The following is a 144179-nucleotide window of genomic DNA, read 5'->3' on the forward strand; positions in this document are numbered from 1 at the left end:
AGAGGAGAGATAGAGGAGAGATAGAGGATAGGAGAGATAGAGGAGAGGAGAGATAGAGAGATAGAGAAGAGGAGAGATAGGAGAGGAGAGGAGAGGAGAGGTGAGGAGAGGAGAGGAGAGGAGAGGAGAGGAGAGGAGAGGAGAGGAGAGGAGAGGAGAGGAGAGGAGAGGAGAGGAGAGGAGAGGAGAGGAGAGGATGATTCACGTTTCTGAACGGGGGGACTGACCACAGCTTGGAACATGCTTAGAACATGCTTCTTTAGTTTATACAGCATAGTGTCACCTACTGTATGTTTAAGCATGGCTCAAGTGTAACCACACCAGCCTGCTTGGTCTGTGTCTGTCCTCATCTGCCAGGTTGGCAGCAGTGAATGTTATCTTGTCTCTCTAAGACTCAGCTTTTTTTATTGGGTTTTTGATTGTTGGTGGTTTCTCATTTCTCATGAATACGGATCTGCCACGCTATTATCTCTGTGTATTCATTTCATTTTGTATGTGACATTGATTGTATATGTTTTGGTGTATTTAGTGTATTTTAATGAGAGTAATGACTCTATTTTAGTGAGAGTATGGCCCCTTAATTGATGTATTTGTATTCTGGTTCTGGAGTCAGGAGTGGATCTCCACATACAGCCTATTAGTCCGGTAGCTTAGCGAAATTATGTGGACGCGGCGGACAAAAGCGCCAAATTTTTTCCACATGCTTTCCATAACCATACGTTTAATTTTGGAAGGGGGGCCACGTCATCAAGATGTCAGAAGGCGGCCATCTTGGCATTCAAAGATGGCCGCCATGTAATATCTATAAGTGCCGCTATCTCGGCTTCTAAGCCACTTAGAAGGTCAATCTTGGTGTCAAAATATACATTATCTGGGTCAAGGAATACAATAAGGTCATTGAGAATATCACTAGATGTTTATTTGTGCCAATATCAAATAAATACGGTCATTCTAGCAACATATTTACATAATCTTCAACTTCAAATTATCTGTCACTGCAAAGAGTGTGCAATTCCAGTGTGCCTTCTGACATGAGCATCTTGCACCACAACCCTTTTTACAACCGCACTTTACCAGTTAATTGCAGGCTTTTGACGCCATAGGTAGAGTGCTCCACACAGGAAGCCAGACCTGGTTGTCGACATCCAATGTCCATCCCCATCCTTCTGGACTGGGTGTTGGCTGCTGGGCCAGTTCAGACGTGGCCCAGATCCCAGACTGGTATACAACTCGCTTCACGTGCTGCAGCAGTGAATCTTGCGTTGGTGGAATGTGTTCCATCGTTTTGTTCTTCTGGCAGAACCATTCTCGCCGTGCTTCCTTGACAGATTCCAAATCACTTGTTTTGTCATACATGATGACTGTAAAGCGCTCAAGAAGCTGAAAGTGTTGGGCATCTATGGTCACATTAGTGTATGGATTTTCTGTCATGTAGGTGAAGGCCTGGGTGACCTCAGGGTAGGAATTCCAAGCCGCCCATGCTGACTTCTTCCCTTTCCCACCGAATGCTGATGTTGTGTCACAGCCTGTGTAACAGTGGAAGACCGGAAGTGCTGTGGACTTGTCTTTGCCCAGAGCATGGCAGATGGTGTTTATATGAACATTGGTGTAGTTTTTGGTCTTCATTACATCTGGCATCACAGTGGTTGGCACAGACATTAGCCACTACATGCTGCCATGTAACCATGAAGAGGCAGACACCAGGATAGTGATTCACCTGCTTGATGCCCTGGTACATGGCTGTTCTACCTGCTTGATACGCACTGTGGATATGGATGTTGTTGTTATCCTCATCGGTAAGTTCCATGCCCTGCTCACCAAGTATCCAGCTGCAGACATCTGGGTCGCTTTTGGCACTGGCAAAAACTACACCAATGTTCATATAAACACCATCTGCCATGCTCTGGGCAAAGACAAGTCCACAGCACTTCCGGTCTTCCACTGTTACACAGGCTGTGACACAACATCAGCATTCGGTGGGAAAGGGAAGAAGTCAGCATGGGCGGCTTGGAATTCCTACCCTGAGGTCACCCAGGCCTTCACCTACATGACAGAAAATCCATACACTAATGTGACCATAGATGCCCAATACTTTCAGCTTCTTGAGCGCTTTACAGACTTATAGCTTGTTACGTAGACAGCTCTAGAATTGCACTTCATGTAGTCATAGCACTTTATAGTACACATGTATAATATATTATATAGTATAGTATAGTATGTATAGTTTACATAGATACTCCACTGTTACGTTCTTAGTCTACGCATGATTCATGATAACTACGTTTTATATATGTGATGTATGCCATGCTTTTGTTATTGCTTAATGTAAGTCGCTCTGGATTAAGAGCGTCTGCTAAATGCCTAAATTGTAAATTGTAAATTGTACAGTCATCATGTATGACAAAACAAGTGATTTGGAATCTGTCAATGAAGCACGGCGAGAATTGTTCTGCCAGAAGAACAAAACGATGGAACACATTCCACCAACGCAAGATTCACTGCTGCAGCACGTGAAGCGAGTTGTATACCAGTCTGGGATCTGGGCCACGTCTGAACTGGCCCAGCAGCCAACACCCAGTCCAGAAGGATGGGGATGGACATTGGATGTCGACAACCAGGTCACGCTACCCATGGCGTCAAAAGCCTGCAATGAACTGGTAAAGTGCGGTTGTAAAAAGGGTTGTGGTGCAAGATGCTCATGTCAGAAGGCACACTGGAATTGCACAGCTCTTTGCAGTTGTAATTGTGACAGATAATTTGAAGTTGAAGATTATGTAAATATGTTGCTAGAATGACCGTATTTATTTGATATTGGCACAAATAAACATCTAGTGATATTCTCAATGACCTTATTGCATTCCTTGACCCAGATAATATATATTTTGACACCAAGATTGACCTTCCAAGTGGCTTAGAAGCCGAGATAGCGGCACTTATAGATATTACATGGCGTCCATCTTTGAACGCAAAGATGGCCGCCTTCTGACATCTTTATGACGTGGCCCCCCTTCCAAAATGAAACATATGGTTATGGAGAGCATGTGGAAAAACTTTGGCGCTTTTGTCCGCCGCGTCCACATTTTGCTAAAATATGGCCTTAAGCTGCCGGACTATATTGGTTTATTTTACCGACACCCAGTTGATTTCCCACCTATTTAAGGGTTTCAAGGCCATACCCATGTAACTTGAGAAAGCCTGAAGGGGCGAAACGTTGTTTTATAGGTTGAAATAAAGACGGGGAGCAGAATTATATTGTGTACGGACATTCCATTTTTTTTCTTCATTTGATTACAGATCTGGCCCAGGGCAGGCAGTGGAAAACGACCCATTTAGCAAACAACACTGGCACATTTACAGTGATGACGATGACAGTCAATGTTCACTGACTGTTCTGGATAAATATCAATTCAGAAATGGTATAATAACAATAAATCGGCTGAACAATGTCCCGTGAATTTGGTTGTCATCTGTTTGACCAGCTGAGGGTCGTTCAGGACGCAGAGAGGACAGCTAGGGTGTGATCGCAGGTGACATTACAGAGCAAAACATCTCCATCCAACTCACCATGAGAGAGCAGGCCTGCTTGCCATCCATGAAGCCCTTGGGGATGGCGCTGGCAGCCAGGATCTCATACCTGCACCCGGGACAACAACAACAAGCTGCTGATCTCTAAACACACGCACAGTCATGCTCAAATTATAGTCCATCACGTCAAGGGGTTGATTGCCAAAAAGAACATATTCACAAGCTAAACAAAGCGTCGCACCAAGACGCATTTGTAGATCTGTCCTTTCGGTAAGCAAAACCACTGCACTAACACTGGATGAATTAGGCTTCGCACACGCACACACACACACAGCACACACACAGCACACACACACACACACACACACACACACACACACACACACACACACACACAGTTCCCTGACCTCTGCCTGAACTCCTGGAAGACGATGCGGTTGGGGAACCCCTGTCTGCAGATTCGGATGCCCTCCAGCACGCCGTTACATCTGAGCTGGTCCAGCACCAGGTGGGCGTCCATCTTGCCTGCCTGTGAGTGACCAGCAGAGCATGGATAGGTTTATGATTTAACCCAACAACCTGTACAGTAACCAGAGCATGGATAGGGTTATGATTTAACCCAACAACCTGTACAGTAACCAGAGCATGGATAGGTTTATGATTTAACCCAACAACCTGTACAGTAACCAGAGCAGAGAGAAACACAAACATTGGTTCTCACTAGAACGACTGCTGGTTCAGTAAACAGGTTCAAGTTCAGAGAACATGAAACAGAAAAAATTATGTGTTTAAACTAAGTATTGGTCCTCCTACACTGAAATTCAGAGTTCATCTTTAACAGAAATTGTACAAACATTTAGGCAGCCGCAGGTTATGAGGCTATGGCTATGGTCTAAACGTCACAATATAACTTAGAAATAACAGGAATGTACAGTAAGTACATTAAATAAGTTGAATCTTTCTACGTCAGCCTCTCACCCTCTTCTCGTGGTTGGGGATGATGCAGCGGACAAAGTTGGGCTGGGTGTTGTGCAGGGTGGTCATCAGCTTGGCCAGGGACTCCTTGTAGAGCTGGCCCACCGTGCGGAACATTCCCTTCTTGGAGCGGCTGGTGGAGCTCTCCTTCATCTTAGTCAGGGTGTCCAGACCTACCACATGGTCCACTAGAACATTATGCATGCAACAGTAATAGAATATCATCTTAGTCAGGGTGTCCAGACCCACCACATGGTCCACTAGAACACATGCATGCAACAGTAATGGAATATCGAAGGAGGAGAGGCCTTTTATTAGGTGCTAGTATACAAAAGCGACTAACGTCAAAGTCAAAGTCGTATGATTAGTAACACACGTTTCCGCAGTGAAATTTGTTCTCCGCATATGACCCATCTCTTGGAGCGGTGAGCCGCAGCCAAGGAGCGGTGAGCTGCAGCCGTGCCGTGCTCAGGAATAATTTGATTAGTAGATTTGACCCCCCCAATTCAACCCATTGATGCTGAGTGTCAAGCAGGGAGGCATTGGGTCCCATTTTTACAGTCTTTGGTATGACCCGGCCAGTTTCAGGGCGGACACTCAAACCACAAGGCCACTGAGCTGATTTCGACCTATGCGGTCTTCATCAGAGTCATCGACTCTGAAGGTCTTGAAGGTCGGACTCCGGACTCGAACCCGCGACACGCTGTCCGGCTGGATTACCGGCTATATTTATGGAATTTCTTTAGAAATATATTTTAAAAATCATTTCATGTGGTATTCTTTTGTGAAAGCTTTTTTTAAATGTTTTTTATAATAATTAAAAACAAAATGTAGAAAACAAAAAAACTAATAAGAGACCCATAAAAATGTGTCTGCGACCCACAAGCGGGTCCGGGCCGACTGTTTGGGAACCAGTGGTGTACAGTGTACAGAATGTACAGTAGACTGACCGTCCTTCCACATTTCCTGGATGAAGTTGCTGGAGGAGTTGTTGAGCAGAGCGGTCACGTTGTCGTTCAGAGGGTCCATGTTCTTGGTCAGCCAGTCGGCTGCATTGTAGTCCACCTTGAGGAACAAGGAGACACAGCAGCTACCATAACACCACACATCCACGTCAAAAACCATGTAGCCTTCCTCTCACTCTGTGTTGATTACAGTGGTGGACGAGTTACTGAAATATTTGATTTAAAAGTATCAATACTACCATATAGAAATACTCTGTTACAAGTAAAAGTCTGGTATTCAAAATTGACTTGACGTAAAAGTACAAAAGAAAAGGCATTAAAATATACTTAGTATACCAGAGTATCAAAGGTAAAAGCACGCACGTCGCATTATGCAGAATGTCCCATTTAGCAATTTTGTACAGTTTACATTTTATGTACAGTATAAAATCCTTTGAAAATAGCAGATATAATATATGCGTTGTGAGCGGTAAAAACATTTTTAGATGGGGGTCCATGGCCAAAAATGTACATATCATTGTAGGGGGTCTTGGCACAAAAGCAACTGATTTGTAGAATAAATGGGTTATCCAGGGGAGTACAAACAGTTGTTGTTGCTCACCGCGCCAGCGTAGTGCAGCACAGAGAAGATGAGTTTGAGCTGCTTGGGCTTGTTGAACTTGACGTGGCCAGTGTGTGTGTTCACCAGCTTCTCCACAAAGGACAGGTCAGTGGCCTTGGGGAACCAGCACTCCTCATCCAGCAGCGCCAGGATGCCTGGAGGGTCTTTCTGTAGGAAACGGTGAAGGCTCAATTGTAATGAAAATACGTACAATAAAATTAAATATTTTATTTCAATTCCAATTCCATTCCATGGAAGACGAGAAGCTGCACCTCGAGGGTTTATCCTCTAATTCAAATAATTTCTAAAATTAATACGATTATTGTGCCGAATGGAATATATATTTCATATGCCGCCAAAATACTACTATACATACTAAATGAATTGATAAAGACAACAACTAAGGACTTTTTCTTTTAGTTCATTTAGTAATAGTCTCACGTGGCCAGACTGTTTCCTCCAACAATTTTCAAATGCTTCCATTACATTCTGGAGCACGGAAGCTCTGAAAATGAAAGCGGATGCTTCTTGTTTTGTCTTTACAGTCGCACAAATTTGTCTCAATACAGATCAAAAGTAAAAACCTATGCCATCTTCCTATCTCGGATTTCGGGAGGTGTAGTTCCGGACATTCTGAGGTTGTCTAGGTACGAGAGTCTCGTTTGGAAAATACACAATTCTATTTCGGTCACTTACATTTTTTCTTTTTTTGTAAAGCCTTGGGTTTATTAACTAGATGTTTTTCTTCACATCTAGTGTTTGTTGTTTGGCAATAGATAGAGTGAGCTAGACTAACCTTGTTCTCGATGAGTTCGATGCAGGGCTCCAGGTCAAGGCCAAAGTCGATGAAGTTCCACTCGATGCCCTCCCTCTTGTATTCCTCCTGCTCCAGGATGAACATGGTGTGGTTGAACAGCTGCTGCAGACGCTCGTTGGTGTAGTTGATGCACAGCTGCTCAAACGAGTTGTCCTGCGTGGAGGAGAAAGGGCACGTCAATATCCAGGGTTCCGTTTGTTAAACAAAAAGAGGGTCTCGGGGCATAAACGGATTAAAAACACCTTAAATATTGTATCTATTTTAGAAATAGTTCATCTTTTACTCAAGCGGGACAATGCCCGTCGCAAGTTGATGCGACAGGTCATTATGTTTGGTCCACCCCCTTGAATTTATGGAATCCATGTGCAAATAGAAAAACAACATAATACTTAAAGGTTGATATGAGCATCAAATCAATATTTTAAATGTTTCATTTGCACATGACAAATGTCATCATCAACTTGCAAAGGGAATTGTCCCTCTTAAGTAAAACTGTTTCTAAAATAAATAAAATATTTAAGGTGTTTTTGTCTTTAATGTGTGGGTCATAAAAAAAAGATGCAAAAAGTAGCAATATGTGTATCTGTAGGCCCTACGGAAGTTACAATCGTTTCATTAATACTATTAATATTTTCTGTTTGTCATGAGCATATTGAATGGGTATTAGGGCAGAACTTGGGCTGGTAGCCCTCAGCTAGGTGGCAAATTTGAAAGTACATCTTGGTTAAAAAAAGGTTGGGAACCCCTGCCGTCGGGGCTCTGTCTGCTCTATGCTATGGGGGCGGGGCTGCCTGGGAAACGACAGGGGAAAATCCACAAATAGACCATGGTCAGTCATTTGGGATCAATATAAGTATAGGAAAAAAGGCGATGACTTGTCCTTTAAAAGCAGAGGCATGGGCACCCTCCTACCACACACCCCCCCTCCCCCCAGAAAATCTAACTCTAATCATATCAAAAGCATTTGAAGTGGGCTAAATAGCTTAATCTTTACAGGGTCAATGAATAACAAGCTTAGCAGGGTCAATGGATACAAGTGAAGCTAAAATTAGGGAAGTGGAAAACTCACTGCTTCTGAAAATAACATGTGATGTGGGTGAGTGACTGATATTATTTGAAAAACAGTGCATAACACTACTGTCTTGTCAGATTCGGGATATGATTATAATATGCTTTTGGGTAAGTCTGATGGCTCGGGACCACAATGGAAACTTGGGATTCGGGACCACAAATGGAAACAAGCCCCTATGCTGTTCTGTTTTTTAACAATCATTGTAAACCGTACCTCTGTACAATCTGCAAACTGTTAATAAAGTAATCAATCAATCAATCAATCAATCAATCAATCAATCAATCAATCAATCAATCAATCAATTGTAAATAATGGTGTGATGTTATGGCCTCATGACGGCCGTCTGACTTGGTCAGAACGGACATAATATAATGGTGACACTCAGAATAAAAGCAGCAGGTTTGAGGCCTCACCTCGAAGATCTCAAAGCCGGCGATATCCAGGATGCCCAGGAAGGTGGAGGACTGTTTCTTGCTCTTGTCGAGAGTCTTGTTCACCCTGAGCAGAATCCAACGGAACAGTCTCTCATACATGGCCTTAGCCAGAGCCTCCACAGCACAATCAGCCTGGAGAGAGAGATTGGGGGAGAGGTGTTGTTTCACTAGCAGTTTTTAGGTGCGACTAAAAGTTATCATATTTTCAACGCTTCCGGGTACATTAATGTAAAAGTCTCTCTAGGTTGTCCTCAAACGAACCCAATTTGTTTTTACAAACCTTGTGTAGCCCTGTTTTAAATTATAATATTTAGCCTTTTTAAATCAAGCTAGTCCCCACTCCAGAGACTTGTTGTACAACTCTGTGGTTACACACAATTAATTCTGTGTCATTCTGTATGAGCCAGGCAGTGTGTGTGTAGTCATTCACTGTTCTGACAGTCTGTACCACCCTCTCTCACTACTGTCTGCGCGTCGAAAGGTCAATGGCTAGAGAGGTCAAAGTTGAATTTTGTTCAACCTTGAGCGACGTGGCAAACCGTAGAAACCTGAAAACTTCTTGAATCTCCCGGATTTCTCACGGCCAACCCTGGTAATTATCAACAGTCACGAGGACCACAATAGCTGAGAGAGACAGGTAGTAAGTAAGTAGTAAGCTACAAAAGTGAAATGCAGTGCAGAGAGCGGCTTCTGGGACGTGTCTGAAACCCGTCTGGTGGAATCACAAGTATGGAATCACGTCCGTCCGTGACAGACTTTTAAAATCTTGTAGTGTGTGCATGTTTAAGATGATAAAGAACAGAATCCTTAAGAGAAGGATTATCCTTATGTGAATGATGCAACCCAATTTCAATATCAGTTAGTATTTTTAAACTGTGACTGCTTTAAAACTGTTTTAGGTCTGTGAGATCAAGTGTACCTGCTGCTTGGTCTGAGCTTTCTGCACCACCTCTCGGCCCACTTTGATGCGAGGTGTGAGGATGGCCCGAGTGAAATCCACCACGCTTATGCCCTGCAGGTGACAAACCTTCTGGGCCGCTGGAGAGAAGAGATCCAACATAGATTGGAGAACAAAACAAAATGATAGCCTACAAGGTGACTATCAATAAGCATACAAACATTTGATATTATTGAACGCTGCAGACGTTATTGGAAAGTAGAGCTTCAGAAGTGGTAATTGACTGAATTAATGGATATCTCAAATATAAGAAGTCTACATTTTTCTGAGAAAAATGTGCTAACAAAAACAGAAAAAGCACAGCACAGTCCCCTGTATTGACTGCTAGTTATATTGTGTGGTGTGTGTTTGGTTAACTAGCTCTAGCTAACTTAGCTCTACTGTTAGCATCTTGACATGTTGTATGTTACCTGTATTGTCAGGCAAGGTGGCTTGTTCACTGTTCCTTTCCATTACAAACCTAATGTTACCCAACTGCAGCACAGTGGACACCACCTTAAACATCCCTACAATACAAGGAATTGAAGTACAAAAAAGAAAGAAAGAAAGAAAGAAAGAAAGAAAGAAAGAAAGAAAGAAAGAATTAGAGAAGCAATCATTTCAGCTACAACTAATGACAATTATTGCATAATTGTTTGAATCTTTTCCATTCATATGTATAAAAACTGGATGAAAAATGGATAACGATGTCATATTTCCATCATTATCTCCATGTCATGCCCGCACTCTTACCTGGTGTTACTATTTTGCGCATTTAGGGCAATGCAAAATGTATAGGAAACTAGAAAAAGTGCCCTTCTGGGCACAGGTCTCCACCAGGAGGATAGGAGTGTGTGTGTGATGTTTGGCAAAATGTTTAGGAGCAATATAAACGTGTGTGTGTATGTGTGTGTGTGTGTGTGTGTGTGTGTGTGTGTGTGTGTGTGTGTGTGTGTGTGTGTGTGTGTGTGTGTGTGTGTGTGTGATGCGGCTTGGCCTGTTGTAGCGCCACCATGAGGCTGATTTGAAAACTGTCAAGTGGCATTTCTTCCAAAGCCTAGTGGGAATATGCATGCACAGTTTCACCACAATCGGACGCTGCGTTGAGTAGTTGTGGCGATTTGTACAAAACGGGAACAAAGCGGGCTACTCCTGAAAAGTTTAGAAGCCCATCGTAGCCAATGAGGGTGGATTATGAGAAATCAAACAAACCCGTCTTGATCACATGACTATGGAGAGCATGTGTACCGATTTGCATGAAATTTGGATAAAATCTGAAGGAGTAATATTAGAAAATGTGTTTTACATATGTCGGCCTCCTGGTGGCGCTATAAAGAGCAGATGTGAAGAATTCCAGGCAAAGGTTTTTCCTTGGCCTCTAGGGAGTTGGCATACAAAGTTATCCACAGATCCGTGCAGTTAGAGGTAAAACACTTTTCGGCCAGTTATAGCACCACCATGAGGCTGAGTTGAAAATGTTCATGTGGCATTTCTTCCTCGGCCTAGTGGGAATGTGCGTGCACAATTTCACGGAAATCACACGATGTGTTCATGATTTGCAGCATTTTGTTTGAAACTGAGCACTCCTGCGAACTTTGGAAGCCAATCTTAGCCAATAAGGATGGAGTCTGAGAAATCTGAAAGACCTGTTTCGTTGAATGGCTCTAGAGAGACTGTGTACCAATTTGCGTGATGTTTGGACAAAATCTGTAGGTGTACTGTCCAAAAACTTGTTTTGCACAAAGCGGCCTCCTGGTGGTGCTATAACAGGCCGTTCTGAAAATTTTGGGGCAGAGGTTCATCGTTGGCATCCAGGGAGTGTGTGTGCATAATTTGGCATCGACCGGGTTAACGGTGCCGGAGATTAGCTGTTCACAGACGGACGGACGGACGGACACACACACGGACGGACGGACGGAGTGCAAAACATACTCTCTCCCCATGCCTTCGGCCTGGTGGAGACAAATATCCGATCTACAAGCTCACAATGCATTAATTGTGATGTGTTATGTGTGTGTACACTACAGTACATAGATCATCTATTTTCCCTGATTTTGTACATTGTTTTAAGAAAGTAAAATATGAATTAGCTTGTTTTTGCAATAGTTGAAAATTATTTATTTTGATTATTGGTGTAATTTGTAATTTGCCATATCTACCCTGTTCATTTTTTGACATTCAACACCAAAAACACAATTAAATCATTCAATAGTCACAATTATTTGTAAGACAATCATTGTCAATTGTCAAAATTAAATAAAATGTTGTGTTGTACTAAGTCAACTCTAGTGTTGAATTATCTGAGTCAGTGTTTCTTAAAGTGGGTTCCAGGGACTCTCTGGATTCAGTGGCCAGTCCAGGCCTGCAGCAGCGACAATACAGAAATGTGTGTGGGGAGGAATTAATTGGCATGATGACTACATTGGGGAGGAAAAAGGGGTAAAAAACATAATAGGCTTCTTAAAAAAAAACCTTGAAAATGTAGAAGTCATTGGTTTGGGTGAGTTGGATGAAGGTGTTGTCGTCTTAGCAGTGAACCTACCTAGTCTCTCTTCCTCGGTGAAGCCCATGATCTCCATGGCCTCCAGCGTCTCATCAAACATCTCATCATCCTCCTGGCCTGGAACCTCCACGTGGCCATCGATCAGGAAACGATACCCGCCAAAATCCTCCAGGAGCAGCTCCTCTACTCGCACACGTGGTGGAAGAAGTACTCTTATTTATTACTTGAGTAAAAGTATCAATGCCACCGTACTCTGTTACAAGTAAAAGTCTGCTATACAAAAGTATTGGTATAAAAATATACTTGGAGTACCAAAAAGCAAACATACTCATCATGCAGAAGTTTCCAAATGTATAACATCTTTTGAAAATAGCAGATCTACAAGCTTGTAGATCTGCCATTTTCATATAGTCAAAGTATAGTGTATGATTTGTAATAATCTAAATCTACAAAGTAACAAGTAACAAGTAGTTTTCAAATAATTGTAGTGGAGTAAAAAGTACATTTGCCTCTGAGATGTAGTGGAGTAGAAGTAAAAGTATTGAAATTGGATATAAATACAACACACGCACGCACGCACGCACGCACGCACGCACGCACGCACGCACGCACGCACGCACGCACGCACGCACACACGCACGCACGCACGCACGCACCCTTGCAATCAGGCCACCAGAATCCACATAGTGACGATGGTAAGAGGGTTTGCTCACCTCGCATCTTATCTTTGGCTCCTGCCACCATGTAGTAGAAGATATGGAAGGATCTCTCGATCTTGGCCTGGCGAACACAGCGAGATTTCTCCAGCAGGTCTGGTCCGGTCAGGAGACGGTTAAAGACAAACAAATCATTTCAAATGTGTGGGTTCTTTCTTTGACCCTTCTCTGTGTTTAGCCTCAAGTTAACACGCTCCAGGCTAGGTTTTATGTCCGGAGAGAGGTCATTTCAACGATGTCTGAAATACAGCAAAGATGATGGTGCCCCTAGTGTCCAATCCCTTCTGCCATCTGTTTCAAAGAACTTACTCAGTGGAAGACTAGAGACTACAGCTGTGATGTACTAGTCATATTGTATAAAGTAAACATACTCTACCATACATCTATCTATAACTGCACCATGTCTCTGTGTGTGTAATCCACGTAACTCGGGAACCGTTCCCCCCACCGACTTCAAATTCGACGTTCACACCACCACAGGGGTGCACGTGCCTGGTGTCAAGTCGGTCGGACCCACGGCTGTCCAGAACGGCACAAAAAGACCTCTGCCCGGGCCCCGGTGTTAGGGGGAGGACGATTACCCGTTAACAAAAATCCCATACTACCTCAGCCCTAGCATCCAGTCCAGCCTACTCCAACTTCATTACCTTCATTATGACATGGAATTAAAAGTAAAAGATGGCCAAAATCGTGCCGTGTGCAAGCAACACACAAGCTATTTTCAAACACTGTGTTTTCAGCTATTTCTGGGACTAACAATGAGATGTCTGTTAACCTGTACTGAGTACTCTAATGTAAGTAATCCTGTAATTCTAATGAGCACATACAGTACATAGTAACTACAGTTACACCGGTCTTTCTTTTCTACCGTTAACCTTGCTTCAGACCAGGGCCAGCATGTCCAGGGCAAACAACGTGCCAGCCCCGTTGTAGAATATTGAAAATGAATTAACATGAATGAATATTTCCATGGACATCTCGCTTACCCAATCTAAGTAGCTACATGTAATTTGTTCTCTCTCTCTCTCTCTCTCTCTCTCTCTCTCTCTCTCTCTCTCTCTCTCATATAAATTAGAACAGTACACTGTTTAAGCTCAGAGGATACAAGTGTCGATGTTGGCTCCAACAATGAATCCTGTCACGTCAAAGTTGAGCTTGATGAACTTGCCCTGTGGACAGACCATGATTATGCTGTAAATGAATGCTAAATAGCAACAAGTTGATATCATTAATTACACAGCAGGCCACCAAAATGTGGGCTCAAAGTGACTTACAAATCGAGAGGAATTGTCATTCTTTATGGTTTTGGCATTTCCAAAGGCCTCCAGGATGGGGTTGGCTTGCAGCAACTGCTTCTCAAGCTCCCCCTATACAGCACAAGACATTAAAGGTCAGCTGTCTGTCTGTCTGTCTGTCTGTCTGTCTGTCTGTCTGTCTGTCTGTCTGTCTGTCTGTCTGTCTGTCTGTCTGTCTGTACATTTACTACATTATAAAATTATATCTTGTTCAGCACACAATAATCAATAGACGTGTAGCAAGATATGCACAAGCACACTAACTGACAGCACGAGCACAGAAAAATAAACAGATGCACACAGAGGTATGTGAATCAAGCACAATGCTCATGCTCTAGCAATAACAGTAAGTCTGAAAATGCTGAATGTGTACACAACATTCATGCAATATAGTAGTGATTAACGTAACAGGGTTGCAATACTGTTGGTCTATTCTTTGCCATTATTAAATGATAGTCATGCCACACAGTAAACCATTCTCAGTGTTAATTTACCATTTGTAAGTCTGAGTGTATAACAATTTAACCAAATGGACCTGTCTGGATACAGGTCCATTTGGGCAAATGGACACCATTTATATACTTCTGGATATACTCACATAGTCCAGACCTCCTCCCTGCTACAGTGGAGGGAGAGCACCATAAACTAGGTATTAGTAATCATTTGATATCCCTAGACTGACCTAGTGAAAAACATTCAAAATATATATGTTTTTTATATATATATATATGATGTTAATTCAAATAAGAGGTTGTTGTTGTTGCATGATTTATTGTCCGTGTTCCATGTTTGTTTCCTGTGGTTCATTGCCTGCAAGCAATAGAGGTTTCATAAATAGATTCATTCATTCATTCATTCATTTGCCTTTTAATCAGGGTTGTATGCAACATTCTCACACCCTTTGCTTCAAATGAGTGACGAGTTGTGGCCAAATCTGACCATGCATCACCCAACGGGACTCCCAGAAACATTGAAAAGCGACCTGAGAGTGAGAATGTGTTGTTTGAAAAGATCCACACCCACCACCGGCCTAACAGCCACAAGCTCCACGCCCACCACCGGCCTAACAGCCAGCGTTAAATACAGCTTTGTGCCGTGTAGATCTCCTCACCTTGACCATTGTGAGGGCACTGGGCTCCTGTTGTGTAGAATGTACACTTTAATACCAGCTTCTTGTTTTCCAACATCACAATAAACACAACTTAGTTCTCAAGAAAGACTTTGGCTAATGGCTATATGAATTTTGTAAATATACCTCTCTAAATTTCCATTGGTAATAAGTAGCCTTGTAATAAGTAGCCTTGCCGAGCCATAGGGCAGGAGCCTATCTCCTGTTTCTGTAGCGTGAGGCAGCTTGATGTACAAGTACACCCCCTGGACATGACGGCGACGCTAGTATGTCGCAGTGTTACTTGCTGACAAGAGCTGAGCTTGATGCCTTGTTAGCTTGAATATCATCTTGGCATGTGTGTCATACTGTTGTATGTGACCCAGCTTCATAAATGGACTATGAATTAGGCAATTGGCTGAACTGCAGGGTTGAATACATTTTCTGGAATTGTGTGTGTGTGTGTGTGTGTGTGTGTGTGTGTGTGTGTGTGTGTGTGTGTGTGTGTGTGTGTGTGTGTGTGTGTGTGTGTGTGTGTGTGTGTGTGTGTGTGCGTGTCAACTTACAGGGTCCTTCTTCCCCTTGTGTGACGAGGCCACCAGAGCCAGGTACTGAATCACCTTCTTGGTGTTCTCTGTCTTCCCAGCGCCTGACTCCCCTCTGGATGGAGGGATGAGAGGAGAGGGGTGAGGGGAGGGTGCTGAACAACTCAGCAGTGTTGATTTTGACAGCAAATTTCATTTACTTTTAGTCATATTTTAGTCATCTGAATTGTTTTAGTGTTAGTCTAGTTTTAGTCGACTGAATCTACAGTTGATTTTTTTGCGCACATTTTGGCAGGCCTTGATGGAGTCGTAATGCCTGATTTTATACTTAATTTCATGCTGAAAATAGCCAATCTACAAGCTCACGACTGCAACAAATTGTGAGCTTCTAGATCGGTGGTTAAGAAAATGTCACGCCGTCTTTTTAAAAAAAAACACTGACCCTGTGCTTTGAGAGTAGAAACAGATACAAAACATCTATTGTTAAGATGCAAATGTAAGCCAGCTATGAAAATGAATACGTGAAAGTCCTAATTCATTCAAATCAGGCTGATCTTCTTTCACTTTAGTGAAAATGACATTCCTCTCAGAGCCTCACATGAAAGTCATACTGTATGTGATGGAAAATATTTGGTGTTTTCACTCACGTGCACAGGATTGACTGGTCCTCACGGTCTATTGAGGCACAAAACAGTGGCAGAGAGAGAGAGAGAGGTTATTGGGGGATAAAATAGGCCCTGAACACAAACTGACCTTGATCTCCGTGCAAATCAAGCTGAACGCTTAAAGCTCTGACCTTCCAGGGTTTCAGGCCCATTCACCGGTATAGCAGGGTAATGAAAACTCCTTAAAAGCTAGTCAGAGATTAGATACTTCTGGCTAAAAATAGCTACTAGTGGACTCAGGGTCTCAGGGAGTATGCCGCTGTGCTCCATGTATGGCCATTTCCATGCTGAATGGAAAGTGGGGCTTGGTTTGAGGTCACTGACAGTAGACCATAGTCAGACTCCAGACAGATTGCTGTCAGCGCAGCACCTGCCATAACATGGGAACTCAGTGGGGAGGTTATATTTTATGGCATGACCTTGGCTTGGTAAAGGTATAATACATGATATACAGGAATACATGATACATGACTCATCTAAAAAATTCACAGTAAAACACAGTTAAAAATGTTCATTTAACATAGAGTGCACAGTATTCTGTGTGCAAATGTACACTATTCACCTATTCTGCATGTTGGTGTGGCCTTGTCTGTCCACCGTTGCTTTTTAGTCTCCGTCTCCACTCGTTTATTAATACAAAACATTGGTTGTTCAAGTTGTCGGCCCCCTTCTGACCCCATTCATATTGTATAACGAGGAAGCGTGATCGTCATTTGCTCGCTGTGATTTCTTTGGGACATGCACTACACGCACATACACACACACCAGGAGGTCCACTAACCTTGCATCATGTTCCTGTAGGCGTTGTCTGTGACGGAGTAAATATGTGGAGGCACCTCGTAACGCTTCTTGCCCTTGTACATCTCAATGACCTTCTGAGAGTAGATGGGTAACATCTTGTAGGGGTTCACCACCACGCAGAACAAGCCTGAGTACGTCTGGGAACATAGTACACAATGATCATCTCTGTCGGGTGGAAACCTCATATTAACTTTAAATATTTTTTAGCCCACGATTTTGCAACCCATGTTTTTTTAACCCAGTGCCAATTATGCAATGTAATCCTGGGCGCTACATTTCCTCTGCCAACCTGGGAAGAGCAACGTACTGACCTCATGCTTCCTTCTATGCATGAGGAGTCCAAGCTGTTTCTTTTCACCTGACAGGGGGGAGTTTCCCCGGCTGGACGTAGCGCGTGAAAGGAACACGTTATTCCAACCAGTTCCTTTCCCCTCCATTAGACGCCCCGCCCCGGCTGGCCAGGGGAGGCAGTTTAGAGACCAGGATTATTGTCTCCACCAGGCCGAAGGCATGGGGAGAGAGTATGTTTTGCACTCCGTCCGCGTGTGTGTGTGTGTCCTTCCGTCTGTCCGTTATCAGCTAATCTCCGGCACCGTTGGCCCGATCCATGCCAAACTGTGAACAACGAACCTCTGCCCCAAATATTCCTCAACGGCCTGTTATAGCGCCACCATGAGGCCGATTTATAACTGCATCACAACTTATGTATGCGCACTACCTAGAGGCCATGGAAAAACATTTTCCCTGCATCCCTCCACATCTGCCGGTTATAGCGCCACCATGAGGCCGATTTCTGCAAAACACATTGTTAATATGTTAGTCTCACAGATTTCATCCAAATCTCACGCAAATCGGTACACATGATCTCTGTAGTCATGTGATCAAGACGAGCCTGTTGGATTTCTCAGATTCTACACTGATTAGCTAAGATTGCCTTCCAAAGTTTTCAGGAGTAGCCCGTTTTGTACAAAATGCTGCACATGTCCTGCTCATCCAGAATTCTATCCTCAGAGATGCTATGAGTGATCTGGCTCTGCATTTCCTCAACAAAATGAAGACAATTGTTGCAAGAAACAAACAAACAAAAAAAACATGTTTATATTACTCCTAAACATTTTGCCAAACATCACACACACTCCTATCCTCCTGGTGGAGACCTGTGCCCAGAAGGGCACTTTTTCTAGTTGCATGTTTTTGTGAGGGTGGTACCTACCCTAGGGGACACGGGAAGAACATGCAAACTCCACACAGGAAGGCCCTTATGCCAACCCCGCCTCGGGTATGGGCACTGATGACACGGAGGAGAGATAGCGGGAATCGAACCCAGGACCTTCTAGCTGTGAGGCGACAGCACTACCGACTGTGCCACCGTGCCCCCCATGGAAACCTCATATTATGTCCAAAACTAAAATAGCTAAAGTAGTAGATCGAGCTCGAGGATCAGCTACTTTTGATGCTTTTGTGTGACACTGTAGTATGATCAAGTCGGATATTAATTTACAAAAAAACACAAAAAGTTAAATTATGGAGATAAGATATTTCTGCCAAACAGCAATGACGTGAGCGATGGATGCGTGTACAATGCACCTGTAGAGTATGGGTATTTGTGTTATACCAGTAATGGAAAATATGGATATCCAGTCAGGGTGAAGGTTGACTATATATTTAAGTAGATTCTGGCAGAAGAACAGCACACAGATCATAGGAACAAGCCTCCTGGCCTGTTTCATCTCAAATCATATGGAACACCTCTCGCTGTGTGTGTGTGTGTGTGTGTGTGTGTGTGTGTGTGTGTGTGTGTGTGTGTGTGTGTGTGTGTGTGTGTGTGTGTGTGTGTGTGTGCGTATGTGTGCGTGCGTGCGTGCGTGCGTGCGTGCGTGCGTGCGTGCGTGCGTGCGTGCGTGCGTGCGTGCGTGCGCGTGTGCTCACTGCTCACATAGATAAGGCTGGAGAAGTAGCGCTCCTTGAGGTTGTGGAGGACGGAGGCCTCGTTGAGGCAGGTTAGCGTGGCCATGTCCTCCACCTTGCTGAACTTGGGCGGATTCATCTTCTGGATGTCGTCCTTGTTCACGGTCACCTTCTGACCGTTGGGCAGCTCCACCACCACCTGCAGAGGACCAGGATGGACACCACTGTGTTTGAGATGAGGAGTAAGACCTGAGGCCGTTTCTACAAATGTCTACTCTAGCTTGAAATGCCTTGTTGTCAAATAAAATACATTTGCCTTGCCGTACATGCATCATAAGAAAATAGCCGATCTACAGAGCTTCGGCTATTGACTGTGCATCACACCATCGAACGACTAATAACTTAAGCATGACAGACAGACCTTTAGAGACCAGCCCTATATTTTGTTTCAGTTTGATCGTAGCTTCACAGTAAAAGATACGGGACATATACCGGTATGTAAAAGGGGGAGATAACATGCAAATGTTTGAAAATTGTAAAAGCCAAGCAAATGGTTGTATTATAATCCTTATAATTTGGGTTTAATGACACATACCTTGCCACTTTAACCATACACATGAACCATTATTACTATTTGATGTGATTTTATACCTGCTCTGTTTTTCATTAAAATACTTTAATGCTTTGTTTTTGTCACTTTAACCAGAGAAAAAATAACTATGACTTGATATACCTGATGCTATTTTTTATCTATTTGATATGTTTTACACCTGCACAAGAAGGTGCCATGCTATTCTTCCATTGCTGATTTTGTAATATACTGGAATGTGTATGCTTTATTTGACTGCTCTCCTGTTATTTGCGTTGACTGTCTATTCTCTTTCCCTGTTCTAACTCTTTCAGTAACTGCAAATTTGAGAGCTTGCACGGAAAATAATTTCAACTACTCTTTGATACCTCATTGCCCTTCTCCTCCTTGATGCTGGCTGCCTCGAAACCGTCCCTCTCCGCAGGAATCCACACCATCTTCTTGGCCGACCAGTCGGGCTGAGCCGCCCCGCTGTTGTGAAAGTCATTCTGGAGGAAGAGGTACTTGTCGTCATCGTCAGCCATCGTGGAAATGTCACTGGGAGTTGACTGGATGTCTGGCGTGGAAGAGCCGGGGCCTGGAGTGTCACTGGCAACCGGGTCCTGCGGCGTGTCGATGGTAGATGGGTTGATCTCGGGTGGGTCACTGGCACTTAAATCAGTTTCTAGTTTGTTGGTGGCAGATGAGACGAAGTGTGATCTGCAGACAAGACACAAGGTAGTATTTTATTGACACTTAAAACATATATACTTGGTTGACTGGAGTCCCCCAGGGATTAATATTTGTCCATTTTCCCTCTACAACAAATCTCTTCACTGATAATAGCCAGGCTTGTAGATCTGCTATATTCACCGAAGGTTCGCCCCCCAGAATTGAGATGTGAAGGTTTATGTGGTTACATCTGGGAGTGAGTTCACGGAGTTGTTGATTACAGCAGTGATCAAGTGATCAAAAAAATCAAGGACAAAAATCTTCATTCTGCTGACCATTGCTTCACTGATGCTGCCTGAGGCATCCAAGCCATAAAAGGTTCATCTGAGGAGAGTCAGGGGACCATTTTGGTAACACTTTCTAATTTATGAAGTCCATGTCTATAAGGCATTCAAATTTCAAAAAATCACACCTGTGTGAAGTGAGTGGTGCAACTCCGTGTGGGGGTCCCCGGGGGGTCCCTGGAACTTCCAGGAACCCCCAGGAACAAGCCCAGGGTACCGGCCCGGTTCCGGCGAGCCGCCGCGTGTCCGAAACGGTCGAAAAATTACATAGTGTGGGGGTCCCCGGGGGTCTCCGGAACATCCAGACCCCCAGGAACGCGCCCAGGGGGTCGGGCCGGTTCCGGTGAGCCGCCCCATGTCCGAAACAGTTGAGAAATGACTGTTACCGTATGGGGGTCCCTCTACTGTACTGTACTGTACTGTACTGTACTGTACTGTACTGTACTGTACTGTACTGTACTGTACTGTACTGTACTGTACTGTACTTGTCACACCCAAAATCATCATATACAGTATATAGTGAATATGTGTGTGTGTGTGTGTGTGTGTGTGTGTGTGTGTATTAGGCTGCACAACAGTGACACTTGGTGATGGAAACCAACCAAACGCTATTTTCGTGCTCGGACAGAGGAACACAGCCAGGGACACAGCCAGCCAGAGACACACAAAGCTCTGTATATGAGTGGTTGCACCACGCAAAAAAAGCACCATAATCCGCTGTATACTTATAGTTGTAAATACTCATATTGATATTGAAGAACACATTATGGTAAAGTGAAAGTGTTTTATGTAAGAAAAACAAAAAATGTTTCTGTCTACACCTCCACGACATGTATTTATGTAAAGCACCAATGACCACTTTAACTTATAATTACACAATAATGCATTATAACAGTTATTGTAATACATTATAAAATTATTCTAACATATTACAGTGCAACTATGATAATATAATACACTATGATCCTTGCACAAGACATTATTAAATGCTTCATAATGCATGTTAGTTATTGTTATCAAGCATTATGAGTATTTCTGAATGCTTATAACTTTATCATTCTTTGTTATGGGCAGATTGGAATGCATTGCAAGTATGTTTAATATAAGGCATTATAGACTTAGCTTCATAGACAGTGTTATTCTAGGACACAGCGTAGTGTGCTCGTCTCATCACACAGGGGTCTTCACAAGGGGGTCCTCACAGTTACTAAAAGGGGGCAGCCAAATGGGAAGATGTATATTTCTTTACATCAACCACTTGAACGCTAGCATTCTTATTCTGAGGATAACTTTAGCCAAAAATAGCAGATCTACAAGCTCACAACATTGGCTATTTTTGGAAAGAGAGGTTTGGTGTAGAGGGGGAAAAAGAGCAGACAACAAAGTGGAAGGTCAAGTTTACTAAGTATTGACGACTGAAAATGCACATTAACATGAATACAACATACACCGATTACAGTGCTGTCAAACAAGTCTATGAAGCTATGACATCTACAAAAATAATAACAGCAACACAATGTTATACAATATGTAGTGCGGGGGTCCCTGCTTCATCTCTCTCAACTAAGGAGTCCTTGGATTGAAAAACGTTGACCCCTGACACAGAACACAAAGTCATGCACCCTGAACGAAACACCTCTTTCTTCCCATTCAAATGCCATAATGGTAACATTTACTACATTTGCGTTTAATGACCTGGCCCGGACAGATAGAGCAGTGGCGTCATCGATATGACACTACGCAATCAATACATTTCCATACTGCAGGTTTGCATCAGGCTACTTACTCACTTATCCTCGTCTGCAGGTGACAAGGCTGCGCCGTTTGCCTTGACCGTCCATTGAACAGGTGACAATAAAATATGCAAAGTAGCAGCATGCCGATAACAACCCCTATAATCCAAAACCCTGCAGGTGCCATTTTGCAATGCCCATGTTTGGCTACCTCCCTTGTGCTCAATGTGTTGTGGGCCCAGAGAGGGATGCTAGCTACTTCTTGAGCCATATACTACCTTATAAGGTGCAACCTCATGTGTCCAGCCAAGCTCGCCGTTCATGCCAAAATGTGTGTGGCCACTGGCACATATAAAAGTGTTGGCAAAACAATCATTTTATAAACTCTATATCTGACATCTCTTAGGTCTAAGTTTAGGATAAATTAATATTCAACTGAAATGGAAGTGATCAACATGGATGTAAGGGCAGAATTAGTCATCCAGTAGCCTACCCCTGGATTGCAACATAAAACGTCTAAGTATACATTGCTTTACTTAAAGAATTGCTTAAATCAACTGAAATGTGGCCAAAGACAATAGGCTATTATTATTACTTATTACCATAAGTATTATTTGTGAAAACACGAATTATTATTTCTAAACACACCTATTATTTGTGAACACAACCAGCTTGTTAATTTTTTAGTGTTATAAGTCAAAGTGTGTGTAGCCGAACATATGGATAAAATAAGGGTCCATTTGGTGCTATGTAGCTGTTTAAGGTGAATAAGCTCTTCATACTTACGTTGTGGTGTCTTGGTGGCTGATGAGTGCTGACTGTAGGCAGCATGCAGCTCCAGACAGAGACAGGACGGGTTAGATGGAGCCGTGATGCAGAACTGTTCATCCTCAAGCTGCAGCATCATCCTGCAAACTATTTAAACAGGCCCGCTACACCTGGGGGAGGACCCACCCCCACCCCCGCCTCCTCCGTTTCCCCAGTAACCAAAGATAACAACAGCGCTGATGCCATAGGGTAGCTTTTTCGCCACTGACTGACTGACTGACTGGCTGTAACATAACTGTAGGCCTACTTTTGAGTTTATCATATAGGCCTAGTGAGTTTATAGCTCTTCTGACAACAAAGCATGTGCAGTGAATCTAGAATATACTGCAAAGAACAGTTTAGTATTAAATTGGTTCTTGTTGGGATTCAAGCAACAGCATACATTTCAAAAGGAATAGTTTTACATTTGTTTGATTTAATTGATCCAAGTGGTGTGTGTATGGAAAACACTGAGTGGCAAGTTAGAATATTTGTGTTAACATAAAGTTTACAGAGAAAACATATTAGTCTATTAATAGGCTTGGATAAAGTCCTATTTTCTTCCTACTTCTTTTCGGATATGAGATTTGTAGGCTACCTATTTATGATATTGTGCTGCCAATTGTATTGGTTAGTGTGCCCCAGGGGTCTTCAACATGGGGTTGAAGATCTAGGGCCCAAGGGGGTCCTCAGAGTTACTAAAGGGGTCACCAAATCTTTGTGTGATAAGAGCTTAAAAAATAAATAAAATAAAAGTAATGCAAACCATGCACCTGAACCCATATACCATATATCTCTATTCTGGGGTGAATCTACAAGCTAACAAAGTTCTGCGAGGCGTTGTGAGCTTGTAGGTCGGCTATACTTGGCAAGAGGTTTGGGTGTATAAGGAAAAAAGAGCAGACGAAGTACAGTGCCAAAGGTCATGACATGTTGTTTATCAGGCAGGTATTGAGGGTTTAAGCGGTTAAATGCATCTAGGTTAAATGTCTGAAAATACAAATGAATCCAACATAGAAAAGATAAGGTGTAAAAAAAGAAGAAGAAAAAAAACACTGAGTGCTGTGATAGATCTATGAAAAAGTTGAATCTGCATTGCAACACTAGGTCTCTGCTCTGCTCTGCCTCGCTGTCTGTCTGTCTGTCTGTCTGTCTGTCTCTCTCTCTCTCTCTCTCTCTCTGCTAAAGCGTCCCATACACAAGAGTTTTGACAAGATTTTGGAAAGATTTTTAAAATACCCCTGTTTTAGCATGCCATATTTTTGTTTTTCTTTACTTGTGCCTGCTAGCTATCAACACAGGCATAAAATTACCCTATTCGCAGGTGTCTCATTTTGTCGTTGTGGTAGTGGTGTGTGTGTTGTGTTTCTTTATTTCTTCTTTCCCACTTAAACGGCATGGCGCTCCAAAGTCGGGAGGATTCCCAGGCGGCGGAGGACGTGCAAGACGAGGAGTTTGACAAGTACTTCATCGTGTTCGACGGCTCGTCGCCGGAGGACGTGTCTCACGCCAAGCAGCTGTGGAGCTCCGTGTCCCTCCAGCCGCCGCTGGAGTCCCGGCTGGTGTCATCAGACATCCGCCAGAGGCTGCCCGTGGCCCGGCCGCACCTGCGCGACGCCTCCGGTGCAGCTGCCGAAAGGGGGCGCTCAGCTCCAGCAACAACTACAACAACCACAATGCCCCACGGTAACGTACATTACATTTTTTTTGTGTATATATATATATATATATATATATATATATATATATATATATATATATATATACACATTTCATTTCATTTCATATATACACACACACACACACACACAGGGTAATGATAATGATGCATGTAGGGCAGGCAACCATCATTAACAACATTGGCACAGGGAGGGTGACTGCTGAGAGAGGTTTTTTCTTTTCAAATTAAATATTAAAAAAAGTTAAATTAAGTCACCTCTAAAATTACACCCTGCACATACTTCTACATTCATTCAAACTCCTAACTGAGGGAGTCTGAGACTTGACTTGGTCGTTGACCAATATTACTGAGTGCCAAGCAGGAGGCATTGGGTTCCATTTGTGTATTGTATGCTAGTCTTTGAGCCCCAACCTCTGGGCGGACAACTAACCGCATTACCGCAAGGCCATGAGCTGTCCATGTATACTTAACATTATTTCCGACCATTATCTAAACCATCCAATTATAATAATTAATTTATCATGAAAAAAAAGAAGCCAGTTTAACATTGAGGTGCCCACAATTCGTGTTTAGGTGCCCACGCAGCCTGTATCCCAATGCTCCAGCAGCAGCAGCAACGGCTCCAAGCTGAGGAGGAGAAGAGGAGGTACTTGGCCGTGGCCATCCAGAGAGAGGAGATTCTGGCTCTGATGCAGAAACGGAGAGAGCAGAGGATCCAGAAGGAGATGCTGGCCAGAGCTTTTAAACCCAAGATGGACAGCAGAGCAGCAAAACATGAAAGGAGACCTTCAGATGAAGAGCTGGAGATGGACAAGGACATTGTCCAACAGCTCCGGTAGTCTGATCGATAATCTCTCAAGAACGGATTCCGAGCTGCGCTACTGAATCTGTCGAGAGGGGCATTCTTTTTTTTTCTAGGTGTGAAATGTACTGTCCATGAAGCCAACCTAAGAAGGATGATGTTTGAAGACATTTTATTAGCAGATTGAATAAGATTTGTATGCACACATATCTTGGGTTTTCACAGCAGTTGGTGTAATTTATTTATTAGAATTATTTATTTTAATTAATTCACATTTATTTAACAATAATTGTGAAGAACTAAAATGTTTTCCTCTGTTTCTAGGTCCCTAAGATTTTGGGTGATGTAATGCTGACTACTTGCCACATGATGGCAGTAACGGCCAAGATACTCTGTGCACATGCTCTGGTAGTCTGGTCAAAGTATTATTGGTGACAGTTCTGGGCTGGCATAATTTATCTGTGTTGATCAAGAATGGCTTTCAAACAACAACTTAGTTCTAAACAAACAGATTAACAGAAGTCTTGTAGTATGCTTTTTGGCACTAGATACCATCTTAACCGTGCTCCGTCTGACTACCTAATAATAACCTGGAACCTAATAATGCCGTTATCAACTTGTCATAGCACCCATTTTAACTGTCTGTCATGGCATGTGTCCCACATGGAGATCTCTGTATCTGCCTGTGTCTGAAGAGGCAAACTGACTGACTGTGAAAAGTGGACTGGTTAAGTAATCAATTGTCAGGTGTGGGGTTGCCATGGCAATCAATTGGCTGAGGCAGAGGCTGGAAATTGCACAGATGAGGGGACTTGGCCTCATTTGGCCCACACCCACTGGCAGAGCCTGACCAGAGCCTTTTGTGGTGGTTCTGGACAACCGCTGGTCTGCGGGAAAAAAGAAAAATGGTGGTGAGCATGTTTTGGGGTGAGCCTTCCGGTTACACTGAGGAGTGATATATGGATATCTAATGGAGATGGGGATGACTTGATGAACAAGAATTTACAGAGAGAGACAATAGATAAAGTTCAGTTTGGAGACAAAATAAGTGACAGGTACTATATTTATTACAAGGACATCCTGTATTTAATTGATTTGAAGATAGAACAACCTCATGGTGTAGAGAAAGTTCAATTTGGAGAGTTGGAGACATAGTTTGAGGTACATTACAAGGACATACTGTATTACAAGGATTTGAAGACAGATGGCCTTCCCCACTGTGCTGTTTGGAGACAATATCTAGTTTGAGGTACTATATTACAATAAGGTAGGCTACTATTAATACAAGGAGGTTCTATATTACAAGTGCTAATATTACACATTTGAAGGGAGACAAACCTTCCCTTTGTAGAGAAAGTTTGGAATGATATACAGTACACAGAACAGGTCAAAATAATTGAACTTAGGCTAAATATGGTAAATGTTTTCCTATTGATATATTGATATGTATATTTCTCATCATTCACTGTGGATTGACTATAGCTTACTGTACAGGATAGATTCTCCATGTGTTCACTTTGACTGCATTTATATTATAATAGTTCACCATACAAATCCCAGCAGAGAGCCAGACAAGAACCTGTGAATCTCCTAATCCTCGTACGTTACTTACTACCCGTTTACTCCGTCGTTTCCTCCCCCGGATATCATTAGGCCACTTAGGTCAACGGATCAGGGGCTCCTTAAGGTTCCACGCACCGAGCTAAAGTTAAAAGGTGACCGGCAGACTGAGCCTTTTCGGTCGCTGCTCCTAATCTGTGGAACAACCTACCGTTAATTATTAGGTCTGCACCCTCATTAGACACTTAAAAGCAGACTAAAAACACCTGTTCTCCCAGACCTCCTTACCTTGGAGTAATGGTTGGACACTGTTTTCCTCATGCCTTTTTAGTTGTATTTGTGTGTTTTATTCCTCGATGTGTTGTGTAATATGTGATGTTTATGTGTTTATATTTTGTGCAATGTGTACATGTATTTTAGTTGTTGTTTTTTAGCTGTACAGCACTTTGGTTTTGGCCGTTTTTAAATGTGCTACAATAAAATTGACTAGACTCTTATTTTTTCATCCTTGAAGCTTAGATGTATCTCTTACCTATATCAGTATCTGTCGTGTCATTAATTATTTACTGCAGTGCTGCTATGACAACTGAATTTTCTTTGCAGGATCAATAAATGTGTGTCTATCTACTATATTATAAGTCTATTTAGCTACTATAAGGAGGTGCTATATTGCAAGGAGGTAGTCTGTATTACAAGTATTTAAAGAGAGTGTAAAGAGACTTCAGTTTGGAGTCCATATTTATAGTCCTAGAACTGTCAGCATTTACTCTTTGTTACACGTCTCTAGTAGAAAATGGAATGGGCATACCACAAAACCACAAGTGTTCATTTAAACACGACCCTAGCATCCCCATTGTCGGTACGCCATAATAGGCGACGGTGGCTCAGGGGTAGAGTGGTCGGATGGGAACCGCAAGGTGTTCCCATGAGCAGGTTGGTGCCTTGGATGGTTTCCGCTGCCATTGGTGTATGCATGTGTGAATGTAATGCACAATCTACGTAAATCGCCTTGGATAAAGGGGCTATATGAATGCACCATTTACCATTTTAAGGCAAACATTCGGCAAAGAATGCCTACAAGCAGAACGGCTATTTTTGGTGAAGAAATTTGATGCAGAGGGGAAAAGACAGTCAAGTACAGGAGGACCTCAGTAAATGAAGTATATACAGTACAGTAGGGTTTAAGTGGTTAACTGTTTGGTACAAATTCACCTGAGAACATGGACTCCTGATTGGAGGACGAGATTAGAATATTGTTATGCGGCTCGTCTGGTGTTCAACCGCCCCAAGTTCTCCCACACAACCATCCTTCTCCGTTCTCTACACTGGCTCCCCGTAGCGGCCCGCATCCAGTTCAAAACCCTGGTGTTAGCCTATAGGGCAGTGAAAGGAACAGCTCCTTCCTACCTCCGGGCTATGGTCGATGCCTACACCCCTGCCCGACCACTTCGGTCTGCCACCTCGGGGCGACTGATTGCCTCGTCACTCAAGGGTCCTTCTGGCCGATCCACACGGTCACGACTCTTTTCTGTTCTGGCCCCACAGTGGTGGAATGAACTCCCCACTGATGTTAGGACAGCAGAGTCACTGCCCATATTTCGCCGCAGGTTGAAAACCCACCTCTTCAGGAAACACTACCCTTCCTCTCTGCCTGACCTACTTGTTGTTAACTAGTTGTACGAACGCTTGTTTTCTATTGTTGTATTGTTTATTGGATCTTGTTTAGTCGATACACTTAATTGTTTTAGCTCATGCTCATTTGATTTAGCTATTTTGTCTCATCTGGTTAAGGAAATAGGTAGCTGATATATTGCACTTTTACCTTAGCGCTAGGTATACTCTTGGTTGCTTGTTTTTGCAGAAAATGCACTAAAGACTTCTGGTGATTAGTAGTTTTTGTTCCCTACCTATGTTGAATACACTTATTGTAAGTCGCTTTGGATAAAAGCGTCTGCTAAATGACTGTAATGTCAGTGCAGTATAGCTCTGGTCCATAGGTCAGTCAGCAGTCATGATGGGAAAAGGGACAAAAGCTGTTGGTCATTAACAACCTGCTGTCCCCTTGCTCCACTGTGTCCACGACAATGGAACTGGAGTTAAAAAGGAGGCTGGGAACCGTGCCAGTCTAATCTCTGCATTGTCAGGTGTCCCACACGGTAATGGTAATGCCAGGGCTCTATAAGCTCTATTGTAGAATAAAACTCCAAAATGTAACCACTTAATATCATTAAAAAACGGTACTCTAAATATATTGTATACTTTATCATGCTATGGTGTCCACATGCACACGGACGCTTACACACGGCTATCCTGCGACAGGCCTAGGGGGCCTCAGTGCAATCATTTGTTTGTTTTGCCTCGTACAATTCAGAACATCAAGGATCTGCAACACTGCATAACACAGGACCCCAAAGAACAACACGCACGCACGCACGCACGCACGCACGCACGCACGCACGCACGCACACACACACACACGCACACACACACACGCACACACTTGGAATGCACACACATACATGCACGCACACACAGGAGTGAAAATGAATGTGGACTGTTGATTGTTCATTCAGCTTGGAGGGGATTGTGTGGAATTCATCAGCTCAAGAGCATTGTGATTAGCGCTCATCAGACAGGCACAGGTTGGGCAGGAGATATAAGTCTGTACATTTCTACTGGGTTTTTGGTTCAGTGGCAGTGCAGATAGTGCCTGAAGCAGGGTGATGTTATGTTAAATTGCAGATGCCTTTCTCTCTTTATTAATTTGCATCATTTCATTTCTAAAACTTCTAAAACTCAGTACTTTAAGGACAACTTAACTTTAAGGAGTGCAGACACCCTGACCCTCACTTTTATCAAAATATACGTGGATTCTGATGAGAAATCACTGTTGTTTGTTCACTTGCATCAGGTTAGATTATAATGCTCCTTGTTGTTTTTCTTCTCTCTTGACATAAGGCAAGGCAAGGCATTGTTGAAAGAGAATTTGCAGACATTCCTGTCAGAGAGCCCACAAAGAAATAAACAGTATATGATCAAAAGTCCTCTCGTTGATGCAACAGTCAAGTAACAGTAACTGTCCACTTCAGTGTTCCTCCTCCTCACCTCAGTGTTCACAATCCAACTCCATCGTATGGTCAAGCACGTTGTGTAAATACACAACGTGCTTGACCATACGATGGAGTTGGATATTGTTCACATTATGATGTTATTTACACTAGTAAATAACATAACATAATGTGAACAACTAACATATCTCTGTGTAGTATAGCTATCAAAAGGTGGCAAGAAGGATATACGAGGAAAGTGCTGTGCTATAGAGTTGAGGTGGTGTCTGAAAGGGTGAGTTTTCAGACTGCAGTTGAAAATGGGGAGTACTCAGTGTCACTTGTTTATTTAATTTTTCACAACAACCACTGATAACTTGACTGTAGCTACCCAGAAAACCCTCCCATGAAGTGACATTTGTCCGTCCCGCCCCCAGTGAATTATGAATAAAGTCCCCGTAGAGACACTACAAAGTAGAATTAATGAAGAGAATAGTCCATTATTTAGTTTCATGTGCCAAACCCTGCTTGCCAAACTTAAAGGCAGAATCAAATATCAAACTAAGGCTCTTGTCATGGGGTTTGACAAGGGTGGACAGGTTGCCAAGACCGTTTTTAATCACTTCGATGGAGTCAGGGGGTGGGCAAATACGACTTCAAGGTTGGCTTCATTCAGCTGTAGGAAGTTCTGTTTAATGTCCCCATGGCAGTTCATGAGGATGACTAATTTAAGACAGAGAGAGAGAGAGAGAGAGAGAGAGAGAGAGAGAGAGAGAGAGAGAGAGAGAGAGAGAGGATGGAGGGAGAGCGAGCGAGACAGAGGGAGGGAGGGAGGGAGGGAGAGAGAGAGAGAGGGAGATATGGAGAAGGTTACAAAGTAGTGGACAGAGACACATGAAGGGGAGTAACAGAGGTTAGAGGGAGTGCGGGGCAGAGGTAGTCAAAATGTGGGAGGTGATACAATACCACAGCAACAGATTGAAATTGGACAAACTGCAGTTTTATTTCTGCTGCAATAGTTTGCCACAGAATTTGGGGAAAATGTAAAACATTTGTAACAATGTTTAATAAATCTTGAGTTGAAAAAACTTTGAAACATTTTTTTTCAGAGACTTTGCTCAAATATTTTTTTTATATTTTCACCATGCAAACATTTGCCACAGATTGATCCAGCAGCTGGCGAGGTTATCCCCAGACACAGACACACAAACAGACCCTCTTCTTCAGCTATAGACTGCAGAGCCACGTGGTAGAAGAGGGTTAATCAGGGGCATGTCAGCATCTACTCTGCAGTCCTGATTCTTCTAGAGTCTAGACCTCTCAGCAGCATTTGAGTGAACCACCAGCTGCTCCTACAGCCTAGCTCAGGGGTTCTCAACCCGTGGGTCGCGACCCCTCGGGGGGTCGCCGAATTATTTTTGGGGGTCCCCAAATTATAATTTGTATTAATTTTTTTTTGCTACTGAATGGCTGGAAAATGGAAATGAAGAGTTTACATATAGTACACATAGTACATGCATACACCTTCCCTAATGATTATATCTAGTTTCAGTATTTATTGATGGTGTATTGTCTCTATTATTAAGGTTATTGTAGCAGTCAATTTATATTGGGGGTCGGGAGGGGGCGGGGCGGGGGTCCCGAGACATTGCCAAAGCATTTCAGGGGGTCCCCGGCCAAAAACGTTGAGAACCCCTGCCCTAGCTGATCTAGGCCTACCAGGTCTACCTGGCTTGACGATAAACTTTCTTTTAAATTTCATATTGTTGATCTTGTCTCCAAACTAACTAGGTTTTCTGTATAGCAATAAATTCTGTTTTCCAAATTCTAGTAAAAAGGCTATTATTGAGACCACTTTCCTCTCGGTCCTGGACTACGGGGACATTATTTATAGGTCTGCTGCTCCTTCACTTTTAAAGCGGCTAGACACTGTCTACCACTCCGCCTTACAGTGGACTACTAGTGATACTTATGGTACCCACCACTGTGCACTTTATGATAACTCAGGTTTATCCTCTCTGACTGAGAGACGAGATAAGCATTGGCACCTATTTTTATATAAAGCCATTGCTGGGATGCTCCCTGACTATATTTGTTCCATGATGGAACTGAACAATAGCACCTATCAGACCCGCTCTAGTGATTTCTTAAGGCTCAAGGTTCCTCAGGCCCAGACAGAGTTGGGCAAGACAGCTTTTTCTGTCAATGGTCCAACTTCATGGAATGAACTCCAAAACTCCTTAAAACTGAGCTCCCTGCCATCCTTCGGTCAGTTCAAAGGAATGCTCCAGAATATTTTTCACCGTGATTGCTCCTGCTTCAATTGATTTATTTTACTGATGGTTGTTCTGTATAAAGTTCCTTTGTAATTTACCCTGATTTATAATGTTGTTTGATGTATTATCTTGTAATGCATCGGCTACGTTGAAATTGAGGGCTTGCCCTCAACTGTATTCCGAGTATAAATAAAGGTGAGAGAAAAGAATACCAGGTTTCTTGGAAACCACAGGGATCTGTACTTGGTCCCCTCCATGTCTTCCTGTACACTAAATCTCTTGGCACCAGCTGTCATCTCTGCTCACAATCTATTTTATCACTGCTATGCCGATGACACTCAACTGTTTCTATCCTTCCCCCCCTCTGCTACTCAGGCGGAAGAGTGCATCACTGCATGCCTGGCTGACATCTCACAGTGGATGTCTTCTCACCACCTCAAGCTGAACCCAGACAAGACTGAGCTTCTCTTCTTCCCAGCTAAGTCCTGCCCCATGCAGGAGCTATAACTATTTCCATAGACAACGCCTTGGTAACTATGGTTCCAACAGCCAAAAAGCAAAACACACATTACAGCAGTCACTCAATCCTGTAGGTTTACACTTAACATCCGACAAATTAGACCCTTCCTCACCCAGGAGTCAGCCCAGCTCCTTATCCAGATATCAGTCATATCAAAACTTGACTATTGTAACTCTCTCCTTACTGGCCCACCGGCATGCACACTTAAGCTTCTCCAATTGATCCAGAATGCCGCAGCTCGCTTGGTTCATCCAGCCAAAATTCTCACATGTCTCCCCCCTTCTCCGCTCCCTCCATTGGCTCCCAGTCGCTGCCCGCCCAGAGTACAACCAAAGTACAGAGTACAAAGCAACCAAAGGTATGGCACCCCCATATCTTGCAAGTCTGATCGGATCCTACAAACCCTCCCACGTGGCGCACACTCAGATCAACCAACCCAGGGCAGCTGGAAGTACATTCACTAAAAACGCAGAGACAAAGCTCCTCACGTCCCAAACTCTTCTCCCTTCTGGCTCCAAAACTATGGAATGCACTTCCCATTGCAATCGGAACTGCAGACTCACTCCCAATCTGCCACTGTAGTCTGAAAACCCACCTCTTCCGATTCCATTCCACTTGCCGTAACACTTGCCCTAGCCTCGGCAACCTTACAGGCATATGCAAAGGCTCAACTTACATACCTTAGATAGCATTTTGTGTAGACATACCACTCTATAGTGACAGGCAGATAGGGCAGGGCAGAATCATAGAAGCAGTAAGGCTATGGACCAGAGCTAAGTTTGCTCTGATGTTCAATTTCCACAAGTACTCCCATGACAACAAAATAGAATTGAGTTCCCACGCTGATGGCGACTAAGATATTATTATACTGCATGATTTCCCATTTTGCTTATTGTTGCCTCCCCGGTGTCAGCTCTGTAAACCTTTTGCCTTTAAATTATTTATATTGCGTATTCTCAACACCTATACCCAATTGCAACAGCTCTCGCCCATTTAATCTAAATGTTACCCTGCATAAAGCAAAGCTTTGAGACAGATACAACACAAAAGATATTTATGGGTCTTGTCTGCGCCGTCCGTGGCAAAAGTACAAAGAGAGGGTGGGAATATACTCGAATGCTATTAAACTGTAGCAGGACACAAATCAGTGTGACACATACAGATTGCCCAAAGCCCATGTCCCTGAACTTGATTTTAAAAGGGAAAATATACACACCTCTGTCTCCTGTCTCCTGTCCAATAAAAAAAAGGAGGAATGCATCAGGAGGTATTTGATAAATAACATAAGTCATACTTTTAATAAAGCAGACGACCTGATTGTAGGCCTACAAAGCAAAATCCTCTATATTAATTTATCCCTTTGTAACTCTCAGAGTTAACTTAACACTCAGGAATTTGTGTGTGTACAGTAGATTGACCCCCCAACAATTGGTTCTGCAGTGGGTCTGTGAAGGCATGGAGGGCTCTCAGAGTCCAACAAGGCTAAGCTGCGGAGGGTAACCCACGTGGGGTCTAAACTCTGTGGGATGCAGTGCTCTGCCCTTCAGCATCTCTAGGACCAGAGGACAGTGAAGAAAGCAGGAAAGATCGCGAGAGACCCAACCCATAACCTCAGCACCTGCTTCAAGGTCCTGCCCTCGGGTAGGAGATACACTGCATCAAGATTCAAGAAGGCAAAGGGCAGTGCCAGTTTCATCCCCTCTGCCATTAGGCTCCTTAACAAACACAAACCCCCAATACCTGATTCACCTCAACTGGACCTGCTTGCCAGTGCCCCCGGCGCACGCACGCATGCACACACACACACACACACACACAAATGCAGATTAACTGGACTGAGCGCTGATAATGGACATGCGTGCAGCCGTGCACGCACGCGCGCACGCACGCACACACACACACACATTATGAGTGTTTCATGGTGTGGACTGTGGAGAGAGACTTTGCTTTCTTTTAAATAGCTTTAACATTTTTACTAGTACTGTACTTTGCTGGGTGTTTTATTGTATTGTCCTGTATGTATTGTCCTGGATGTATGCATTGACTTGAGCAAAACAATTTTCCCTTGTGGATAATAAAGACATCTAATCTAATCTAATCTAATCTAATCTAATCTAATCTAATCTAATCTAATCTAATCTAATCTAATCTAATCTATAGCATCGATAGTTAGTTACAGTCTGTCTGTCTGTCTGTCTGTCTGTCTGTCTGTCTGTCTGTCTGTCTGTCTGTCTGTCTGTCTGTCTGTCTGTCTGTCTGTCTGTCTGTCTGTCTGTCTGTCTGTCTGTCTGTTCCAGGGACCCCCACACGGTAACTCTGTAATTTCTCAACCGTTTCGGACGCGGGGCAGCTCGCCGGAACCGGACCAGACCCCTGGGCACGTTCCTGGTGGTCTGGATGTTCCGGGGACCCCCCGGGGACCCCCACATGGTAACTCTGTAATTTCTCGACCGTTTCGGAAGCGGTGCGGCTCGCCGGAACCGGGCCGGCACCCTGGCCGCGTTCCTGTGGGTCTGGAACTTCTGTGGACCCCCCGGGGACCCCCACACAGAGTTGCACCACTCACTTCACAGGGGTGTGATTTTTATTATTAGTTTTAGTTCTTTAGAGCAGGGGTTCCCAAACCTTTTAGCTTGAGAACCAGCTGGACACATTTGGTGTCTCCCCGGGACTCAAATACATGAATGAATTAAGCACTTGAGCCCTGTTTATAAGTTATAGCAGATCTACAATCACACGTGTTAGCACAGTTAGCTTGACAGCACAATGCCAGCGTATTGTAATCTGTCCTGATTGAATTTTCATGAAACGTCATGGGAATAATCAGTAGCCTGCCCCTGACGAGATAATGCACTTTTGTGCCGCAAAGGTCACAGTCACGATGAAGCTCAAGGTGTCAGGAGACCTAAAACTTGTGCAGAACACAAACTCAGTAAACCAAACCTTATACTAAATTCTTTACTTAAAACACGAACATAAAAAAGCAATAAAACGTAAACAAACTCTCAAACTGACTCTTACTCAGACAACATAACACTATTCTTTCCACACGTCCCAAACTCTTCTCCCTTCTGGCCCCAAAACTGTGGAATGCACTTCCCGTTGCAATCAGAACTGCAGCATCACTCCCGATCTTCCGCCGTAGTCTGAAAACCCACCTTTTCAGACTCCATCATGGCCCATAGCACTTACCCTACCCCCCTTAGACAGCACTTCTTAGACTTATATAGCATTTGAAACAGACTTATAGCATGTCATGTAGACAGCACAATAAGTGCATTGTATGTAGTCATAGCACTTCATAGTAAATATGTACAGCATAGTATAGCATATATGTATAGTTTATATGTATAGTGTCATTATATAGATATGTTCTAGTTATAGTTTATATGTATAGTGTCATTATATAGATATGTTCTAGTCACATTCTTAGCTTACGCATGTTTCGCGATAAATGCATTTTACATATGTGATGTATTCCCATGCTTTTTGTTCTTGCTTAATGTAAGTCGCTCTGGATTAAGAGCGTCTGCTAAATGCCTAAATTGTAAATTGTAAATTGTATTCTTTGAGATGCACATGCTGGTATTTCGGGGCGTAGGCGAATCTGCCATTCCTTCATGGGGTGAAACAACACAGCTTTCACCATTGGAATTGCATTACGGAATTTAATATACTCTGTTACATTATGTTTTTAATTGTCTTTTTGTCATATCGTAACATATGGTGAAGTATTGTAGTGCAGGTAATTGCAACAAGCACCAATCTCCACCAAACAGAGAGGGGATGGGATGGGAGTGAACAGGAAAACACACCGGACAGGGACGGGCACAATTAAGGGCAGGGGCCAATTGATCGTGAAACAAGGTCAAGATGGAGAAGGGATGGGGAATCTTCATTTGCGCAGCACACTACAAAATGGTCAAAGGTCAAGGTCACAGAGAAGGTTATATTACGTAATCGTTCATAGAAGTCTGTGAAACCTTACCATAGTGGCATCACAGTCACAACTACTCAGCTGCTCTCCGCCTCTGAGTTTAAGACTTTATTTTAAGATGTTACTGACAACCTTTGGTCAAACCTGCTCTCATATTGAGTTATTTTCATAGTGCATATTTGTTTTACTGTCTGTTTGTATGTTGTCTTTGCTAATCATTCTTTTATAACGTTACTAATTAACGTTATTGTATCTTCTGATTATACTTTGCTTTTTATCTCTTGATGATGATTATGCTGCTCCTTGTTTTTCCTTGTCTTGTAAGCACTGTGTAACTATATTTGGGAAAGCGCTGCATAATTATCCTTTCAATCTAAAATGTTGCAAGCAATTACTGTAAAACAGCAGTAGTGAAAATCCAGAGTATTCATTTACAAAAGAATACATTAACCCTGGGGATTTTAATGTGTAGTGAGCAGTCCACATCAGAAGCACTTTTAGCTATTTTTAACCGATGGCATTAAAATGTCATAGTCAATATTAATGGAAGGGTGTCACATTGATCACCCTTGAAGCGAGCTAAGGGTTACACACGAGGAGTTAAGAATAAAGGCCATCGATCGATGGGCTCTCCCACTGGAAATTAATTCTGTTATTATAAAGGCAAATACCGTAAGTACTTTGCTCTTCTCCTAATCTAATGTAATGGACGCTACCTCTTCAATTTGCTTCAGCTTTCTAACAAGGCATTTGTAGACCTTTATTAGACCCGCGGGGGAATTCAGTTTCAGCTTTACCCAGCAGATGGCTGCTTAGATGCTCATGAAGAGTGCTCAGGGGGGACCTGTTATTGATTAACTTGTGTGTCTTGCTCAGGGATACTGGGCCGGGAGGCGAACCGGGGATGTTCATGAAGTCCGTTTTTGCAGTGGTGGAAAAAGTACTCAAATGTTTTACTTAAAAGTATCAATACAGCAATACTCAGTTGTTCTTTTCCTTTCGGCTTTTCCCTCCAGGGGTTGCCACAGCGAATCATCTGAAATGAAATGAAATGAAATGAAATGAAATGAAATCTATATTTACCCAGGGTATCTGGGCTAAGCTCAAGAACTTGTTTCCAGCCAGGCCCTGCTCATAGAACACATTTCATCGTAGTGGTTGATGCCTTGTTCAAGGGCATTTCAGCGGTGGTAATTTTTAACGTGTCGGACGGCTGGTTCGAACTGGGAACCTTCCGGTATCTAGACCGCGCCGCTATCCGTTCGGCCACCGCTGCCTCCATCTCATCCTGTCCTCTGCCTCCTCTTCTCTCACACCAACTAACTTCATGTCCTCGTTCACTACATCCATAGAAATACTCAGTTACAGAAGTAATTGTATTTTCAAATGGCCTAAAAGTGTAGGTCTGAAAAGGTTTGTTTGTTCTGTAATAATAATCTACAAAGTAACTAGTAACTAAAGTTTTCAAATAATTGTAGTGGAGTAAAAGTACAACATTTAGACCTGAGATGTAGTGGTGTAGAAGTATTGGAAATTGAAATGTCTCAAGTAAAGTACAAATACCTCAAGTGCAAGTACAGTAATTGAGTAGATGTATTTTAAATACATATTAAGTAATAGTTAATTTCCATAATTTCCATCATTAATAGTTAATTTCCACCATCTTTCCACAATAGTGTTCAACCATTCCACTTATAGATCTATATTCTGAACTAGTCTTTTCAACTACATTTTTGTTTGCATTGGTATTCAACAGATTGTTTTCAATATGGATGTGAGTGTCGCTGAGAAAAAGAATAAGTGAACTCTGCGTGTCAAGTATCCATGGTGATAGTGCACCAAAATACAGTCTTATATCTCTCAATCCACCCCCTTAGTCACATTGTGCTGCAGGAATTGTGGTGACATTTTTTGACAGCCAACAGTATGCAATGCAAAAGGACAAGCTGTAGATCACATACATGGGTAAATGCCGGTGATAAAAATAGTCACTGGGGGGACGAAATATTTAATTACTGGTGGGCCGGTGGCAATTTGTTTCATCCACAGAATATCATTCTCCATCAACTTGTTTCCATATACTGTGTGATTAGCATATTGGTCCAGTGAGCCTTTAGGCTAATCATGTACAACATTAGTTCATTTAGAGAGCACTTGTGCATGTCAGAGTGCACGGGAGGTGCTGGTTTTGGCGAGAAAATGGAATCATGTTGATCTCAGGATCCACATGTGAACAACGTGGCTCCAATGTGGATCACAGACTTCATGTTGCCATCCTGTGGCCATCGTCTATGACATGAGAAGGTTTCTTGCAAAAGAGGGTGTATTGCTCATACCTTCATCAGGTAACTGATGCGCCTGTGTGGGATGCTATTTTGCTTCCCATACATAGACAGCCTTCTCATATGCACATTTCCTTTGAAGTATGTGTGCAAACTTACTTTAACTTATACATATTATCTATATTATATACATATTATGACTTCAAATTTGGAACCAGTGTTCCTATAACAGTGGGTCTCAAAGTGAGAGAGGGCCTTGGGGTTCCAGGGGGTTCCCTGCTAAATTTGTTATTACATGAAAATCTGTATTTTCTATACTACCATATAGTCGTATGCTATTTTAAAAAAATCAAGATATTTGTTGAACATTTTAACAGCACAAATCTTGTATGGGGTCCCTGGCAAAAAACATATTTTCCGATGCAGGGGCTCTGCAGCCAAATACTTTAATGGTGGTCTTTGACGTGCAGCGCCGGTTCTGACCCAACTGCCGCCTCGAATGCTGAGAACGGCGTGGCTTCCCTTTGGAGCTATGATGTCATGCTGATGATGTCACACACTCTACTTTTCCCTAAAGAACTGACTCACTTGATACATAATAATAATAATAACATCTCAAACTCATATAGCGCTTTTCTGAGTACCCAAAGACGCTTTACATGGGGGGGCTTTACAGAGGTAACAACACAAATAAAAACAACTTTATTAGAAAAAAGAAATAACCACTAAAAGCTAAAAACATTAAAAGACATTGAAAAGGGTTAGCTAGGGAAGGCAATGTTGAAGAGGTGGGTCTTGAGGGCGGTTTTGAAAGTTTGGAAGGTGGGGGCATCTCTGAGTGCCTGGAGGGCATTCCACAGGGTTGGGGCAGCAAAGGCAAAAGCTCTGTCACCCCATTACCGGAGTTTGGTTTTGGGGGCGTCGAGGAGGTTTGCATCACCAGACCTGAGGGAGCGGGAGGGGACATGACGTTTGAGGAGGTCACAGAGGTATGGGGGAGCCAGGTTGTTTAGTGCTTTGTAGGTGGTCAGGAGTGTTTTGAAGTGGATTCTTTGTTTGACCGGTAGCCAGTGAAGGTCACGGAGGACTGGTCTCTGGAACGGGTATTGGTAAGTAGACGGGCAGCTGAGTTCTGGACATATTGCAGTTTATTGAGGACTTGGAGGTGGTGCCGTAGAGGATACTGTTGCAATAATCAAGGCGGGATGTGATGAAGGTGTGGATCTTTGTTAATTCCACAAACAACTCCTGTGGAAGTGATTTTTATCCCACGGGCTCATCCAATCATTCAGTTAATCAAAGTCAATAGGCCTATTTCACAAACAACAATAAATATACGGAATGTAAAAGAACAACAAAACTAAACAAATATGAGAGCCTTTTAGAAATGAACCTGACAAAGCACATTTTGTGAAACCCATTGCCTGTGGCACTAATACATATGTATTTAGTGAAGTAAATTAGTACTGAAATGTCTTCATTTGGAGTGTGTGCACTGCACTCCTCTCCTATAGATGTGATCATGTGAATCGTGAGAAAGTAAGTTCAATTATTTGACGTCAACACACAATTACTTTAAAGTCTGAATGTGAGGGCAAAACTAATAAAGCACACTGGTGTTTGCATCAATATTCCACTCAAAGTACCCAATTTAAAGACATGCGCTGCATTTAAAGAGAAAGCATCCATCTCACCTGACAAGAGAGATATCGTCGCTGGCGGGTGAAAACCTTGTATGTCCAAAAGCAACCTTGTTTATATTATTATTATTTTTTAATTAAACACACAATGCGCTAATCATGTGTCCCCTCGGGACTTACTGTGAGCCTGTAGATCTGCTATTTCCACTCCTTTTGTGTGACAATCTTGTATATGATGAAGTTGGGCATTCATTTACAAAAACACACAATACGTTTAATATGCTAATGCGAGGTTTCTGCCCGACAGCAACGATATGCCATTTACCCTGAATGTGTTATCAGTGACACCAGCTGGGCCGTGTTCAATCTCTCCATGCAGGGCAGATCAATGGGCCCAGGCATACATCTAACGTGTTAACAGCCTCCCCATATGTCAATACAGTCTGTCTCTAAGTTCCTTGAAATGAAAGCATAAACTTTAGACCAGCCATTCCCAACCTGTGGGCCTGCATGGGGGTCGACTGGTGGGCCCCGGCCACCGAGGCTAATTGGAAGTGGGCCGCCATTATACGGTAGGTTCAGGTTTTTAAATGTTTTTCTTTAATGTTATATCTTGTGCACGGATACATAACAGTAAAACAATTATAACTAGAAAAAGTGCCCTTCCGGGCACAGGTCTCCACCAGGAGGATAGGAGTGTGTGTGATGTTTGGCAAAATGTTTAGGAGAATGTTTTTCTTTTCTTCATTTTGTTGAGGAAATGCAGAGCCAGATCACTCATAGCATCTCTGAGGATAGAATTCTGGATGAGCAGTACATGTGCAGCATTTTGTACAAAACGGGCCACTCCTGAAAACTTTGGAAGGCAATTTTAGCCAATCAGTGTACAATCTGAGAAATCCAACAGACTCGTCTTGATCACATGACTACAGAGATCATGTGTACCGATTTGAGGCATTTTGTTCCAAAAATGTGTTGTGCAAAAATCAACCTGTTGGTGGCGCTATAACATGCCAATGTGAAAAGGGTGGGATATATTCCTCAGCCTGGTACGAAAATGTGTGAAAGATTTCACGTAAATTGCATGCTGCGTTCATGATTTGAGGCTATTGTTCAAAACGGGGCAATCTTGCAAACTGTGAAAGCCAATTATAGCCAATTAGGATGGAATATGAAATATCAGACAGATCCGACTTGAGCACATGACCATAGAGATATTGTGTAACGATTTGTGAGATTTTTGGACAGAATCTGGAGGAGTAATATCAAAAAATGTGTTTTACAAAAGTCGGCCTCCTGGTGGCGCTATAAAAGGCAGATGCGGAAAATGCAGGTAAAAGGTTTGTCCTTGGCCTCTAGGGAGTGTGCATGCAACGTTTCACGCAGATCGGTACAGTTTTAGGTATAAATGTGAAAAGCTGCCTCATGGTGGCGCTATAACAGGCCGTTCTGGAAAATGTGGGGCAGAGGTTCATTGTTGGCATCCAGGGAGTGTGTGTGCAAAGTTTGGCATCGACCGGGTTAACGGTGCCGGAGATTAGCTGTACACAGACGGACGGAAGGAAGGACGGACACACACACACACGGACACACACACGGACGGAGTGCAAAACATACTCTCTCCCCATGCCTTCGGCCTGGTGGAGACAATAATAATAATAAAAAGTTCTTTGTGCAAAAGTTTTTCTTTTTCTTTAGTAACAGGTGTGGCTGTGCTAGAGGGTGTGTGTGTGTGTGTGTGTGTGTGTGTGCGTGCGTGCGTGCGTGCGTGCGCGCGTGCGTGCGTGCGTGCGTGCGTGCGTGCGTGCGTGCGTGCGTGCGTGCGTGCGTGCGTGCGTGCGTGCGTGCGTGCGTGCGCATGTGTGTGTGTGTCTGGACTGAAATATCACAGACCACTGGACTGATCAGTGCCAAACTTTGTGCCCACTGACAGTAGGCCACAGAATACTTTATAAAATATTTCAATTTCATTTCATAATGGAAAACTTCAATTGCCTAAATGTGGAGACATATCGGTATGTCATAAACGTAATATGACTGACGTAGATGACATTGGAGCCACACCATTCCCAAATGTATCCCAAGATCCAAATGATTACTTTTGTTTTGCTATCTACCCTCCCTGCTACATGCCAAAAGGGCTTGAACACAGTGTCATGTACTGTATGATAGCTCATATAGGAGCTTGTAGGCCTACAGCTATTGTTTTCCGGGTGCGACACCGGCACTCAACTAAGTAAAAATCTGCCGTAAGTCATCCACTTTGGGAAGCCCTATGGGGCCGTATATTATAATGGGGGAGGGGAGGCCTTCCTCTCGCCCCTTTTGTCCCACACAGTAAATCTTCCATCTCCATTTATAACGGCCGGCGATGCGCTGAAACAGAGGCCTTAACTGCTCAGCTAATCTGCCCGCCCTGCCTCTCTACAGGCCATTACGGCCCGAAGAGTGTCCATCCATCACACGTGGCCGTGGCACCGCTATGGATCTGGAACAGTCTATCTGGCATGTATCTGTGAAGGGACGCTCAAGGATACCAATCTATACACAGCTGGTTAAGTGCTGGGTCACCCTGGGGACAACGGCGTCCCTCTCTAGTGGTCTCTATAGTATAGACCAGTGGTTCTCAACCCTTTTCATATCAAGGTCCATTATTTATTCTGCATTTGAGCCACGGACCACCATTTGATGAGATTTAGCCCTGCAGACTCAAAACTAAAGAATATGTCCACTTCCATGCTGTATTGATGTTGGTACCATAGGAGAGAGATAACAGGCAAACATTGATCAAAATAACAATTATTCTACATTCTCTAATTGTGTAGACTTCTTGTAAATTAACTTAAGTAATGCAGATGTTTAACAATAATTTAACTCTTGAGAGTGAGTGTAAAATGAAACCACATGGACCCGTAAGGGTCACACAGCTACAGTAACATATTCACAGCATGGAGGTGAAGTGCAACAGCTTCAATCCCACATAAATGAAAAAATCACCTTCACAGTATCATAGTTGAAATAATTCCGCTCAGTTCCACTCCGCTCTACTGTTAGCCTGATATAGATTGGATTTAACAGTAATTAACTTTCTCAGACTCAAGAACTCTACAATAGTCAAAGTGTATTGAAGGCCTGCAGGTTGTTGCCTTGAATCGCCTCCATGTTGTTTATTACCCTGCATATGTGAGTCAAAGCATTAGAATCTCACTTGTGTTTTTCTTTCTTTTTTTGAGTGGTGTAAACCACTCCTACAACTGGCTTTTGTGTGCAGAAAAAAATGAGCATGGTTGCTATGTTCAAAATAATTTCTGACGTAATTAAATCACACCCGGGTGAACTGGATGACCGTAGCAACCGTGGTCATTTTCTCTGCACAAAAAAAGCCAGTTGTGAAATCACATCCAGGTGTGATTTCATTACGTCAGATCAGAGCTGATCAGGCTATATAATACCTTACCTTATATAATACCTCACATCGGACAAAAACTCCAGCTGAATCAACTTCATGGTCACAAATCATCACATCAGAAGACGAGTCTATATAAAACCTTACACCACTCAGTTCACACGGGTGTGATTTTTTTCATACACTGGGCATTCACTGTCAGTGTCATACCAGAAAATAATTTGGCATAACACAGTTATGCACAGTTAGTTGACAAAAAAGTCTAAACCACCACAGCGTCACTATAAGAACATTTGGTTACGTTGTAACCTTTGTTCTCTGAGTGAAGAGACTATCTCTCCACCCATACATATGAAATATGTTGGGTGGAGAGTTAGTCTCGATATGATAGAGAACATTCTATTTAGATATTCCCACAAGGACCTGCAAGTCAATTTAGGCTTTGCTGAATCAAGTCCTCATCTTGATTCATCACCAAGCATGGAATGATGGATAGCCTGCTCATGCGCTGGCCGGCTCAAAATGCCCCTCCAGCAGCGTTACATCAGTAACAATTGGATTAAATACCATTACGTACTGTACACTCACTGGACGGCCACTGCCGCTGTTGAATGTTACTAATGAAAAGAGTTGGAGTGGATATGCTCAGACCGCCATCATTACAAATGGACCAAACCTTTTCAAAGGTTTCAGCTCGCTTCCATATGGCTGGCCATTAAAGGCCATCGGCCTTGAACTTATTTAGCCTACTGTTGGTACCGTCATTTGAGGTTGTGAGTATTGATTATTATATATAATCAATACTTTGGTACATTTGATGGTGAAGCAGATGAAGACATGTTGACGTGTGGATACTCGGTGCAAAGCAATATCCTCCTCCTCTCCACTGCTAAACAGCAGTTATTGAAAGTATATGGCTAACTGGATAAAACAATTGAGTGACTTTAGTTGCCCACTTAAGCCCAATTTGTTGTACGCTGAATAGAGAATATAGCCGATCTATTCACAGTTATTTTATACTACTATTATTGTTTGTCTTAAAATTGTGTTTATTTAATGTGCATGACTGTGCATTTAACTGTATGTTGATTATTTTTTAATAACTAAACTAAACACGTCACATAGCACAGTGGGAGCTGTTTTCAACTTTTTGGGTATTGCTTTTCTGTTATCCTTTTTTCTTCTTTTTTTTTGTCCATTAAAGACATCTCCAAAACAGGGAGGTTACACAGTTATTGTGTTTAGTGTTATTTTGTAGTATAGCCGATACTGTGGTTAACATGCAGACATGACTGAAGGCAATACATAATTTGTGGTGATAATGTGATATGATTTAATAGCATGGAAGAGACATTTCACAGCCATTTCACAGCCAGTTACAACCTTTCCATTCACAGTTTGCCAATTCAATCTCTCCTAGAAATCTTCGCCACAGTCTGGAATTGATTATTGATCATTACCTTTGCCCTAAATTTAGCCATACTAACTAACGAAGGTATGTAGTAATGTGTCACCTATAGAGCACTATACCTCACCAGGGTCAAATACCTTTTTGTTTTTTCATTTACCTGATCTTAAGTTAACCACAGAAACTCTATAGCGTCCATATTCTGGAGTGACTAATGCCGTTTGGCATCTACAAGCTCACAACGCATCATTGACCGGCCATTTTTACAAAAGAGATTTGGTGTAGATGGGAAAAAGCACCCCTGGGGAAGTCGGGTCTGAACTCATCACTGTGTGGAGTACTGTAAGTGTCATCTTTATTTAAACATTGGCAGGATCAAGAATGAACTCTCATTAACTCATGACAAAGTACAGTATACTATACTGTACACATTATTTTCAGTTTTGGCTACACAATTCAGACATGTTGCAGGGTAAATTTTCTTGCACTTCACGTGTAAAACTTCTGTCTAAAAAAAGATGCAGGGTACACAATAAACATAAATTTATAGCCTATGCAAGTGAATGTAATAAACATAAATATATGCAAGTGAATACATTCAAACAAACAAAGACCCATAGTGCATTAGGAACGGGGGGTGGGGTTGAAGACTGCGCACATGCACGCACGCACACGCGCGCAAGCATGCACGCACCCCCTCGACCCTTTCAACCCCCTGACATTTTTATGTTATCCGAGTATAATATATCTCCCAGCCAATTTATTTGGTGGTGTTTACAATCCTGGAAGCCTGGGCTAACACTGAGTATATCAACAAGCACACAGAACAGTGTGTCCTTTACTAAAGCCGGCTCCAGTGCATGTACTCCATCTGTCACTGCCCACCACATAAACCACATTTACTTGGGCATAATTAAAGCGGCAATCCGGAAATTATTTTAATCAATATGTGTATCGTTGCTTAGGCAGAAACGTTCGCTGACTTGGTCATACTAAAGTGTCACACAAAAGTAACAAAAATAGCAGATCTACAAGCTCCTTGTACGGTAGAAATCTGTTGTTTCTGCTGTGTTGGAAATTATTGCGGAAGTGAAAATGGTTAAATGTGTCAGTGGGGTTTATATTTACCAATAACAAGAGCCTTGTGCCAAAATAACTACATCGGATCCATTCGGAACACAGGCTCTTTTTTCTATTTCAGAAAAGGTTACAATTTTAGACATACAGGTTTCTGTCCGACAGCGAAGATATGTTACTGTAAAACATAGACCCTGGTGTTGGGTAGGATTCCTATACTGGTTGTACTGCCTGAATCTCATAAGCGCAACATCTCCCCTGTCCAAGTGGGGATTGCTTCTTGAATGAGGGGTAGGCTACTGTTAATGTTTGGTCTCAGGCTAACTGTACACTTTCGGTGTTAAATAAACACTCTGCGGATGTTTACTTTGTGTGTCCTGTATCATCAGAGGGGTCTTATGGAGCAGGATAGCAGGCAGCAGGGTTCTTGGTGGCTGGATTAAAGGGATTGGTTACAGTTTTTTAACTTAAATTGTATGAAGTACTTGCCATTAATATAATAGTTGCAACTGTATTAATTGATTGCCCGAGTCCCGTGGTGGGAGTTCTGCTCTGGTTTTGGGGAATATTAAGTAGTTTGACCCCGCTATCACTATTTTTTGGGCGTAGTGATATGGGCACAAAAAACATAGTTCTGTGTGAGGGGTCAAAAATGAACGAAGGTTGCACTATATGCACTAATTTGCTACCACTATATTAATGGCAAGTATTTCATAAAATAAATCAGAACTATATCCCTTTAAGTACGCAGAGGACAATGGTTTCCAATGGGGGACTAAATCCTACCTATAGACCTTCCAGATTATGCATCAGAGAACAGGATATCCAGAAGTTTAATCAGACTCTGTGTAAACACGCTATGGACCGATTTTTTGGTTCTCAGATCACCACTTTCAATCATAATCATAATTCAAAAGTGGAAAAAGACAAGGCAAGCATCAATATGTTTGTGGATGCTTTATCTGTGTGTACGTGTGTGTGTGTACGTGCATGTGACTGAGACAATAGAACACAAAACAATGGATGGATAATACGCCGCGTAAACTCCAGTTAATGAATCGTTCACCCTTGAAGTAAGTGTAATGAGCACAGTGGATTGTTTCAGACCAGTCACCAGGGTTATTATTAATAGTTAACAAAAACTAACGAGCAAAACCAAAACGAATGAATATTTCAAAACCTGTACAAACTATCCAGACCAGCAAGTGGGTTGAAAATACACATTCCAGCTTTGCTCGAGTCTTACGGTACTTGCCATCAAGTCCAGGGTGCTTTAAGGGTAGGTAGTTAACGTTTACTGTTTCAGTTTCAGCTTCACCCAGCTGGTGGCTGCTCTGATGGTCATGTTGAGCGCACACGCAGGGAGGGGTTACAGTTGGAGGCCATCGATATTGTCCTTTTCTTTTTGCTGAGGTTTGCGTGATCTGCGCAAAAGGACAGTTAACCCATTTTGGGCGGGAACCCCTTTTGGTGTTTTAAACATTGTTATAATTTAGCTATTGAAAAATAGCAGATCTACAAGCTCATAGCGCGCCACCGAGTGGCGCGCTACGAGCTTGTAGGTCTGCTATTTTTGAAAAATCGTGAAAATATTTATTTCAGAAAATTTAGAAGGATTTTTTAAAATGTTGAGGTCAGGCCTAAATGGGTCAAATGATAAGGGACAATATCGGTGGCACCCAACTGTAAGTGTCTTGTTCAGGGACACTTACTGGGCGGAACGGAACGGGGGGGGGGGGGGGGGGGGTCACGGCGACCTTCCAACTCCCAGGCGCCCTCTCTGCTGGGAACTCAGCATAATACTCAGCTTGGTCTCAGCTGTGATAATAGGTACTTCTGTGCTGCGTAATGGATTCAATTATGCAAAGAAGTTAATTTAACGTTATAGCATTGATCATTAACCTGGATTATGAGTCCAGTGAAGGGGATGCAAAGTGCAAGGAAAGATTTAAAAAAGAAAAAGGTCATGCATGTACTATGTAATATGCAGAACAAACTAAAACAGACACTCTGGTTTCATGCCAATTACAATGACAATGACAATTACAATGACAATTACAGCCCCACAGACATGATTGTATAGGTTCGGCATCTACCCATTACAATTGTGAGGGTTAATTCATCCATTTGTTACTCTGATAAAGTACAAATGTATCACCAAATTTGGGTCCATTTTGAGTATACATTTGACCTCACAATTCATTTCAGTGTTCTTTTAACTTCCTCAGTTTAAATCCACACTGGGGATGCTTTACTGCGCAAACAGCAAACATGAATGTTTGCAAACCGACGTCGTAAACATTTCATATCAGACATGATTATTTGGCTGTTTCAGACTCATCAACTGTTATAAAAATGACTGTGAGCAGTGTGAGTGATGAATGTATACTGCATGACATCTGAATTAAGATGTTGCTCAAGGGTTATAAATGCATTCTAAACTACAGTAGCAACTGCTGCTAAAAACGGAATCCCTTGCGTGACTTCATCTGCCATTTCAGAGATGTAGTGGGTCTTTTAGTCAGATGTTAAACAGTTTTATAAAATATGACAGGACAAACTGACCTTGAGCATGCCAAAGGCTCCTTTCACTGCAAATGACTGGATTTTCATTTAGTCCTGACAGTGACAACACACTCAGCTTCATAATAACAAGAGAAGCTAACAGAAAGCACAAATGCACCATGTTTCAATCTATAATACTCATTTAATGTATAAATGTTTTTAACTCCAAGAGTGTACAAATGAAACTAAAAGGACCCTCACATGTCCATTTGGTTCCATTTATAAAGTCTCAGACATAAAGGTGCTGTAAGAGATATATATTTGAAAGACAAATGGTGCTATATACTGTAGCACCAAAACAGTTACTGAACAAAAATATATTTTCAGGTTGGGATACCAATTTCATCAGATCAATAGGGGGAACTGTAACACTATAAGCTGATAATTTGATAAAATCTCTGTCCAATCTGAAAATATATTTCCTGTTTACTAAAGACCTGGAGAGACAGGATGACTCACGTTACTGAACAATCACTAAAGCAATGATTACTACCGTCTCATAACACAGAGGTTTACGTTTATGTTACCACAACATATCACTTACAGCACCTTTACATTTACACAGAGTATTGTACTGTGTAGAGATGCAGCAGATATAAACCACCCCCTTTGTTGCTGAGTCATAGAAAAGCTCACAACGTCTCAGTGTCATTCCCAAAGGACCACGGAATTGTTTAATGATCTTTCGTTCTACATTCACGTTTTAAGATATGGACATGCTGCGTACTGTATTCGACCAGCTGTCATTGCACTGAATGCCGTCGTCAGAGACAAACAACAACAGATGGGGTATGGTTGGCAGTGTTTAAAGAAGTAATCTGCAATCGGTTGAACATTGGCCCTGTCAGCATTAAACACAAACATGAGTAGGGGAGTCAGAAAATCCATGTCAAAATTCCTCTGGGGGACGGGAAGAAAAATAACTTAATCTTACTTGTTCTGAGCATTTGTCAGTAAAGCCCCCCAAGTGACAGTGTAGCTGAACAAAACCCAAGATACCATTTCAAGTTGAGGCTCAACACAAAATACTTTGAAAAGAAATGCTAAGAATTGCACATAGTCTTTTCTTCACATTCAGTGTCATGAAGTAAAGGGCATGACATTTCACAGAGAAGTCTCTTTATCGTCGATATATCTGCTGGGGGAACGGGTCCCACCTCTCTTGGGCATACAAATAATCTTTATACACAGTTCTGAAGGTCAACCAACTCACCACATTCTCTCACTCATATCCTATATATCTATATATACAGTATATTTAATATTATTTATAGACAATTCATATATAAATAGAAGAAACCTCAAAGTTCACGAGGTTTTCCTATACAACCTCTGTTCGAGAGTTTTCTTTTCTTCTCCTTTACGGTCGCTCAAACGACACTGTGCTTTTTCTAAGGGCGAGGTCGGCTCAGCCCCTCCCACAGCAGTCTGCCCGCCACCTCCCAGCATGACCACACCCTGTGCCTCCCCGCCCCCCCCTCAGCACTGCTCCTCCCCCAAGGCGTCCATGTTCTCCCTGAGGTCTGTGGGGGTTCTCATTTTCCCGCACCGGCCCTGTCCCGGCGGACCGGCTACATGCCCGCCCGGCCCCGTCTGGACCATGAGTCCTCCTCCGGCCACCACGCCAGGCATGATGGTGCCGCTGCCGCCGTGGCCGCCGTGGCCCGGGTAGACCTCCACCGAACTGGAGATGGACTGCAGGGAGTGGTCGCGGAAGTAGTGGAAGGCCTCCTGATCCAGGTAGTTCTGCTCGTCCCTCAGGCCCTGCTCGTACAGCTTGCGCTTGTGGCGGAACTCGATCACCGTCTTGGTGTAGGAGTTGAGCGTGGTGACGGAGGCCGCCATGCAGCAGGTGAAGGAGCCCCACGCCAAGCTGCATGAAGGATGAGAGAGAGAGAGAGAGAGAGAGAGAGAGAGAGAGGCAGGGGCGTTACTAGCGCTACGCAGACAACGCAACTGCGTGGGGGCGCAGAGGCATTTGGGGCACACGGCCACCCACCTGTGCTGTCGGTAAAATACAATTATTAATACATTAATACACTTAAAAGACAGTGTCGTAGAGCTGAATGGAGATGGAGAAAGGATAGGCTAGCCACATCCCACAATATGCTCAAAAAAAGCCATGGCTGATTATCAGACTGCAGTCAAAGAGGCAAGAAATGCTTATTTTTCACATGTAATAAGTACACAAGTTAATAACCCCCGGGTACTTTTTCAGACCATTAACTCAGCAATTAACCCCAGTCAACCCCCTTGAAGCATCACCATCTCACCCATTTTTCAAGTAAGATTTTAACCATCAGACAACAGATTATCCCTGAGCCCAGAGCACTAGGGGAAAACACGCCTATGACCACACCTCTAGGCGCAAAGCCGCAAATACCAGTATCGGCATAATAGATAGCGCTGGACCAAAATACCATTAAGGGACAGAGCAAGCTCCTATACTCGTAATTTTCGGGCAGCGGCTGAATTGTTGATAGACTACACAAGCCTCAACAAGTGGTGACTGTACTGTTCCCAAGTGTAAGAACTCATTCGGACAGTCTGCCTTCTCATTTCTCATTTTCAACTATGGTTGAAATCAAACCAACTGTGCTCACATGTATAGTTTCTGACCGCAGTGACCGGTTACTTGAATGATTTTGTCTACTTTTGTTTTGTATCACAAATTTATGTAATGGGTATGATGTAAAATTACTAGTGTATATTGCTCTTTTGTGGTACTTAATTGGGCTTTTAGACTAAAGTGTTATCATATCTTTAGAAATGTCTTGTGTGGACAGGTGATGAAAACTAGCACTAGTGCTAATACACTGCAAGCAACACGTCTACAAATTGTACAATTGTGCAATGTGATTGTGATGTCCATGTCAAATAAATAAAGTTTAGTCTTAGCCTTAGTTAACGCAATTAATACTGGTACAGTATGCGTATGAAGCTCTTGTATTGTTGTTACCTAGGAACTACAAGTTTTCTTGTTGTTGCCTAGGAACTGAAAGTTCTGTGATTTTCCAACTCTGGTACACGCCTATCGCCTTCTAGCTTCCTAGGCGTGCACCTGAACAAGTTACTGGAGTGATCTGACAACTCAGATGCCCTCTACAGCCAGAGCTAGAGCAGGCTGTCCTTTCTGAGAAGGCTCAGGTCCTTCAGTGTGTGCAACAAGATACTGCAGATGTTCAGATCAGACTGTAATGGCTGGTGTCCTCTTCTTTGCCCTCTCTGTGTCTGAGCGCATTCGGTGAAAGGTGGTTTGTGTTCTTCTATCTATGCAGATAAACTTAAGTAGGCTAAGAGTAAAGCAAAGAAAGTGAAGAAAATTCTAAGTAGAATGGTGTAAGGAGAAACAGATGGAAAGATTAATATACAGATGGAGGGACTGATTAGTATACAAATATAACCTCAAAACACAGGTCTTTTTTCAAGCGCACAGGAATTCATCAAGTCATCGCGTCCCTGTGCGCACGCTCTCGAGCGTCCCTCGGAGTTGGAAAAGCACCGGTCAGTAGTAAAAAGACGAGGAGTAATTGACCAGATGGCGAAGAACAAATGAGGCAATTTCCTCCAGGCCTAATAGCACTCACAGTGGCATCTGGGGGGATGCTGCCAATGTACCACAGCACTTTAGCCTTTCTTTCCTCTCATAGCCTGCTTCAGCCTTGCTAGCTCCCACACAGGTCCTGTTAATGTTACTGGGAACACAGCGGACGGCCTGCTAATTGTGACGGCCGGGGGAACAGCTCCGGGGAGGACATTTCTGCGGTTGTTGGTCATTTATGAGAAAGACAACAGCCCCGTGCAGAGACACATTGAACTCTGAGAACGCATAAAGCATGCCACCTTTGTATTAACGGTGAGTATTTGAAAACTCATTAAAAGATCAAGAGGCAGAAACACTTCAAGTGGTCATCTTGGAACCACTTTAATTTACCTATTTCCTTTTTGTTTCCTTATCTTTAGTTACTTTCTGCCCTTTTATCAAGACCGATGTCCGTGTCCACAGACAGATTTCTTGATCGGCCAATGTGCGCACTGGGACATGAATCACATGATGACTTGCTGAATTCTTGTGCACTTGAAAGAAGATATGTTGTTTTTAGCACAGTTATATCTGACAGGATGAGGAGTCGAGGACCAATTACTGTGTAAAAGATGACGTTGAAAATCGGCGATGCCCTCCTTTATGTAATAGATATCAGTACGTCCTCCACCACACATAATTGTGAGCTATCTTACCCTGCGAAGGATGCCTTCACAATGTGCCAAATTACCTTAGCAGACAGCATTTTCTAACCCTCAGAAAGGGACAGACCTTGATGCCTTCCTGCATTCAACATTCAAATTCAATGTGCTACAATGGAACCAGAATAAATAAAGTTTTTCTCTTATGTACATGCACACAAGACATACTAATGAAGAACGCCTTGAACCTTGACCGTTAAACCATTACACCAATGGGCTTTTGTGTGCATGTGCAGATTATGTCCATAGGTTTTCACATGAACTCCAAACACACGCACGCGTGTGGGTCTTCAGCATTATTCTGACGGTGCATTATTCTGACGGCGCGTTGGTCCGACTCACCCCATTACTAACCCTGTCCCTAACCGTAACCGGACACGAAGCCACATTGTCGGACTAATGTGCCGTCAGAATTACGAGCGGAAACTCCTTCCCATCTCCTTCACCTATTTGTCAATTCATCTCCATTTGCGTGCATTTGTCCCTTACACCCCCCCACCGCACACACACACACCCATTGTGTCCTTGGTGTTACCTTGTGCCAATGCACTAAAGCGAGGAGATCTAACTCAGACAGCAGCTGCTGGCTGCGCCAAACTCCGAACGGAGAGAAGGTCAAGGCCAGGCTTGTCTGGCTAATTATCCCACAAGATAAGTCCCCTGTTGCTGAGCTGCTACAGTACCTGAGCAATACCTTCTCAAACCACACCACAGCAGTGGTGAACTAAACCCTAGTACTACGAGTACTAATACTACCGATCAAACATTACTCCACTACAAGTGAAAGTTGCTCTGACAAATGCGTACTTGAGTTAAATTACTGGAGTACTTTCTTTCTAAAAATAACACAGCATTCAAAAGTACAAGTTACAAACATTGTGACATTTTCCCCAAAGATTCAAACATTTAAAAAAACAAGCTCTCAATATGCATCTTATCGCAGCACGTTGTGAGCTTAGATCTGCTATTTTCACTATATTTGAGATAGGGCCGAAGGGGGAGTCAAAAGTACAATATTTGTTTTTGAAATGTAGTGAAGCGGATACTCAAGTACAGATACTCAAGTACAGATATTCAAAAATGTTTACTTAAGTACAGTATTCTGTATTACTGCCCAAAAACATTGTGTTTTGGTCTTTTGTTGGTCTAAAGACCTTTATACACCGGTGATGTGTTTTGTCTTCTCGCGCGATTAATTCACCTGAAATACAAAGTGTTGTTTATGTCAGTACAGCCATCCAGAATGTGAATATTTACAGGGCAATAAAGCGACGCAATTGTATTCTGAATGGGGTCGATTTTTCATCCGCAAATAAAAGCATCAGCCTGCATGAAGGAGGCATCATAGTTTTAATAGTTTTAAAGTAAAATATTCGCCAGAGATTTTCCTATTGTTTATTTGTCACGCCTTTAAAGACCTTTAAGCCAACTTTATACTTTGAATTATGAAGTGCCTATTGCTGACAAGAGCTGATCTACACACTAACAATACATTGCACAGATAGATATGCATAATAAGCACTTTTATGATGACAATGTTTTCTGATGCTTTGTACTTTGTTGTACTTTGAACCACTATTAGACAATGTTATGAGCAGATTTATAATGCATTATAAGTATGTTTATAAATGCATTACAGACACCCTGCAGGCTAACGAACCCCCCCCTCTCTCTCTATGTTTCTGCCTGTCTCCTCTCCTCTCCTCTCCTCTCCTCTCCTCTCCTCTCCTCTCCTCTCCTCTCCTCTCCTCTCCTCTCCTCTCCTCTCCTCTCCTCTCTCTGTTTCTGCCTGCCTCGTTCGTTCTGTCACTTTCCTCTCCTCTGCTCTGTCCCAGATTGTACTAAAAACCTTCATTAATGTGTTGAATCCCAGACGGCGCTATACTCAAGCCAAACAGACTCAACCCCCCCCCCCCCCCTCTCTCTCTGTCCATGTTTGTCCCACAGCGCAGGGCATCAAGCCGTGGACACACTGCCAAATTCACGACACTCATGGCCCGAACTGGAATGGTGCCTCCCTGCAAATCATGTGTTTTGTTAGTCACATGTCATAAGGCTGAACGGACACACCTCTGTGCAATGGGTTTTAACGTAGCCGTCACAGTGTGTGTGTGTGTGTGTGTGTGTGTGTGTGTGTGTGTGTGTGTGTGTGTGTGTGTGTGTGTGTGTGTGTGTGTGTGTGTGTGTGTGTGTGTGTGTGTGTGTGTGTGTGTGTGTGTGTGTGAGAGAGACTGACCAAAAGGACCATCCGTAGTCCCAGCTGTGAGGCCTCCAGTCCTCTGGGCCCATACTAACGGTGATCTGGAACACCTGCGTGTACATCATGTGGGCCACCATGCCCAGCAGACCTGTGACACACACACGCACGCGCACACACACACACACACACACACACACACACACACACACACACACACACACACACACACACACACACACACACACACACACACACACACACACACACAAACACATGCGCGCAAACACACACACATAGACTTTTAATGTAAACTGTTTTTTTTTCCACATTGACATTCCAATCAGGGTAGAACACACACCTGTATACACACACATGATACACACACACACATGCGGCATACGCACGCACGCACGCACGCACGCACGCACGCACGCACGCACGCACGCACGCACGCTCGTACACACACCCATTTGCTGTCGTCTCGAATGCATGGTAATTTACAGTGGTAATTACCTTAAAGATAATAGCTTGTAAATCACACACACACACACACACACACCGAGACGGACTCCTGCTAAATGTGTCATCAGAAATCATTTGACAGATAATTACACTAATTAGTCATTATACAGTATCCATTGATCTAGCGTGCCAGCCTGCCATCAATGTGACACACACACATAATCACTCATAAACACACAGTAAATCAACCTGCTGCAACCGCTAATATAAGTCAATGTGAGGGAATAAGGTTAATGCAGAGGTCATGTATCATGGCTGTGGGGTGGAAACCCGATACGTCCAAAAACTGTTACTTTGAACAGAACGGGTAAAAGAACCCATGTGTTCCAATATGATGCAGTACTGAAAACATATGGAAATATGGAGATACAAGGTTTCTGACAGCCACAATCAATCGATCGATCGAGAGAGAGAGAGAGAGAGAGAGAGAGAGAGAGAGAGAGAGAGAGAGTGTGTGTGTGTGTGTGTGTGTGTGTGTGTGTGTGTGTGTGTGTGTGTGTGTGTGTGAGCGTGCATCATGCTGTACTAAATCTGGCTGAGGATTTACAGTTCTCTATAAAGGCAGCATCATTTCTCTTTGGCCTTAAGACAGGGAATTCTAGGAAAAAGTGTGTGTGTGTGGGGAGGGGGGAGTGCGTGTGCATGCGTGCGTGCGTGCGTGCGTGCGTGCGTGCGTGCGCGCGTGCGTGCGTGCGTGCATATACTGTAGGTATCCCAATGACGTTGCATTTCCATTTGGGTATGGTTTGGCATGGAACCGTTTAACCACGTTAACCCTGGCCTCTCTATTTTGGGCTTTTCACTAGTGGAAAACATAATTCTCAAAAATATTGTATATCAACTATTTTCGTCGTACAGGTTTAAGCGTGCCCGTTCCTGGATTTTCGGGAGCAAAGCAGTTGCTCCAAATACATGTCTGAATATTTACAACTGCTCATCGAAGACTACAGTCATCAATAGATCTTTTCAAAGCAGCCATTAATCATTTTGACATGAAATAGTGTAGGTAAACTGTAAACACACTAATTAATGCCCTGTTCCACTCAGGTCAAACAGAGTCACGGTGCTGCTACTGTGCATGTTGTCTCTCTGGAAAGGCTCTGCTCCACTAAATGGAACTAAACCTTAATTAGTATCATTAGTAACAGCTGGGTTTACCCTACTATCTCATGTCAAAGTGGCTGCTGTGAAACATGTCTACTGTAGAACCCTGCAAGCCTGTCGAGACCCGATCAGTGCCCGGCATAATTGTAGGGCCGTTTCTGTATTTGACCATCAGGCCCATGAGCCGGGCTCGGATTCACAGAGTAGACCACATTATATAAATAACGTTAACATTTTGCACAGTGAATTTCACCTCAGCTAGCTTGAATGGGGTGTGTGAGAGGTGTGAGAGAGGCAGCACCCAAGGCTATGGGGCAGAGACCGTATCTTAGCAACACTGAAAGTGCTAAATCTCATTGGTCGTGTCATGAGTAAAGCTGAGGGCTTTTCTAGACACCCGACAGGCGACAGCCACAATCACATCAAGCCCCCAGAACGGCTGGGAAACGTTGAAGCCACCCAACCCTACTGGTCAAAGCTGGTACTGCAGGTGGCTACTGCAAGAGCGTGCAGCTGGGGTTTAACACAGAGCACTCGTTCATGAATCGATTCAGGCGTGTTCAGGCAAATACGGAAGTAGAGTCTTCTTCCGGGTGCTTCAAACACCAGTGAACAACTATCATTGAAATGAATAGTGAGGCTGTCCGCTGTCTAGTTTATATAATAACTTTATGAGGCACACACAGCAACGAGACGAGGGAAGAGCAGAGTTGGAGCAAGACAGGAGAATCACCGTCATTTCTCAAATAAATCGCCCTTCATTCATATTGATTTTTATCAGAGCGCAAGAGTGCACAGCTGAGAGTGTAGCTGATGTGCGCACCAGTGAAAGCGAACGCTAGATAATAATTAATGAATTAATAATAAATAAATAAAAAGGCGTCGGGCTTCAGGACCGGCGGTACCTAGGCTGGGGTGGCCAGGGCAAGACCAGGGCCCACATTTTGGGCCCGTGCAGGACTCTAGTCTACTGCAGGTTACAGCTCACATGGTTGAGCTGAAACAGACTCCATTTACAGTAACACTCAGTTTACACGCACAGACGCACGCACGCACGCACGCATGCACGCACGCACCCCTCTATCAGAATGATAGAGGGGTCAGTACGAGTTCTGTCAAGAGTTTTGTGGGCCAGACTAGGGCCCACAAAACAGGGTGCAAAACATAGTCTCTGCCACCCTTTCGGCCTGACAGAGACAAAGAATAAGAGAGGTGCCCGCGCTTGGCGAACCCCTTGACTAAGCTAGAGACTGCTTTGACATATTTTTGGAGGCCATAGGAAAACACTAGTTTAGCTGGTGATGTGTTTACAGTGTTCCTTCTTGGTTTGATTGTCCCCTTACACCAAATGATCATTCTGAAGGCCGTAACATATAGCTGTCAGAAACAATGACAAGCATCTCATAACGGCACATTGTTCCCAGACACCTGCTGACAGTATCCTGACAGTAGACAAGACGGGCTGCATCTAACACCATTGGAAATGCGCCAGTGGTTTTCGGGGGCCATGGCCCAGTGAAGGGCCAATAAAAAGGAGAGGAAAATGAATGAATGAAGAAGATGTATAATTATTCATTTATTATTCATATATTTATTTATTTATTTCAAATTAAATTCATAGGATTAGACGACTATTAACCTTTTGGAAATGTCTTTAACATGTGAATCCAATGAGCTTCTCTCTGCAGGAGTAAACGTGGTCTCTATCACCTCCTCTTGTCAAAGGAGTCACCAATTGAATGCCACGGAACCTACAGACCTCATTATAGTGCCTTTTACATGATTTCTTTACTTTTATGTTCTGGTCTTGAGTTCTCTTTTCATTTTCCCCAACATCACAGAAACCGCAAGGACACATTAAAAGATATACACCATTTCATTTTAAAAGTAATAATTCTCCCCCTCACTTTTATCTTTTTGCCTATAGGCCTATGGGGATGCAGGAAAGATTCACCCTTAATCATGGAATTACAGTTCACACAATTATTGCAAGGGAAATAACTGAGGCTGAAGTGTCTAAGAAATGTTGAGGACATATAAAAGTATCTAAGAAATGTTGAGATCATATAAAAGTGTCTAAGAAATGTTGAGGTCATATTAAAGTGTCATTTCTTATTAAAAAATCTCTCAGATTTTTGGGTTGCAAAGAATTGGCAGAGTGGAGAAAGTCGGATCAACCGGATCGCTTATAATAAAATGTGCCAGTGCTTATAATCTGCTTAATGTTCTGAGAGATATACTGTATGAGAAAAAATGGTAGACAATACCACATAATAGTACGTAGTAAAAATAATTTAGTATACCCTCTGTCTGTTTGTGAGAGCATGGATTTGTGTTTGTGTGTACGTGCGTCCACCTTCCTACGCTTTCTGTCACAACTCTGCTGTGTGCGTGCGTGCGTGCGTGCGTGCGTGCGTGCATGCGTGTTTCCAGCCCACCTGACAGCACGGTGAAGACAGCGGCAAAGGCGTTGAGTTTGAGTCCGTCGATGACGTTGGAAGAGTGGAACAGCTCCAGACACATGAGACTGAAGCCCACCACCAGCAGCAGAATGTACAGCACCTCCGACACCACCGAGAGCCACAGCACACCTGCAGCGCACACACACACACACACACACACACGTCAGCATTTTAGAACGACAACATCACTTCGTGCCACGATATGAGCTTGTAGATCTGCTATTTTCTAAAAGAAAATAGCAGAAAAAATTGCAGCAGGCACGTGCAGAGGGGGGGGCTAGGGGGGCTTGAGCACCTGCCCTTTTGCAGAAAGTGCCCTTTCCCTAAAAAAAAAAGAAAAGAAAAATGTTTTTTTCTTCTTTTTTTTAGGGAAAGGGCACCCCCCCCCCCCCCCCCCCACACATAAGGGCATGTGGGGGGATGTGATGTGGGGGGCCAATAAGGGCTTATGTGGGGGGCCAATACGGGCTTGTGTGGGGGGCAAACAAGGGCTTGTGTGGGGGGGCAATAAGGGCTTGTGGTGGGGGGCCAATAAGGGCTTGTGTGGGGGGGCAATAAGGGCTTGTGTGGGGGGCCAATAAGGGCTTGTGTGGGGGGCCAATAAGGGCTTGTGTGGGGGGGGGGGGAAATATGGGCTTGTGTGGGGGGCAAATAAGGGCTTATGTGGGGGGAGGCTTATGTGGGGGGCCAATAAGGGCTTGTTGTGGGGGGCCAAATAGGGCTTGTGTGGGGGGCAAATAAGGGCTTATGTGTGGGGGGCCAATAAGGGCTTGTGTGGGGGGCCAATAAGGGCTTGTGTGGGGGGCCAATAAGGGCTTGTGTGGGGGGGGGGGAAATATGGGCTTGTGTGGGGGGCAAATAAGGGCTTATGTGGGGGGAGGCTTATGTGGGGGGCCAATAAGGGCTTGTTGTGGGGGGCCAAATAGGGCTTGTGTGGGGGGCAAATAAGGGCTTATGTGTGGGGGGCCAATAAGGGCTTGTGTGGGGGGCAAACAAGGGCTTATTTGGGGGGCAAATAAGGGCTTATATGGGGGGCCAATAAGGGCTTGTGTGGGGGGCCAATAAGTGCCATTGGCCCTTCAAGACAAACATTTGACAAGTAATGATAATTCCACTATCATAATGAATTATCTGCCAAACTGCCATCAGTCAATTTTAGTTTCAGACTAATGAGAACATATTGCTTATTTTACTGTCCAATGACATGAAATGGCACAAGGGACGGACTCCACAAAAAGACCACCCCAAAAATCGCCGCACGCTATGCGCGCGCACACATGTGCCCTTTTCTGGAGTTTGAGCCCCTGCCCCCTCAGTGCTCTCTGCACGGTTTATTTCTGGTTATCTTTCTGATATGTAAAAATCTGAAAATGTACCATGGCCCCCTTGTGTCCTAAAGCACTGTAGCCTACTTGGTCACATTATGAGGTTTTTTTCTCCTCATGATGCCCTGCCTAGGCAACTGCCTGTTCTAGAAGCCTGATGGGAGGTCCGGCCCTGCTACGACCAATCATATTATGCCAACTGTGCAGACGCCCTCTGATAAAAGCAGCCAAAGGTCTGAAATCTACACACAGCAACAGAGAGACAGACACCAAGAAGAACTCAAATCCATCCAGGCTCCACTGACAGAGAGATAACAACCTCAGGCTGATGTTCCAGCTGATTCCTCACCTCCTCTGCCTTCTGGGCCTGCTGGATCTAGCTGATGTGCAGCTAGTGCAGCATGACAGCTGTCCAATGCTCGGTCGAGACTGGTACAGCTTCAACGGCCGCTGCTTCAAGTACGTCGCTACAAATATGACCTGGGCCCAAGCGGAGCTGAACTGTTTGTCTCAAGATGCCAACCTGGTGTCCATCCACAGTCTGGAGGAGCACAACTTTGTCCTAAACCTGATCAAGAACTTTGACCCGTCAGCGGAATGGACCTGGATTGGCCTGAGTGACATTCATCAGGAGGGTGCATGGATGTGGTCCGATGGGTGCAAAGTAAACTTCACCATCTGGTATGCTGATGAGCCAAATGGTGGTGTAACTCACAACTGTGCGCATACAAGCTGTGCAACTAAATGGTGTGACTATGACTGTTCTAGTCGACCTCAAGCTTCTGTTTGTGCATCTCGTATAGTCTGTCCCTAAAGACTGGATTGTCTGATTCTAACCCACTGACTTGTACTAGTCTGCAGGATAATAAATTTACTTTAAATGTATTCATGTGTTTAGTGGTGTAATTTCACTGTGTCTGAGTGTCTCCATTGCACAGAACATACTCATGAAACAATGTTAGAGGAATTCTCTCTCTCTCTTCCCAGTTAAATGATCCTCTGTAACACGGGTGGGCTACTTTGCTGACGGAGGGCTACTACATTTACACACTTATTCCAGGGGGCCACCTTCCATATATATTATATATTCGTGAATCAATTCCCACCTCATCACACAAAAGTAGCAAAAATTTGCCGATCTGACTTGAATTGGAATCGTGAAAAGTAACAATTTATTTTAATTTCAAATGCATTACCCCTGAAATGACGACACATCGTGAGCTTGTAGATCTGCTATTTTCTAAACATTTGTATACATTTAAAAACTTGAAATGGGACATAATTCTGCATAACGAGTATACTTTCCACTTTTAATACTTTAAGTATACATTTTGATGCCAGCCCAATACTTTTGTACTTTTACTCGAGTAACATTTTGAATTAAAACTACTTTTTCCACGTCTGACCTCAGCTGAGGAGACCAGAGTCCAGACCTCTGGACTCTCAGTGTAGTGACAGTGTAAACCACAGAGGTCACCGTGTCCCAGTATAGAGACAGTGTAAACCACGGAGGTCACCGTGTCCCAGTATAGAGACAGTGTAAACCACGGAGGTCACCGTGTTAGGCATGATGTGACAAACTGCTGCTGTAGCACTCACATCTGACATTGGATATAGTTCAAAGTCTGACTGTCCATGAGAGCGAGAGAGGGACGCACGCACGCACGCACGCACGCACGCACGCACGCACGCACGCACGCACGCACGCACGCACGCACGCACGCACACACACACACACACACACACACACACACACACACACACACACACACACACACACACGTATGCTTAAGTATATAAGTGATCTCTGGTCTGCTACTGTTTTTCTCTTCCTTGATGTTTACCTTGATGACTGACTTCCAGCACCTGGCCTAAATGTAGGCTTTGAGATGTGCACACAATCCTCTCTGTGAACTGCTACTGTGGTTCCCTTTATTGACCAGTTGTGTCAATCATCTCTGAATTAGTGCATTGATACATTCTCCCTCTCTCTCTCTCTCTGTGTGTGTGTGTGTGTGTGTGTGTGTGTGTGTGTGTGTGTGTGTGTGTGTGTGTGTGTGTGTGTGTGTGTGTGTGTGTGTGTGATCTGTACATGGACCAGGCATTCCAAGATAAACATTCTAAGTACCAATGCAGAATGTGTGAAAATGTGTGCAAATCTGAAAACCACTGATTTAGAAGCTGCTACAAACGTATTGCCCCTGATGGGATGAATACAGCCGTTTGAAGTTGAAATTGAACACATTCGACCACACATGATATAATCGTGTCGTGGAATGACCTGCAGTTCAGGCTAAAATTTGCCTTGAAAGTTCCTTTGAGAAGTTTCAAAGGGATCATCTTAAATGTACAGTCCAACACCTGCACATGTTCGGATGTGTATACTAGCCTTGCCATAGGCCCATATTATTTTTTTCCTGTTTAAAATGTACATTGTGTATGTGCTCTGTGCACAATTTCTTGCGCCCGGTCACTGTTAGTGTACCATTTTTATATACTTTGTACAGTATAGGTTTCTTGAGGTATGTCATGGATGTATTATTTGGCTGTTACAGGTATGTTGTGTAATTTGACATGTACGATGTAGCATTGAAGTGTAATTTTGTTTCTTGCCTCTTGGCCAGTTCCCACTTGCAGACTCAGTCTCAATGTGTTTTTGAGTGGTTCCAAGGAACAGCTTTGTCCCTATGTCCCAATTCCTAACCTATGTGACTATGTCCCTATGTCCCTATGTCCCGATGTTTAGAGTACCAATAGGGGGTGCTGTTGCACCACTCGCTTCAGACTGGTCTGATTTTACTGGTTAAATAAACATTAATAATAAAAAATAATAAAAAAAATAAAAAAAATAAACATCAACCATTTCTCTTCAATGGATTTATTGTGATTGTTTCCATTTTATCCAAACTTTTATTATTGTGTCAATCTCGGCTGTTCATGAAGACATGGATGTTTGTTTGTAAATCAACATTTCCTGCAGGGTCTATTCATTATTCAATGGTAGACTTTTCAAATCAGTCCATGTTTTAAAAATTGCGAGCCTGCAGTCCCAGCTCTGACCAGTAGGGCCGAGTGCTTCAACGTTGGCCAGCCCTTCTGGGGGCTTGATGGAGTGTTGACATGACATGACATCCGCATTGAGTAGGACCAGAGTAAGGCCCGCATACTTTTTTCTTAAAGCACCAGCGTCCAATATTTATTTTATTATTTTATAAAAAAATGTTTGGGGGGGTAAAATACACATTATCAATAGAATTCAATAAAAAACAACTAGGGCGGAATTCTCCTTTAAGTCAGAAATTATGACAGAACATTGCTGTTTTGATCAAAACCATCAAACCATGGAGAGCGCCGTAGATTTAGAGAGAAGAGACAGTTTTTGTCGGGCCGTAAACAAGGAAGTGAGCGGCAGTGCACATGCGCGAAACATGTCTAAGATCACTGAAGAAGGCATGGCCAAGCAACGGGAGCTGTCAAAAGATGGATTACAGCGATCCCATTTTATATCATTAAAAAACGTTATATGATGGAGAATGCCGTCAGAAGCAATAAATGTGTTAACAATGAGTAGAGTTCACTTATAAAACCACACATTTCAAGCGAGTTTTGAGTTGTTGTGAGGTCTTCTATTTACTTCCATTGCAACGTCGTCATATTACTAATTACTGTATGCAATGTCTAAAACAGGGCTCCAGTTGAACACATCAAAGTAAAACATTTGACAGATTTCTCCAAGCTTTCCACAGGTTTCTCACACAGGGTTGGAGGAACCTGACATCTGTCGAACACACGCAACCAACCGTCAGCGTGAGCCATCTGCTATCACTTAATGAGGATTAGCAGACATTATGCAGGTATATTTTTATGCAGTCATAAAAATTCACTTATATTATAGTATAGAGAGACCTTTTGGTTGTGACGTTTGTAGCAAAAGTTGCCATACTGGGTTGCCGAATAGTATTATCCCCTCACAACATTATACTGGATTCCTGACATTAAGCCATTGGCATTTTAGGGCCCCTGTCACCTCAGCACCCCTGATGGTGTCTCCCTTAAACAAACAAACAAAAAAGGTCATCCTCTAAATGTTTTGCTCAGCTATAGACTGATAGGACAATCTCCCAGCTCTTATTGCTAGAACTGGGTGGAAACAATTGAGCAGTTGAGACGAATAACAGTCTAAGTCCACTAATTATCCATACTGTATATATAGATAAGGGTTCAGGACAGATAGGCCTTTTCGGGGAGGGGTCAGAATAAATTATGGAATTAGACTGTTATTCGTCTCAACTGCTCACGAATAAACGATGTGTAAATCACCAGCGACGAGTATGTAGCATCAAAACTATATTCACGTAGTTGATGCCTCATCCATACAGGTTGCCTTTAGTCGCAGTGAAGGTTAAACCCAATAGGCTCTCCATTTAGTGTAGCACAGTGGCTCTCAAACCTTTTAATTTATTTGAAGGACCCCCCTTACTCTGAGAGTTCACATCTCAGAGTTACATACCCGTAAGAGGCAATTTAACCCCCACAAGGAACCATGAGGGTACCTGAACCACACGTTGTGACCCACTGGTGTAGGGCCAATGCACAACATCAGCACCCTGACTCTGTTTTACCAGAATGGCGAAACACAAACTAAATTAATATAATTGGAAAGACCTGTGAAGAAAGTAAGGAAGAGGCCCAATTTCTTTCCCATATAGCTTCTGAGCCTATTCTGAATAAAATACAAATTGTGTAGCTTTATTGCCACGTAATATTAGCATTCTGTGTAAATGTTCTGTACTCAAGACAAACAGCAGTTTGAATTGAAATAACGTAATCGTATGAAATTACCTTTAAAAAATGGTGATCCTTCATGTGCTGACATGATTTGTTTCCAAAGCAGTAGGCATAGTGGCCATTCTTGATATAGGTCTCCGATATCTGGCAATGTGCAGGCTAGTGTTTCCCTAACTTTTTTTTGCCCCTATTTACCACTTACTCTATGTACCATATATAGGTAAAAAGAGGGGAGTTTCTTTTACCATGTTCCTCTGAAAGGCTCCTTGGGGCCATTGTTGTTCGTACAAAGGGACCGAAATTACTTTTATTCAAAGACTTGCCCTTAAAAAAAAGATACTCTGCCTTCAAGACATCCGAAAAGCAAATTGTTGATTACGTCTCGTAACAGGTTAGCGAGTGGAGGGGGACATGCGTCTTCGAACATGTGTCTGGATTGGAACAGGTGGTGAACAAAGCCAGCACTGGGGAACAGCACTGCCATCAAAGAGAACACATCAAACTGAAGGATAACCAACATGTGCATGCAGGCAGGCAGGCACGCACTCATGCATGCACCCACATAGAAACAAAAGTTTGTCAATACACAAACACACTGTACGTCAGAGACTCAGAGACTCTGTAGAGTATTGTGTTGGAGCCAGCTCGGTTATCTGCGAAGGCCACAGTGTTGGAAACAGTAGACTGTTCCAAAACCACAGTCAGTGACTGACAGAGAGAGAGAGAGAGAGAGAGAGAGAGAGAGAGAGAGAGAGAGAGAGAGAGCGCGAGTATGTAAACATCTGAAAAGTGAAGGCCATGCACAGTAATTCTCAGCGTGAATGTATCCATTTGTACATTGTCATGAACACTGTCCTCAGTTACTCATTACTGTCACTCATTTACATTCAGCATGCTGCTTTGGCAATGTTGCAGCTGTTCGACTGACACCACCACACTGACAGAACGGACAGAGGTACTGAAAGAGAGACAGACATATGCGGTATATATGGTGGGGAATTGAAAAAGAAACAGAAATTTACTGTAGGAGGCAGAAATGAGAAGATAGCGGGTGAGAGATAGCTGAGCAACGTTTGAGAAATTATGCATTTTTCATAAAGCTAGTACTGCTACTGTACTTGGTGGTGCAATCGATGGCCTTATGAAAGCAGCATTTTCTCATTGTGGACACACTGAGGCTGTTCACTATGCGGAATGTCGCTTAACGCCTTGCCTGCCAATGATGACGTTTCTCGTCATATATTCTTCCAAGGCTCACATTGCCAATGTCATGATGTGTTTTCAGTGGTTTAGGGCGTTCTAACACATGCCTGTGAATAATCCCAGGATCAACGAAGAAATGTACACCGGAAATCACGTGATCACAACATTTTTCAGCTAGTTTAGGATAATGCTCAAAGATTTTGTACAAACTTTTCTCTGCTCTCTGGTGGTATTTTGGGCAAAAACAGCAAGCCACATTCAACTGCTATAACTATATGGAATGGATTATCGAGGCGGCACATTTTTCTTCCCCCCACTCTACAAGACTACTGCGTCTTTGAAAGCGAATGTCATGAAATAAAAAAATGACTCTTTCAAAAGCAAGACGCACTCTATGTTTTAGACTGGATTTTCAGAGATGAAAGTGTATAACCCAAATAATAAAAAGTCTTACTGAGGTAGCTATAAAGTGTAAATATTCTAGGTTTGATGTTGTGACTTGCCTGTGAGTTAACTAGATCTCAACTAACTCAAAATATCCTAATCTCATAATATATTGATACAGAAACTTTATATCTCCACATTTCATCTTTGTATGTTTTTCTCATAAATATTAGCAAGAGCCTATTAATAAATAATAGCTACATTGGATCCATTGGAACACAAGTTATTCTTCCAGTTTACTGAAAAGTAACAGTTTGGGACATACAAGGTTTGGTATATTGTAGTATATTACAATCATAATTTAGGCATTAAGCAGACAGATATACAGTGTAAGCAAGGAAAACAAGCAATACATCAAATACATAGAAATAGTAATCTAAGGTCATAGGTAAACTCAGCCTAGACAGTAGTTGAGTAGAATATAAAATAATAATAATACAAATAAACAAGAATCTGTACATTGAAACTATGCACACTGAAGAATGCCAGGTCTACAAATGATCCAATCTGCCTATAACTTGCTATCTAAATGACATTTTAGCCTTTGCATAAGCCTGCAAGGTCGTCGTCTCGCCAAGGCTAGGGTAAGTGCTACAGCAAGACAGTGCTACGGGCTATGGTGGAGTCTGAAGAGGTGAGGCTTCAGACAGATTACGGAGATTCAAATTGGGAGTGATTGTGTACTATTTACAGTATATTGTTGCTGTCCCTATACTCCCTACTATTAATATGCTGTCGGGCAGAAATCTGCTATGTCCAACATATTAACTTTTTAGGAAAAACTAAAACAAAAAACAAACAAAACAAATAAACAATAAAACGGCCTCGTCAAAGTTGTTATGGTGACTTTTACATTGTCAGACACTTGAATGTGTCCTTCCTTATATTATCATCACTTTACCCAAATCCAGCTCAAGAGGACTTAGAAGGTTTTTCAACATTAATGTGGAGATAGGGTATTTTTTTCCCCGTCTGACTTCTTCATTCTAATCAATGGAGGACAAACCACCTACTAACTCTATTTAAATTAAGCTTGTTGGTTTCTGCTCGACAGCAACAATATATATAATGCCCTATTTTATACTCCATTCTACGACAGCGATGATATATTAAGTGTCCGGAAAAACCATTGAACAAAAAAACCCATTTTTTTCCCCATGATTTTGCAAACCATTTTTTCACCCAGTGTCAATTATGTAATGTAATCCTGGGCGCTACACTTCCTCTGTCAACCTGGGGGGGGGGGGGGGGGGGGTTCAGCGGACTGGCCTCATGCTTCCTTCTAACAGGGGAGAGTTTCCCCGGCCAGACACGCGTGGAAGGAACACATTATTCTGACCTGTTCCTTTCCCCTCCATCAGGCACCCCTGCAGGCCAGAAGCAGCGAGTGCATTCTCCGGCAGCGGCAGCAGCCACGGCGCCGCCGCCAATTGCCGTCAATAGCCGTGGCAGTGTTTCCTCTGCCATTGCAGTGTTTTGGCGGCGGTTGCCGGAGAATGCACTCGCTGTCCCTCCTGCAGGCTGGCCAGGGGGAGGTAGTTTAGAGACCAGGATTACGCCATGGTTTTTGTGAGGGTACCTATCCTAGGGGACATGGGGAGAACATGCAAACTCCACACAGAAAGGCCCTTTCGCCAACCCCGCCTTGGGTATGGGCACTGATGACGCGGAGGAGAGAACACTCCCCCAGTGGGAAATTGGGAATAGAACCCAGGACCTGTGAGGCGACAGCACTACCGACTGTGCCACCGTGCCCCCACAAAATCTAATTAAAGGACAACTTTAGTTTTTTTCAACCAAGGTTCATGTTTTAGGTTGTTATTAGAGAAAGTAAAAGATGAGTGTTAATTATTTTTAATTTGCTGATTTCTTTCGTTTTAGGGTTTGTTTTTTTAGCAACATTTTATAGCGATTTATTTTTGTATTATTTACTATAGTCCTACTAGACCCCAAGAAATTATATTTGGCCACAAAAGATCATGGGATCTACTGAATGTGTCAAACTGACATATTGAGCCTATGACACACATGCAGTGTGACTTCCCCCCAGTAGGCTACCTTCACATTCAGTAGATCCTGTGATCTTTTGGGGCCGGATGTAATTTCCTGGGGTCTAGTAGGACTACAGTATAGTAAATAATAAAAAAAGAAATCGCCATAATATTTTGTAAAAAAATACGTATTTAGCCCCATGTTCGAATGCCCCCGCCCCCCTGTCAAAAATGGCTAAAAGAAATGGCTTTCTCTAATAACAACCTAAAACATGAACCTTGGTTGAAAAAAACTAAAGTTGTCCTTTAAGTGAAGTTTTTCCTTTCACGTACAGTGTATTGGGTTAGATTAGCATATATGACATGATGAGACACCCCATTGGATCGAAATATTGTTAATAAAAGATCTACTACATCCCGAGAGCTTCTCCGACACCCACGCACACACATCACAATCCAAAAAGCTTTCAACATGAGACAAGTCCAAGTCACAGGACAACACAGGCCAGCGCAACAGGACCCGCAGAGAGGCGAGAAAGCAGACGAGAGGAGGAAAATGGAGGAGCACGAGTCCAAGTGTGAGGCGTAGGGGACAAAATTGGAGTGGTGCTGGTGATAAAAGTGATACAGTGAAATATTAATGTGACGGCTGCTCATGTGGGCCCTCTGCAGATAAGGAAGTACAAAGAGTCACAAGTCACAACCAACAGCACACTAATTTATATAATAAGTCTGACTGAACTTCACACCACTTCACAACTCTTGAACATAGTTGTGAACACGCGTTGTGTTTTTTTTTTAGTAGACAGGTGCCTGGCTGTAGAACACCGAGTCAGTAACGATGGAGGTTGGCGATCCATGCCCCATCCGGCTATGCAATACCCGTGTCAGAGTACCCATTCCATCTGTCTGTGTCCCTTTTATGCCCATAAGGAGATTTCTGTATGTGTCTCTCTGTGTCCCTTTATTCCTATATAGTTCTGTCAAGCATGCATGCCCAAATATGAAGTGTCAGAACAAGCCAGCTCCATATACTATACATGTATGGAGATATAGGGGTGATCAGGTACAACGGTGTATCCGACCATCTCGACACCGGGCACAGCACTCTATCTATCTATCTAACCATCTATCTATCTATCCATCCATCCATCCATCCATCCATCCATCCATCCATCCATCTATCTCCTCATCATCCTTCTGTCCGCCCATCCATCCATCCATTTTTATGCTGAGAGTTAAATTGTATCAGTACTTTGCAGTATAACAGAAAAGTACAGTGGAAATAACAGAACAACATAAATTATAGAGGTCAAAAGATGACACCTCCCTCATGTTCTTCCTCTCATTAGCTACGCGCCTAATTTACAGAACAGGTCGATGGAACCAATCGCCAAGGGTATTAGAGGCCTGAGGTGGAAACAACGAATACAAAACATTGACTATGCCCCCCCCCCCCCCCACAGGGCCATCTTATAGAATATGCATTACCAGGTCAAGACAGCTGAATTTTCATTAGGTCGGAGTAGGTGAATAAAACATGATTTGAGTGGTTTTGGCCGGGAGCCAGAACAGGGTAGCAATAACGAGAAGTAGGAATTCCTCCAAACCTCATTAGACAACGAACGCGATGATATCTAGAAACAGGCTGCCTCGTTTTCCAGAGAATATACTAATAACTAATTTAATCGTTGTGCCGGCATGCGTGGACAGTGCAAATGTGCTCCTACATGTATGTGAATGTGAGTGTGTTTCAGGGTTATTACATTAATTAATTATACATTAATGTTAATGTATAATGGTTGATTCTCTTCTATGGCTTTTTATTTTTGGATTTGTTGCAGTAATGAGATACTGGAAGGCCAAGCTGTCTCACTTTTCGGCCGCAGTATATATATATTTTTTCCTATTGTATTAGGTGGCCAATGACAAAATTGGCCACCCTAAAGTCTTATTTACACTTTGTCGTTCGATTTTGCCGCTCGGTGAAGATAGCTAATATACTGTATACAGGCTCACAATACATGATGTGTCGCGCACTTGTAGATTGGTTATATTTGATGACTGACACTGTCGTACGACAATATTGATACCTAGGTAAGGGCATGCAGTGGGGGCTTTTAAATCATCATCAGTGTCTGCATTACAGGTAAAATTGGGGGAAATGCCACTGGAACTGAGATGGAAACAGTGGATGAAAACCTACTGGGCAAATTTACAAGGACACAGGGATTGCAAGAATGCTGAGATTATGGGAAATGTCAGAGGGATACACTAGGGGTGTACACGGTGGAGATGTTGGGGGTCTTGGTGGCACTAAGATAGGTGGAAACAGTTAGATTGAATAGCGTAGTTATATGTACAGACTCTGCAGCAGTCCTAGGTAGTTTGAGGTCATTCCACTCAAGTAGCCGTCAAGGTTTTCTTATAGGAAGTTCTCCAGTCAGTCACGAGAACAGTAAAACAGTGAGGTCAGGTTAAATTTCCAGCACATGTAGGGGTGAAGGGGAATGAGAACGCGGACGACATGGCTAAGAAGGCTTTAGAGAAAGGGACGGTAGAAATTAAGGTTAGTATTAGTAAAGTGTGTAATATGGGAGAAGGTTAATTAAATGTGGCAAGAAAAGTGGAACAGTGAGGATAAAGGGAGAGATTTATATAATGTTCAAAAGAGTGTCAAAGTTTAAAGGGTGGGTAGTGGACAGAGAAGAGAAGAAATCGTATTAACAAGACTAAGGTTAGGGCACAGTGGATTAAATAAAACATTGGATATGATAGGGAAACATCAGTCCGGGTTATGTGAGGGATGTGAGGAAGAGGAGTCAGTTTAGAATGTTCTAATCAATTGTAGAGGGTATCTAGTTGCACTAGAGGATTTATTAAGAATGGGTGAAAGAAGACATATAGAATATTAATAGTTTTTAAGGGAAACAGGAGTGTGCGTGCGTGTGTGTGTGTGTGCGTGCGTGCGTGCGCATGCGTGTGTATGTGCGTTGGGAGAGGGAATTAGATACAGCAGCAAGATTTTTGGTTGATCCATAATTGGGATCACAAGGCGGCGGTAATGCACCAAAAACTGGATGCCAACCGCCGTTAAACAAAAAGAAGAAGAAGAGAGAAGAAGACGACAACAGCAATAGACGGCGAGTCACACTCAAATGTTGAGGAAGAACTAGTTCCCAAAACTGTACGTCAGTGGTATGGAACTATTTCGGATTCTCTGGAACAGACAAGGACCACACAAACATAATTTGCAGACAAGAAAATGTGAAAGCGACAGATGGCAACACGACAGGCTTACGAAACCACCTCAAACGCAAGCACCAGAGAGAGAATGCCGACAGTTTAACAAGGTCCCCCACGTGTGAGTGCAAAAGCTGCATCGGCTGCACAATAAAGCGGAAGTTAAGTGTGTAATATGGGAGAAAGTTAATCAAATGTGGCAAGAAAAGTGGGACAGTGAGGATAAAGGGAGACATTTATATAATGTTCAAAAGAGTGTCAAAGTTAAAAGGGTGGGTAGTGGACAGAGAAGAGAAGAAATCGTGATTCGGGCCGGCCTAGCAGTCCGGGCACTTAGGCTCCTAATGCAGCCTGACAGCGCATCACGGGTTCGGGTCCCGACCTCGACGAGCTTTGCTGTATGTCACTCCCCATCTCTCTCTCGTCGCTTCCTGTCTCCACTTACTCTATCAATAAAGGCAAAAAAAAAGTCCCAAAAAGACATTTTTGGGACTTTTCTTTTTTACCTTTTTTTTTAATCGTAATTACAAGATTAAGGTTAGGGCACAGTGGATTAAATAAAACATTGGACATGGTAGGTCCAGGTTATGTGAGGGATGTGAGGAAGAGGAGTCAGTTTAGAATGTTCTAATCAATTGTAGAGGGTATGAGACAGAGAGGGAGGCCATGAGGAATCAAATGAGGGATTTAGTGGTGCAGGAAGTTACACTAGATGATTTATTAAGAATGGGTGAAAGAAGACATAGAATATTATTAGAGTTCCTGTGTGTGTGTGTGTGTGTGTGTGTGTGTGTGTGTGTGTGTGTGTGTGTGTGTGTGTGTGTGTGTGTGTGTGTGTGCGTGTGCGTGCGCGTGCGTGCGTGCGTGCGTGCATGTCATCCTTAATCCTTAAATTAAATGAATTGTTTCAATGGATTATAATCTTAAAAAAGTGGCCTTGTCCCTAAAATGACGAAAATTCCAGGCCTCTCCCTTAGAGATAAGATGAGAAGTTCAGCGACTAGGGAGGTCCTCGCTGCACGTCCCACTGGAACTGCCGTGGGCAGACCAAGGACCAGATGGGGGGATTACAACTCCACACTGGCCAGGGAACGCCTCGAGATCCCCCAGGAGGAAGTTAATAATCTTGCTCTGGAGAGGGAAGTCTGGAGCTCTCTGCTGGAACCGTTTCCCCCGCGACCCAACTCCTGATAAGCGGTTGCAGATGGATGGATGGAGCAGGCTACTTCTCCCAACATTGAAGAACACACTTCAACACAGTGCGTAGTGGTCATCTCACTATACTGTACAGCTAAATTGCCTATACCAAAGGGGTAAATTAGATGTGGGAAGCATATACCTCCCCCTCATATGGAAGGTACCATAGTACCTACTGTATAACATACACAGTGGCTGTGAGCGTAGCCTATAGTGTATCCTTGTGTCTTGTCTTAGGCAAGGTCAACGTCCTCGTTTATACAATACATCACATCGCCCGCCATTAACCTCCCCATTAGCCAGAGCGCATATGTTCCACGGCAACCATATGGGATTTACACGTGTGTACCCATCCCATAGCTTCTATTTTTAATTGTGTGAACTGTCAATCACCACTGCGTCTTCCAGTAGCTGTTTTACAACTTAAAGGCGTAGTGAAACGGAAATGGTGGACATTTTATTTTGAAGTCTCAAGTTGAAACACCGCTATGAAGTTTCTGAACCAATCAGAGCGTCGCATCCCTTCAGGGGATGGGACGGTAGCTAGGGTTTGTAGCTATGCTACGCAGGACAGCGTGTGGATGTTTGTTTACAAATCAGATAGTCAGCCAGCTTTACCAGTTTACTCTTATGTGGCTTATTTCTACCCTATAATGTTTTCAGATACATTTTTTAACGTGATGATTAAGTTAAAACCGAGTAATACACTCTCTGGATGTTATCTTGAATGGGAATAAAAACGGAAGATGTCTGTAATCAGTAGCAGCTGTGCAGCCTGTGCTGGACGGATGCGGAGATATGGGGAATTAAACGGGTGAGCTTCATTTTTATTGGCTTTTATCGATGTTGGCCTCGACACGTCATCACGCAGCACGTTTTCGTTTTCAGGAAGTAATAAAAAATATATTTTTATGGACGTTTGATATAAAAACGCACAAAAATGAGAATTTTCCCATTTTTTTGGCATCCATTGTTAGGTATGACCATATGATGACCACGGATATGGTCTAAAAGTGTGAAAAACGTATTTTTCATTTCACTACACCTTTAAACGGACATATTTAACTGCTTGGGTTGATCTAAATGCAATCTGGGAAACGCTTGACTGACAGAGTTATTGTTGAAAATATACATATTTTGGTGTGCATAATGCGTACCTGATCGATCCAATTAGCTCTTCGCTAAGTCCCACCCAAGCCCGTTCTTGGCCAATACCACGTTAGCGACAGTTACTAGGTTAGGATCCTGGTCACGCTTTCAATGCTGGTCAAAATGTTTAAGCAGTGTCAATAAATATATTTGCTGTACAGCATGTGTGGACCTCAGAAAGAGGATTGGTTTTCTTACCTTGTTATGAGCAAACTAGTCCGTTCCATGAATTATTTCGCTCCGTTGTGCAATTCAATAAAATAGTACATATTAGAAATAAAAATAGGCTCTCATTGACTTCCATTGTAACGGGAAAACAGCTCTCAAAGTCACTCTTTTAGAACACTAAGCTGATTCTGACCGTTTATGACATCAGGAAAACTCATGCGGTTTTATTTTTAATAAAAAATGTCAACGTTGTCTTGTTTTTGTTTTGACTTCAGTGTTGCCACATTGTGTGAGAGAAATAAGCCAACCCACCTCCAAAAACAAGCCAACTCTTAAAGCCAAATCAAGAAAAACAAGCCAAAACAAACACAATAATATGACCATATATAATCATAATAAAAAGATTGTATGCATTTATCATTATAAATACTATGTAGGCCTATGTCTATGATAATTAATGTTTTGGTAATGTATTACATACACTAATTATTAGCCTTAAGCCAAAAGTAGCGGGAAATAAGCAGACCTGGCAACCCTGACAAGTTTGTGTGGAAAGAAGTTCCGGTTTGCCTACAAAACGATCTGATTGGTCCAAATCTGTACACCCACTTCTGAAGTAGCCTCTCTGTACACCCACTTTTGAAGTAGCCTTGGATGTAAACAAATGTATTTGATCTCGTCCACTTGTCGCAAACACCATACACAATTTTGGACGTGTTTGAGGGAGACCCTTTAGGAGAAATGTCTGGGACTGCAGCTGGGTGCATCTCAAACAGCATGGCGACTTGTTTACAAACGAGAGTTGGGAACACCAGAACCGCTTCACTGTATATCTCCAACCAAAATACTTTATAAATCTATCAAAAGACGAAAATAAAACGGGATGAGTTTTCCTGATGTCATAAACTGTCAGAATCAGCTTTTGTTGTGTTCGCTTATGTGCTAACTGACTGACTTTGAGAGCTGTTTCCCCGTTACAATGGAAGTCTATGAGAGCCTATTTTTATAGATAGGGCCTACTATTAAACTGCACAGAGGAGCGAAATAATTCATGGAATGGACTAGTTTGCTCATAACAAGGTAAGAAAACAAACCCTCTTTCTGAGGTCCACACATGCTGTACAGCAAATATATTTATTGACACTGCTTAAACATTTTGACCAGCATTGAAAGCGTGACCAGGATCCTAACCTTAACCGTCGCTAACGTGGTATTGGCCAAGAACGGGCTTGGGTGGGACTTAGCGAAGAGTGAATTTTGGGTTTGATTTTTAAGAGGCGGATACCACTGATTGCCCATGTTTAGAGAAATATTTGTTAGAAAAGTTATTTTATTTTATTTGCACACTTAGCCATATCAAAATCTGGCATGGCACGTTGTGAGCTTTTAGATGTGCTATAAAGATCTGCAAATGTTTCCGACGCCCACCCGGAAGGGTTGACTCCCACTTCTAGACTAGAGCGGCCAATGCGTTCCTCCAGGCTTTCAATTTTTGCGCTGACGAAAATGAAAGCCTGGGTACCGAGGCTAGCCGTCAAGAGACGCAGTCTCACGATCTACACAATGATTCTCCTATGAATGGTGATGCCATTTTCCAGTGGAATTGATTGGTCAGTATCTTGATAACCTTCCCCCGGAGAGGTCATGAGCTGTTAACATGAGGTCAGAGGGTCTTACTCACGTACACATTAGTACACATTAGTAGGACTGTCACAATGATTACATATCACCTAATCGCAATTATTTGAAATAATCACAATTATTTTGCGTAATCGTCATAATCCTTTCCATGTAGAAATAAGTTTCAAAATATAGTGGAAATAGGCAGCAGATCTAAATTGTGACGTGTTGTGAGCACCGTTATTTATAAAGTAATTAATCATAATTTGCTTTGTATATTTAAGTTATTTGCCATATTATGTTAAAGGTGTAGTGAAATGAAAAATACGTTTTTCACACTTTTAGACCATCTCCGTGGTCATCATATGAGCATACCTAACAATGGATGCCAAAGAAATGGGAAAATTCTCATTTTTGTGTGTTTTTATATCAAAAGTCCATACAAATATTTTTTTTATTACTTCCTGAAAACGAAAACGTGCTGCGTGATGATGTGTCGAGGCCCACATCGATAAAAGCCAATAAAAATGAAGCTCACCCGTATCCTCTCCATATGTGCGCATCCGTGCAGCACAGCTGCTATTGATTACAGAAATCCTCCGTTTTTATTCCCATTCCAGATAACATCCAGACAGTGTATTACTCGGTTTCAACTTAATCATCACGCTAAAATATGTATCTGAAAACATTATAGGGTAGAAATAAGCCACATAACAGTAAACTGGTACAGTTTGGCCGTCTATTTCATTTGTAAACAAACACACACCACGCTGCTGCGTATAGCATAGCAACACTCCCTAGCTACCGTCCCATCGCCTGAAGGGATGCGACGCTCTGATTGGTTCAGAAACTTCAGACCGGTGTTTCAACTTGAAACCGTTTGAAACTTCATAATAAAATGTCCACCATTTCCGTTTCATTACACCTTTAACCTGACTCCGCCAGATGGGGCAGCAGAGAGTACACTGGGTTCCCCCCTCCTGCTCCCATCTGGGAACTCTCAGGCAGACTTGATGCTCCGGCCACAAAACGGCCTGGCCAATCAGCGGCAGCTAGAGGCGGGATCAAGGCATACACAGTGCTGCCTTGAGCTATTTAACACTTATTTGAACAAAACAATATCACTTTCCTTACCTTTAAATTGTTAATAGCAAATTTGTATGACAATTAATCGGCAAGTACACTTTAATGATCGTGTCAGGCTTACACATGGGCGGGCCGGCAGGTGAACCAGTTTACCTCTCTCTACCTGCTAAGCTACGGCCGCTGCACTTTGTTACATTTTATACTGCATTACAATGCAACACAACACATAAACTACAATTTATGATTATGCAATATGCGTGGCTTTGTGACATATGGTTTAACAAGAGTATGGAGACTGCTTCTCCCTCCCTCACAAGGACTCTGAAAAACACAACGCCTGCTTTGGGACCAAGTGTTTCCTTCGATCCGAGCTGAGCCGGCCTTGGTCTGATTTGAACCCCACAGCCTCAGCAGACAGAAAATGCCCCTGTCGTTCAGGCACGGGAGCCCGCTCTCGCAGGCAGCCTTTGCTGGAGGATTACTGCAATCCATGGCATGCCTACCAACTAGGATCACGCCCCCGCCACACTCTGCAGGGCCTCCCACCTCCCACGGCTCTCCTATACTACTGACTTTCTCTAAGCTTCCTATCTACTCGTCTCTATTTGTAAAGAGAGTCAACTGCCCACTCTCCTTAATCTCTCTCTCTCTCTCTCTCTCTCTCTCTCTCTCTCTCTCTCTCTCTCTTTCAGGAAAGGAGAGAGATGGCGGGGGGTTGGGGTGGGTTTCGCCGTACTCAGTATAGAGGACAGGTGTTGGGGAACGGACGGCACCTAATGACGGTCATTACTCACCTCTCTCGGACGCGGGGGCCAGATCAATGAAACTCCGACACGTCTCACCTGAGAGAGAGAGAGGGGGGGATGAAGAAAGAGGGACAGAGGAGAGAAAGAGACAGGAATGGACAAGGTGAGGGTCGAAGGGGAAAATAGAGGGATTGGGTGGATGAGAAAGAGTGGGAAATAGGAGCATAGGGTAGAGATACGGTAGGAGAGAGGGAGGGGGTAAAAAGAGAGGGGGGGATGAAAGAGATGAAATGAGGCGGGAATGAAGTAGGGAGCAGTAAATGAGAAAGATAGATTGTGGGGGGAGAGGAAGGTGAAACAGAGAACGGGGACATGCAGCGATTCGTCAGACGAAGCAATTAGGAGAGAGGAATGGAAGAATGGAATGAACGCAAGCATGAAAAAGGAGGAGAGGGAGATAAGAAGAAAGGAACATTTGTTTAGTTCAATTCTGTTCATGCGCTCCTTTTGGCATCAAAGTTAGAGAGCATGTAAGCATCTGTCTGAATAGTAAAGGCTCTACACAATAATTGTCAGCGTTAATGTATCCATTTGTAACTCAGAGAAGGTGGAAATGTAACCAAATGGACCCTCACATATCAATTTGGTTCCATTTACACACTCAAGTTAAATTGTTGCTGACAAATTTACTGGACAAAAGGCTCTGTCTTGCTTTGTATTCAGCCTCTGTGCTAAGGCCGTGTACAAAACCCAGAGTATCAGTCGTTCAGCACAGCATGCGGCTGAATGGCCATTGTGTCATGGAACATATAAGGCTGAATGCCCACATCAGCTGCTACAAAATGCAGTATTCAGGCAAAGCTATCACTCGGACCAGACAGCTTTCCTTGAATTGGCTCACAGTGCGGCCAGCCCAAACAAGTGCATTACTTGGTGAAAACTGGAATACTTGTAAAATAACTCTCCAAATACTATTTACTGTGGAACTGCTGCTTTTACGTAATTAAGAAATCTGCATACTTCTTCCACCGCCGTTCGGAACCCCATGAGAGTTGGCAAAGAAAACAAGTCATGAATTCAAGGAGCGTACTACTTGAATTTTAAGATTTTCATTAAGAGCGCTCTCAGTATTCCCACAGGCTGATTGTCTGACAGTGCAAGAGCCCCAGTTTTCCACGAAGCCCCTTGTCAGTATTTCTATAGTGGTGGGCTGTGATCCACCAGTACTGTCACAAGTACATCACGCCAAGATAAGAGGCACTTGAGACAGTGGAACAGCAGCTTATCTTGTACACTCGTCCAGACCGGGGCATAGCCACATGAATCCTATCATCCCTGCTCTGGGCATAGGCTGTTAAAATCGGTGATCTGCTATTTTCAGATCACCGATTTCAAATATTTGGTATATAGTGGAAAAAGGAGGGGGCCAAGTACAGACCGCTGGGGGACACAGGTTAATGAAGAATATAAGTATAGTTAATGCAGAACTTAACATTTGCGTGCAGAATACTGTAACCATTAAGAACCACCTGCACGTTTTAAAGCTTAGTTTAACCTTATATTATGTTTATGTTTAATTTATTTTGCTGCTTGGAGTTAGTGACAAATAAATCCCTCACTATGCACTCATCATCATTCTCCATATAAAACTATATATATATGGAAACAACCAACTGGGAAAATAAAAAAGATATTTGGGGTATTAAAACAAATATATGACCCTACACCTACAGCATCTGTTTGCAATGCTGTGCAGAGTGAGGACAATAGCCCCATGCATCACACAATGAGATGGTTTCTAGTTTTGTGATGAAGTTGCTGATGTTCGCTAATAGGTTATTGATTAAACTGCAGTCAGCTGGGCGAGGTCCGAGACCTAATACGGCTGCTGCGATTAACACAGATTTTGTCAATTTTTCAGGTGTCAATTATAGTATTTCAAATCCACGTCCAAGTGTTCTTGCTTGGTTTCAATCTGCGGAAAGTTTGAAAGTTCACAGACAACAGCTATTCAACATCTCAGAGAAATTAAAACGTAACATTCAGAAGTGAACATGATGGGTCTTCATCACGGTAAAAGGTCTCGATTGTGCCAGTTCAACTATTGAGATCATTGTCATCAATCTCTTTTCATTGTAGTAGTTTATTTTATTTTGTTTAGTTTTAACAGGTGAACTTGACGTGCGTCTACAGTGGTTTACTTCTAGCTTCAAGACGTCTTCCCAGAGCAGTCAACTCTCAATAGTCTCTTTTTGTATTCACTGCCAGCGGATTTCAGTTGTTTTGACCTGCTGAAAGCTTCACTTCTATATTGGAATAATCCAATTGGTAAGAATTTTGGTGATCAATTGTAATTGATCACCAACATTTTGTTTCCATTCAGACGGTCTTGACTAATTGAGTTGGATCAAATTTGACCATTAGTTTTCATGACATTGAGTTGAGAAACACTTCCTCTCACCAAAAGCCACTGTTATCGGCACAGTCAACAAAAAGCATTACAACGCCAAGATTGACCAACCTCTGGTCTTACACAGAAGCCATCCTGCACCTAACATTCACTGTACCCTCTCTGCTGTCTATACAGTCAAAATAAGGGAAAAAAGGGAAAAAGTGTGGACCACTACAGTAGTCCCAAATAAAATGAAAAACCACTGGATTGCCATGGAATTTGCTGTGCTTTCCTCAGTCTATCCCCACCACCCCGATACGAGGCCAACTGCATGCTAAACTATAGAATTAGAACAAACTAGAAAAAGTGCCCTTCTGGGCACAGGTCTCCACCAGGATGATAGAACTGTGTGTGATTTTTGTCAAAATGTTTAGGAAGCTACTCCTGAAAACTTTAGAAGCCAATCGTAGCCAATCAGGATGGATTATGAGAAATCAAACAAACCCATCTTGATCACATGACTATGGAGATCATGTGTACTGAAATTTGGATAAAATCTGAAGGAGTAATATTAGAAAATGTGTTTTACATATGTCAGCCTCCTGGTGGCGCTATACAGAGCAGATGTGAAAAATTCCAGGCAAATGTTTTTCCTTGGCCTCTAGGGAGTGTGCATACAAGGTTTTACACAGATCGGTGCAGTTATAAGTAAAAACACTAATTGGCCAGTTATAGCGCCACCATGAGGCCGAGTTGAAAATGTTCAAGTGGCATGTCTTCCCCGGCCTAGTGGGAAATGGAATGTGTGTGCAAAACTTCACGGAAATCACTCAATGTGTTCATGATTCGCAGCATTTTCTTTGAAACGGAGCACTCCTGCGAACTTTAGAAGCCAATCTTAGCCAATCAGGATGGAGTCTGAAAAATCTGAAAGACCCGTTTCGTTGAATGAGAGAGACTAGAGAGACTGTGTACCAATTTGCATGATGTTTGGACAAAATATGTAGGTGTACTGTCAAAGCGGCCTAGGCTAATGTGAAAACTTTGGGGCAGAGGTTCAGCTCTGGCATACAGGGAGTGTGTGTGCAGAGTATGGCTGCGATCAAGCCAACGGTGCCAGAGATTAGCTGGTCACAGACAGACGGACGGACACACGGACGGACGGACAAAACATACTCTCTCCCCAGTGCAAAACATACTCTCTCCCCATGCCTTCGGCCTGGTGGAGACAATTACCGGTAGTAATCTACCCATTCGTTTTGTAGAAACTAATGGGTGGATTGTCATGAAACAGAGCGACATGCAGAGCGTATTCATGTTACCTGGAGGATGAACTCTAACCATTTAATGATTCCATGACCTTTCCTCTAACGTCACCATCGGAACAGAATGTCAACTCTCATTTTATGCACTTAGTGAGATCACAGGACTCATGGCGGATACGGTTTGTTCAAAGAGCAACACAGCCAGTAGGGCTTTTAGACTGAGTTATCAGCTGTTTTGTGTGCAGATATCATCCCTGGTTTTGGAATATGCAATGATTCATTCAAGTAAGAAATTACTTTCCAAGTGAATAAATGGCTTTTTGGGAATGACACCTCATATCTCATATTTGTGAGTGATTTATTGCCTTAAGGCAGGAGTAGTATGCAGAGTCAGTGCCGATTCTTGACACAGTTCTTCACATTTCGACAGCTAAAGAAATTCTGTATCTCCCGGTCAGAAAAAAAACATGTTTCAGAGTGGCACAGACTTTGCTGGTCTTTGCTGGTCTACAACACGGGACGGATTTTTCTGAGATGGAGAATTGAAACCCCCCCTCCCCACTAATACCGTATGTTTTATACGGTAATAAAACATATGACGTTGCACTTGAGGCGCAAGGTAAGGCACATAAAAGGTAAATAAGGTCAATACATTTATATAAAAACTTTAAATAATAAAAATAAAATAAATTAAATGAATTTGAATATATATATACACATTTTTATGTTTGGGTCAGCCATACTTTGTTCTGCTACAAACATGTCACAACCTACATATCCATTGTGGAACACAATCTATAGTGTTCAAACAGCTTCTCGCATCGGCTTTAATTTAATTTGTAACTATAATTTTATTCATTCAAGTTTTTGCCCAGACATTTATCAAAATCTGAGCGAATAACATTAATAGCAGTGAAGCATGCAGGCAGCCAAGGATGCCCAGAATGATCCAGCCTGCCTGTCAGACAGCCAGCCAGCCAGTGCCGAAGTCATAGCAGCTTCCAACACCAAAACTGAGGCAGACGTGATAGTAATGTATTATGCATTTGTATATTACTAGAATTTCGCGGGCCTTCGGCCCGCTCATCCCAGCGCCATGCGATGCGTCGCAAATGGGAAGAAGGCAATGGCAACCCATGATGTTTTCATTTATGCATTTGCTTGGAAAGCGCAAAGTTGCCAAGCTGGCTGAGTGGCCCTGTTTGGTTTTGTGTATTTGCGTATGAAAGCGAGCATGGCAAGGCGCAGGAACAGTATACTGTACTGTACTGTGCTGTACTGTAAGTCTTTGTACTGTACTGTACTCATGTGTACTGTACTGTACTGTTCTCTGTACTGTTGTTATTAGTGTTGTGTTCTTATTTTTTATTATTATTATTATTACATGGATTAATATTCTGATGTACTGTACTGTACTGTTGTCTGTACTGTTGATATTATAGTTATTAGTGTTGTGTTCTTATTTTTTATTATTATTATTACATGGATTAATATTCTGATGTGAGCTTTCTTTCTGTACTGTACTGTACTCATGTGTACTGTACTGTTCTCTGTACTGTTGATATTATTGTTGTTATTAGTGTAGTGTTCTTATATTTTATTATTATTGAAAGAGAGCATGGCAAGGCGCAGGAACAGTATACTGTACTGTACTGTAAGTCTTTGTACTGTACTGTACTGTACTGTACTCATGTGTACTGTACTGTACTGTTCTCTGTACTGTTATTAGTGTTGTGTTCTTATTTATTATGATTATTATTATTATTATTATTATTAATATTCTGATGTGAGCTTTTTTTCTGTACTGTACTGTACTCATGTGTACTGTACTGTTCTCTGTACTGTTGTTGTTATTATTATTATTAGTGTAGTGTTCTTATTGTGTATTATTATTATTAGCGTTTTGTGGCGTGTGTGTGTGTGTGTGTGCGTGCGTGCCATTTCAGCTGCATCGCGAAGCGATCCGCACACACCACACACACACACACACACACACGTGTCTGCAGTGACACTGCGTTGTACACAGCTGTTTTGTGTTGCAGCGTGTTGCAGCGCGCGTGTGTGCGTGTAGTGTTGGTGTTGTTGTTCTTATCCATATATGCGCGTCGGTTCGTCCCGATTGTACCACGCCAGGTGTCGACGCGGTCGTGTTTGCATTATTGTAACTGTGCATGTAATCGCGGCGCTCTCCATCCAAGTTAGAATCAGTGTAGAACCTGTGTTGTTGTTCTTCTTCTTCTACTTTTGGTTTCCGGCAGGCTGTACACTGTGTGTGTGTGTGTGTGTGTGTGTGTGTGTGTGTGTGTGTGTGTGTGTGTGTGTGTGTGTGTGTGTGTGTCAGTGGCGGCTGGTGACTTTTGTCCTAGAGAGGGCGCTATGAAAATATCAAGAAAACATGCACTATAGGTATCATCACATTCAATGGAAGGCTTTTAAAAATAAAAAATAAACATGGCATTGGCAAACATGGCTAATTTCATGTAGATTGAGGCTACAGTTTTCTTGTCTTGTTGTTCCATTATGAAAATGAATTATTATCTTTACCTGGCTCCATGTGGCTCATCATTCATGTTTTTCTAGCGTCTATGGTGACTGTGTGTTAAACTATATGTCAAACTGTGTTGTGATGTTTATGCTGCCCCCAAGTGGTTTGTGGTGTGAATAACATTGATCGCACACATTTTGCGACCCAGTGGCTTCCTATCGTTTGTAATTGTATTGAAGACATGTGGACCGCAATGCATTACTCTTCAGTGCTGAGAGTCAAGGGCTACAGATGAACGCGCACCAACATGTGACACTCAGTAACCAATCAGAATCGTCACACAACGTAAACAACATTTGACATTTCATGGCAGCATAATACAACGTGGCAGCATAATACAACTTTTAATCACTGCCTTTGGTTAGTGGTTCCTTATATTATATAATATTTACGTTTCTGGATTGCTAATTTTAAATAAATTACAGGCTGCAGATTTCGTTTCTCACTTTTCTCAGTCATTCTTATTCACGTTTTATTCAGGGGTTGTGCATGGTGGTGCGGCGCGCGTGTGTGTGTACTGTGTACTTTCCGGTAGTGGTTCCACCACGTGGGTCACGTGGTGGGGTTTTGAGCCATTGGGAAGGGGTGATGTAGTGTTGCCAGGTCCACGTATTGTAAGCGAGTGGTAGTGTGTGTAAGTATAGGCTGTAGGCTGTAGGAAGTCAGGGTTTGCGGCCTTGTTTACATAGACGTGGCAACAATGTTGGCGGCGCAGCCAATGAAAAGAGGGGAATCACGGGATGCAGTGTTGCCAGGTCCGCGAATTGTAAGCGAGTTGTAAGTAGCGTGTTGAATGGCATTTTTTCTGGGCTTGTTTTCATAGACCTGGCAACATGTGAGTGTGTGCGTGCGGGGGTGTGGGTGCTTGGGGAGATATTGTTTGTTGTGAAGAGATACAATGCCGGCGTGGGTGTGGAAGGGAGGCAACGTTGGTGTCAGTGCAATGAGTAATGTTCCGCGGGTGGTGTTGAGGGTCGGCGTTCGGCGCGATATGAGGAGATAGCGGCCGAACGACGCGGAGGGTAAGTGTGTGACGTCACTGCCGTGTGAGTGTAGTGTGTTGCAGTGTGTCAGTGACGTGTCAGTGATGTATGCAGTGTGTGACTTTGGGTCGCTTTTCCTGGGTTGGGTACAACTTCTCACTTGTATATATAGATACACTATCTACTAGTGTATAATGCAGATTTTTTTTTAATCAATTATCTAATGTAATCCTGGGCGCTACACTTCCTTTGCCAACCTGGGGGGGCAGCAGACTGACCTCATGCTGCCTTCTATGCATGAGGAGTCCAAGCTGCTTCTTTTCACCTGACAGGGGAGAGTTTCTCCAGCCGGACATGGAAGGAACATGTTATTGTGACCAGTTCCTTCCCCTCCAGGAGGTAGTTTAGAGACCAGGATTACTGCATGTTTTTTGTGAGGGTACCTACCCTATGGGACACGGGGAGAACCTCCACACAGAAAGGCCCTTTCACCAACCCCGCCTCGGGTATGGGCATTGATGACGCGGAGGAGAGAACACACCCCCAGCGTCCCCAGTGGGAATCGAACCCTGGACCTTCTAGCTGTGAGGCGACAGCACTACCGACTGTGCCACCGTGCGCTCATATGCAGAACATTCTTATCAAGTATTCAAATCAGGTGTGTGTTTGTGATCGCCATTTAACCACTTAAAACAAAACACTTTGTTGACTGGAGTACTCCAGGCGTCTATCCTTTGCCCTCCTTTTTTAAATCTCCAAGCTGAGTGGACATTTTTGCCAAATCTCTACCTATTTGGGCCGAATGTTCGCCTGTCATGACATGACAGGGTTCATGTGGTTCAGCCACACTGGACTCACACGCCTTAAGGAGAGCCAGTGAAGACACCATCATTCTGTTCCAGCATCATCTCGGAGAGTGTACGAACGGAACTGAATGGACCCGTAAGGGGCAGGGCCCATTTACAGTGGTTGAAACAGTAGGTTGGTTCCATTTACAGTGGCATCGCTGTCAGCACTGATAGCCACTGACAAACCAATTCATCACAGCACGAGGAAGCTGCGTCATCCTCGTTAACGATGGACTGCCAAGGGTATGTGTGTGCGTATGTGTGAATGAGAGACACTCCTTTCTTTGCTTCTTTCTCTCTGTCTGTTTCTCATGCACTACTGTTGGGTTTCCTACCCAAACACATTTGTGTGTCGTCACCACCTGCCAGTGAGGACGGAGCCCCCACCGGGAGGACATAAGCCTCTATCCTATCTTCCCGCCCAGCTGACAGGTGCAACCTGAGCCCGTAGGAGCGCCTTGACAAATTTCATGGAACCAAATAGGTCCATTTGGTTCCATTTGGGACCGAGGCTAAATTAAATTCAGTCTTCTCGCTGGGTCTTTTTTTCCACAAGAGGAGAAAAACCTCTATAGTGAATTTCTTTCTACAGATTTCTGTAACGTCTAAAATGTGTTAAAGCCACAATAGCAATCTGGTAATACCAGGCTAGATTTTGCTTAGATGTCAAAGCTTAAATTGCCATGTAAATATGAAATAAATGTATTATTGTGCAACTGAAATATGAAATATGACCGGTTCCGTCGGTACTAATACTAAGCTAATACTATTGCACTTATACCCTTTGCAGTCGCGTTAATATTCCCGTAATTATTATAATTTTTATAATAACATAATGTTCTTATATTTTAAACTTTAAACTTCATGGGTTTTCAACGTAGAAGCAGCTTGAAAGAGGAACATTAACATGAATTTTCCAAAGAATGGATGTCTGTTTTCATTCTAGCATATCAGAGGTAACGCTCTCTGCTATCCACCAGCAGTTCAGAGAGTAAGGAGTTGTGCCATGCTCAAGAAACCTCGACAAAAGATTTCTGCAGCCAGAGGACATTAGGCGGGTCATATTATGCTGAGGAGCATACTTTGGTTTTGCCAGGGCACCAAGCAAACCAGAAAAAATGTCCTCCACTCTCATGTTCCACTTGTACGCACTCAGAGTAGAGCTCCTTGAATTTAAAAAAGTTTGAGAACCCCTTTTTGGCTGTAATGGACCAGCCAGGGGATTATGGGTATTTTTGGTCTTTGGACCATTTTGCTAGTCTAGGTTGCCTCCGGGTAGAAGACAGTAGAGTTATGGAATTTATATTAAAAATTGTAAATGCAGCTTTGCCTTGAATGAACAAACAATGAGCGACACCCACAGCCACATTACTGAAGGGAGCGAGAACAATGATCTGGTACCATCCACTTATAAAACAAACATGGGTACATTCTCCTTCTACAGCACTGCCACCCAAGTGTGGAATGCCCTGACCCCTTCCCTCAAACAATGGCCCAAGGGAGAGGAAATTATCCATTTTTACACCCCCATCTGTTTTCTTCCACTCATATAGTGTTATATATTTTGTGATGATATCGAATTTTGTTGCTAATTCATGTCATATGATGTGTGTGAATTGAATACATAGGACAGAATATGATTGAGAGGGAGGTCGAGGGTTAAGTGAAAAATAGTGACGCCTACTCTTCCTTCCGGAGATGCATTCAACAATAAAGGCTTTCATTATTATTATCATTGACGATTACCAGGGAAAGACAACTAAAACTCACTAAGAGCAGATGGCAGCTGTTGCTAGGCTACAGGTAAGGTAAATAAAGTGGATGCATTCAGTGTGGAGTGCTATTTCTGGAGATAATTGCACTCTCAGCCAATCACAATGCACGGTCGGAAATAACTGTGGCGTAATACTAAAGCACATACTTACTGTACTGTATGCCTTAAAATAGTCTTTTAAAATATGCATCGCTAACTAGAGAGCAAATTGCTTTAAATTCTGTAAGTCTGTCCTCATCTCCCTCTTATCTAGCATCTTTGTTGGGATGTCATCTCCACTTCCATTAGACATAGGCCATTTAACAGTATTGTGATGCTTCACTCAATGACACATGCACAACAAACAAGACGTACTGTAGAGAGTCTATTAAGGCTGTTGCCTCCATGTCCAATCTTGAACTAGCAGTTACTGTGCACTCAGTGGTGGAAAGTAACTAAGTACATCCTGCCACCCTAATAGACAGCGCAACACCCCATCCTTTGTCCGCCTTCTCCTACCAAACCACACCGTTTGCACACATCTCACCATACACAACACCAACAGCATGCCTGTCCAGACATCAACCACTACTTTGCATCCATGCAACTGTCATATTTACAGTACAATACCCATTTTTATGAAATAACACATTCTTGCGCAACACCACCAGCCTACGTCAAAATCGTCACCACTTCGCCGAGTTACGCCAACTCCGTTCACTTCATGGGGCCAGTCCAATGGTACGGCCTTCACAGTGACACACACGTTATTTCCGACCCTCAATGTCCAATCTCGCTACCTCTGCTCTACACCAGCTCATCTTACCTCCGCCCCCTCCCCCTCTGGCTGCTGTGCCGGCCAGGCGAACACTCCACCACGTCGTGTTGACTAGACTACACTAATAAGGACCCATGACGGCCACCGCCAGCAACAACACGCCGGAAACAACCCGACACACACATCTCTCGCCTATCGCACGGCAAATGCCACACAACTACACTACGGTGAACACGCCTATGAACATGCCTATCGCACGGCAAACGCCACACAGCTGTGTGATATTAGTCTGGCTTATTAGCCAGGCTAACACAACTATGCTTGGTGAACGCAGCTAAAGCAGCTGCTGCCGTACAACCTGGACCTCGCATCAGTGCAACGGCTTCACAACTTCATAGTACACTATGGAGGATTTTTGACAAGTGCGCGAGTGAGTGAGTGAGTGTGTGTGTGTGTGTGTGTGTGTGTGTGTGTGTGTGTGTGTGTGTGTGTGTGTGTGTGTGTGTGTGTGTGTGTGTGTGAGTGAGTGAGTGAGTGAGTGTGTGTGTGTGTGTGTGTGTGTGTGTGTGTGTGTGTGTGTGTGTGTGTGTGTGTGTGTGTGTGTGTGTGTGTGTGTGTGTGTGTGTGTGTGTATGTGTGAGTGTGAGTGTGTGTGTGTGTGTGTGTGTGTGTGCGGGCGGCTGCGCAACAACACATAATAATAATTAATAACCCATCCGTTTCTATACACAATACTGGGTATAAACACACAGCTGAAACACTTTGAATTCAAGGTCAAGGTAAACTTTATTGTCCACAAGGGAAATTTGTCTTGGGCTTTCACCCCAGCTACAGCCACACATAAAACATCAATGACAAACAAAATACATTACAGAGGAATACACAACATTACACAATTGCACACATGATGTGGATAATCTAGCCTCACACAGTTACTGCTGTTTCAGAGCCTCGTTCAACATCTTAGTTGATGCTGGTACAAACGATTTCTTAAATCTGATGTACTTCCACTTTGGTTCTTTGTATCTTCTCCCAGAGGGCAGAAGTACAAACTCGCCATTTAAAACATGGGTAACATGATCACTGACGATTTTTTTAGCCTGTTTTAATGTAGCCTGCTCATAAATAGACTGCAGAGAGGGGAGTTGTCTTACCCCTATGATCTTCCCTGCAGTCTGCACCAATCTGAACAATTTGGACCTCAGTTGCACTGAGAGATTACCGAACCAAACTGTGATGCCAAACCTGACCAGGCTTTCCAAGACAGAGACTACAGAGACTGTCAACATGTGTATTCCAAGTTAAGTTGTATTCCTGTGAGATGGTCGAGTCATGGATGACCACAGGCCTGTGATCACTAGGGTTGGGATTCGTTAGGATTTTAACGGTTCCGGATCCTTCCCGGATCCCTCTTAACGGTTCCGGTTCCTAACGGTTCCCTTAACGGATCCTAATATTATTTTTTCCCCCTTTTTTCTGACATAGATTATGCTTATATTATAACTAACCTAACCAAGTACATAATAAACACAAATTCATTAATTCAATTATTGAAAATGCACTTTACAATTATGAGGTGGCACTATTATTTAAACTTCACCGCCACCACCACCACCAGCAGCTAGCCACCACAACAATATCATTGTTGTAATTTGTACTGTATATTGCAATTTGTACTGTATATTAAATATACAGTAGGCCTACACATTGCAATAATGATATTGTTGTGGTGACAAATGTTGTCTTTAATGTTCAGATTAATTTAATATGAAGGACCCCTTACCCTAATGGAAACAAGCCATAGTGCTTTCTTGGATTATAAAATCCTCTTAGCAGACCTTGTATTGAACTGTAGGCTACGTTCCTGTGCTTTTTTCTGCAAACTGTTTATAAAGTAATCAATCTATGGAGGTATATGCACCTAAACGCTGGGCTCTCAACAGTCACGCGATTCATTTAGAGCCAAATCAAAAGCAGTTGAGTTGCTTATAAGTTTTAAAAATATATAGTTAACGTGATTCATAAAATATCAGACAGAAAGACGGCGAGTCACTGGCGTTCTAAATAACCACCATTAACAACAGTTGTACAATACGCCTAATGAAAAGCTCTGTAGACGTTAGTTTTCTATATGTTAGTTTTCTATTACGTTACTAGCCTGGGGAAAGTAAACCAGCCTTGCATCAGATCGTCCCCCTCCGTCTGTGGTGGAGCTGCGGGGAGAGCGGGCACGGCTTTCCGCATGGCTCACAAACGCAATGTGCCTAGATTATTCTCGTGAGTTGTGGACTCGTGTAGGCATATTGATTTTGAGATGTTTCCTCAATGTGGACGTGGTACAAGTTGCAACAACCTTTGCAACTATAGCATCGCATTTATTGCACTTTGCGTGCTCAGCCTCAGTCATTTCCCTCTCTGTTAACCACACTTTGGAGATCTCTTCGACATACTGTCCCACTCGCTCCGCGGCGGTCGCTGAATGCACAGAACAGTGGGCGTATTCTCCCCGACCTCACTCATGTAGGTGGGGTGACGTCACCCCAGGCTCTGCATGCATGCACACACAGACACAGCGGAGCTAAATGACCACTGATGAGAACCGTTTGGGGAACCATTAATAAAAAAACGATGGAACCGGCTCCGGATCCGCAATGTCGGAACCGGGTCTGAAATGGACCCGGTTCCGAATCCCAACCCTAGTGATCACCAATACTCTTGGGGTCAAACACCATCTCCTGTGTCTTCTTAACGTTAAGAATAAGGTGGTTGTCATCACACCACTTTACAAAGTTCTGTACCTCTAAAAAGTAGTCAGCTACATCCCTATCCTTATCCAGAAGGGCTAAGATGGCAGTGTCATCCAAGAATTTAATGATGTAATTGGGTGCTCCAGTACTCAGGGTTCTGCGCTCTGACATAGTGCCATTCACACTGACCCTTTGTGTACGTTTAGTTAAGAATGAATGGTACCATCTAATAATAAGAGGATGGACATTAAGGTCCCTCAACCGCTTAATGTAGTTGTGTTCAACGTAGATTCAGGAGTGGACACCACCCACTGCTCAACCCAAATCACTCCCATCCCTATCTCCTCGTCAAGTTCACCCGCGTCTCCACGGCAGCGCAGCCAATCACGCAACATTCCCCACAGCATAAATACACACCTCATATCATTACTTACCTGTTTGATACCGCCTCGCGCTGTCAGATCTCTCGAAACCATACCAAATCGTTTGATACGGCTCCGTGCCACCAAACTGTCAGGTAAAGCTCCTCGTTCTTTTTTTTTTTTTTTTTTTTTTTTTCCTCCTCCTCTCATTCACGTTACGTTCGCCTCGATCCATACTGTCAGCACTGCTGTTATATACGGTTTATAAAGCTAATACAGCAGTGCAAGTGAGTTCACGTTACATTAGAGCACAAATTTAATCCGCGCGTTTTGTCCGCCGCTACCATGTCCGACGAATTCGAGCTCTACGCCTCGGGAGACGAGGAATGGTACGGCTCGCCACGCTCCGAGACAGCGTCGGCAGTCCCGGCAACAAGCGCCTCCGTCCGACCCGGTTCTAGCGCAGTCCAGGCTTCAGAACCGCTTTCTCCAGCACAGCCACGGGAGCCGCCATCCAGCCTTCCCGAGGCCGACAAACAACTCCGACCGTCCACCTCTCGCCACGGCGCTTCCGCGATCGGCGGATCGCAGGGGCGCCCGTCTTCTTCAACAGGCCGACCGTCCATATCCGAGTGGACGGTCTTCCGCTTGCAGCAGACGCTCGCGGCAAACGGAGTCCCGTTCCTCCGAACGGACCGCAAGGCCGATCTATTCGAGGCATACGTGGCTCACCTCCACCAGCCCCCAGCCACCGTCGGGGCCACGCCCACCCGGGCTTCTCACACCGGTTCCGCCTCCAGTCCCCTGGAGGCTCCTTCCCACCACCCCTCCCTCCCTCCTCTCCCTTCCCCCTCTTCCCGGCGCCGAGCGCCCCCTTCCCCGCACTCCCCGGATCGGCACTCCGTGTCGTATCCACACTCGGAGCAGCGCTTCGCGCCCTCCGCCCCTTCCCCCTACCACCCTCCTCCCCCCTCCCCGGCGCCACGCGCCCCCCACCCCGTCTCCCCCCCCCCAACCGCACGGACAGCACCGAGTGCGTCCCTCCCCTCTCCCCACCCCGTCTCCCCCCCCCCAACCGCACGGACAGCACCGAGTGCGTCCCTCCTCTCTCCCCACCCCGTCTTCCCCCCCCCAACCGCACGGACAGCACCGAGTGCGTCCCTCCCCCCCCCCCTCCCTCCCTCCTCTCCCTTCCCCCTCCTCCCGGCGCCGAGCGCCCCCTTCCCCGCACTCCCCGGATCGGCACTCCGTGTCGTATCCACACTCGGAGCAGCGCTTCGCGCCCTCCGCCCCTTCCCCCTCCCACCCTCCTCTCCCTTCCCCCTCTTCCCGGCGCCGAGCGCCCCCCACTCTGTCTTCCCCCCCCCAACCGCACGGACAGCACCGAGTGCTTCCCACCCCCAATCCAACCCAGGCCCACGGCCAGCCCCAGGCTCACGAGCAGCCTCCCCCCCCCAATCGGCACCACGTGCACCCCCATTCGTCCCCATCCCAGGCCCACGGCCATCCCCAGGCTCACGAGCAGCCTCCCCCCCCCAACCGGCACCACGTGCACCCCCAATCGTCCCCATCCCAGGCCCACGGCCATCCCCAGGCTCACGAGCAGCCTCCCCCCCCCAATCGGCACCACGTGCACCGCCATTCGTCCCCATCCCAGGCCCACGGCCATCCCCAGGCTCACGAGCAGCCTCCCCCCCCCAACCGGCACCACGTGCACCCCCAATCGTCCCCATCCCAGGCCCACGGCCATCCCCAGGCTCACGAGCAGCCTTCCCCCCCCAATCGGCACCACGTGCACCCCCATTCGTCCCCATCCCAGGCCCACGGCCATCCCCAGGCTCACGAGCAGCCTCCCCCCCCCAATCGGCACCACGTGCACCCCCATTCGTCCCCATCCCAGGCCCACGGCCATCCCCAGGCTCACGAGCAGCCTTCCCCCCCCAACCGGCACCACGTGCACCCCCAATCGTCCCCCTCCCAGGCTCAGCACCTCATGCCCCCCCCGCCTCCACCCGACCGGCGCACCGCAGCCCACCGCTCGACCCGGGGCTACGCACCACCCAGAGGTCGCGGAGCCAGGGGCCGCGCATCCAGCCGGCGCCGTCCCGCTCCCGAACCACCCCAGTCCCCCCCCCCAAACCAACGCTCCAGGACGTCCCGTCGTCACGCACATCCACCCCCCTCCCCGGATGATGAGTGGCCCCTAACCTCTCCCCCCCCCCACCGCACGGTCAGCATCACCCACCGTGCGCAGGCCCCCCCCGCTCCCGCAGAGCAGTTTTCCCACGCTCCCGCAGAGCTCTCGTCCCACGCTCCCGCCGACCCTTTCCCCCAGGCTCCCGCAGAGCACCCCCCTCAGGCCACCTCATTTCCCCCCCACCAGTCCGCTCCTCCCACCGCCCACCTCCCCGAACCGGCTCAGCTCTTCTCCATGCTGTCTGCCCTCTATTCCCAGCCACAACTCGCACGCACGTCCGCCCATTATCCCCTCCCCACCCTTTTCCCCACATTTCAGGGACCCGGCACCTTCAGCCATTTTTCTCCCTCAGCCCCCTCCAACTCCCTGGCCACCGTCACCCCAGCCGTTCCCCCCCTGTCAGAAGCGACCCGCCCTTCCCCAGTCACCGCTTCCCTCCGCCAGCAAATCCTCAACGGTGCGTACATCGACCTGGCCGAACTGATCCAGCCCTCCATATCCGACCCCCTCCGCAATAGGGAAATAACCACCCCCTTCGGCCTCCTAGCCGAGCTTCGCCAGTCCCTCCCCTCCCGTTCCCGAGATCTCACCCCCTCAGAGTTCGCTTACACATTCTCCCTACTCAGGGACGTGATATGTGTAGTTTACCCCGGCCGTCGGGCCGAACTGGACCAGTACCTGGTCCTGGTGCTGGACCTGGCCATTCGGTTCGGCGGCACGGGGTTCTACAACTACCACATCCAATTCGCAACCCAGGCGGCGGCTCGCGTGCAGCAGCTCAACCTTGGCACATACTGGGGGGTCCTGGACTACGAGCTTTATTGCAGGGTGTTCGCGGCCAGGGCCTCCCTCTCATGTGACCTGTGCGGAGCTCCTTCCCACCCGTCCGCCGCTTGCACCACGGCTGTCCAGAGGGCCTCCAACAAGGCACCCAACAAGACCCTCCACAAGAGAGTAGAGGCCCCCGCCAACACCTCCAGCCACATCCCAGCTCTGTTCTCCCGCACCGGTTCGGCAGCCCCACCTCCCAACCTCAATTCCCAAGCCTGCACGTTCCTCCGATCCCGCCCGCACCTCCAATGCCCAAGACAGCAGAGGGAGGCCCCTCTTATACCAGTCAGGGCGACAGATATGTAACAATTTCAACGGATCTATCTGCGTCGCCGCCAACTGCCGTTACCTACACACCTGTTCGTTCTGCGGGGGACCTCACTCACGCACCACCTGCCCGCACAACCCCACCCCTTCATGGTTAGTCAGCCTCCTCAAAACACCAATCATCATCCCAGCCCTCGCCACCGCCCTCCGCAACCACCCCGACCGGCCGTTCGTCAACTTCCTAATTAACGGTTTCACGCACGGTTTCCACCCCGGCTTAATCGTCACCCCCACCACCTCCCACACCTGCAACAACCTCCAGTCCGCCATCAACGACCCCGACTCCGTCGACAGGCTAATCGCCAAGGAGGTGGAGGAGGGGTTCATGATGGGGCCCCTGGACTCGCCTCCCTTCCCCGTGTACCGCATCAACCCCATCGGCGTGGCCACTAGGAAGTATTCGGGGAAGAAGCGCCTCATCCTGGACCTCTCCTCCCCTCACAACACTCACGTCCCCAGCATCAACAGCACCATCCCCAGCCACGACTTCTCCATGTCATATCACACCGTCAGCAACGCCATAACCCTCATTCACCTCGCCGGTCACGGGGCACAGTTGTCAAAAGCGGATATCACAAATGCCTTCAAAGTACTGCCCCTACACCCCGACTTCTGGGCTTTCTTCGGAGTGCTCTGGAAGGGTTCCTACTATTTTGCCGTCAGGCTCGCGTTCGGATGCAAAAGCAGCCCAAAGTTATTCGACTCCCTTTCCAGAGCACTCTGTTGGATCCTCCTGAATAACCACCACATTCCCCACCTGATTCATCTCCTTGACGACTTCCTGATCGTCGAGCCCCCCTCCACCCCCCCAGCACACGGCATTTCTACACTCAGACAAGTATTCACAGAACTCGGCGTCCCTCTTTCCGAGGAGAAAACCATCGGCCCGTCCACCACCCTCGAGTTCCTAGGCATCACGCTGGACACAGTCGCCTTCAAGGCTTCCCTCCCCTTAGATAAGCTGAACCGGATCACCCTCCTCCTGCACAACTACCTCCTGGCCCCTTCCTGCACCAAACGGCAACTCCTAGCCCTGCTCGGTCACCTCAACTTCGCCATGCGCATCATACCCCAAGGCCGTCCCTTCATTTCCCACCTCCTTTCCACCGCCAACTCCGTCCCCAAACTGCACGACACAGTCCCCATCGACCACTCCTGTCACACCGACCTTCGCCTCTGGCTTCACCTCCTCTCGCACTGGAACGGCATCACGTTCTTTTACGACACACTCACTTCCAACCCCGACGACATCCAACTCTACACCGACGCGGCCCCCTCACTCGGGTTCGGCGCCTACCACCAAGGTCGGTGGTTCGCGTCCGCCTGGTCACCCGAATTCCTCGCGTTCACCCCCCCCACCACTCACCCCTCCTCCGCACTCCACGAATTATATCCCATAGTGGTGGCTGCGCTCATTTGGGGTCACGAGTGGGCACAGAAGTCCATCCTCATTCACACCGACAACCAGGCAACCGTACACATCATCAATAAAGGCCGCTCCGACTCCCCCGAAATCATGCCCTTCCTTCGCCGTCTCACCTGGACCTCCGTCACGCACCAATTCATCATCCGCGCCGCCCACGTCCCCGGGCACGCCAATCTAATCTCTGATTCCCTCTCCCGTCTTTCCTTTCAGAGGTTTCGTCAGCTAGCTCCAGGAGCAGACCTTCATCCAGCACCCATTCCTCCATTTTCCGAGACCATCTTCCTCTGAACCCCCAGCTACACCACCTCATCACGCAATCCCGTCATCACGCCCTCAACGGCTTCTCCCCCCGGACGCTCTCTAGCTACCTCACCGCCTGGAACACCTTCAAGAGGTTTCACGCGCACACCGGCATCCCATTCCCCTCGTCAGACGTCACCACCCTCGCTGCGTTCCTCACCCACGGCCACTCCAGCCTCCGTCTCCGCACCTCCACCCTGCACGTCTATCTCAGCGGCATCAACTTCTTCTTCCGTCTACTAGACGGATCTCCAAACCCGGCCACCTCTCATCCCCACCTCTCCATGCTGCTCCGCGGCCTACAGCGCCAGGAGATACCAGTCCCGCCTCGCCGCCATCCTCTGACGTCAGACCTACTCCTCCTCTGCCTACAAACTCTCCGCGCCGGCTACCTCACCCCTCAGATCTCCTCCACGCTGGAGTGCATGTTCCTGCTCGCCTTCTTCGCCTTCCTGCGGTGTTCAGAGTTCACGTCCTCTTCATCCCGGTACGACCCCTCACTCCACCCGAGCCTGTCCGACATCACATTCCATTCCTCCGAAACCCTCACCTTCACGCTCAAACGGAGCAAGACGGACCAGCTAGGGCGTTCTTCCTCCATCCACCTTTTCAAGACGAACTCACCTCTCAGTCCCTACGAACCCCTCCTCCGCCACGTCACCACGAGACGATCCTACCACGCCAACCCTCAAGACCCCCTATTCATCACCGAGTCCGGCTCCGTCGCCACCCGGTTCTGGTTCCACCATCACCTCCGACAGGTTCTCTCCCTCTCCGGTCTCCCCCCTCACCTCTACTCCGGCCACTCCTTCCGCATCGGCGCCGCCTCCTCCGCTTCCAGTCGAGGCCTCTCCGACCACCTCATCCGCGTCCTGGGAAGATGGTCCTCCCAGGCATACCACACATACATCCGGTCCAACCTCCACGACGTACGCAACGCCCATCTCCAGCTAGGCAGACCGTAACGGCCACACTCCGCCTAGCCCGTCCGCCCAGGAAGGGGGTCCCCTCCTCCGCGGTCCTTCCCGAGGTTTCTCCCTCACTCCCCTCGAGGGAGTTTTTCCTCGCCCGACCGAGGGTCCAAGGACGGGAGGCTCCACGCGCCGGTCGCTAGAGACCTTCTCCATCCTCCGGCCCCCCCACGGTTCGTATCAGACTTTTTGGGGGCAGCGTCCGAGCAGAGGCGACCGACCGCTCCCGGGTGAGCAGGTCGGCCGTCAAGCTCTCGAGACTACGTACCCCATCCTCAGTCTCGCCCCCCCCGGGCTCCTCATCATTACACCCACATCTCATTTGTGCAAATAAATACTACTAATCTTGAACAGTGGTGTGGTTTCTTACTAGTGAAATGTAGTTGTGTTCAACGTAGATTCAGGAGTGGACACCACCCACTGCTCAACCCAAATCACTCCCATCCCTATCTCCTCGTCAAGTTCACCCGCGTCTCCACGGCAGCGCAGCCAATCACGCAACATTCCCCACAGCATAAATACACACCTCATATCATTACTTACCTGTTTGATACCGCCTCGCGCTGTCAAATTTCCCCCCCCTCCTCCCCAACTAACCCCCTCCATCCTCAGCATTGCCCCGCTAACACTTCTCTCTCTCTCCTTCTCCTAGGAGCCCCCGGGGGGGCAGCGTCCGAGCAGAGGCGACCGACCGCTCCCGGGTGAGCAGGTCGGCCGTCAAGCTCTCGAGACTACGTACCCCATCCTCAGTCTCGCCCCCCCCGGGCTCCTCATCATTACACCCACATCTCATTTGTGCAAATAAATACTACTAATCTTGAACAGTGGTGTGGTTTCTTACTAGTGAAATTAAGATATGTGGCTGTATTGTATTAAATGCTGAGCTGAAATCTACAAGAAGAAGGCGTGCATAGGCTTTGTTATTGTCAAAGTGTTTCAAAAGAAAATAGTCCAAGGTCAAGACTGCATCCTCTATACCCCTGTTGCTCCTATAAGCAAACTGAAAATCATCCAATGAGCAGCCTACCGCAGCCTTCAGCAGACTGATAATGATTTTCTCAAAACATTTCATGACTACTGAAGTCAAAGCGACTGGGCGATAGTCATTATTTTCTTTGCAGCCTGCCTTTTTGGGAACAGGAATTCCAGACTTTTACCTCAATTGAGTACTTTTTTCCACCACTGCCATTCGGTTGCATTTGTACACTCTCTCTCTGAGGACAACGCTCCACACGTCCCAAACTCTTCTTCCCATTACAATCAGAACTGCAGATTCACTCCCAATCTTCCGCCGCAGTCTGAAAACACACCTCTTCAGACTCCATCTTAGCCCTCCTACAGGCGTATGCACAGGCTCAACTTATGTAACTTAAATAGCACTTTATGTAGATATAGCACTCTATAGTGTATACACAAGTTTCCTTAGATAGATATTTCACTGTTAGGTTCTTAAGCTTACGTAGGATTCATGATGACCTTTTTATGTTTTGATGTATTAGCATGATTTTTTGTTTGCTTATTGTAAGTCTCTCTGGATTAAGAGCGTCTGCTAAATGCCTAAATTGTAAATTGTAATTAAATGAACACTCAGGATTTGACAGTGTAAACTCACCTCCGAGACGCTAGCTTACTAATAGGGATGGGGGGGCATGTCTGAGGTTAGGAGCAGTATAAATCTACTGTGTGTTTTGATGAGAGCAACTCATGACTAAATAATACTGTGAGAAAGACAAAGGTGAATGTCGTGCCTGTGTAGCACCCTCCACGTGCTCATCCATCATGATAGCATGGTAGGTAGCATAGTGTCACGGACTCTAGAGTGTACTATATCCCTGGAGAGTCCAACCATAGTGTTTGTGTGTGCGTGTGCCGTGTGCGTGCGTGCGTGCACACGCTTGCCCTTGTCTGTCTACTGTTATGAGGATGAAGTGTCCTCTCATCGAATGTAAGGTGATGATAATACGTCCGTTGGCAGTCCTCACAGCCACAAAAAACTATTTTAGGGTCTGGGACATAGCTTTAGAGATATTAAACGTAATGGGTTAGACCAACAAATGTAATCAATGGGCAAAGTTATGGCCATGTGACTATATGGGCGTGCAATGGAATACAGATCTACATTCCATTGCCGTTTCCATTCAAACTGAGGGTAGAAACTCATTAAGTAAATAAAGTAGGTAGTCCTTTTGAGAACAAAGCTGTTTTATATAAGTATAATATTTTATATAAATATGAATTGTAACAGACACTATTCAAATAGAATTTTAGCTTTAACAAGATTTCCCCCTTTGAATTGAAATATCATAAATGCATCCTAAACAGCTGCTGTTAAGACAACCAACTAGCCCCTCCGGGTTATGGGATATACTGTTAAACCAGTAAGATTTTGTGCACAAAACCTCCTGTTTTTGTTTTCTAACCATGCATTTCCCAATAAAAGCCAATATACTTTGTTGACTGGGGTACCCTAGGAGTCTATACACGTTGCCCCCTGAGGCTTTCCCTCTACATCAAATATCCTCACCAAAAATACCCATCTAATCTCAGCAAGACAGCAGATCTGGTATTGTTATTGAATGTTCGCCTATTATGCATTGCATAGTCAAAATTGGGATGCTAGGGTACATTTGGTTAAGTGTGTTGTGGGACCTTATAGTGCTCTGACATTGGAAATGTGTATGGGGATATAACAGTAATGAGTGAGCAACAGGATACACAGAGAAAATGTCCGCAATCAATACGGTACTGAGAAATAGTACGGTGATACTCAGCCGTGTCTAATTTCTCAGCACAGCTCTTCCCAGTATTGACAAACTGGGCAGCTCGTGGGCATGTCGACTATAGCGTGGTGATGCTCCGTCTTCCCTCGGGCCAAATGGAAAAGAACATATATTTATGCATTAGTGATTCACAAGAACACTATTTGTTCTTGTAAACAACAAGATTCACTGACATGTGTTCTTTGTACAGGCATTAGATCATTACGCCCTAACCTGATTCTTGAGATTCCCATTAAATTTCACTTCACCGGGGCTTCACTTCGTGGCTGTCTGGCATTACAGATTACATCGTGGATCTTCTGTAGTGGAATAGTCATTTAACTCCTAAAAACCTGGACAGCATCTAGCTATATAGAATGAGTGGTTTAGAACAGTGGTTCTCAAAAATAGTAGATCTACAAGCTCACAGCGCATCACTTCGTGCTACGCTGAGTGCTTGTACTTTGACCCAATGGGTTGAAGTTTAACAAAGAAACACTGTCCATAGCAACGTGTGTGGTGGTATACACGCTGCATGTATAGCCCACAGCCCTGTACAAGTACGTCCCTTATCTCAGCAGATGAAAGCCCGTGGCCACGGGTCACAGATCACTGGACACTGCAGTGTGCCATAACTCAGGCTCTCTCCTGTCTTAACCAGCAGGCTGGATCATCCATAACCCACGTTGAACACCCACGCCCTCAGCCTAGACAGCAGGCATGCAGAGAGAGGGCCCTTCCTCACCACGGCTCATACTAGATAAAGAAATACACTGTCTTAAATGGTGTACACAGTCAAAATCCTCCGTGTTAATTTAATCCTCAGCGCGTAGACGTGGAACCAAATGGACCCTCACAGGTCTTCCGATATAAATATTTTATACTGGATGTAACATAGTTTCATATCCAGCCATCCCGCCATGTGCTGTCCATATACTCCGCTCTTCTCAAGTCCATTGCCAAACATGGCAAGCACCACAACCCACATAGCTGACTGCACTTCATTGTTCGAAGGTTTACAAAGAATAGAGCCCATAGACTTAAGAAGGACCCGAGGCAAGAGCTGAGTTAACAGCGACTCGAACATTGCAAAGAATTAAAATCACTAAACAAAAAATATTTTTCATATTTTTCTAAAACAGCAACAATAACCAATCTGCAAGCTCACAACACGTCACATTGCGAGCTTGTAGATCTGCTATTTTCGCTATTTTTGTCAACAATTGTCAACAATTGAATATATCACAGTCAGAAATCAGGACTTAACTTGGACCGAAATAATTAAAAACAGCTCTGGTCTGATGCACTACTGGTTCAGCCACCTGTGCATTATTTTTCAACAGCTTGTCATTTTGAATAATGTCCTATATCTCTGAGAGGACGAGTCACTTTTATATGGGCTTCTAGTTTATCTGATCTGGGCTCTGTTGATTTGCAGTCTGGGCATGTTGACATTGTTCTCACAATGGAAATTTGCAATTCCTTCCCTGCGTACTGAATAATGTGGAGGTAGGGACTAGGGAGGAAATAGCCCATAAAACTGCAGTAAAGGTCAGACGTCAGACGTCAGCAGTAATGAAAGGAGTTTTGTTCTTATTTGACAGAAGGCCAACAGAATAAGGAGCTTTAGTATATAGGAGGTAATGGAGCAGTGTGTTGATGGTTGCACTAAGTCAGTTCACTCATGACAATCATTCTATTTTTATACCTGTCCATCGTATCATCAAAAAGGGAATGGGGTATTTTGACACACATGCCTGCATGTACACACACACACAGAGAGAGAGAGAGAGAGAGAGAGAGAGACGCACGCACGCACGCACGCACGCACGCACGCACGCACGCACGCACGCACGCGACAGACAGACAGACAGACAGACAGACAGACAGACAGACAGACAGAGGGAGAATATCATACAAACATTTGTCATTGCCTTCGATTGGACATACTCAGTGTAATGAATGATGGGTGATGATTTGTGATCATACATTGCATAGTCTTATTGATTCACAAAGACAATGAGGAAATGTTCATTGTTATGCAGCCATTCTGTGAACCATAAAAGGTCAGGTGTTCTGGTTCCTTGGTGCCCAGATAAACTCCTGTGTCTCCTCAGCTGAGACTTAAACCGCAGTAGAGCTAGATCATGATTTCCACATTTGGTGATTTTTTAAAGTGACTATTTGTGACAGAAAGAGTCACAGAGTCCAGTGAATGTTTTTTCAAGGCTGTCTGCTAAAAACGTAGGGCAGCCAGTTTATCAGGGAAGCTATCACTAAAACTAATTAGAGGTGAGTGTGTAAAGCGGTGTGTGTGCTGTAATGTAAACGTACCAAGTCAAACGGTGAGCCTGGCAGCCGATTAGACCTGAATCCAAAATTTAATTAAAGAGTGACTCGGCTCGTCAGGGACCTTATGACTCCTCAAACATCACAATTAGTATTCCTAGACCTTGATCACTCAGGATTGCTGAAAGAATGCAATAACATAAAATAGCCCCTGCTCATATCTTGAGTGTGGAGTTAATTTCTATTGCAATAATATTTTCTATGCTCTAGGCCAGGGGTTCTCAACCTGTGGGTCACGACCCCTTGAGGGGTCGCCAAATTATTTTGGGGGGGTCCCAAAATTATTTTCAAAAAGAAAAAAAGGAAATTAAGAGTTTACACAGTACGTCGTGCATGCATAAACTTTCCATATCTGGTTTCAATATTCATTTATGATATATTTTCTCTATTTTTAAGGTTATTTTTGCAGTCAGTTTGTACTGGTGGTGGAGAGGGGGGCGAGGCGGGGGTCCCCAGCCAAAAACATTGAGAACCCCAGGCTAGGGCATGGTTTCTCAAACTAGGGTGCTGTGATGCAAGTCCATGGGTGCAGGATACTTTAATTATATATATTTCAGTCAGATAATTCACAAATAGATTTAACCAATGTTTATTATAGAATGAGAATAGATGGTATGCGCGTGACATCATCATCATACCCGGAAGTTATGCGGGAACGCCTACTGAGTGGAAAAAAACGACTTTCTGGCCTTGACAGCTCATACATCCAAACAGAAAAGTCCTGTCTGATAGCATTAAATGACATTAAACAATAACAGAACAGAAATAACAGAGCCCACCGGTGGTGCTGGGGTGGCGGTGGGAGCAAACAGTGCATAACAACCAGGAACCATATGCAGAAGGAAGGCAGGAAGAATGCATGCAGTCTAGGTGAGCTTAAATACCCGCCCAATTGGTCAGCTGACTGCCACATCAGCGTGACATGTGGGTCTCGCAAACACTGTATACACCCACATAGTAATGCAGCGTATTAACCCCTCGAGTATATGTATGCAGTACGCACCCTTGTATAGCATGAAGATGCTCAAGTATATCTGACTAACTCCACAAGCTATGTATCATATATATATATATATATATATATATATATTAGGGGTGCATGATTATGAAATTATGACCGATATCCGATTATTTGCAGGATCATATCTGCCGATACCGATTCTGACCGATTCCGATACAGAGAACAAACAAGCCTAGGCACTAGGGGCTTGGCCCAAAGGCTGTATTCAATCAATCAATAAATAGCCTATACTCTTTTCCAAGTGTCTGTTTTCACGACTGAATGACTACTGAATGAGATGAGTACACAAATTAAATGTAGAATGTTTTTACATTTAAAAAAAAAAATCTGGTGAAAACCGATTAAATAATCTGTATTATTTTTAGACCATTCCGATACCGATATGGCATTTTTATGGCCGATATGGCCGATTCCGATTATGCTACCGATTAATCGTGCATCCCTAATACCGTATATATAGCATGCTGAAAATAGCCCATCTACAAACTCACGACGCATTGTGAGCTTGCCTTGTAGATCGTCTATTTTCAGTATGCTATCAAGTCTAAAATCAGCCATTACGACCCAATCAAGGCCCGCAAAAATACATTTTATTTGACCAAATATACTGCAGATGTATTGGACTAAACTAAGTCTTATATTTATTCGACTATAACTAAAATATTTCAGATTACTAAAATGGGCGTTTATTTCTAAAGACAACTAAATCAAAATGTGCGGTCAAAATCAACACTAATATTATGGACATGATATCCAGAGCTCTGCTCAGCTCAAAGGGCGTCGTCTCTATGGAAGATGATTTATTGACATGACCGTCCAAAAATATAAACTAGCCAAAGTGGTTTACAACACAATGCAATACTTACTGTAACAACAGACACCAGCCATACAACAATAGGAAAACGATTATCTTACCTACTCACTGTGGTAAGATAAACGATGTAATCTCTCTCTCTCTCTCTCTCTCTCTCTCTCTCTCTCTCTCTCTCTCTAGGGAGCCCTGCTCTGTATTTATAATCTGTGATAGGATGCTAATTTAGGGCTAATTGCACCTGTAATGATTATAGATGGTTTGGTGAAGCATGCAGGCTATCATACCAACAGTACTCCATTGTGTATGTATTGTATAATGTTGCACTATACAGTCTGCATGGTGCTCCACTCATATTATGTCGGCAGTTTGTATTGTTGCGGCTGCTGCTTTGCTTTCATTCTCCATAAGACCCATGCCATGTCCTTTCCCCCACAAGCACACAAAAACAAAATTAACCAAAATGAAGTTATGTCAAATATATACACTACAACAGAATATTAATGGAATAAATCACTTAAATATAATCTTCCTCGTAAAAAATATTTTTACAATACCAAAACATGCTTTTGAAGAGAAGAAAACAGCAGTACAGAATGAGATATAGACATATTATGTATTATTACTTACAATGCATACTAGCTGTGATTTTGTCCATGGTATAACTTTCTGAATTAATGTTGTGGCACGGAGACCACCAGTGGCCTTGAGTGTCCGCCCTGAGACTGGGTGGTTGGGGTTCAATTCCTGGCCGGGTCATACCAAAGACTCATGGTGGTATATCAAGCTGCCTCAGGCTACAGACACAGGAGATAGGCTCCTGCCCTATTATGGGCCTCATGGCTCTTACTTACTGAGACTAGCTGTGCCTCTGTCTGTGGTGCTGAATTCATGAATTCATAAAACCGCAGTAACTTGGTTTCAGACAGCAGAACAGTCGAGTTGTTTTAATGCAATTTCAGTTTCTGAACTCAGTCAGGATCTCGAGGCGAAGTCGTGGCGTTGAGGGTATTCGGCTCGGTGAGCTAAGGGTTGCATCACTGCTTTTTGCAGATGATGTGGTCCTAATGGCACCATCGGTCCAAGACCTTCAGCTCTCACTGGACCGGTTCGCAGCCGAGTGTACGGCGGCTGGGATGAGGACCAGCGTCTCCAAATCTGAGGCCATGGTTCTCAGCAGGAAACCGGTGGATTGTGCAGTCCGGGTAGGGAATGAGGCATTACCCCAGGTGAAGTAGTTCAAGTATCTCGGGGGCTTGTTCACGAGTGAGGGGAGGATGGAGAAGGAGATCAGCCGGAGAATCGGAGCAGCAGGGGCGGTATTGCAGTCCCTGTACCGCACTGTTGTGACGAAAAGAGAGTTGAGCCAGAAGGCAAAGCTCTCTGTCTACCGAGCAATCTTCGTTCCTACTCTCACCTATGGTCATGAATTGTGGGTCATGACCGAAAGAATAAGGTCGCGAATACAAGCGGCCGAAATTAGTTTTCTTCGACGGGTGGCTGGCATCTCCCTTAGAGATAGGGTGAGAAGTTCAGTCACACGAGAGAGACTCGGAGTAGAACCGCTGCTCATTCGCCTGGAAAGGAGCCAGCTTAGGTGGTTCGGGCATCTGGTTAGGATGCCTCTCGGGCGTCTCCCAAGGGAGGTCCTCGACGCACGTCCCACTGGGAGGAGACCCCGGGGCAGACCAAGGCGCAGTTGGAGGAAACACATCGACTCAATGGCCTTGGAACGTCTCGGAATCCCCCAAGAGGAAGTCACTAATGTTGCTCTGGAGAGGGAAGTCTGTGGCACTCTGGTGGAGCTGTTGCCCCCGCGACCCGACTACGGATAAGCGGTTGAAGACTATTTTTGAAAAATCGTGAAAATGTGGCACAAATCTAAAAACGGGACTATACTCAAGGAATCAGACTCTCAACACGAGTTTAATCACACTCTCCACGGGAGAGCAGATACTCGTTCCCACGGTGCAGCTGCACACATCAAAAAGACAACTTCAGTGCAGGCAGGCGGCGGAGAGTCAACCCAGTGTATTTATGACGCAGCTTGCAAATCAATAGAATGTGAACGTGCTGTATGTCTGCATGCACAACTTAGAACCGTGGACTCTGTGACACAGTTTCTCATTGTAGCTGCTCACATCTCACTGCTATAGTGCTACTGTTTGGCTGATATTTCGATTGTTATTTGACTTTGTTAACGAGATTGATACTGCAGCTTCTGCTGCCACAAATGCTGGCATTTTTCTAAATATATTTTAGGTGCATGGTCTAGTCTAGCGAGTCATGTGACAATGACTGTCAAACAAGTTTTTTGTGTGTGTAATTCACTGTACCGCGCAAAAAAAGTAACCTACAGGCTGCTGCTCAAAGGTCGCAGCGACATCAATTTGACTGCTTATCACTGTAGCTGGATAATAAATGTTAATTACAATAAGAGTGTTTATTGACTTTCTGTAAATCTCTCAAAAATGTGCCCCCTCTCTCTCTCTCTCTGACACACACATGCACGCACGCACGCACGCACGCAAGTGCGCACACGCACGCGCGCACACACACACACACACACACACACACACACACGCACACACACACACACACACACACACACACACACACACACACAGTATACGCACTCAATCACACAGGCACTCAACACTTAATCTCTGTCTTTCCCTCTGTTTGTTCCTGTGTGCCATCAAACCACCTCTGATGTCTCCCAAAGGTTGAATGTGTGTGCTTGTGTGTATGTGAGAGAGAGAGATAAAGAGCATGCATGTGTTCAGGTATGGGGGGGATGGGGGGGGGGGGGTGTCCAGTGAATGAACAGAAACAGGCAGAGAGAGACAGAGACAAACCGAGACAAAGACAGACAGCGAACGAGATGGAGACAAACATCAACAGAGAGTGAAAGAGGGGGAGGAAAAGATTGAGATAAGAGGAAAGTGAGAGAGATAATGTCATATTAAACAGCATGGCGGTGCGTGTGAGAGTGGAACAGCTCTTTCATCTGCTCATCCACAGAAAGACGCACACTGCAGGAGCAACAACACAGACTTCCAGACAGTGTATAGTCACTGGAATCTCACCGACAATATCATTAAGCCTAATTTATGCTCCGCCGCGGGACGCTGTCGGAAATAGCAGACCTACAAGCTCACAACGTTGTGGGAGCTTGCAGGTTGCCTATTCTCGGCCCTGAGACACGGGCGCACGACGAAGTATGACTGTGCTTTTCGAACGCTGACATCATTACTACCACAGCTGGACAATTTATGATCATAAAGTAGCGGAAACAACACTGTTAACAGCTATCGAACCAATATGCGGCTGAAATAATGTGTCTGGGTCATTTCCGTGACAATCTAATTCACTAGCATGCAGGAGCATAATTCAAGCAATCAAAGCAGCACAACGTAACGCTTCTTTCTCGCACTGAAGGATATTCAAATTAGTGAAAAATGTGTTCTCCAGTGATCCCAAATGAACCATCTTAGGCCCTGTCCATACATAGCCGGTTATTTTTTTTTATAAACGTAGCTTTTTGTGTTTGGGGGATCGCCCACACGCAAATGTGTTTTTGGCCCATAACAGCTAATCTTTGTTCATGCGTCCCCGTGTGGACAAGATTAACGGACGTGTTGGCTGGCTCTGCCTTAGCTACGTTGTTGTGTAGACGCAGAGATTGTCAAAAATGAAAAAGCTAAGTTTATAAAAATACCTGTGTTGGTGTATGAAGCCTTAACCGACGATCAACAACGCGGAAATAACTACAAGCTCACAATGTGTCGCATTGTAGATCTGTTATTTTCGCCCAATGTTATTTTCGCCCCTTAATAATAAGGACGCTAGGTTCATGACTGGTTAAAATGTATAGGTTTCTATGTTATTAAGAGGTTACTGCCACTGGTATGTCTTTGCACAAAATATTAAACCAGGCTCTCTTTATCTGCAATTATGCATGCCAATTTTAGATAGGCTACTGCACCTTGCCTCTTCCAGTCAATAAATGTGTCTGAAAGAATATGAGTGTTGCCCTTCTTTCCACACCAGTGAGAAATGTCCCATTCACTGTTGTCTGTCACCTTCATCCATATACTTACCCCTGGCTCCTTCCTTCCATTATAGGCCAAGTGTGATCAGCCAGCAGGGACACAATATAATACGGCAGGTTGTATTGGTAGCTGGTTGGGCACAGCTTGACTGAATATAAATTGCAAATATAGAGCAGATAGTTTTCCACACATCCTTATATCTACTTACAGTACACACCCAAAATGACCATGCACTGCCTGAACAAAAACATAAGCAAAACACCTGATATTGTAGCACAAACACTCAAGGTTACTTGTATACAGCTAAATGTGGCCTACTTTTAACCACATGGACCCTAGCTCGCCAATTCTGGACATGTCATAACTGATAACATACAAACATTCTGCAAAACTGGGCGAACAACAAGCTCTGGCTATTTTTGCTGTATAGATTTTATGCAGAAAGGAAAAGGAGGGGACCAAGTGCAGACCCCTGTGGGAACCTAGCATTAATTAAACCTCACACAAATTGGACAGTGCAATAACAAATAATGAATCGCTTTTTAGTATGAACTGTCTATTATTCCTAAAATTTGACAACTTTAGGGTGAGATGTATATACTTCAGGTAGACAAATGACCCCCCCCCCCCCCCCCCCACCCCTAAATAAAGAAAGAAAATGATAATTATCTACTTACAGATACCATCCACTTTATGCATCCTTCAGGCCATACAGTACTAGTAGTATTAAGGAGTGCAGCTTATTAATGCATCCTTCACTCTTTAGTAAGTTTAGTTAGACAAGATGCTCTACAGTGGGCAGCAAAATCCCTGAGCGGAGTCCATTTTTACACTGACAGTTATTATGCTCCTAAAATATGTACAGTAGCACGCACCCCTGCCAAATGATAACTCTGGGGACATTTTAAGAGGCGTTTGAAAACTAATCTTTTCAACTTAACCTCCAATCCACTGTACCAGCCCACATGTATCCTCATTTAACTTGGCTTTGTGATTTGGCTTCGCTGCTGTTCTTTATACTGCCTCCCTATTGTCTTAACCACTTTAAACCATCTATACTTAGTCAAAGCGGACCTGAGTTGCAAGTAGTGTATTTTTTACCGCTCTACACCAAATCTCTTCACCGAGTTCTACGTTCTACAAGCTCACAAAACGAGTTGTGTTATGATCCGTTGTGAGCTTGTAGACCGGCTATTATTGCGGTGAACATTCCCCGAAGAGTAGGGATGCTGTAGCCAGGGTTCAAGTGGTTAATACAATGAAGTACCTCGAGCTATACAGTCCAGTCTTTCAAGAGTGGAGAATGTAATATTAGACAGCCAGGAACAGAGCACTCTCTCTTTCTACTGTTGCACTGTGACTGGCTGTGAAGTTGCACAGGTTTACAGTAGCATGGTGGGCTCAGACAAGCCTCTGTTTTGATATCCCCCCATATGGTCATCCATTTGTATTGGCGGTGCCGGTGGGGATATGTTTTATCCCTGCTTCTGGTCAGAATGAATTACATGTGCATGCATTTCCTTGTCTTGTTTGATTAGCCAAAAGAAACATGTACGTTAACATGAATCCCTATTTCGCTATTCGTCATTGGACAAAGTACTGTACTATAAGAATTAAATGATTAAGAAAATGTAACCCCCCTCCCCTTTTTCTGTTTGTTTGTTTGTTAGTTTTTTTTACAAATCAAACCCTGTGCACAATAATAACATATCCCTCTCTGGTTGTTTGTGACAGATGGCAGATGTGGCCCCAGACTGCTGCATCCTAGTAGCCTCCTTAACACCTCCCAGGGTATCAATCATTAGCTTGGCTGCAGGGCTGCGGGGAAGCCTGCTGTCCTGTCCACAAATCACTGCACTACCTCAGGTATCAGTGGTAACAGTGGTGTCGACAATAGATTGTATGGTGAATGATGAGAATGTAAGGGATTGCAATTGTTTGCGTCCAGTCCCCCAGACTGGTCAACCAAAACATCTCACCTGAAAGTCATGACAGTGTGTCACAACTCACAATGGGTCACATATTAGTGAACTGGGAGAACTAAACAGTATAATCTCACGAAATTAATGCAAAACATCTTAGCATCGACAGATAGTATGCTCTCTCTCTCTCTCTCTCTCTCTCTCTCACACTCTTTATAATAGGTTGGCATTTCGCTGAAGTCAGCAAAAACTAAGAGAGATCACGAACCGTGGGCTATTTATAATGCATAATTGGGTTTGCCTGTAGCCGTAGGTATTTATCCGTGCGCCATGACACGCGCAAGGCAAGGCATGCATGAATATGTAGCCTCATGGGCTACATGAGGCTACATGGGAGGATGAAATACCAAAAAACATACATGGAAGAATATACCATGCAGAATAAAATAACTTTGTGAGCTTAGAGCAATAAGCGGGGTGGCACTTTTACGCACGTGGATAAACGGCAATTTTACGCACTGTAATCCTACAAATGGAACCACACGGACCATGAGGTTCTGTGACTCTGACTGCGTTTCACGCCACGGGTCCAAATGGAACCAAATGGACCCATTTGGTACCATGTGTGCACTCTCAGAGAGATGGGGTAACTGAAAATAAAAAGTTTGAGAACCACTGTCCTAGCGGACTCCTAATGTGCCATACATATAGTGCCATCATGGTAAATCAGTGTCATACATATTCTGAGGAAAACCTGGAGACTGACACTCAGTATTTGGGTTATGATCAAAATAAGAACACTATATGGTGTAAATTGATTTTGCAATAGTCTCTATACTAGTTACATGAACTCGGCCGGTTGGGAAACGGGGTCCGGGTACGGCGGGTATAGCACCCCCACCGATGCTCTCACCAGACTCACCTGTCCCGTGGATGTTCTCCTCGCACGAGTACCAGATGCCGGTGTGGAAGCGGCGGAAGATGAAGCGGTCGTCGCCGGTCTCCCAGCTGTAGTGCACCTTGCTCTGGTCCGTCTCGTTGACGCCGTAGTCGATGCAGTTGTGCTTGCGCTGCTTGTTGCAGGTGGGCTTGGGGACGCGCTGGGTGCCCTCGCACCAGTACGTGGTGATGAAGGCGGTGGTAGAGAAGAGCAGCGCCACCAGGTTGAGGAAGACGGAGAGCAACGCGCGACACTTACGCGTCGTCTTCATCGTGCGAGACGCGTAGGGGAAAAGTTCATTAAACTATAGGCTACGGATGGAAGAGGACTATAAAAAGGCGCACGCTGGGGGACGGGGATGAGTGGGTGCAGGCCAGGGGAGACTGTTTCTGCTTCTCTCTCTCTCGTCGTCTCTCTCGGTTAAATAATGAACGCCGACGAGGCTTAAAAAGCGGTCCAATTACCGTCTACTTCACATCACATCTTCGGGCGCGTGTGAGGAGTGCGCTACGGTCCAGTGACGGGTTCAGTGTTCACTGTGGCTGTCGATACATCGCACTGTTGCCTCTCTCTCTCTCTCTCTCTCTCTCTCTCTCAAGCTCTCTCTTTCTCGCTCTGTCACACACACACACACACACACACACACACACACACACACACACACACACACACACACACACACACACACACACACATACACATACACACACACACACACACACGCACACACACACACACACACACACACACACACACACACACACACACACACACACACACACACACACACATTTGAATTATTTTATTTGGATCATGAACAAGAGGCGCAACCTACAATAGACCCACACTGATCAGAATAAGGTTACATTATATGGTCCAACCAAATACAACTGCTGCACATGCATAACACACAGAGGAAAAATCATAGCACATTGATGACATACTATTACTTGACAGTTGACACTACTACACAGGAGGTTTTTTTAAGCCAATAAAGGATAAATGAAACAACGCCTTCTCCAGATAGACAGACTGCCCATAATAGCTGAGACAGAACAGTATTTTGCCAACTTTTTTGCATTTGTCTTTTGCAATCCACCCAATAGCAGACCCCTGAGCACAAGTTTATGGACATGGCCCAGACTTCCAAATAGCCTACAAGGACAATAAGTTGACAATTATATCGCAAGGCCATAATACGTTCCACCAAAGGCTGATGATATTTCATAAGTTTGGATGTAAAACAAGTTGCCCGGCCTATACAAATCAAATGGGCAGCCACACACACGCACGCACGCACACACACACATTTCTGGCATAGAGGGATTCGGCAAAACATATCGCTGTCAAATCGTCTCACATACTTCACTTTTCAGTTTCCACGTTTGGAATTTTGCCCGCGTTCATTAGAGAGAGGAGAGAGAGAGATTTAACAGGTATGGGCTTTAACACTTAACTAAAAATATGTGACTCGTTCGGTAACTTGGCACATCGCAGCAGCCCACTTAAAGCTCTCCTCATCTGTAACCTGCACCAGAGTGACCAGACTATGCCTGTTACTCACTGCCTCTTATATTAGCTGCAGATTCACAGAATGACATTTGAAAATCCTAATATATTCTAAAATGTGAGGAAGGGGTGTGTGTGTGTGTGTGTGGGGGGGGGGGGTGGACTACAGTGACTATTTTCGAAGTTATGCCTATAATACTGTAATATGCCCAAAATAGCATATTCATAGCAAAGCAATTCATAAAAGTACTCTACACATGTGAAAGCATCAAGTTTCAACAGTCTTGTGCATGTGCATTAATAGCACTATTCTTCATTAGCAAGCTTTTTTTAATCAGCGAATGTTAACACAGCATAGAAGTTGCACTGTCACCTTTGTTTAGTCATCTGACTGCACATGTTATACACCTGTTTGAAGGACTGTGTGAATATTATAGTGTTATGAAAATAGTTAACAATGGCAAATTTTCATTAAACTATAGGATTCGAATAAGTCACAGTCCTCCATTCGCTTTCATCTGTGCGTCCACTAGCTGGTACAGGATGCATCCCAAAACTGGTCTTCTCTCCTCCCTTAACGACACTCAGATCCTATTAGATTACATAGATGACAGAATGACAGAATGAAGTGAGGCAAGGAGAAGGAAATTAGGTTTGGGGTCATTTAGATTCTTTCAGTGATCCAACATCACAGATGAGATGCCAGTTGTTGACAGCATCAAACGAATGCGCATGACTCCAAATTTGGGCAAGGTTTCAGTGGGATCACAGCCTTGACTTCCATTGAAAAACACATAAAAAAACACGCAATAGTGCAGGCACTTCTGTGGCCTACACTGGCAGTGTGCATACAATATGTGTTGCTGATCAGTCCAGCAGTTTGAAAGACTTGCTCTGGACAGACAGATAAATGCATTTAAATGCATGCTAAAGCAAAGCAAAGCAAAGTTACTATATTTACCCAGGGTAACTGGACTAAGCATCAGATACTTGTTTACAGCCAGGCCCTGCTCATAGAACATTTCATGGTAGTGGTTCAATGCCTTGCTCAAGGGCACTTCAGCGGTGGTAATTTTAACGTGCCGGTCCGGGGATACGAACTGGCGACCTTCCGGTATCAAGCCCGCTCCGCAAACCGTTCGGCCACCACTCCCACTTAATAGCTAGTGTGAGGGTGAGTCTGGAGCTCTGAAACTGCTGGACCAATTAGCATCAAACGTTTTGTGCATGTGATTGTGGTAACAAATGGAGCCATTTTTGGACTATATCAAAGAGAGCAGTTGATTCTGACCGTTTCATGATTCTTACCCTGTTTGTGTAAGGACAGCTCACCCTTACTTGCACACATGCATTTCACAAGCATTTCACAAATTATTTTCTTTCGTTATTTTTTCATTTTTTTGTTTTCATTGTTTTTGTTTTTATATATATTGTTGTTAATATGTACACTGTCTTGTATGTAAGTATGTCGTGTTGTCCTTGTGTCTATGTCAGAAAAGAGAAAACCCTCAAAATAAATGATGATGAAAAAAAAGGAATGAGATAACTCTGTGTTGGATTACTATGCAATTTTCACACTGTATTGAAATTAATGGAAACAAACAGCTCCCTAGAAGGGCAGTGTTGGATCAGGGGGTAGAGTAGCCATGGTAACCGCAAGGTTGCCAGTTCGAACCTGGGCTCCCCCAGAGTTAGTGTCAAAATGTCCTTGAGCAAGACACTGAACTTGAAATTGCTCCTGATGTGCTGGTAGGTGCCTTGTATGGTTTCCACCGCCATCGGTGTATGAATGTGTGTGTGAATGGGTGATAATGCACAATCTTTGTAAAGCGCCTTGGATAAAGGTGCTATATAAAATGCACCATTTACCAAGTTAGGAAAACACATTGGGAAATCAAAAATAAAACCAGCGTCTCCCTTAGATTGCTGTTTTTTCCTGATAGCAGCTCCTCACCAATACAGGCGAGAGTTTCTATACTTTCTTCAAATTGATTTCTCCTCCACTATTGCCACAGGAGGCACCATCCATTAAAAATATTAAAGGATGGTGCGGCTTGGTGCCCACATTGTTGACGTCTTTAGTGCGTCTATAGTTGCAAAAAAAGTCTCATAAATGAAACAAGACAAGCAGTCAAGCGGTGAAGAATTGAGGATCACACCTTTACCAGCTCTCACTCTCTTTAAAACATCAATGAAGAAGTGGGGCTTGGTGGACAGTGTGGCATGCAAGTGTGGCGACCCTGAGCAGACTGCCGATCATATAATCACCACCTGCCCCTTATACAGACCACCCTCGGAATTAAGCCAGCCTCTTCGACCTAGGACCAGAGATGCGGGCATGGCTACACAACATATAGTTGGACGTCTGATGTTACACAAAATAAGTTGCAAAAACCTTTTTTGACAAGCTGTCAAGCAGTGAGGATGATACCTTTACCAGCTCTTACTTGTTGAAAACAGAAAAATAAATAGGAAATATTGAATCCACTGCATTTAGAGCAAGGAGGGTTGGACCTGTGACAGAATCCACATCATTTCAAGGTTTAATTCAGTTTGCAAGGTTTACTGTAATTCACAATTTGCGTCCTCACTTTCGTCTTCAATGTTTGTGTTCTTACACAAACACTCAAAGCTGGCCATTCAATCATTGTCAATAGCATTCAATGTTTGCGTTAACACAATGTTTGTGTGTGCACATATATACATAAATGTGTGAAATAAAAATTTAATTAAATGAACCATCAAAGCTGGACATACAGTATAGTGCCCCTCAACAAAAAAAAAAGCCCAAAATAAGGATTGATTATTAAAATATTGTTTTAATAATTGATTATACTTCATAGTCGATTAAATTAACTAGGATTAGTGACAGAGGACATCCTTCACATTGATCGGCCAGCACAGTGGGCATCAAAACCACCCGGACCACCCACACACCCCGGACCACCCACACACCCCGGACCACCCACACACCCTCCGTCACCAATCCATCACCACCCATTTCATGGCTCCAGCCCCCAATCAATACAGGCTGAATTGGCTGTGTGTGTGTGTGTGTGTGTGAGAGAGAGAGAGAGTGAGAGAGAGATAATTAATTAATGTGTGGGTGTGTCTGTTTGCATGCATAATGCTTCATGATTCCATGTTCACTGTGGACCCCAGGAAGATTAGCTGTTGCTTCCGAGTGTGTGTGTGTGTGTGTGTGTGTGTGTGTGTGTGTGTGTGTGTGCACGTGTGCGTGTGTGTGTGTATGGGGGGGGGGGGGGGGGGGGGGGTTGTATTTGTTTTTGTTGTGTGCAAACATGTTTGTGTGCATTAGTGTATATCATAGCTTTATGACTATACTGGGAGAAATTTTCCCACAATGTTCGATTTCCCCTGCAGGGAAAAGGAAACACAATTCAACAGAGCTTTATTGGCATGAGAACACATACGTTTACAATTGCCAAAGCAAGTGTCACGTAGCATATAATAAAACCATTTACGAAGAAATGGGGAAAGTATTTAGGCCTACTGTTTACATTGTGTAAACAGAGCTGTCACATTACAACTTGGTTGGCGAAAGGGCCTTTCTGTGTGGAGTTTGCATGTTCTCCCCATGTCCCCTATATAGGGAATAGGTATTGGTACCCTCACAAAAAACATGTAATCCTGGTCTCTAAATAAAACTGCCTCCCGATGGAGGGGAATGGAACTGGTTGGAATAACCACACACTACCTCCAACCAGGGAAACTCCCCCTGACAGGTGAGAAGAAGCCACTTGAAATCCTCATGCAGTGAAGGAAGTATAGGTCAGTCCGTTGCTCTCCCCAGGTTGGCAGAGGGGGTGTAGCATCCAGGATTACATTAGATCAGCGGTCCCCAAACCTTTTTGGGCGTGCACCCCGTTACCTCCCGACCTAGCTGACGCATCCCCCAACGCTAAGTCTCGTTGCATTTGGCCGAGAATTATACATTTTTTAAATGATTATGGCAAATAATCACAGAATGTCACTGCACTGAGAGACATGCAGTTGCTGTATACTCCCGCTGTATACTCCCGCAGCTATATACCTATCTCCTTACAACAGTGGTTTACTGGATTTTGCCGTTTGTGCGAAATAACACCATAAAACCGCCATTACCCTTTTCATATCACGCACCCCCTAGAGGGTGTTTGCGCACCACAAGGGGTGCACAACAGTTTGGGAATCCATTCCTAAATTAGAAAATTGTCACTGGGGGAAAAAAAATGGGGTTACAAAATCGTGGGATTAAAAATGTATTACACAATAATGGTGACTGTCGGGCAGAGACTTATCTACAAATTTAAACTTAGTACGTTTATTATTTTAATGCCCTACTTCATCGTGCAAGAGTGTCAAGTAAAAGTAGTAAAATAGCATACTATTTTTGAAACATTTCGTTGCATTTCCTGAAAAGGAACGGACATACAAGGTTTCCACCCCGACAGCTTTGATATGCTATATGCCTGATCAATAGCAGCCCTGTCTGATTCAGTGTGACAAAGTGCCCCAGGAACATCAATAAATGGAGCAGGAAATGGAGTTGATAAATCTGGGTGAATTACACCAAGCCAGACCCTTAAACCAGATCTAACGGCCAAAACATGAGTGGGGTCAGGTCACTCTCATTATTTTGGGAAGAGAATTTCTTCCAAAAATCAAATATTAATGGAGCACACTATACAATCCTGAGTGTTGATATCACTCTGAGAGAGGGTATACAAATTGAACAGCACGGACCCATAATTGTTGAATGGCATGCAGCCCTCCACACCCTCCTGTTTAGGGTCGGGGTCTTGATATCTGCAGTGTTGTTAGCTCTGCTGTCGCGTCACAGTGTATCAGACATCGACCTCTTTCTTTTCCTTGGAGTGCCCTGGGTTGGCTCCCACAGTGTCAGTTTGCTTGCCACAAGTTATGGGTGCCTGACACAGTGCCCAGCCAGCCTCATCCGTCTCTCTCTGCATGACCTTGTCTGTGACCCGTGGTAGGTCCACGTTTCTGATGTGGTCCTCCCATGTTACATCAAGTGCCATTTGTAGCAGTCTTGTGCAGCTTTGTTCATTTGCACATTTAGATTATAAACGCAAAACATATACCAGTATTAACATACGATGATACGATGATGCATTATTATAGGTTAAGCTACTTGACATTAAAACACCTTTACCAGCTGCAACATGACAGGGATGATGTATAAGGAGTATATTTTGATGGCAACACTGTACCTTTGTACTTCACTTTTACACAAGTAAAAATTTTAACACAGAGTATTTCTCTGTAGCCTATACAGTGACTGAGTATTTCTAGGCTACATTGTGATATTGTGGTATTGCTAGTTTTACTTAGGCCTAAGTAAAAACGGAGTACTTCTGCCACGAATGATTAACTCTCAGGATTTATTTTGGTTGGGTTGGAATGTGGCATGGGACATGATCTCTGTGTGTCTCTCTCTCCCTCTCCCTCTCCCCCTCCCTCTCTCCCTCCCTCTCTCCCTCTCTCTCTCTCTCTCTCTCTCTCTCTCTCTCTCTCTCTCTGCTGAGCTGTCTGTCAAAGAAAAGCAGATGCTCACTAATACAATCTCAAACCAATCAAATCAAATATGTAGAAAACCCTGAGGCACAAGAGTGCCGTTTTGGGAATAATTGGAGAAAGAAAGCAGCAGTTTGCCAGTCTGTATTCAAAATTCAGTTAATTTGTAAACTGCAGTGTTCTATTAACATCTCGTACTGATTAAACTGAAAGTGAGTTGACCTCAAGCCTGTGTGTGGAGCAGCAGAAAATGTATGCATACTTTATACTGTACATTATCAAAATACAACGTCTCAGTTTGCATTCTGTAGTGAATCAGTTGATGCTAGTTGTGATCCACACTAGATATTAACCAGTTACTGTAAGCCTATTTTATTCTAAATTCTATAGTAGCTCTAGCTCACATCATGAGTCGACGCACTGTTTGGCTATTTTCATTTTAAAATATTAGAAAATCCTGAATCTTTCTAACTATAGTTAGAAACAGCTTTGATTATTTTTCTTTTTTTCTTTTTTATTATTAGGGATTAGGGACACTGGACAATGGAGCACCTGATATCACTTTGCTAATCCAACTACTGTGTCATGGTTAACTTTGCTCCCTCTGCAGCTCTTATAATAGAACCATGAGTCACTGTCTTGTTTGATTGTATGTAATTTCTGCTTGGAAAAACACGCATCCATGCACGTGCACTCATACATAAACAAATGGTCACACACTGCAAAGATCACTTCAGATCCCATCCCCAGGTGAAACACGCACGCACGCACGCACGCACGCACACTCATCAACACATGTCATACCCTTTGTTGTGTAGTTGGAGAGATGCCCCTGACAAGATTTCCCACTGGATATATGGAGCCATCTGTGGGCCCAACCCGGCTTTTGTTTGCCGTCTGAATTAAATCCCGGCAGCAGTCTCTGGATCACGACGTTCCGGCAAAGCGTGGCGAGGCTTTCTTCACACACACACACACTGCCTGCAGTGACACAATAGCCCCGTTTGGAACCTCACCCTCCGCTGCTTGCTACGAGAAGCCCTTTTCGCAGTACCGTTTCCAAAACCTAAAGGTATATTTCTGATGAGCTACAGATGATAAACATTTAGACCGGGGTGAAACAACCGCTTACTGTACATAGCTTATGAAGTCAGCTGTCAGAGGTGTGTCAGAAGTTGCAGCCGGAGAGGCAGCATTAACGCCTCCCCTGGTTGAATGTCGAAGTAATTCCCCCCCCCCCCCCCCCCCCCCCGCCTTCTTCCCTTTCTTTTTTCTTCAGAAACAACTAAAACGATAGAACTTGCACAAAAACACATTGTTTGGGTAATATCTGATACTTCCGTGACCGCGGAGAGCAAAGTTTCTCAGTGAATTGATCATCTATGAAGTTTTTTGTTAAAAAACAAATTGACTGTTAGAGTGTCTGTGACGTCTTTCTGGCCCATTTTGAGATTTTGAAGTTGATGGGGAGATGAAAACACTCCTTGGGCTAAAAACGGCCATAGCCGTCATGTGATGAGGTCATCACATTTGGGCACATTTGGGCAAGTGACTATGGCCGAATTTAGCCCAAGGAGTGTTTTTTGTGCAAAACTAATGCTTGGAATTGATTCAGAATCTTGAAAACTCCCTAGTATGACACGTCACATTTAGAAATCTTTGCCTTATTGTGTCTTAACAGGTTGTTAATGGTGGCCATATGGATTTAACCTGACTCCGCCAGATGGGGCAGCAGAGAGTGTACTCTCTGCTGCCCCATCTGGCGGAGTCAGGTTAATATGGATTTGGGGCTCTCACAAATTTTGCCCACATTTCTGCGAGGGGCATGGGGACTCAATTTGTTTTTTAACCTTCATAGATGATAAATCCACTGAGAAACGGACCTCCAGGGTATCTGATATTACCCAACTATATGTCCCCCACTTTTCTTTATTTCTGTAAACCTGTGACGTCACAACAAAGCTGTTCCTGATTCTCATTCTGGATTCTCAAGGAAGTTTAGAGAAGGAAAGTGTCATGGTCATGTGACTGTGCTGCGCCATGACACTTTCATGGGAGCCAAATCTCGCACCAGAAGTTACATGAATACAAAGCAGTGAATGGAGCAAGCTGGACCAGCTCATCACAAACATTATTTATGAACCATTGAGACCTGTGTCATATAATCGGTTCAGCATATAAAAGAAGACATATCACAGTTTGTTTTCTAATCACTTGCTTTTCGATGTGCACAGAGTGCACAGTACATCATTTTATTTGAGGATTTAAACAGCAGCAGGTATCGTTTCTGTTCCGGGGGTATCGCGAGATTTGGCTGCCAGACAGGAAACGGTGGCCAGTCTCGCGATACTTGGCACTTTCAGATTCAGAAACGTAGTTTTTGCTCTTTAGATACCTCTATAAAATTACACAGTGTACACGTCGACAAGCAACACAGCAGACAATAATGTGTTATATGAAGATGAATATCCTTCGGGACAATAAAGATTATTATAATTATTATTATATGTCTTCTGTTATTTGCCAATAGTGATTACTTTACTTAAGATCTCAGTCATTCAGAAATAGTGTTCATGAGCTGGTCACTGAGCTCTCATTGACTCCAATGCATTCTGGGTGTAGTTTGGCTCCCAAAGACGAATCTGCTGTCTGGAATTGCGTGATAGCGAAAATGACATTGGTGACCTTACCTCCATTTCATATACCTTGTGGATTCTGAGGAAGTGAGTGTAGCAGAAAACGTGAGTGAGTTTGCAGTCCTGGCAGGGGAGGTGAGGATCATTCCACAGCTTGGGGAGCCAGGGGAAGGAGGGAAAGAATAATGAATTAGTTATAGGGAGGAAAAGGTGTTGAAAGAGAGCTCCAGAGAGTGACTGTATCTGGTTAGTGAGTCTCTGGTAGACTCATCCCACCAGCTGATCCTCAGTGTGCTCACTGGGCTGAAGTCAGCCTGTTAAGGCCTGGGTTATACACACAATCTGTTCTTGAGAGATTATGTACACACACACACACACACACACACACACACACACACACACACACACACACACACACACACACACACACACACACACACACACACACACACACACACACACACACACACACACACACACACACACACACACACACACACACACACACACACACACACACACACACACACACACACACACACACACACACACACACACAAGCTGCAAGGACATACTGTAGTGTACATAATTGAACAATCCAAAATAAAATGGTAAAACCGGTCTAAAATGGACACAACAAATGAACCCTACCCAAGACCTTGAATGCTACTCTCTCAAGTTGAAGTCTGGTAAACCACTTTGGCCAGACTTCAGTGTTCAATAAAAAAGTAGGTGCATATGTGATTTGTTATATTTCTGTTTTATTCATAAGATCACCAGTCACCACCCAGTCAAGGTTTCTATGCATACAAATACCCTGCATTTGTCAGTCCTTCCATTCTGTTTGAAAGGCTTGATACTGATAGCTCCCGGCATATATGTCAATTTCTGTCCTCATTTGCTTGTTGTTGATTTTGTAAACTAAAACTACGACAGTGTTTGTTGTCTACCTTTTTTCACTGACGAAAACGAAATAAAAATAAAATAAAAACTAAGCTATGGTGACTGCCGTGTGCGCTATATTTTCATATAACGCAATCCTGTGTGAGTGGGCTGCCTTCAGAGAGAAGAGGTACAAAAACAAGATAGAGAGATGCAATATGAAGCAGCAGTGTCAGTAACAGGTGTGGGGAGGCCCTTTGATTCATCAGGCCTGCCACAGCAGAGGGACATAAGGACAGAAGGACATGCAGCAGGTGGAGCCTTGGGACGCTTGCTGCTTCCATGGGAAGGCGGCTATAAGAGACAGAGAGCAGGCCAGGGGATGGCATCGCAGACAGACAGGCTGATTAATGCCCCCGACAGGCCACCATCCAACTGGGAAAGGGTCTGTGTCTGAATGCCCCCGGCGGACATTTCCAATCGCAGCTCGTCCCCTGAACCTTTTGTCTTCCCGGCACTCAGTTGCAATGTCACTGTTCTGGCTGTCGCTTTGAGTAAGACGCTGCTCCATCTCCTCCGCCACGGTGCCCTGTACGCACAGACAAGCGTGCGTGCATGCACACGACTACATCACAGAAGAAGAACGGCCATGTCGACTTGAGTCAAGAAAGTGACTGACATTCGACCGCTGTCAGCGGCCGGCGCTTGATCGCTGCCTCTGTGCACGACCTTGGCTGAAATTAACTACGACCGATGAACTCAAGCGGCTCTCGTACTCAATCAAAGTCACTCACCTGACACTCTGGATCCATACAACACACCCAAGTATTCGTTCAAGGACAACATGCTTGCTGTGCCAACTGCTGCTGTCAATAGATTAACCACATGAACTATAGCATATACTGAAGCGATGCTTTGTGAACATGTAGATCGGTAATATATTTAGTGTAGAGCGAAAGCAGGAGATGGCCTAATTTAGAGCCTTTGGGGAAGAACTATACAGTGTTTAACCCCTTGAATACGGTATTCACTGAAAATACAGTAGTGTATAACGTGACATGGGAGCTTGTAGTTTGGCTATTTTTGGGAAAGATATTAGTGTAGCCTTATGCGAATACTGCAAGAGTTATAGGGAATAAGTAGGATTCTTCTATGCATAATTATGTAAAATGAAAGCCACTTTCTAATTCAAAGACCCCCTTTGTAGTCCTAAGATTGACATTTAAGTTTGGGCAGTACAACAAGAGATTTGAGGAGTCTGCATAGCTCCATAGTCACAAACAACTTCAAAGTATGTACTTTGAAAACATATTTTTAATCAATCACCAAACTTGACTGCAGATCCGTGTTCTGTTCAAACTTTCTTGATTTTTTCTTGATTGTAGTGCAATACTGAAGGCAGAAAAGTAAATTCACAAACAATAAATTGTTGTGGTGATCTTGGGAGTGTTCAGGGCTATATGTGTGCGTCTGAGCAAGTCTCTACTACTGTTGAACCCCACACTCACACCCAGGCGTGTTCCTCGCTTGGGAAAGACTGTTTACACTGGAAGTATTTAAAAAAGTAAAATTTGAGGAAACTTGGATTAACCGGTTAATCTTTTGCTGCTGCTAATCTCGAACCCTTATTTTCTTCAATTCGTTTTGGATTCATCATTCGCCGTGAAGTAATGCAGCATAAACAACATTTCTTCACAAATTCAAGGTTTCATGAGCTGAGTAACTGACAGATAAATAGTCATTTTGGGGTGAAGTACTCCCATCAGTCTTGTCACTTAAAGACCCGGTGCACTCCGGCGTGCACAGGGGCTGTCCGTCAGACTTGATTTCAAGGCTCTGATAGACTACTTGGACAAACGTGGAGCTGAGGAGGAGCTGAGATGCTGATGGGGGCGAGGACACATGAAAACACCAGTGTTTCAGAGGCTATACGTGAACAGACCCGGGAAAACAAGCTTGTCATTTAATGACAAGCTGTTCCTCGATCATCCCACACAACACAGGATGCAGGTATTGTGTGCCTTTCACCTTTTGGAATATTGTGCAACAGTGCAAGTGCTGTATACCCATCATTATTGTTTGAATCACTATAATGTGATTCAACAACACTTATTGCGACCGCAAGTGGCATTTACTATGAAAACACCCCACGCTTCCATATAGTCATGCCTCGTGGCAACACGTGACATCATCAGGGGTGGAGATCCCAGATGTCATCAATATTAAGCCCATATATGGGAATGCCCATATAGATCCCTGATGTCATCAATATTGGCCAGCAACTCTACATCTGACCTCAATCCTAAGAACCCTTAAATCTCCATATATGAGCTGACCTGTTCTGACATTCCATATGTTGATCCTTCCCCATCCGTCCTTCCTCTTCGATGTCTCCCTTTTGACTGATACCGGTCCATTCAAACTCTAGACTGGCCCGCCCCAAAGTTATTAGTGCAGCTAGTTCTCAACAGGCCCGGAAATTAAGGCTGGGCCTTACCTGGGCCCATCAAACCCTGTACACTCAAGACACTGCCCCCGCTGCCACCCTTAGATCTCCATATATGGAGCTGACCTGTTCTGACATTCCATATGTTGATCTGACCTCATCAAACCCTGTAAACTCAAGATGCACTCCATATATGGCCAGTACAGAATTCATTCCATGTTGATCTGCCCCCCCATGACAAAGAGCCAGCGCTCGCCCATCAGTCTGCCGTCACCCAGGCGGATGCGTGCACGCGACCTCGCCCATCAGTCTGCCGTCACCCAGGCGGATGCGTGCACGCGACCTCGCCCATCAGTCTGCCGTCACCCAGGCGGATGCGTGCACGCGACCTCGCCCATCAGTCTGCCGTCACCTCGCCCATTAGGGCGAGGTCTAGGGCGAGGTCACCCATTAGGGCGAGGTCTAGGGCGAGGTCGCCCATTAGGGCGAGGTCGCGCAGGTCTTACTGGCAACACTTTAGATGTCGAAATGTGAGATGTTTTATTTTCAAACAAAGATATTGGTTTAACCACCTAATCCCGGCCTAAATACTTCATTGACTTGGCCTCCTCCTTTTCTGCCTGTACTAGTGTACACCAAAACTCTTAGTCAAAAACAATAGCTAATACCTACAGTACAAGCTCACAACGTGACACATTTAGAAATAGCAGATCTACTATTGTGACAGACCCAGTTAAACTATTCACGCTTATCAAACACTTTACATATTGGGCAGGTCAAACCATACTGAGAAACCACTTGGTGATGACAGCAAGGGAAACTCCCCTTGAAAAGCACTTACCTAAAAGCACAGTATTCAAAGTGCCTATGGTGAGACAATACACACGCGCACGCGCGCACACGCACACGCACACACACACGCACACACACACACACACACACACACACACACACACACACACACACACACACACACACACACACACACACACACACACACACACACACTGCGAGCCAGGTTGTCTCTTCACTCTCAGCACACATGCAATATACCATGGAGGCTCCCAAATGAAGCTCCACTTTCAGCGAAAATAACCACCAGAATCAATTCCACGCTCATCGGCCTCCCCGTGGTTGTGTTTTCCAATTAAAGGGGTTGGCGGTGGCTTGCTGACAGGATTTGTGGGTCGGCAGATATGGGGAGGCTGCTCTTGGAGGGTGCGATTTAAGTTGTTTATTTTGTCCAGTAAATTACATTTATGCACATCAACGATGTGATTGACTGCTGACACCGGCTCACAGTGTGGCACCGGATTCTTATTTATTCTTTTTTTTACGATGCTTGAGAACATCTGCGGTGACTTTGGGAAACGTGCATAGACCATGGTCCCCTGGCTGTCAGTCAAGTGAGTTACGACCAGACGTTCAGTGTAAAGCCTACGGAAGCTCTGAAAAGTACGACGTGTGTCAAGAAAACTATGAGTCAGAGGAGGTGGCGTCCCCACAGCGGCCAACACAGCTACAGGGGTCAGAGGTCGTCGCCCAGGCAGGCCTTAATATGCCATAACCCATTGATTGCCAAACAGCGGGTCGGTAACCATTTGTGGGTCTCGGACACATTTTTATGAGTCCCTATTTTTGGTTTCCTATAAAAAAAAACCTTTCCCAAAAAAGATTCAGTAATTTAAGAAATAAATTAAAAATCTAAGAAATTCCATGAGTTAGAAAACCAATTTTTAAGAAGTAGTGAAAATAGCCGATCTACAAGCGAAGCTCCGTGTTGTGAGCTTGTAGATTGGCTATTTTCAGAAATTTGGGTCCCAGGCAAATGTGTAATTTCTCTTTTGGGTCTCAAGTAAAAAGGTTTGGGAACCACTGCCGTAACCCATTATGACCTGAGAGAGAGAGAGAGAGAGAGAGAGAGAGAGAGAGAGAGAGAGAGAGAGAGAGAGAAAGAGAGAGAGGGGGATAGATGGCACTGTGGCCGCTTAATCCTCTGTGTACAAATGAGTAGAGGCCAGGGGGATATTGAATACCTGTACTTAATTAGTTCAGGAATGTAAACAGCAACATAGTGCAATAAGACAAACATTAAGGCTAAAAGGATAAACACAAAAACGTCCTGGAGTTCTTCATTATTAGGAACCAAGAAGTCACGCAGTGACTTTGGTCACTTATTGTTTTTGTGTTTATTTTTCTTCTCCTTCTTCTTCTTCTTCTTCTTCCGCCAAAAATAGCTGTTCTGACTGAATGGTGCAGTCGGTTTTCGCGAAACGCGGTAATCTGGTAGAGGGCCATGCCAAACGGTGAATATGCGAAGCCCAAGACGATTGGCCAAATGGTGGCGCTATAGCGCTCAATTGAAAATGCTAACTTTGAACGTGCATAGCTCATGAACCGTTTGACCGTTGGCAATGACACTTTGATACCCATATGCGTCTCCTCATGCTGAACAACGTTCGTGTTCTGACTTTTGACCTCTGTGATGGATAATTTTGAGTTATTAGATCTGTAGATCTGTTATTTTTGGTGGATGGTAGTTTCCATGTTCTCAATAACTATGTATTTTTCATGCCCTGTATCCCACTGAGTTTACATATCATTTCTGCCCCAGCGTAAAACAGATAGTATTAAATCTCACTCTCCCCCAGTCAGCGAGTAAGATAAAAGATTGTTTTCTCCTGTTGGACGTCTTGCATTATCTGCCCCTCTGGTGAAAAACATGTTATTCGGCCTTGGTACGGTGCTAGAGCAGACAAATGGTCTCCTAGTTACGTTAGCTGGTTGTCAGTAACTTGGGCTGTGAACTACATTTACTTAAAGAACTACAATTCCCTTCGGTCACTCTTCCGGGATTTTACCGGAAGTGTGATTTGCCACGTCAGTTGTACTGTCCCAAGTGAACCTCCCGGCAATAGGTGTCGCCATAATTCACTTTTTGGTTACCCTCTGAACTCCTAATGCATTACTTCCCCATGTGAAAAGGATGTTATGACTTATGTAGTATAAAATGTTGTCACTGATGATGTGTCAGGGAGAGATCGTTTTAACGCTGTACGGACCTGCCATTTCTCTCCCGATGTGATTGGTGATATATATCAAATGGAAAATCCCCATAGCTCTGGTGTGGACTTCTTTCTTCCGTGTCTGGTGTCAAACTCATTCTAAGGTATTCTGGTATACTGATACTTCTACTCTGCCTATTCTTTCCTTTTAGTATTATAGTTTTCCTCTAAAGTATTTATCCTTAAAAGGTATTACTATAGAGTTACAGTTGAACATTATAACAGTAAAGATAAAGTTAATATTCACTTGTTTAAAAGGTTTACAGTCCTTAATTCTGACTTCTTGAGTATTTGTACTCTATTACATTCTTACAAATTCTCCTCCACGGTACTCCTCCAGAGTCCAGATGATTGATTGGTCTTCAATCCTTCCCTTATCCTAAATTTATATGCATCAATTGGTCTTTCGAGCCGGCCTTTAAGGAGTATTAGACTAATTTAAAGATTAGCGGCCCCGACAAAGGCATGTTCCAGCGAGTATTTGTACTCTTACTTTCAAAAGTATTTTTACATTTCCGGAGTTTCTTGCTCTGCTATTATAAATATTATACAGTCCTTTCTCATCAACATTATTAATTAAGAATGTTAGACCATAGTTTTCCCTTTCCTCTTCCTATTTCTCCCTTTCTTTATCTCTGTTTGACACACACACGGAGGGGAGACACCTCACAAGCCATTTTTTGGAGCTTTTTGGAGATTTCATTTGATCGTTGTTTACCATTACATCGGAATGGTATGTCACCGGGATTCGGACGGACAGCGATTTTTATTTTGGGGTCCGTGAACTGCTAACAGCAGTGAACATAACGGTTCACGGCGTGTGTGCACTCCACGGATCTCCCCCTGATCCTCCTTCCATACCCCGCTGCCCTGGATCGTCTGGTCCGACTTCTGCCTATCTGCTTCTTCATCTGCTCTAAGTTAAGTAATTTATGATTTCTTTAGCCTTCATAGATTAAGCTGTCATTACAATTCATCCCACCTCACACAGCTAGGTATTTGTTTTAGTTGCTTAACAACTTTAGACAATGTTTCGAGCGGAACCTCTGAGTTCTTTCTGTCCCATGTAATAAATACATTTTTAGTATGGTCAGTGTCTGGATATGAATTATATATATGATTTTTAGCACAGGATCCATGTGTGTGGAAGTATATATTTATTATTTTATATTTATTCTTGCATTCTCCTCTGAGTCGACACGGAGCGAGAGCTGCTAGGGTTAATTTTCTACCTTATAACGGTCCATCACTTGCCTGGCGTTCCTTCAGACGCTTTTCTCATTCAGTGCTAATTCATTCATTTCTCTATCACCCCAAAACAAGGTAACAATAATGATGCCATTATTAAATTTGATTATTTTATTCCCAGATTATATATATTTTTTTTTAAAGATTACATTTGCTATTTCTCGCCTGTCCATTATGGTTTAAATGTCACCTTTTTATATTTTATAGTATTATAGTGCTTATCTCTTTTCTCTCCCTGCCATGCGTGGGGGAGAGCGACCTTGTCTGTGCAGGAATGTCTGCTTAGTGACTGAGTGTGTGCGTGCGTATGTGTGTGCGTGCCAGTGTGGGTCCGCGTGTGTGCACGAATCCCCCCTCCCTCCTCTCCCCACCTCCCCTGTTTGAATTGTTTGTGTGCATGTGTGCGTGCCAGTTGTGTCCGTGCATGCGTTCGTGCGGGCGTATGTATATCCGTATGTGTGTGCGCGTGCCAGTGTGTATGTCCATGTGTGCACAACCCCCCTCCCTCCTCTCCTCACCCTGTAGTTTGTATGGGTGTGTGCGTGCGTGCCTGTTGAGAACCATTCTCTCTGTGTCCGCGTGCCTGTGTGTGCATGAATCCCCCCCTGTTTGTATGGATGTGTGTGTGAATGCCCGTGGAACAGATTATTATTATTATTATTTTTTAATGGATATATGTGACCAGTGTGACGTTTGCATGGGTGTGTGAATGCCCCTCCCCCCCACAATTTTTATTTGAATACGTGTGCTGTGTGCATGTGAGATTACCCCGGCCCGGTCCCCTGCCATCTTGTTTTATTACTTTAGAAGTTTATTTGAATAGATAACTCATACTTTGCATGATTTTTAGTAACGGAGCAAAGCCACATTTTTCAAAATTCAGACTTTTAGTAAGGGAGGCAAAACAAAATTTAGATTTTTGTTATTTTTACAGTTTTTACTGCATTTCAAAACTTTATAATGGCCTTACATTACATCTAGATATTTTTACATTATGTTTCATGTCATAGTAGCATCAGTACAAATTTCCGTTTATCCTATTTTTGTCAGATAACCCCCATCTCGCTCCATGTGGGTTTCTGTGTTTGCATGTGTGTATATATGTGTGTGTGTGTGTGGAACACTTCCTTTTAAATTCACCTCATCATAACTTCCTATTCCACAAATATTTCCCATTTCATTATTTTAAGAGTGTGACAAACGTGTCCTTGCGTATAGCCTCCATTCTACCAGAACATCTCATATTTTTCATTCCCACTTATTTCCCCATTTGGTTATTGTGTGATTATTGATAATTCGGAATACGCGACGACATCTGTCAGACTCCGTTTCCGCCATTTATCATCATTTCATAAATTTTTTTATTTTTTTAGATAGGACCCCCTTGACCATTTAATTGCCTTAGTATGACAATTTATTATTGATTTCAACCAATCCCCTTATTGATTTAATTCATTCTTTATTTTTATTATTTCATTTCATTTATTTTTGAGTGGTGTGGACCTCTCCTACAACTGGCTTTGTTAGTCTGTCTGTGCAGAAAAAAATTAGCATGGTTGCTACGGTCACCCAGTTCACCCGGGTGTGATTTCATTACATCAGACATTACGTCAGACCACAGCTGATCAGGCTATATAAGACCTCACACCACTCAGTTCACACGGGTGTGATTTTTCAATTACATTCTGGTTTCCGCCGTTCATCATCATTTAATAACTACAACTCCCACAATCCTTTTTGGATAGGGCCCCTTGTCCATTTAATATATTAGTTATGCCATTATGCCATACTGATTTCAACCATTGATTTCAACCCTCATTGATTTAACTCATTAATTACTTGGCCATCCATTAACTATAGCTTACATCCGAACTCCGGTACTATTAATTAAGTATTCCTTTATTATATTTTAATTATCTTTTAGGTTAAATCCCAGTATTAATTTTAATTGTAATTTTAATTTATTTATTTTTGATTTTAAGTTTTTAATTTTGAATTTTGAATTTTAGATTTTAAGTTTTGCATTTCGGTTTTTAAGTTTAAAAGTTTTAAAATTTTGAATTTTACATTTTAAATTTTAAGTTTTGAATTTTACATTTAACATTTTAAATTTTAAGTTTTGAATTTTGAATTTTACATTTTAAATTTTGGATTTTGAGTTTAACGTTTTAAATTTTGAATTATACATTTTGAATTTTGGATTTCACATTTTACATTTTACATTTTACATTTTACATTTTACATTTTGAATTTTAGATTTTAGATTTTGAGTTTTGAGTTAAGTTTTAAGTTTTAAGTTTAATTTAAAAAAAAAATTATGTTGACAATTCAGGTGCTATAGGGCGGGTCCATAGGAGAAGTTGCTGTTGGCCCTATAGTATTATCACCAAATTATCACCATTATCATTTTATATTTCCCTGTGGGCTAGGACAGTATAGTTGATGCAAATAGTTTTTTTATTTCTGTTTTCATTTGTTTTCCCATTTGTAGATTAGTACTTAGACTAGAATTCTTTTTCTGTTTTCATTTTCTTTCCCTATTTTTAGACAGTATAAATATTAGAAAATAAATAGATTATGGTTACATGTGCGTGCACATTACGTGCAGTTTTTTTGTTTAGTAAGATAGTCAGTCTGTACCTTTAGAGACAGTCATCTACATTCAAACTTGTTTTTTTTTTACTGTTCATGAAGACAACAGGCCTCAGATTATATTTCTTTGCTCATTACTAGTTTTTTATTAGGGAACCCCCAGCAACCAGTGGAGTTCAGTTTTCAGAATTCTTTACTTTAATGGTCAGCTACAGGGGTCGGTCCTCATTTATTTCCCTGTTATATCTGGCTGTTTTCTTCTTGTATTCGCCAAGTGACAGAAGTTTAATAAGTGATGATTTTGACTGCATGGACATTTCTTTCATATCCTCACATGGACGCATGTGTGGAAGGAAACAAATGCATTACAGCTAAAAAACAAAATAGCATAGTTAATATAGTGTTATTCAGGACAGAGAAGGCCAAATTATGTATCGTAAGGTCGCGTCAAGGTATAAACACCATGTTACAGACGACATGGTCAAGAGTCTAAGGTATGGACTAAGTGTGATTGAATCTGTCACAAGAACAGTTAGAGGTTTTCCACCACACGTGACACAAATAGTGTTTCACAGGTTTTGTTTTGAGTGGACGATTTATTCCCAAGACATTTTATTTCCCGATTATTTTTATTTTTATTTGTACTCTACTCTCTCTTTTTCTCTGCCTGGAACGAGTTCTGCAGGCTCCTACAGGTAGATCTTGTCTCTCTGTGACCTGATGTGTACAATCATGGTCAATTTCGGTCTATCTTGACTCTTTTGGCAAACCTGCGTGTGACGATTAGCTACGTCAAATAAACGTGCAGGGGACAGAGTACAGACAGTTTGTGTACTAGCCTACCGGAATGCAAAAGAAGTGTGTCTTAGATCCCATAGTTACTTCCAGAGTTATACAGACACAGGTTGCCTGTATTTACTGATCCCAGAGTTACTTCCAGAGTAATACAGACACCAGTTGTCTGTATTTACTGATCCCAGAGTGATATACGGGACACAAGTTGTCTGTATTCACTGCGCATATTTGGCGCACAGAAGACATCCCATCCTATGCATAACATGTAAACGAATCTTCGCCCCATTTTGGGCAATCTTCGTCTATATACTTTTTTCTATTTGAGATATCTTTTTACGGATTCTCCCTGCCCTTTTCTTTAAGGTGCACATACATACGTCGAATGCTGAGTCTCTATCTCTTTTTCTTTTTGAGATACCTGTCTCTACGTAACCTCCCTCCATATAAATGTGAAATGCATGCGCTAGAGAACTCTGTCTCTCTGCGTATCCTCCCTCCATTTTACAACTGTGTAAATGCGTACGTAGAACGCTGGGTCTCTCTCTCTCTCTCTCTCCTTGACTTATCTCTAAGTACTCTCCCTCCATATAAATGTGTAAATGCGTGCTGTGAGAACGTCTGTCTCTCTAAGTACCCTCCCTCCATATAAATGTGTAAATACGTACTGTAAGAACGGTCAGAAGAAGTACAAATATTAATATTTTATTATTATTTTTATTTTTCATTTTTTTTAAACCATACCCTGTCTACCTACACGCCCTCCCTTCACCATTAAGCTGTGTACATGCGCGGTTGGTAGAACAGTCATTTTCATTTAAAAACTTACCCTGTTGATGTTTACCCTGTTGATGAATTGTTTATAATTATTATTGTTTCATTTCGTTCACCAGTTTGTTTTTTGTCTTTCTGTTTTATCTCACAGATACGGATCTCTGGTGGTTTCGTGGTCAGGAACAAACCCGAGTCAGGACAGAGGAATCTAGAGACCCACAAAAGCGATGGAGTGAATGGACATGTGTTGTGGACCTCGAGATTCCTTTCCCTTTGTTTATAAGGTTTGACCCTTGACCCCGACCCACTCAGAACCGTCTGAATCAGTATCATTAGACCCCGACCCACTGAGAACCGTCTGAATCATTAGTATTAGGCCCAAACCCCCAGAACAGTGACTGCCCTTTTATCATTATGATTAGGCCTTAATTTGCCCATAGATTTCCCATCGGGAACACATTATAATTCCACTCATGTTTCACCATACACATTATTGTTTTATGTTTTTATCCATGTTTTTCTTTGCTAAAACGCTGTATTTTGCTAAAACACTGTTACCCCTCCCTACCTAATATTAGGATTAATTTGATCATCCCTTCTCCCCTCAATTAATTAATATTAGATTATTTTTTATTATTTTAATTTGATTTATTTGTCATTTTTACTTATTTTATTTTGACTGACAAACAGACCATGTTCGTTATTATTTCCATACATTTATTCATTTATTTTTGGACTTGACTACCGGTACATAGACTACTATTCCCTCTGCATTTGACAGTAGGAGACTGATAGCTACCTGACACTGACTGATTGCTCGCTTATCCTGACGTATAGACAGGTGACAATTTGACTTAATTGACTATTTTCTTTTATTTTTATTAAAACTATTTTCCATTCGTTATAAAAAAAGGATCTCCATCTTCCCCATTATATAGATTTTTTTAACTGAATTATCCCATCTTTGGACAATCTAAATTCCATTCCATTATGATTCATTATCCCTCTCATTATATTTTTATTATTTTAGATTTGATTCATATTTTACCTCTGAATTTGGAATATCCCTCCATTGTAAACATTTAACCTTTATTATCCCCGAACCACCCCTTGACCTTACATTGAGATATTTAGAATAGGGACACCTTCCCCTTCCATTTAATTTTATTATTTTGTTTTCATCACCATGAGTTTGGCTTGACTAGGCATATATCCTCCCCTGAATAGACTTGATTCTATATTTGGCCTTTATGGTACTAATTTGACTCACCCGGAAGCTGCTACGATCGGCGCAGGAGCGCAACAAACATAACACCATCGATTACCCTGTCCCCCTTTCCAAGCTCTGCTTGGTATAAGAACTGTTAGGTGCATCTCCGGCCGTTTTCTCCCGTTTGAATGACAGAGATCGAGTGTATCTGTCAATGAGAAAGTATAGGCTGATATTGTCACCTGTGGGTCACCTGTTATGTCACCCATCCTGGGGACGGGGCGAAGATTCGGCTCCGACTACGAGCGAAGAAGAACTATCGCAGTATCTGCGCTGCTAAAAATAACTTTGTTGTCAAATGACACTTTCGACGGCGCATCGGCGTGCTGCAACGATGCTGGGTTCCTCGGGGACCCCGAAGATCTGCCCTAAAGAACATTGTCAAACTCTGACACTAAACGTCGGCGTAGGAACGCTGCACCGTTTGCTGGGTTCCTCGGGAACCCCGAAGATCGAAGACCTCGAGAGAGAAAAGTCATTCTGTCTCTCTGCCACGGTACCATCTAAATAATGAGTGATTTCTTGCCTGGTCGTAAGTCAAACTATTTTTTATTTTTCATTGTTCCTGTTACCATTTTGTTCCCCTCCTGATCCTTAGTATAGAGTTAATTTATTTCTCATCTCCCAATTGACCCTTATTATATTTAATTTAATTCCCTGAAGATTGATTATTGATTATTGATCACATGACACTTCATCCACAAAAAGCGATGGAGTTGATGGATAATTTTGAGTTATTAGATCTGTAGATCTGTTATTTTTGGTGGATGGTAGTTTCCATGTTCTCAATAACTATGTATTTTTCATGCCCTGTATCCCACTGAGTTTACATATCATTTCTGCCCCAGCGTAAAACAGATAGTATTAAATCTCACTCTCCCCCAGTCAGCGAGTAAGATAAAAGATTGTTTTCTCCTGTTGGACGTCTTGCATTATCTGCCCCTCTGGTGAAAAACATGTTATTCGGCCTTGGTACGGTGCTAGAGCAGACAAATGGTCTCCTAGTTACGTTAGCTGGTTGTCAGTAACTTGGGCTGTGAACTACATTTACTTAAAGAACTACAATTCCCTTCGGTCACTCTTCCGGGATTTTACCGGAAGTGTGATTTGCCACGTCAGTTGTACTGTCCCAAGTGAACCTCCCGGCAATAGGTGTCGCCATAATTCACTTTTTGGTTACCCTCTGAACTCCTAATGCATTACTTCCCCATGTGAAAAGGATGTTATGACTTATGTAGTATAAAATGTTGTCACTGATGATGTGTCAGGGAGAGATCGTTTTAACGCTGTACGGACCTGCCATTTCTCTCCCGATGTGATTGGTGATATATATCAAATGGAAAATCCCCATAGCTCTGGTGTGGACTTCTTTCTTCCGTGTCTGGTGTCAAACTCATTCTAAGGTATTCTGGTATACTGATACTTCTACTCTGCCTATTCTTTCCTTTTAGTATTATAGTTTTCCTCTAAAGTATTTATCCTTAAAAGGTATTACTATAGAGTTACAGTTGAACATTATAACAGTAAAGATAAAGTTAATATTCACTTGTTTAAAAGGTTTACAGTCCTTAATTCTGACTTCTTGAGTATTTGTACTCTATTACATTCTTACAAATTCTCCTCCACGGTACTCCTCCAGAGTCCAGATGATTGATTGGTCTTCAATCCTTCCCTTATCCTAAATTTATATGCATCACTCTGACCTTTAGATCACCCGCCATTTTGAATTATATGATCAGTACTTCTTCTCCTTCTCCTTCCGCCAAAAATAGCTGTTCTGACTGAACCGTGCAGTCGGTTTTCGCAAAACTTGTCAACATGATAGAGGACCATGCCAAACGGTGACTATGCGAAGCCCATCATAATTGGCCAAATGGTGGCGCTATAGCACTCAATTGATGCAAAACTTGCAAACTTGCAAACTTTGAACGTGCATATCTCATGAACTGTTTGACCGTTGGCAATGACACTTTGATACACATATGTGTCTCCTCATGCCGAACAACTTTCGTGTTCTGACTTTTGACCTCTGACCTTTAGATCACCCGCCATTTTGAATTATATGAAAAACAGTTCAAATGTAACTCCTCCCAGAATCTTTGCTCAAAATGCACGAAAACTTCTACACATGAACTTTGGACCTATACGGACAAATAATCGTAGCACATTTTTTCTAAGTGAAAAAATTAAGTTTTTATGAGCCAATGAAAATTGCGCGCGCACGCACACACACACACACACACACACACACACACACACACACACTAAAGTTTGAGTACTTATGCTGAACTAACACTGAATGATTTTCCTGTTAACAATGGAGTAACTGATTGTCTCCGTGTAGCTCAGTCAGTCGAGCTCTTGCCCTTGGACCGCAAGGTTGTGTGTTCAAATCCAGCTACTGACAACTCAGCTTGTCAGTCTTATTTGTACATATTGTTGAACGCCCTGTGGGCTATATCAGTGAGATCAATAACTTTAAAGACTGGTGTGATAATAGCCACCTTATGTTAAACACCACAAAAACTAAAGAGATGATCTTCAATCCAAATCCATGGTTATGAACGATTGTCTGCCTAACACACACACGCATGCAGCCACACACGCACGCACGCACGCACGCACGCACACACACACACACACACACACACACAGCCACGCATGCCACACACGCACGCGCACACACACACGCATGCAGCCACGCATGCCACACGCATGCCACGCACACACACACACACACACATGCAGCCACGCATGCCACGCACGCACACACACGCATGCAGCCACGCATGCCACACGCATGCCACGCACACACACACACACACACACACACACACACACACACACACACACACACACACACACACACACACACACACACACACACACACACACACACACACACACACACACACACACACACACACACACACACTTTAACTGTGCGTGAAAACACACTGTAGTAATGGAAAGACATGCCCAAAATGAGGACACACCTTCTTGTTACCAAATCACTGAATGGTTTTACTGTTTACAATGTAGTCACTGATTGTCTCTGTGTAGGTCAGTCAGTAGAGCTCCCGCCTTCGGTCCACAAAGTTGCGAGTTCAAATCCCGGTACCAACAACTCAGCTCGTCAGTCTCATTTGTGCATGTTGTTCTTATTGCGCATTGTTCTTCTTCTATCTTGGTCCCGCTTTATCGCTGCTTGCAGCTATATTTTCCATTGGTATGGTCCTATATGTATATGGTCAATAATGCAAGTCATCAACAACTACATACACTATACATATCAAAAGCAGAGCCATGGATCCCAATCCCAGCAAATCCATCCCTTTGATCTTGTTTCACACATGGGCAGGACAACCACAGTACAGTATATCAGTAAGACGCCAAAGTAAAGGGCGAGGTCGCGTGCATGCATCCGCCTGGGTGACAGCAGACTGCTGGGTGGCATGGGGGGGTCAGATCAACATATGGAATGAATTCTGTACTGGCCATATATGGAGCGTGTCTTGCATGTACAGGGTTTGATGAGGTCAGATCAACATATGGAATGTCAGAACAGGTCAGCTCCATATATGGAGATCTAAGGGTGGCAGTGTCTTGAGTGTACAGGGTTTGATGAGGGTCCAGGTAGGGCTGGGCCATAATTTTCAGGCCTGTTGAGAACTCTAGTTCAGTCAAAAGGGAGACATCGAAGTGGAAGGATGGATGGGGAAGGATCAACATATGGAATGTCAGAACAGGTCAGCTCCATATGGAGATCTAAGGGTTTGAGGTCAGATGTATTTGTAGAGTTGTTGGCCAATATTGGTATCAGGGATCTCCATCCCTGATGATGTCACGAGGCATGACCCTATGGTCATTCCTGGGGGTGACTAACTAACTAACTAACGAACTGACTGACTGACGGGGAATGTACGTTTTCATAGTAAATGTGACCTGCAGTGGCAATCACTGTATTACACTGTACAGTGACAGAGGAGCTGTCCCAGTGCTGATTAAACAACCAACACTATAGACCGGGCATGCGTGATTTAAGGAATCGACACGCCACTGAGTTGCCATGTCGAACGTTGCAAAGTTCGATTGAGCCTACTCAGCCCCGTTCGAGTTGCAACCCGATAGGCTGTCTCTCAGGTGTGAACGGCGCCTAAAGCCTGACACACTGTCTCCTCGCAATTAATTTCCAATGGGAGTCACGTGGTTTGACGAGACAACCTTGTTCCATGGGGGGGGGGGGGGGGGGGGGGGCAAAAGACAGCCAGGGAGCAATTAATTAATTAATTGCGAGCTTGCGACACAGAAGAGACAGGAGACACTGAGGAGACAGCTGTCTCAGGTGTGTCAGGCGCCTAAATAGACACAGGTGCACCAAAACTATACAATCAACACGATTGGCTGGAACCGAACATGACACAGGCCCACTCAAGTTAGCAATCAGGGTAGGTGAGACAGGACAGGTAGCAACAATTAGAGCAGACAGGAAACACTATAGGAACATAACTACACAATAAAGGTACACAGTACAATGAGTACAGTCCATGACAGCTAGATAGTTCCAAACTAAAACACTTTGAAAAATTATCACCTGCACGGAATTGCTTGAAAATTGCTTGTGTAGCAGAGGGAGATGAGTGTAGGACGCATGGAGCGACAGCCAGTGTCGTATAGGGCTGTGGTCCAGGGACCACCAGGAGTCCAGGGGCTCCCCGTCTAAATTATTGATATTTAAGGTGGTCCCTTGCAGGCCATTCTCTGATTTCCGGTGCCTGTGGGCGGCCTAGTGCATGCCAAACCAGGGTCTGTGAAATTCAAACGTTTGAGAAGCACTGTCGCAGGGAAGTGAGTTATGTTAAAGAGAAGGGGAGCCGGGGGTGTCATGCCCTTTACTGTAACATGACCCTGCTATGCTGACATGTGAAGTTGTTCTTGGACGGTATTCACTGTAAAACAGCGGATGGCTGCAAATCAATAAGTACCCTACGCAGGACACAGTGTTGCCTGACTTATGCTTGCTTGCGTTTGATGGCATGCAGCAGCAACAACAACAAAGATCTACAGATCTACAAGCACACATTATGTCCTGTGTTTATGTGTTTAGAGTCAGATTTTCTTTTTTAGATGTTTACCCACTAAATGAAATGGAACACCTTCATGCTCATTTCAAAGAATGACAGAGGAGAGAGGGAGAGTGACAGAGCGAGACACAGAGAGGAGGATAGATGGCACTCTCTGCGAACAGCTGTTGACTTCTCCAATAAGAACAACGGAGAAGCAGCTATGGTGCCATGGACAGCTGTGTGTGTGTGTGTGTGTATGTGTGTGTGTGTGTGTGTGTGTGTGTGTGTGTGTGTGTGTGTGTGTGTGTGTGTGTGTGTGTGTGTGTGTGTGTGTGTGTGTGTGTGTGTGTGTGTGTGTGTGTGCGCGTGTGTGCGTGCGTGCGAGACACACAGGGTGACATGCATCCGATCATGAAAAGACAACACAATCTTATCACAGCTATATAACCATTCATACAGAAGCAGCATCATAATAATAATAATAATAATAATAATAATGATTTGTGGAAGTGCACAAAGAAACATGAAAAGAATAAAAAATAACTTTTAACATTCAGTAGATTTTCTGTCGTCTAGGGATTTCTGGCTCAAACAAGTGCTCTGAAACCTTTAAACGTGTCAAACATGTTTTTCACATGGCACTAGACTTTTAATGTTTGCTTTCAGCAGTGACGTCATGTGGCAGCCACAGTGGGCCCCGTCTTCTTTTTCTTCTTCTTCTTGTTTTCATCATCCCTCCCCCCAAAAAAACCCAACTGTCTAGAAGAGGCGGCGTCACCAGAGCGTGACCTGAGGCTTGACACATTCACAATAAAAAGATGATCACTCAAGATTTCACTCAAGTAATGCATCACTAGCCGTGTATACAAACCCTAGGATTACTGCAGTGTACGCTGTGACATCCTTTTCCTACTTGTGTCACGGCTGGATCTCTTTCTCTATGTGTGTGTCCATAAATCTATTGTGATTTGGATTAAAGGTCTTTTCACACAGGAAACATTACGAAGAAATGACCTGAAAACGCATCAGTTCTCATCAAATAATAGTCGGTGCCTCGTACAGGTCGATGTCGTTATTCTTAGGGGAAACAACTTCGCCAAAAATATATTTTTGCATTAATCACATGAAAGTGTGTAATGGCTAAGGACCTTAAATGTTTTAGATGTGTGATGGCATACAGTAAGGCTATGTTATGAAGAGAGCCATTCCTTTTAATGTGGATCCAGCAGCCTTTTGACATCAGACTGCTTGACACAGGTGTGAACTAATGATATGGGAGAAGCTTCATCGGTGGCTAAACTTTGTTAATCAAAGTCAGTCGGGGCAAATTGAGTCGAGGAACTCCAGGTGACACCGGTTTGTCATTCTGCCACCACAGCGGCAGAAATCAACAACGGCAGACGGATGGAGGTGTGGACGGCTTTTTAATGGATCAACAAAACATTCACTAGCACAGAAATGCTGATGGTGCAGCCGTTAACGTCCACAGAATCCAACTGGATTTAGGATTAAATCCCACCACAAATCTCCTCCTCTGTGTCTCCCATGTGCTGACTGACCTCCCAGCTTAACAATGTCTCAGTGAAGAAAAAATGACACAATGATGCTCACTAGGCTGCTTAAAACCCTAGATGACCGGTGTACCCCAGGACTCCAGGAGTCAACATAGCACAAGCTCACAACGCATCACAACAAATGATTGTCACATGCACAGAAAAGGGACGCATGGGGTCCATGTGCTGAAATTATGACAAACAAGACAAATCATAAATAGGCCTATCTCACAGCCCGTTTTTCACGCCCACTTCCGGTAAATAGTGGTGACTTTAACATGAGCATTTACACGTTTTTTTCTCTGGAGAATCTAAGTACATTTTCTAATGTAAAAATGTGACAGACCAATATTATTATGAAGCAAACAATATGGTAAATCAGCTCGAACAGATAGAACAAACCTTACCTTGAGAAAACAAAAGTTGTAGACTTCTTAAATTACCTCTGTTAACATGAAGCGTCTATGGAGTGACGTCACGCTATCACCACTAACCCCGAAAGGGGGCGTATTAAGGGGGGCGGGGAAATTCTGTGAGATAGGCTTATTGGGTGGAAATCTGCAAAACCGTTCCTTTTTTATAATTATTTTTACAACATTTTAATGTTGTGAAAATAGCAGATCTACAAGATCAAAACCTGTTGCAATGCGACACATTGTGAGCTTAGTTGGTCGGTCGGTCCATGCGTATAGGGGAGTCTATAGGCATCCTACCCAGTTACAGAACTGCATGGACAGACAGGATTTGTGTCCCCTCCCCACCTGTAGGTGAGGACACAAGGGAGGGACAAAAAGGAGAGCAGAGGGGAGATTGCTGAGGGGACAGAATAAGAGAGACGTGGTATTGAAAGTGGAGAGCGAGGGGAAAGACTTGGAGCGAGCCTGCCTGGCCCCGTCTACGAAATGAGACGAGATGAGGCTCTCCGAGTCCCGTTCCACCTGAGCAATATCTCTCATCTGTGACCCATGCAATGGAAGCAGGTGCGAGATGGAATTATGACTTTGGTTATTTGATCATGGGATCATTGAGCATGGGCGTGCACCGGGCGCCTAAGTTATGAATACGTGGCTCGGGGTAATTGCTGTGTGCTGAAGTTATTCAGTATTTTAGCCGTGACGTGAGCGCCCCCTCCAGAGATACTTCCGGGTCCCACTTTTGTGTCGCTTTTGTGTCCCGACTCCCCATAGAGTTATACTGTATCCCTCCGTCGGACAAAATCTGAGACGAAAACAACCACGAAAGTCTAATTTTACCGCTTTCCTTGCAACAACAAAGCTACTGGTCTCCCAAATCTGGCTGTGACAGGCCGTCTGCCCCACACTGAATACTATCGCCATTTTATTTCATTGTGTCAACTAAATACTCATTAATGCAAACTAGATTCAACATACTCAACCCTGCACACATTCTAAATATGCCCCCGAAATATTATACTGAGCAAATGGACTGCTTCAATAATAATGATAATAATAGTCTTTATTTTCTCCACATCATATATTTTCTTTGTCATGGACACTTTAACCCTCAATTCCTTTCTGAAAAATAACGGCATCGTGAAAAGATTCACGCGTTTAAATATTCTATTTACAATGAGATGCGGACGGGAGCTGTTGCCACTTGGACGGGGTGCACAGTGCACACCCACTTGGACCCGGACGTAACGTAGGACTACAAAATGATGTCGGACTTAAATACAGAATGCTGTGACACTGTGAGAGAGAGAGGTGGAAGAGGAGAGGCATCAGAGTGCATGCATTGGGCGTCCATTTGCGTATGACATAACTAACCACTTACACTTCTATATAATTCTGTTTTTGTTATATTTTAATTTAATATTTAATATAATTGATCAGATGTTTTTAAATTGGTAAATTGGTAAATAAAATGGACTTCATGATTGCGTGTGTAGAAATGGCATCTGCAAGCGTCCTCCTGACTGAAGAGTGTTTGTTATGTTCGTGATCGTGATGTGCGTCAGTTTCCACTGTGTTAAAAGATATTCCATAAAAGACCAGAGGTCCTTGTCAATAGAAGGTATGCCCAAGGCCGCATGCATAAAGTGAGTGGCAAAGTGAGTTTAACGCCGTTTAACGTTGTTTAATGAAATCAGATAGGACTTTTCTGTTTGCATGTATGGGCTGTCAACTTCAAGGCCACAAATTAGTTGTTTTTTTTGGCCACATCAGTAGGTGTTCCCGCGTAACTTCTGGGTATGATGATGGTGATGTCACCCGCCTACCCTCTGCACTTGGATTTCTGAGATAACCGATCCGTTCAGGAAGTCACAGCTTCCACAGCTTTTCTGCAGCAATCTGCTGAACTAAATTTAGAGTCTCCTGTGATGAGACCATGGGGAAGGGGGGCATAATTCAGATTATACAGTAGGCCTATTCCGTAACTTTTAATGAGCACAAAATCAATCATATAGATTCATATGCAGATATCATATGTATAACCGCTCCTATCCAGCAGAATAACAAACGCTCCAACTGATATCTCGAGGTTTTTTCCCCAAGACAACGTGAAAAACTGAAAAACACA

General features: G+C 43.9%; 3 protein-coding genes across 3 annotated transcripts in view; 1 reads left to right on the top strand and 2 right to left on the bottom strand.

The window, feature by feature from the left end:
• Positions 1-23067, bottom strand: part of LOC306937047 (myosin-14-like) — a gene marked incomplete at its 3' end in the record, with an annotated part of 48104 nt that extends 25037 nt beyond the window's left edge. The window contains exons 1-20 of the mRNA XM_079520722.1: positions 22971-23067; positions 19825-20155; positions 18896-19066; positions 16940-17096; positions 16141-16168; positions 15515-15608; positions 14439-14459; positions 13820-13912; positions 13651-13714; positions 12543-12641; positions 11869-12012; positions 9758-9853; positions 9309-9427; positions 8369-8521; positions 6863-7036; positions 6067-6234; positions 5451-5565; positions 4504-4688; positions 3933-4054; positions 3565-3634 (exon numbers count right to left, since the gene is read on the bottom strand). Coding sequence (XP_079376848.1) covers positions 3565-3634; positions 3933-4054; positions 4504-4688; positions 5451-5565; positions 6067-6234; positions 6863-7036; positions 8369-8521; positions 9309-9427; positions 9758-9853; positions 11869-12012; positions 12543-12641; positions 13651-13714; positions 13820-13912; positions 14439-14459; positions 15515-15608; positions 16141-16168; positions 16940-17096; positions 18896-19066; positions 19825-19980 — 2229 coding nt within the window. The 5' untranslated portion in view covers positions 19981-20155; positions 22971-23067. The remainder of the gene's footprint in view (positions 1-3564; positions 3635-3932; positions 4055-4503; positions 4689-5450; positions 5566-6066; positions 6235-6862; positions 7037-8368; positions 8522-9308; positions 9428-9757; positions 9854-11868; positions 12013-12542; positions 12642-13650; positions 13715-13819; positions 13913-14438; positions 14460-15514; positions 15609-16140; positions 16169-16939; positions 17097-18895; positions 19067-19824; positions 20156-22970) is intronic.
• Positions 23068-24314: 1247 nt separating this feature from the next.
• Positions 24315-27511, top strand: hoatz (HOATZ cilia and flagella associated protein). The gene is made up of 2 exons (XM_079521285.1): positions 24315-24677; positions 25246-27511. The coding sequence occupies exons 1-2, from the start codon at positions 24389-24391 to the stop codon at positions 25509-25511; spliced, it is 555 nt and encodes a 184-aa protein (XP_079377411.1). The 5' UTR covers positions 24315-24388; the 3' UTR covers positions 25512-27511.
• A 23160-nt stretch (positions 27512-50671) lies between these two features.
• On the bottom strand, positions 50672-112538 carry gsg1l (gsg1-like; the record flags this gene model as incomplete). The annotated part of the gene is made up of 5 exons (XM_079520723.1): positions 50672-51065; positions 55674-55785; positions 59702-59854; positions 78734-78781; positions 112250-112538. 5 exons carry the CDS (start codon positions 112536-112538, stop codon positions 50672-50674), a joined length of 996 nt encoding a protein of 331 aa, XP_079376849.1.
• Positions 112539-144179: the final 31641 nt, after the last annotated feature.

The sequence above is a fragment of the Electrona antarctica genome (genome assembly GCF_951216825.1).
Source record: "Electrona antarctica genome assembly, chromosome: 14".
In the NCBI taxonomy this organism is placed as follows: Eukaryota; Metazoa; Chordata; class Actinopteri; order Myctophiformes; family Myctophidae; genus Electrona; species Electrona antarctica.

What these genes read in the sequence shown, in the direction of transcription:
- hoatz (XM_079521285.1), top strand. Translation starts at nt 24,389, where the DNA reads ATGGCGCTCCAAAGTCGGGAGGATTCCCAGGCGGCGGAGGACGTGCAA. An exon ending in AACAACCACAATGCCCCACG is followed by an intron (nt 24,678 to 25,245) that starts GTAACGTACATT and finishes ATTCGTGTTTAG; the next exon opens with GTGCCCACGCAGCCTGTATC.